The 144,179-nt window shown below is 40.9% G+C and overlaps 1 protein-coding gene across 2 annotated transcripts; it reads right to left on the bottom strand.

The window, feature by feature from the left end:
• Positions 1–96,814: 96,814 nt before the first annotated feature.
• On the bottom strand, positions 96,815–133,666 carry LOC135198088 (protein ecdysoneless homolog). 2 transcript variants are annotated; one of them, XM_064225517.1, is made up of 8 exons: positions 133,515–133,666; positions 126,107–126,285; positions 118,307–118,448; positions 107,582–107,761; positions 105,977–106,147; positions 105,674–105,869; positions 102,474–102,866; positions 96,815–98,376 (listed from the first exon to the last, which is right to left on the bottom strand). In XM_064225517.1, the coding sequence occupies exons 2-8, from the start codon at positions 126,193–126,195 to the stop codon at positions 97,958–97,960; spliced, it is 1,590 nt and encodes a 529-aa protein (XP_064081587.1). In that variant the 5' UTR covers positions 126,196–126,285; positions 133,515–133,666; the 3' UTR covers positions 96,815–97,957. The 2 variants fall into 2 exon arrangements, with proteins under 2 accessions (XP_064081587.1, XP_064081586.1); XM_064225516.1 differs by lacking the exon at positions 133,515–133,666 and adding an exon at positions 129,957–130,106.
• Between the last annotated feature and the right edge of the window lie 10,513 nt (positions 133,667–144,179).

The following is a 144,179-nucleotide window of genomic DNA, read 5'->3' as shown; positions in this document are numbered from 1 at the left end:
ACACTGAACCCCCCTACATTTACGGCATACAGTGTGAGGATCAACCGAAGCTTTCGGTATCCTCACCCTGCAGCCTACATTCACACACATTCTCACACTCACAGTTGAATCAGACATACTGAGAAAAATCCCAAAAGAGTTATTCCAAAAACAGTCCCACAGTAGCGAATGCCAAAACAACATCCAGATACGTCACCAAAAAGCCGAAAAACGATGATCAAAGGATGAATATGAATCTAAGTCAGGAGGTAATAGCAACAATGTTGATACCACCGGCGACAGAGAAAATATGATAGAAAACGGGGATGGTTCCTAGTCCTGCCGCCCAGGGCAGGCCGGTAGATCACCTGACCTACCTGTAGCGAGTGGCGCGAAATTTGAATTTCTGTCGGGGACGACGGAGTCTTAGCTATGTATATATCTGACAGGTAAGTTGATTGTATGAAAATTTTATTTGTTCATATACAAAACAAACCTTCGGTCTTAACATTAGGATAAATACTCAGCGCCAGCTGGAAACCGGTAAAGTTTAAAATAATTGTATACGCAAGGGACTATTGGCATCTGTGCTTGGTCACGAGACATATGGAGCCACCCCACATACCCCTCTTTAACTCATGACCCTGTTAGTTATTTTCTTAACGCCTTCAAGAGAGGACGTGTTTTGCTTCCGTCCTTTTAAAGCCGGTTTAGTTTGCCCCCTGTTGTTTGGAATTCCCGGGCATGTAAACATAAAGCGTTCTCATGCTTCGGGATTTTCTGGATTTCACAAGAAGCATATAAACGCCCAGATATTTTCTTCGACGATTTTGACGTCGAGGTTCTTATCGTACAGTAAGTCGTAGGTGCAGAAACTCTTAAGGTACAGTTAATTTGTTGCCTGTGCTTTGGAATTTCACATATTCATATGGATTGCCTGTAAATCCAAAGCTTGGATGTATCAGGATGTGCTCTGGGAAGTAATTGTGACTAATTGTGCTCCTTTTCCTGCAGGGAGAGGTGTGCATCACCATCTTGTTTTCGTTCCAGATACGTGGGCAGAGATGATGCAGATGTGCAGTTGGCGTTAGGCCTATCAGGAGTACCAACCCAAGAAGGACAGTTGGTTTGCTATATGACGTCGCGCTGCCATCCAGGGTCCCACGTGATGGATGTCCCTTTTATCCTGTTATGCACTGAATGGCGGTCACATGCGTCAACATTTGTAGAGAAGCAGATAGTGCAACACGGCAGCCTTTGGAGTCAGGTTGCTATGCCTACGAGTATAACAACAACAGCCTTGAACTTCTTGTCGAGTGCTGGCTTCGCATCCAAGATGCTCAGTGACGTCATAAGCATGGCGCCCGCCATGACGTCACTTTACAGCTGCAGCCCACACGGAGACATGCTTCCATTTTAGCTTCGAGGTGCAAGAGTACTTTACAACTATGCTTTCAGATTTGGCAATTTTTAAACGCACATTGTTTTTGAGAGAAATTACAAGTGTTAGGAGATATAATAGTCACATAGTGGGAGTGGGAAAGACACAAATCTTTCCTCTGTATCCTTCCGCTTAGGCGTCAACAAGCTTAGGTGACTGGCTTTGATGCCAGTGTGTTCTCCTGCCAATCCTGGAAGAACAGGGACTTCGTAGCTGATCCTTGAGCCAAGAGAAGAGGTTTCTTTTCCATCTTCGAGCCAGGACTGTTACATCCCTATTATATGAAAGCATAAGAAGTAGTTGTAATTCTCAAACAAGTGACTAATGGAAGCTTAGTCTAGTGTGGCTGTGAAGAGTTGGAGAATGCTAGAATCAGTGACTTCGTGACTGATCATCGTAACAAGAGGAGAAGAATAATTTCTTCATCTTCGAGCCAGGACTGTCACATCCTTGTAAAAGTAGAAATGCCACAGCAGGTTGGGTCTCTTGATCTTGGCTGCAAGAGTACCATCAACAGCCTCAGGCTTCCATCAAGTGTGATTACATTATAGCCAAAACTGCTATCAAAATGGCGGTAGTCATGACGTCACAGCCTACTGCTGCCAACCTCTCGTCTTCAGTGGCATCATTATATTACGCTTTCATTTCGGGAGCACACATTTATGGAGAAATATGAATTTTCTCGTAGGATAAGTGGCAGTGCCGTTGTGTGCTCCAGTTAAGTTTTGAATAAGAAAGCTTAAGCAGAACTTTAGCTTGTCAACTTTAGATGGTTGCCATTTAGGTTGTCAACAGTCCAGGTGATAACCAAGTCGGCCGTAGAGCTGTAACGGCCGTAGATCCATGACGCCCATGAGAGCTATGAAGGGCTTTGGAAGCATGACAACCATCAGAGTTATAATAGACATAAGTACTATGAAGCCTATAAGGAAATGAAGGCCATATGAATATGACTATCGTAAATAATATGATGGTTGTAAGGAATACGACGGCCAGAAGGATCAGGACGGTCGTAGGAGACAACTGCGTAAACAGTGCCACGTGTACGAATAGTTTGCAAGGGTGCAGTTTTGCCAATTTAGACGGTCGTAGGAGACAACTGTGTAAACAGTGTTGGGCGTAGGAATCGTTCGTAAGGGCGCAGTGTTGCCAATTTAGATGAACTTGATACATATGCCGATGCTTTTACAAACTATTTCCATGAACTCTAGATGTCATAGTAATGCAATAATGATAAAATTGCTCCCATATTTGAATATAGGATTGCAAATAGATACATTCTCCTACTGACTATTCGAGGTTGAGGCGTTGGTGGCCATCAGAGATCAAAGATGCCGCGGCTGTAGGGTCGGACGGACAGCCATGACGCGCACGGTTGTTATCAGCGGATAGGAGTGAGCTAGCGTCTCCTGTGGCTGAACACAGTAGGTATATTAGAACCAGAGGAAGGAGAAAACCAAGAGTTTCTGTCTTCGTATGCGGAGGTGATTGATTTGTTTCGTCAATTCAATAACCTTTCGGGGAGCACGGAGACACCTGCCCCCGGGGATTGACATGGTGTTTGGATTGGAAAAAAAGGATACGAAGGTGGCATACGATTACCTTGTTCAAGTCATGCAGAGTCCGTTTTACAACACATAATGCACGGATTGCTGGATGGCTATGGATTCCTGTTAGTAATTGGATACAGCCTGTATGGTGGGAATTAATAGACTTTAGGTTGACCCCAGAAAACTTCAAACCTTTACAGGTAAGAAGAATTCCCTTGTTTTATATACTTGTTGGTATAATCTGGTTTGTTCCTATAAGAATATTGACCAAACGTTTCAACTCTTACAGAAGTAGTTAAAAGTTAATCGAAAGATTGGTTCCTTAGAAGTAAAGTACTGTAGAACCATTCTTCTTAATGAAACTGCATGGAAACCTAAGTCGAAAGGAGGAGGTAAACTTCTTTCTTTCGCCACTTAAGGTAGCCAAGCCTAAGTAGGGCACTTGAAACCTAAGATGCTATAGCCAAGCTAATTGAGTCATACCTTTTGGCCTAACAAGTGGTTAAATTCGTAGCCTATCGCAGCCAGTCCGAGTCTAATGCTACTATCTTAGTTAATCTGAGTAGGAGTTCTTAGCTTACACTGTCTGAACTAACTGGTTTTGTACATGAACTTTCCTGTCAGATATATACTTAGCTTACGTCTCTGACGTCACAACAGAATTCAAAACTCGCGGCACACGCGACAGGTAGGTCAGGTGATCTACCTTACCCACCACTGGGTGGCGGATGTAAGAACCAATCCCCCTTTCTTGTCAGATTTTCTCTGTCGCCCGGCTTGACAACACCTGTTGTTAAGTCCTCACGATAGTTGGATTTATTCTCGTTGCCGACGATTTTTGGATTGACTTTTTGGTGAAGTACCCTTTGTCCGTTGGCTTGGCATACGCTACTTTGGATTCTCTTTTGGATTTTCTTTGGATTTTTCTTATAATGGCTGATTCTGAGATTAAGAAATCTTCTGTTTTTATACATTCAACTTCCCTGCCAGATATATACTTAGCTAAAGACTCCGTCGTCCCCGACAGAAATTCAAATTTAGCGGCACACGCTACCGGTAAGTCAGGTGATCTACCGCCCTGCCCTGGGTGGCAGGACTAGGAACCATTCCCGTTTTCTAATCAGATTTCTTCTGTCGCCCGGACCATCAACATTGTTTTTGGTTCCTCTTGACTGGATTTTCTTTTTTCATCGACAATTGATCTTCTTGACCGACTTTTGGTGACGTCTGGATTGTTGGATTGGCATACGCTTTTGTGGACTGTTTTTGTGGACTTGCTTTGGAATTTTCTTAGAATGTCTGACGCCGGAAAGGTGATGAGATATTGTGTGAATGTAGGCTGTAAGGTGAGGTTGCCGAAAGCTTCGGTAGATCCTCACACCGTATGTAAGGGTTGCAGAGAGTATGAATGTTCTTTTACTAATACTTGTAAGGAATGTGAGAATTTGAGTGAGAGAGAGTGGAAGAATCTAACTACTTATTTGAAGAAGTTAGAGAGAGAGAGAGTGAGGAAAGCTTCCTCTAGAAGTTTGAGTGGTTCTAGATCTAATGAGCTAGTTCCTAGTTTGGGATCTTCCCCTCTTGTAAGAATTGCCACTCCTCCTTCCTTTTCAGCCTCTTCACCTATTGCAGATCCTGCAGATTCGGCAAAAGAACTTGCAGATCTAAAAGCTGCTTTCAAGATTATGGAAAACAAAATGGCTGCTCTGCAAGGTAAGGCTAGTCATTGTACAGTGGACAGTGATGTGAGTGTCCCCAGTGTAGTGGAGGGGGCATCTGGTCGGCTCCACAACGCTCCCAGGTCTAGACCTCTTCCAAGCTCCCATTTCCAGAGGAGAAGGAATTTCAAAAACTGTAAGGAGGTTGTGGAGATTCCCCACCGATCAGGTGTCCCTTCGGCAGGCTCTGTGACACCCCAGACTGCCAGGGATCGCTATTGCAAAAGCGTCCTGCGTGAGTGTTTCTCGTCGTCGGGATCTTCATCTCCTAGACGCGATTGGAGGGATTCTGATCGCTCGCGACCATTGAAGAGGAGTTGGAAGGCGCCGACTCTTGACTCGAGCCCGGAACGCTTCCCTGAGGATGTTAAGAGGGCAAAGAGAGCCCTATTGTCACCCGTAGTTGACGAGGAGTCCATGGACTCCTCCCCTCCTCCTGAGGAGGAGAAAGAGGAGGCTACTAAGAGAATCCTCCTCTCTATGCAAGAGCAGATATCGTCGTTAGTGGGAGTGCTTTCAAAGGAACCTCCTCGAAGGAAAGATACTTCCCTTCCCATCAAGAGGTCCTCTAGACGTATGGAGGTCCCTGCCGCCAGGAGCGAGGCTCCTAACAAGAGCGAGGAGCCAACCAAACGTAAGGCTCCTGCTAGGAGTGAAGAGTCGTTCAGGCGTTCGGCACCTTCCAGGAGTGAGGAGTCAATCAGACAGGAGTCATCTAAACACGTGACTCCTAACAGGAGTGAGGAGTCAACCAAGCGCACAACTCCAACCAGGTGTGAGGAGCCTAACAGGCGTGTGGCGCCAGCCAGGAGTGAGGAGTCACCCAGGAGGCAGGAGTCAGGAGTCAGAAATCTACCATGAGGCAAGATTCGACTAGACTCGTGTCTGAATTTGGTGGCTCTTCCCCAGACAGAAGCACCTCTCCTTCGGATCGTAGGAGGTCTTGGAAAGACTCTTCCTCCAAACGAGAACGTTCTCCCTCTTCCGATCGAGTTTTAGAAGAAGTGTCAGAAGACAAGCTCCCTACAAATGAGGGACTCTCTAACTATAAGACTTTAGCCTCCTTATTACTTCAAGAGTATGGAGACTCTTAGCCCAGCCGCTCCTCCTTCTCCTCGTTCGCTCTTTTCAAGTATACTACAACAGTAAAGTCCTCTGCTTTCCTTAAGATGAAACCAGCAATTTCTATGAAGAAGGCCCTCCAGTCTCTGATTCATGGATGGGCACGAAGAAAGGGTTGGGCAAAACAGTGTTCTGCATGCCTCCTTCCAAACTCCTTGGAAGGAGAGGTATTTGGTACGGGACAGGAGAATCTATGGGTCTTTCTCTCCCTGCATCTGCAGACGCAGACTTCTCGAATCTGGTTGATGCCTCCAGACGACACTCTTTAGGGTCGGCCAGATCAACATGGAGCATTTCGGAATTGAACCAACCTTCTTAAAGGATTATTCATCGTCTTAGAAGTGTTCAATTTCCTGGACTGGTCCTCTCGGAGTACTTGCTAGGAAGTCTCAGGACTCGGAGTTTCTTAATAACCCAGAAGTTCTCCATAGCGTCCTGGCATGCATGGACAAGGCGGTACAAGACGGTTCGGGAGAGGTTTCTTCCCTATTTGGAGCTGGTTTGCTGAAGAAGAGATCGGTATATGGATCCCTTTTGTCAAAGGCTGTTTCTCCTAGTCAGAGAACCGCGTTGTTGTTCGCCCCTCTGTCCGATCATCTGTTTCCTTCTCAGTTGGTGAAAGATATATCTCGCTCACTGAGAAGGTGACACTAGACCTCCTTGTGCAGACTACGAAGAAGAGTCGCCCTGTAGTTTCAACGATTAAGAAGGACTCGTCCGTCTCCTCAGCAGCCCTTTCGTTGAGGTGCACGGCTCGTCCCCCCTCCAGAAAGAAGAGCTTTGATGAAGAGAGGAAGGTCTTCCATTCAGGCCCTTCAAGAAAGGAAAATGACTTGCATATCCTCCAAACACCAGTAGGCGCCAGACTCCTGAACTTCGCAGGAGCCTGGGCGCAGAGAGGAGCCGACTCTTAGTCAGTTTCAGTTCTAAAGAAGGGATACATCATCCCCTTTGAAGACAGTCCTCCCCTAACCTCTACTCCTCGGGAACTGTCAGCAAGATACAGAGACCCTGTAATGAAAGATACGCTCCTTCAAATGGTGGATCAAATGTGGGAAAAGGAGGCCATCGAACTAGTACAGGATCCACTCTCCCCCGGGATTTACAATCGCCTTTTCCTAGTACCAAAGGCTTCGGGGGTGGGGGGTGAGACCGGTACTGGACGTAAGCGCGCTGAACCGATTTTGTACAAAAGAAGAAATTCCGAATGGAAACCGTCCTCCTCAGTGATGTCAGCCCTACGTCCAGGAGATTGGGATGGTCTCGACTGGACTTACAAGACGCATATTTCCACGTTTCCCATTCACCACTCGTCAAAGAAATATCTTCGGTTTATGATAGGGGGCAAGATTTTTCAATTCAGGGCTCTGTGTTTCAGGCCTGTCTACAGCTCCTCAGGTCTTCACCAACCTGATGGCGAATGTAGCGAAATGGCTTCATCCTAGAGGGAATCAACATCTCCCTCTACTTAGACGACTAGCTGATCAGGGCCAAGTTGGAGAGCCAGTGTTTGGAGGACCTGATGATAACACGAAATATGATACAGTCTCTAAACCTCGAGAAGTCGCAACTGATCCCCAGCCAGAACCTGGTCTATCTGGGGATTCAGATCCCCCTCATTTTGGGACCACCTTGACGTGGTGAGGGGGCTCTCGAACCTCAGGAATCTCTTCCCAGGTTCGAACCCAAGAGTCCCCATATGACATTATATATTTTCGAGTAAACTTATGTGGACTTTTCCATTTTTTTGCCAAAATTTTTAAAAGCAAATAAATGAGAAAACATATCATGGCTTAAACGTGGAGTTAAATCCGAAGCTAATAGTGAGAACTGTGGTAGATCCATCATCTACCCGACAATGTCGGACGGCTGTTTTTCAGGCGGAACTATTCTGTGGAGCTGGACCACGGATTCCAGGGGGGGCCTGGTTCTAGGAAATAGAACTCTCGGCATTCTATCCAGTTTGCCCATAATGTGATTAGGATGGGGATAATGGTATTAACATAATACTCTTAGTCCTAGACAAGCGGGTTCTGCTTACACTTGGGCCATACTAATCATGTTATGCCATCCCCTTTTGGGGTAGGGTAGGGATGCGGACATTTGGAGTCCTTTCTCACTTGTGCCTTTGGCAGAAGATTTAACTTCGCGAAGGGCCAATGATATCTTTTCAAGAATTTTTTTTTTTGAATTTTTTTTTTTTTTTTTTTTTTTTTTTTTTTTTTTTTTGGTAAAAAACTCAAAATTTATGAACTGTGAAATAAATGATTTGAGTACCCCTGGGCCCCATGAGGTGGAAAAACTACGGCACAGTTGATGGACCATTGGCACGTCACTCCCGAATTTCTAGGTACCTGCCACAAGTAGTGAAAGTAACTATAAAAGATACAAAGGAACACCCTGTTCCAAGTAAAGCAGCAGAGCCAGAAAACCAAATAGAGTGCATAAATAAAAAAGAAACAAACAAACATAAATTGGTAAACTCCAATATCGTAACAATGGAACCACCATATGATGAACAATAATTCTGAATTAGAGACAAATAATCCTCCCAGCAATACAGAAAAATATAATAAAAATCATAGACAAGCAACATACATAAAACAAGGAAACAAGGACCAAACAAAAATTACCGACTTAAATCCCACATTGGTACATTTTGATGACCTCTTTGGACCAGATAATTGGTCAAGATTTCTAGTCCTCAAAGCTGACAACAAAATCTCAGCAGCGATGCTAGAAACAAATTACTTAACATATATCCAACACAAGACATGGAATGCAGACACATCAAGGACAATGAATGGCTTATCCAAGTAACCAATAAAAAAGCAGTCCACTGCCTTTTTAAGTATAACAGAAATAAATAATATAAAGGTAATAATTACAAGCCACGAAACATTGAATTATGTACAGGGTACAGTCATCCTACCCAATAGCGAGCAGGAGCTTCCTTCAAAACAACTATTGCTAGACTCCCTAAAATTGAGATATAACAATATCCACGATTTAGAAATATACTCTATTTCAAGTAGGAAAGATAAAAGTAAAAATATCAACATTGCCAAAATAAAATTTACAGGCCAAGACTTACCATTTAAAATAAAAATTCTAGGACAAAATAGAGAAGTTCGTCCTTTTGTTCCTAAACCATTTACAATGTACCACAGTGCTCAAGGTATGGACACACATACAAAAGATGCCGTAATAAAGCTATATGTTGCAGTCTGTGCATCAGATGACATAACCACTAATTTGCGGAACTGTAATCAATCAAAATGTATTAATTGTGACCTAGCCCATCACGCAAAATCTAAGGAGTGTTCATTTTACCAATATAACAACCCAGACTTCAGTTGTTAATAAATAGGACAGGAATGTCAGTCATGGAAGCCAGACTTGAGCTAAAAGTAAGAGGCGTTAACAATCCATCCAAAACCCCCACCTTTTCAAATGTGACTAAAATCAAGACATCAAACAGCACAATGACAAACAGATAGTATAAACAGGGAAACTGGATTTCATACCAATAATACTGAAACACAAAATAAAAGTGATATTACAACAACCAATACCACCACTAACATAGATGAATTCAGTTATCCATGGAAAAGAACTTCCAATAGAAGAAGAATTAAATAATGATGATAATCGAACTGGCAAAAGAAAAGAATTCTAGAAAGAACCCCACCTAAGGGAAAAAAGGTAAATATTGAAAATTACAATCAATCCAGAGAGACTCCAACTACACCAGGAGAACATTTTAAAATGGGATATTAACTAACCTCATCACAAGTGGAAATACACAATTAACCCTCATCTCAATCAAACAGCAAACCATCTGACAGTAAAGATCACTCTTTACAAGTTCCATCAATAATACTAATGAAAATCATACCATTAAACCAAACCAAAATATAACTATCACCCCCCCAACCATCCACAAGACCGAAATATCCCATTAACAACAACAAAACAATAACCCCTCAAACCAACAGTCCTTATCACTACAGAAAAGGAACAATAGAATTACAAAACCAGAAATTTCTAAAGCTAGACCAAAAACTTCTGAACCAATAATTAACATTACCAAACATGCTTCATCTTGTGGGTTGTAATGAATGCTTTGGTAAGTACATATAACCAACTAACTACCAAGACAGAGGACACAGTACGAAATTGTATTGACAATTTTACCAAATTAAGGAGGTGCCTTTAACACACCAACATGAGAACGAATTATGTTCTGAATCCTTAAAATACAAAAGGAAATTATAAAATCAAAAAAAATAGACTTATTAATATTCAACTATGAAAAACAAACAACTGCAGAATCTAATACCAACATACAAATACAACGATTAAAAAACCACAAATAAATTCAAATGCATATAAACTACGAGATAAGTAAAATCAGCAATCAATTTACAGAATTTAACACCAATTCCTAATAATGGAATATAAAATCATTCAATGGAATATAAATGGTCTCTTAACCCGACTACGTCTGGGTGAATTACAAAGAATCATACGAGACCACAACCCAATGTGCATATGTCTACAAACATATATGGAAGTAACCTACAAATAAATTCCAACACTATAAAATTGCCTGTTATTCACCAACTGACGGTGGAAAATTAGGCACAGCCATATACGTTCATAATAGCATTACATATGACCTGTTTGACATACCATCTATGCCATATCAAATAACATCAATTAAACTGTATATGCCTGATAAAAGTAAAATTACTATTTGTAATTTATATAACCAACCAAATTTCAATGCAAATTTTCAGTGATTTTTCTGAACTTATTAGCAAAAGTATACAGGAACCACTACTTATAGTAGGAGATTTTAATGCACATAATCCATTATGGATATTAATAACCCACTGACACATCCGGAATCAACATAGAGAATACTATAATGAAACACAACCTGTATTGTCTCAATGAAAGTGAAGTTCCAACATATTTTTCAATACACACCTAACCTTTTCTTCAATTGACATTTCATTATGTTCAAATGATGTAGCGGAGAAATTTGAATGGAACGTCCTAGATGATTCATACACAAGTGACCATTTCCCAATCATTCTGAACTACTTAAGTAATGTCAAAATATTGCCACCTACAAGATATAATATCCAAAAAGCTAACTGGATAAATATTTCCTATACACAACGAAACATACCACCATTCCCACATAATGAAGATCACAATACTACATGTGAATCCTTCTCAAACTTCATAATAAATGCTGCAGATAAAAGTATTCCAAAAACCAAAACACATTCCACAAAATCCCCTGTCCCATGGTGGAATCCAACATTAACACATTAAGTAAAATAAAACATATATTGAGTCCCGCAATCTAAACAGACTCAAAACTCGCCTTAATCACTCAACAAAATGCCCTATAGTATAAAACATATTAAACAAAATAGTTATAACAAACATAACATTAACCACATTAAACCACTATAACAATATACAGCCAAATTTAGAAAAACGGTAATAGCTGAAAAAAATCGCATCATGGAAGGAATATGTCTCAAAACATATCTTCAAACACATCCACAAGGGATGTCTGGCAAAAGATAAGGAAAATCAATGGAAAACATATAAGACCTCCAAGAAGTGCAATACATTTAAATGGAAAATATACCATGATACTTATGAAATATCAAACATAATTGGGAAACATTTGAAAACATCAGTGCTTACTCCAGCCTAGATACACATTTTCAAAGTATCAGAAAACAAAAAGAAAATATAATACTCAATTTTGAAACTCTTGAAGACCTGGAATATAACTATATTTTTAACATGGATGAACTAGATAATGCCATCAACTCTTGGTCATCCCTCTGCACCAGGATATGATAAAATATCATTTGAAATGATAGAAAAAATTAGCTCCTATAGCTAAACTCATATTTATTAAAATTTTACAATAGTATCTGGCTAAAACGTGTCTTTCCTGATAAATGGAAACATGCCATAATTATTCCAATAAACAAACAGGAAAGGATGCAAGTAATCCATCCAATTATAGACCGATATCTCTAACAAGTTTGCCTATGCAAAATCTTAGAAAAAATGGTTAATGCACGATTAACGTATGTAATAACCAAAGAATCCATTTTAACACCAACACAATCTGGTTCAATAGCTGGCAGATCAACCCATAGATCCCTTAACACATTTAGAAGATCATATAAAAAAAGGAAAAAAACTTTGAACAAAAGAAATTAACAGTAGCTATATTTTTGATATAGAAAAAGCATACGATACAACATGGAAACATAACATCATGCAAAAACTCCACTCCAAGGGACTAAGAGGCCACTTACCAATATTATTAAGAACTTCTTAACAAACAGAACTTTTCAGTAAGAGTAGAAAATTCCTACTCAGTAACCTATAAACTGGAAGAAGGAATCCCTCAAGGTAGTGTCTTGAGCTGTACATTGTTTGCTTTAGCAATCAATGACATTACTATAAATTTACCAAGTGGTGTAAAAAACAGTTTATATGTTGATGACTTTGTCATTTACTATACGAGTAGTAATCTGAGACACGCTCAGAGAGTTCTCAGTACTGCATTCAAATATATGTAGTTGGGCCAAATTCAGTTGGATTTAAATTTTCAACTGATAAAACAAAAGCAATCGTCTTCTACAAAGACAAAAAGGTGGATGAAGAACCAAACAATCAAACTGCATCTTTATAGCACTGAAATACAATTTTGTACAAAAATCAAGTATCTAGGAGTAATATTTGATCAACATTTAAATTGGAAAGAGCACATCAAATACTTAAAGCCAAGGGCATCAAAGCCCTTGCCATATTAAAAAAGTTATCACACACTAATTGGGAGCAAAGCGAGACATTTTATTAATGATATATAAGGCAACAGTCTTATCCCATAATAGATTACTGCTGTCCATATATTCATCCGCCTCAGAATCTGCATTAAAATCTCTCGATGCAGTGCACCATGAAGGCGTGCGATTGTGCACAGGAGCTTTCCGATCGTCCCCAACAAACTCACTTTTGGTGGAGGCAGGTATTTTGCCCTTAAAACATCACCGTAATTTAATAACAATACAAAGAGGTCTTTCAATGCAAGCGGGATCGTCTCCTGCAAACTTACTGCTTCCAAAAACTGTAATCAAGTAAACAGCAGTTAATAGTACAAGCTCCTTTCCCAAAAAGAGCTAGATACATAATGAACATACATAATATGAATCAATTTTTCACCCCACCCCCAATGGAATTGCCACCACCATGGATTTTAAATAGAGTAAAGATATGTACCTCCCTGTCTTACCTACTCAAAAAACAAAAATGACAAGTACGGAAATGTACCGCCAACATGCTTTGGAGCACATTAGAAGAAAAGGCGACAAATTTATGATATATTCAGACGGCTCCAAAAATAATGTTGGAGTAGGAGCATCTGCATATTCGAAAAATATGTTAAGTAAAAAAAGCCTACCTTCAATATCATCAGTATTTACTGCTGAAGTCACAGCCATACAGATGGCTCTAGATATGATATCTGAGGCAAAAGCAAGTGTCTCTGTAATTTTCAGTGACTCACGATAGCGCTATAAGATGCAATAGGACAGTATAAATCAGGAAACCAAATAGTACAGGAAATTCAAATAAAAATTCATCAACTCCTCCAATCAGGAATATCAATGGAAATATGTTGGATCCCAGCCACCGTGGAATAAAAGGAAATGAATATGCAGACTCTGCTGCCAAATTAGCCTGCACTATCCCTCCAACAATTTCATATGCCCCAGTGTCAGACTGGGTAAAATCAGTTAAAACATTAATTTACCAGGATTGGAAAGAAGAATGGGCCTCGGTGCCAACAACAAACAAACTTAAAAATATAAAAACTGAAGTCTATGCATGGAGGACATCCTCAGGAGAAGAGCAAAAGAGGTGATCCTAGCAAGGCTACGTATAGGACACACAAGATTCTCACATGGTCACTTAATGTAACACCACATGCTGACCCAGTGAAATGTAACAGATGTCAAATACCCATGACAGTACAGCATTTGCTTGTTGAGTGCCCAAATGGACCCAGCAAAGATCTATTTATCTGCGAGTTCAGAATGAAAAATATTCTTGCGGAAAGCAGGGATTTTTCAATTAATAAAATCATAAATTTTTTTAATAAATAAGACGGGTTTCTCAAATAAAGTCTAAATTTATTTATTTTTTTTTTTTTTTTTTTTTTTTTTTTTTTTTTTTTTTTCTTCTTCTCAGGATTGATCCCTGAGAACCAGCCCGAGAAGAGTCTACTTGAGACTCAGAGTCTGGAAAAACTAACACCTATTAATAATAATGGGATTCAGATGGATTCTCGGGGTTTTCGGGTATTTCCTTCGCAAGAGAGAATCACTCGAGGCTTGTCAAGAATCTCGAACTTCTTAGAAAGAGAACACAGTTCAGCGAGGGAATATTTGAGCCTGTTAGGGACTCTGTCCTCGCTAGAAAAGTTCTTCACTCTAGGGAGGCTTCACCTTCGCCCTCTTCAGTTTTTCCTGAAAAAGGTATGGAGTTGGAAGACGGGGCAACTCTCAGACTCTTTTCCGATTCCACAGGAGGTGAAGAATCACTTAAAGTGGTGGATCATTACTCTAAAGAAGAACGAAGGCGTGTCACTTGCCCTGCAGAATCCCAACCAAGTGTTTTGGGAGTCGGGATGGGGAGCGACGCTAGGAGCAAGGGAGGTGTCGGGCACCTGGACAAAGGAACAGGTGTCTTGGCATATCAATTGCAAGGAACTAGTGGCCATACACCTGGCCTTAAGATTCTTCGAGGAGGTAGTCAGAGGCGGGGTGGTTCAGATAAACTCGGACAACACCACGGCTCTGGCTTACATCCGCAAACAAGGAGGGACTCATTCATTCTCCCTCTATCAGCTAACAAGAGATCTGTTAACCTTGACAGAGGAAAGAGGTATAACTCTCCTCACAAGGTTTGTACAAGGGATACGAAATGTGAGAGCAGACAGGCTAAGCAGGAGGGATCAGGTCCTCCCCACAGAGTGGACTCTACACGCAGAAGTGTGTCGAAGTCTGTGGTCCCTGTGGGGGAGGCCTCACATAGACCTATTTGCTACGTTCCTCTCCAAAAGGGTAGAGATCTTTTGTTCATTAGTAGAAGATCCAAGAGCCTTTGCAATCGACGCATTTCTCCTAGATTGGTTGGGCCTAGATGCCTACGCCTTTCCCCCATTCAAGATCCTGGGGGAAGTACTCAGGAAATTCGTGGCTTCAAAGGGGACAAAGTTGACCCTCATAGCCCCATTTTGGCCAGCCCAAGAATGGTTCACGGAGGTACTGGAGTGGATAGTGGACTTCCCCAGGTCTCTGCCAAGCAGAACAGATCTACTCAGACAACCCCACTTCGAGAGGTTCATCACAACCTCCCCTGGTCTCGCTCTGACTGCCTTTCGACTATCGAAAGACTCGTCAGAGCGAGGGGATTTTCTCGCAAAGCTGCAAGCGCTATCGCTAGAGCCCGCAGATCTTCAACGAGACGAGTATACCAATCGAAGTGGGAAGTCTTTAGGAAATGGTGTAGGGCGAAGAAGCTGTCCTCCTCCAGTACCTCTATAACCAACATTGCCGATTTCCTCCTTTATCTTAGAGAGGAATCGCATCTTTCTGTGTCTACCATCAAGGGATACAGGAGTATGCTGTCTTCAGTATTCAGGAATCGAGGGCTGGAGATTGTAGAGAATAAGGATCTCCACGATTTGATTCGGTCTTTCGAGACTTCGAAATCAAGGACTCCGAGAACACCTAGCTGGAATCTGGACGTGGTCCTGAAATTCCTTGCCTCGGACAAATTCGCACCTCTACATCTTGCCTCCTTCCGGGACATTACAAGGAAATGTTTATTCCTATTGTCTCTCGCGACGGCCAAGAGGACGAGCGAATTGCACGCTCTGGACTCTAAAGTGGGGTTTAAAGGAGATGCGGCTATCTGTTCGTTCCAGACATTATTTCTGGCGAAAAATGAGAACCCATCAAAACCTTGGCCCAGGAGCTTTGAGGTAAAAGGCCTATCTAACCTGGTAGGTAGAGAGATAGAGAGGTCTCTCTGCCCGGTTAGAGCTCTTAAATTTTATTTGGAGAAAAAGAAGCAGATGGGAGGTTGTCAACAAGGTCTTTGGTGTGCTGTTTAGAACCCCAAAAGACTCATGTCTAAAAACGCCTTAGCCTTCTTTGTGAGAAGCGTAATTACTGAGGCGCACAAGAACTGCCCGGATGAATCTTTCGGACTAATAAGGGTTAAAACTCATGAAGTAAGGGCGGTAGCAACGTCGCTAGCGTTTCAAAAGAATATGTCTCTAAGGAATATCATAGAAACTACATATTGGAGATGCAATTCAGTTTTTGCATCTCATTACCTGAAGGATGTGAGGGTGACCTATGAGAAATGCTTCTCTCTCGGTCCATTTGTATCAGCAGATACAGTACTGGGACTTGGAGCAAAGACTGATCCTTAAAATATTTTATCTTAAATGTACATAAACCCTCTTGTCAGATATGTGCTTGGTTTCCTATTAGCAAGCGTGCTGATGTCGCACGGGCGGCTGGTGTCTTTGCTGGTAGGGGACCAGGGGTATATATGGCTAGTAGGGGGGTACAAATTTTTTTTTTTTTGTGTTTTGTTATAAAGTGTATGTGATTTTATGTTTTGAGTTATTGGTTGTTTGTAGGGAGTTTGGGGATAACTCCTTGCAATCTTTAGAACTAACATGGATGTTAGGATCAGGTGATTGGGATCGGTGTTGTGCTCCTTGAACAAAGTGTATTGTCATGTTAGTGGAATAGCACCCAATGACAAAGGCCTTTAGGCTCTGCCGAGTAAGTGGTTAAGACCCCATTGGCAGACCCACAAGAACTCTTAGCCATAGATCAATATCTCGCTGAGGCTCTTGAGGCGAAGCAGACTCCTGGGCAGTAGCCACGAAGTCTTCCGCCTAATCAGGTTGGAACCAAGGTTTATTAATACCTACAACATATGTTGTTTACCTGTCTATTTCAGTAGTTAGCTGTCTCTTACCCACCACCAATGGGTGCTAATCAGCTAAGTATATATCTGGCAGGGAAGTTGAATGTATAAAAATGATATTGTCATGATACAATAAAGTTTTATACATACTTACCTGACAGATATATACTTAGCTATAGACTCCGTCGTCCCCAACAGAAATTCAAATTTCGCGGCACACGCTACCGGTAGGTCAGGTGATCTACCGCCCTGCCCTGGGTGGCAGGACTACGAACCATTCCCGTTTTCTAATCAGATTTCTTCTCTTCCACCTGTCTCCTGCGGGGAGGCTGGGTGGGCCATTAATCGTATATATCTGTCAGGTAAGTATGTATAAAACTTTATTGTATCATGACAATATCATTTTTAGAGTATGCTCGGTGAGTGAATGCAAGGTGAGGCTTCCTAAAGCATCTGTCGATCCTCATAGTGTGTGTATGGGTTGTACAGGGAATGAATGTTCTTTCAATAACCCGTGTAAAGAGTGTGAAAGGTTGGATGAAGATGGATGGAAGTCTCTTTCTTCCTACTTAAGGAAGTTAGAGAAGGACAGGGTCCGTAAAGCTGCTTCTAGGAGCTCTAGTAGATCGCGAATTAGCGAGCTTGATTTAGAGAACTCTGCCGTAGATGTAGTACATTCTCCAGTTTCAGCCCCTGCTCCCAGCATCGAACCTGAAGATTCGCGTTCAGAGGTGGCTTCCATGAGAGCCACGATTAGGAGCATGGAGAGCAAAATACGCTCTCTTGAAGGTAAGAGTGACAGTGCCAGTGAACAGTGCAGTGCCCCTAGTGCAGTGGAGGGTGCGTCTGACCGGCTCACTAACGCTTCCAGGCCTAGACCTCTCTCTTCCAGACTCCCAGACCCAGTGGAGGAGGAAAGTCAACAGCCGCAGGAAGGTTAGGGAGAACCCCCACCGGTCAGGCGTCCCCTCGGCAGATCCTGTTGCTCGTTCCCAGGCTGCCTTGGATCAAGCCAAGAAGGAGGTGTTGCGCCAGTGTTTCTCTTCGTCTTCGTCGCCCTCTCCTAAGTGCGGATGGAGCGCCTCGGAAGCCTCTCGCCCTCTCAAGAGAGCCTGGAAGGAACCTTGCGCCCTTTCTTCCAGTCCCGAATCCTTCTTTGAAGAGCGGAGATAGAGCACAAGAGAACCAGGAGATCTCAAGAACCCTCTTCTCCTTTCCGCTCTCGGCCCTCTTCTCCAGTTGATGCGTTTGAGAGATCGCCAGCGCGCATCTTGGCGGGTCTGCAGGCGCAGATCTCAGCTCTGGCTGACTCCTTAGCAGGGAGTTCACACCGTCGGAAGGACGTCTCGCTCCCGGTGAAGAAGTCGAAGAAAGACACTTTGGATTTCTCGCCTCCTGCAGGAAGGTTTCAAGAGCCTCGCAGCCGCGCTTCCTTCATCCAAGAAAACTCCAGAGATCGCTCTCCGAGCAGGCGCTTCTCTCCCCCCAGCAGGCGACAAGAGCCTTGCAGGCGCAAAGAGCCTGACAGGCGCTCTTCTCCTGGTAGCCGCTCTGCTAGATATAGACAAGAGGAACAGGATGATCGGTTTGCTTCTAGCAGGCGCAATTCGCCGAGGATCCGTTCTACTCCTGGCAGGTGTCTAGAGCCCGACAGGCGCCAGGATCCTAGCAGTTTCCAGGAGTTTAGTAGGCGCTCTTCGCCTGGAAGCCGCTCTCCACTGGACAGGCGCTTGGAGCCTGGTAGACGTTCTTCTCTAGGAGTTCGCTCTTCGCCAGACTCTCTCGCCCCTTGACAGACACAGAGAAGCGAGTAAGCGCCAAGAGCCTAATAGGCGCCAAGTAACCAGTAGGCTCCCTTCACCGAGTAGGCGCTACCCGTCTGGTAGGCACTCTTCATCGGAGAGCATTTCTCCCCGTGGCAGGCGCTCTTCTCCTACCAGGCGCTCTCCCATTGACACGGACTTAGGATTTAACAAGCGCGCCTCTGCTAGTAGGCGCTCTCCTAGGAAGAGCTCCCCTCCAGGCAGCCGCTCTTCAAAACGTCATTCTTCTGAAGAGGACCAAGGTGCTACTGACGAAGATTTGCCCAAGGATTCTTCGGTTTCCTCTTACAAGAGACTGACCGACCTCCTCCTGCAAGAGTTTGGGGATTCTCTTTTGGCTGTTGCTCCTCCTTCTCCGCCCTCCTTGTTTTCTACGGGCGAAGACTACCAAGACGTCTTCGTATGTCAAGATGAAGCCGACAGTTTCTATGAAGAAGGCCCTTAAGAGCTTTGGTGATTGGCTGGTCTCCAAGGAGGAGAAGGGGAAGACCGTTTTCTCTTTCCCGCCTTCCAAGTTGATGGGAAAGATGGGATTCTGGTATGAGTCAGGGGAACCTTTGGGTCTGGTTCTTCCCTCTTCAGCGGACTCGGACTTCTCTTCGTTGGTGGATTCCGCACGTCGTTCGGCTCTTAATTCTGCAAAGACGACGTGGGGAATGAGCGAATTGGACCACCTTCTGAAGGGAATGTTCCAGGAGTATTAGCGAAGAAGACACAGGCTCAAGAGTCTTTCTCCAGAGGACCTTCATTCCGTCCTGTCTTGTATGGATAAGGCAGTGAGAGATGGATCCGGCGAGGTAGCTTCGCTTTTCGGAGCCGGAGTCGTAAGTCAAGAAAAGGGCAGTGTACTGCCTCTTTTTCTAACCAAGGCAGATGTCGCATGCACAGAGGGCCTCTCTGTTGTATGCTCAACTCTCACCGCAACTCTTCCCAAAGAGGATTATCTATGATATCTCCAGCGCGCTTTCAGCAAAGGCCACGCAGGATATGTTGGCCCAATCGGCAAGGATTCCGAAGGCTTCTTTCTAGACTAAGGCCAAGAAAGAAGCATCGACTAGACAAGAGCCCTTTCGAGGAGGCCCTACTTCCCGTGCCTCCTCCTCCAGAGGAACAAGACCTCCTAAGAGAGGAAGGACCTTCTCTCGATCTATTAGATCGAAGAAGTAATACGAGTGTCCTCCAGACTACAGTAGGTGCCAGACTACTGAGCTTCTCAGACGTCTGGGCACAGAAGGGGGCGGACAACTGGTCCCTCGCAATCGTCAGGAAAGGGTACCTCATTCCCTTCATTTCGAGACCTCCTTTGACCACAACACCAAGGGAGTTGGTGGCCTAGTACAAAGACCCTCACATGAACCAAGCCCTTGCTCTAGCAGTAGAGCTTATGCTAGAGAAGGAAGCGATAGAGCCGGTGAAGGACCCTCTTTCTGCGGGATTTTACAACCGCCTCTTCCTTGTTCCCAAAGCCTTGGGAGGATGGAGACCGGTTCTGGACGTAAGCGCCCTGAACGTCTTTGTGAAGAAGAGGAAGTTCGCCATGGAGACGACATCTTCAGTCTTGGCAGCTTCTTCTTCCCTCCCGGGGACTGGATGGTGTCACTGGACCTTCAGGACGCTTACTTCCACGTGCCGATCCATCCTTCTTCTCGCAAGTACCTAAGGGTCATGTGGAAAGGAGAAGTTTTCCAATTCTGGGCTTTGTGCTTCGGCCTCTCGACAGCCCCCCCAGTGTTCACGGGGCTCATGAAAAATGTAGCACAGTGGCTGCATCTCGAGGGAGTGAGGGTTTCCCTCTACTTAGACGATTGGCTGATCAGAGCCAAATCGAAGGAGAAATGTCTGGAGGACCTTCGCAAAACGTTGACCCTAGCAAGTTCTCTGGGACTGTTGGTGAACTTCGAGAAATCACAGTTAATCCCCAGCCAAGATCGGATCTATCTGGGGATTCGGATGGTTTCTCAGGTTTTTCGTGCATATCCATCCCCAGAAAGGATATCCCGTTGTTCAGAGAAGGTCGCAGCCTTTCTAGAGAAAGATGTATGCACAGCGAGGGAGTGGATGAGTCTGTTGGGGACACTCTCCTCGCTGGAGCAATTCGTTTCTATAGGAAGGTTGCACCTAAGACCCCTTCAGTTCCTTCTGAGTTGGAACTGGAACCGCAGATCTCAAGACCTAGATTTCCGGTTCAAGATCTCGAACGAGATAAAGGAGGCTCTCCGCTGGTGGGCAGACCCTCGTCTCTTCGAGCAAGGTATTTCCTTACATCTGCAGAACCCCAACCTAGTGTTATTTGCAGACGCGTCGGACACGGGTTGGGGAGCGACTCTAGGTTCAAGAGAAGTGTCAGGCACCTGGAAGGGGGAACAGGTGTCCTGGCACATCAACAAAAAGGAATTGATGGCGATGTTTGGTTGGCCCTCCCCCCCCAAAGCTTTCGAGCCCCTCGTCCAGAAGGCAGCAGTTCAGATCAACTCAGACAACACCACAGCCCTGGCTTACATCAGGAAGCAAGGGGGGACTCACTCATTCTCCCAGTACGAAACAGCAAGAATGCTCCTTTTGTGGTCGGAGGAAAGGGAGATAAGTCTCCTCACCAGGTTCGTACAAGGAGAAAGAAATGTCAGAGCCGATCTTCTGAGCAGAAAAAACCAAGTACTTCCCTCAGAGTGGACTCTGCACTCGGACGTATGCCAGGAGCTGTGGAGAACGTGGGGCAGACCTCATCTGGATCTTTTCGCGACCTCCAAGAACGCAAGGATAGACCTTTACTGCTCCCCGATCTCAGACCCGAGAGCAGTAACGGTAGATGCGTTTCTGATGGACTGGAAGAACCTAGACCTGTATGCATTCCCTCCTTTCAAGATTCTGGGGGAAACTCTAAGGAAATTTGCAGCATCGGAGGGAGCAAGAATGACCTGGATAGCTCCGTTCTGGCCCGCCCAAGACTGGTTCACAGAGGTACTGGAATGGTTACTAGACATTCCAAGATCCCTGCCACTAAGAGTCGATCTGCTCAAACAGCCCCACTTCGACAGGTAGCACAAGAACCTCCCCGCTCTCAGTCTGACTGGATTCAGACTATCAAGAGTCTGGTCAGAGCTAAGGGCTTTTTGGCAAAGTCTGCAAGGGCTATTGCCAATGCACGTAGACCTTCCACCACCAGAGTCTACCAGTCGAAGTGGGATGTTTTTCGACGCTGGTGCAGGAATCAGAAACTTTCCTCCTCCAGTACCTCTGTGACCCAAATAGCAGACTTTCTACTCTTCCTGAGGGAAAGATGCGGTCTTGCGGTCTCTACCATAAAGGGTTACAGGAGCATGCTATCTTCTGTGTTTAGACACAGGGGATTGAACATCTCGGAAGATAAGGATCTTCACGATTTGATCAAGTCTTTTGAGACTTCTAAGAGTACCTCTAGTTTGACTCCAAGCTGGAACCTGGACGTGGTTTTACTGTTCCTGAGGTCCTCGAGGTTCGAACCTCCCCATTCAGCCTCTTTCAGAGACCTTACGATGAAGACGTTGTTTCTCATGGCTTTGGCTAAGAGAGTGAGTGAATTACAAGCTTTGGAGGGAAATGTGGGATTCAAAGGAGAATCCGCTATTTGTTCTTTTCTCCCTTCTTTCCTGGCCAAAAATGAAAATCCCTCCTCACCTTGGCCCAGGAGTTTTGAGATAAAAGGCTTATCCTCTCTAGTCGGAGTAGAAGAGGAAAGGACTCTTTGCCCTATAAGGAGCCTTAAGTTTTATCTCCAGAGGAAAAGAAGACTTGGGGCTAACTCAGACAACCTCTGGTGTTCTGTAAGAGACCCCAGTAGGCCTTTGTCAAAGAATGCTCTGGCATTCTTTATTAGGAGCCTTGTAAAGGAAGCTCACGCAGCTTGTGACCAGGACCAGTTTAAGCTTCTGAAAGTCAAGGCGCACGAAGTAAGGGCCATCGCGACGTCTTTGGCTTTCAAGAAGAATATGTCCTTACAAAACCTCATGAAAGCGACTTTTTGGAGGTGTGATTCGGTCTTCGCCAACCACTACCTGAAAGACGTAAGGATTACGTATGAGAAGTGCTTTGGGTTAGGCCCGTATGTATCAGCGGATTCAGTGCTGGGGCAGGGAGCTGAAGCATATCCTTTATAGATTTTTTCCCTTTATGTATTTGTATTGTGTTTTTTGGTTGTATGAAAGAGGATGCTGCAGGCACCTCGTTCATTCGTAGTTCTAACAATTAGTATTTTGGTTAGGTGGTCTGTTTTGTGCTTGAAGCTCCTTGCATTGGTAGTGAACAGGTTCTGTCATTTAAGTGGGCGGATCCCCTTTGACAAGATCCTAACTGGATTCTACCAAGTAAGCGGAGTCAGTTCCCATTGGTAGACCCAAAGAGTTTTTCAGCTGTAGGTCACGCCCTCGCTGTAACTCTTCAGGCAACGCAGACTAATAGACAGTAACTATGAAGTCTTCTGCCTAAAACAGGTAAGAACCAAGGTTTTTTATATCCTTTAACATGTGTTGTCTCCCCTTTCTTTGTACTTGAATGTCTCTTTCCCTCCACCAAGGGTGTCAATCAGCTAAGTATATATCTGACAGGAAAGTTCATGTACAAAAATGATATTGTTAGTATACAATAAAGTTTTGTACATACTTACCTGGCAGATATATACAATTGATGGCCCTCCCAGCCTCCCCTCAGGAGACAGGTGGAAGAGAAAATCTGACAAGAAAGGGGGATTGGTTCTTACACCCGCCACCCAGCGGCGGGTAAGGTAGATCACCTGACCTACCTGTCGCGTGTGCCGCGAGTTTTGAATTCTGTCGTGACGTCAGAGACTATAGCTAAGTATATATCTGCCAGGTAAGTATGTACAAAACTTTATTGTATACTAACAATATCATTTTGGGCATAAATGTGCCAGCTTAGCCTAGCTAATGGTTGCGGTTTTGGTTTTCAAACCTGCATTTACTATCTTAGATTAGTCTGAGTGGTACAGTTCTTAGTTAGATTAGCCTAACTCGTAGGTTAGATGGTTCCGACATACATGTTGTACATGTCAACTTAGCCTAACAGTGGGTTGATGACTTAGCATGGTCTGGCTACTTGAACATGCCTTTACTATTTTTTATCTTAGCTTGGGTGAAGTAATAAGGTTGCAAGTATAGCCAAGCATAAGCTAGTGCCTAGGCTAGCCAGTCGGAACACTTTTACCACCTCACCCTAGCAGCTTGTGGTTGTAGCCTAGCATGTATAGTCCAAACTTTCTTGAACGACTTTACCCTGAGCTAAGTCATTTAGTTTCCAGATTAAGCTAGTCTATACTAGCTTAGACTAGTTAGAGTACTTCTCTGATGGACTTAGCCTAGCCTAAGTGATGGAGGAGTTAGCCTAGCCTAACCTAACCAAGCCAGTGTGAACCTGGTCTTGCCAACTAAATATAAGTTAATCACTTCTTAATTGACTATACCTAGAGTGAGGTGGGGGAAGTGACTTTGGGTACAATTCTGAGCTAGGTTGCTTGACAATAGCACCATGGTGGTTTCTGGCAATATAAGATTTCCCTTTGTAAGGTAGTATATTGTAGCAGATCACTGCATAGGGTGTTTCGTGATTGGAAAGTAACATTACTTGTGAAAAATGAGCCCTGTCCTGTTAACAGATTAATGCCTTGGACTGGAAGATAATTAGGACGTGTCTGAATAGAATATATTATCACAGGACATTCCCTTGGGTTTTCCTATGATATTGTCCGTATATTATCACAGGACATTCCCTTGGGTTTTCCTATGATATTGTCCGTATAAGTGGAAAAGTTAAGTATATCTTAGTTTTTACAGGAACACTTGAGCTGATTAATAGCTCTCCTAGGGCTGGCCTGAAGGATTGGATATTTTTTATGTGGCTAGGAACCAATTGGTCACCTAGCAACGGGACTTGCAGCTTACTGTGGGATCCGAACCGCACTATATAGAGAAATTAATTTCTATCACCAGAAATAAATTCCTCTGATACGCGTTGGCTGAGCCAGGAGCCGGACCTCGGACCACCGGTTTGGCAGATGAGTGCGCAAACCACTCGTCCAGAGAGGAACTCATATAATTGAAAAACCATATAAGAGCTGTCTTAGGGGTCTCACCCTTCGAGAAGCCTGAGGATTCCATTTGGGATACTGGGAACAACCTGGAGGTTACACAAACTCTATGTTCTACTGTTCCTCCATGTCCTGAACAGAAGAAGGGGTTCCAGTATAATTGAGGAGGACCCAAGATGAGTGACTGATAAAGTTTATCTTAGCACAATCATCACTACTAGGTTCGTGTGGGGAAGAGGCACCACCAATAGGTAGAATTAATATCTCAAGGTCTGGAGTTTGCCCAGTATTCCTTTCCGAACTAATAGTTTTAAGATTTTGGGTGTTGAGTGTCATCTCGGATGTAACATGACTCCAATATTCTTTGGCTCACATATACAGAATGACTCTTTGGCCGGGACTGCCTGTACAGAGGAGGTTTCTGTCCATTAAAGGCATTCTGTCAGTAGACAATGATCTTGTGGAGCGGTTGTCAGAACAGAGGAAAGTCTCTGTAATTACATGTATGGTGATACACATTGGACTGGTGATTGGGCACATAAGAAACTCCGATCTGATGAGTGAAAACATACTCTGTATCAGAGTAGACTCGATGGATTATCACCAGGCACATACATCAGTCAAGTTACAGGAAACTGACCGTGGATGGTGGTCTTCCTCTGACTTGGTAGAGTGGGAGTACTCAATAGCCAGGTTTCTGACATAGACTCAAAAGTAGTTGGGAACAACAGTTTCCAATTTGCCCCAAAACCCGGGATAATGGGTCAATGCAGCACAGGTCATGATGACAGAAACATTTCTTAGTAATGCTCAGTACGGTGTGAGTTTACGTAAGAGACCTTCAGGAGGGCCGGCTTTGACTTGTCAAAGTACTCTGTAGTTATAGAAAGAACTACGTCACCTAGAACATAAAGGTGGAAGACGTACAGGAACAAGTCAAACAGAGGCGATCGGTCAAGCCTACTCCTTGTTGTCAAGTTGTACTAATGGGGTCATACAGAAGAGGTCATCAGAGGAATACATGTTAAGAAGGCGTCTGTCTATTCACTGAAATTTGAGAGTTGGTTCATTGTCATGACAAACCACTTTCAATTTCCTGTATATATAAATAAGGTTGCCCAGAGGTCCTTGGACACAATTTCCTTGGGTCCTTTGGTGGCTGCTCAACAAATTGTGTAACTCATCCAGTACCCCTGGTGGTTCAGTTGGTATCTTGTCTAAGATGATGGTATGAATGTGAAATGGAGATAAATGGTCTCTTTCCTCTTCAAATTTCTATCTCCTTCTTTTCTTTGGGCAGTAAGAAGAGAGTACCATCATAAGCTGGAACAGATAAGATACAGGTGAGTGAAGTAGCAATACGTTAGGGTTAGTATCAGTAAGATACCTATCAGTAGCAGGACATTCCTCTCTTTAGCAAGAGGAGAGGAATGATAACAAACTTACTTGAGTGGATGTATTGGTTTGTTAGCAGAACAGATCTTATCTTCCTCGGACACAATGAACTATGACACTGTGTAGAACCCAGAAGTCTGACTCTATGATATTCATATATACCTTAGATTCTGAAATATTGGTCAGTTGTTTTGTAGAATGCTGGTATTCAGAAAACTGATCAAAGGTGTCAAACTCCCAGTTGGTTAATAGTACTTATCTCCCACCATAAGTAAGTCTATCCTAATGTTAAGACCGAAGGTTTGTTTCGTATATGAACAAATGACAAATTTTTTACCAATTTGTATTTTTCATAACTTACAAACCTGAGCCCCCTCATTTTGGGACCACCTTGACGTGGTGAGGGGGCTCTCGAACCTCAGGAATCTCTTCCCAGGTTCGAACCCAAGAGTCCCATATGACATTATATATTTTCGAGTAAACTTATGTGGACCTTTCCATTTTTTGCCAAAATTTTTGAAAGCAAATAAATGAGAAAACATATCATGGCTTAACGTGGAGTTAAATCCGAAGCTAAATAGTGAAAACTGTGGTAGATCCATCATCTACCCGACAATGTTCGGACCTGTTTTTCAGGCGGAACTATTCTGTGGAGCTGGACCACGGATTCCAGGGGGGGCCTGGTTCTGAGGAATAGAACTCTCGGCATTCTATCCAGTTGCCCATATAATTGATTAGGATGGGGATCATTGTATTAACATAATACTCTTAGTCCTAGCAAGCGGGTTCTGCTTACACTTGGGCCATACTAATCATGTTATGCCATCCCCTTTTGGGGTAGGGTAGGGATGTGGACATTTGGGAATCCTTTCTCACTTGTGCCTTTGGCAGAAAATTTAACTTCGCGAAGGGCCAATGATATCTTTTCAAGAATTTTTTTTTTTTTTGTGTGTGTAAAAACTCAAAATTTATGAACTGTGAAATAAATGATTTGAGTACCCCTGGGCCATGATGGAAAAACTACGGCACAGTTGATGACACCATTGGCAAGTCACTCCCGAATTTCCTAGGTACTGCCACAAGTAGTGAAAGTACTATAAAAGATACAAAGAACATCCTGTTCCAAGTAAAGCAGCAGAGCCAGAAAACAAATAGAGTGCATAAATACAAAAGAAACAAACAAAAATAAATTGGTAAACTCCCAATATCGTAACAATGGAATCATATATGATGAACAATAATTCTGAATTAGAGACAAATAATCCTCTCAGCAATACAGAAAAATATAAAAATCATAATAGACAAGCAACATACATAAAACAAGGACACCAAAAAGACAACAAAAATTACCGACTTAATCCCACATTGGTACATTTTGATGACCTCTTTGGACCAGATAATTGGTCAAGATTTCTAGTTCTCAAAGCTGACAACAAAATCTCAGCAGCGATGCTAGAAAACAAATTACTTAACATATATCCAACACAAGACATGGAATGCAGACACATCAAGGACAATGAATGGCTTATCCAGTAAACAATAAAAAGCAGTCCACTGCCTTTTTAAGTATAACAGAAATAAATAATATAAAGGTAATAATTACAAGCCATGAACATTGAATTATGTACAGGGTACAGTCATCCTACCCAATAGCGAGGCAGGAGCTTCCTTCAAAACAACTATTGCTAGACTCCCTAAAATTGAGATATAACATATCCACGATTTAGAAATATACTCTATTTCAAGTAGGAAAGATAAAAGTAAAAATATCAACATTGCCAAAATAAAATTTACAGGACCAAGACTTACCATTTAAAATAAAAATTCTTGGACAAAATAGAGACGTTCGTCCTTTTGTTCCTAAACCATTACAATGTACACAGTGCTCAAGGTATGGACACACATACAAAAGATGCCGTAATAAAGCTATATATGCAGTCTGTGCATCAGATGACCATACCACTAATTGGAACTGTAAACAATCAAAATGTATTAATTGTGGACTAGCACATCACGCAAAAATCTAAGGAGTGCTTCATTTTACCAAATATAACACAGAACTTCAGTTGTTAATAAATAGGACAGGAATGTCAGTCATGGAAGCCAGACTTGAGCTAAAAGTAAGAGGCGTTAACAATCCATCCAAAACCCCCACCTTTTCAAATGTGACTAAAAATCAAGACATCAAACAGCACAATGACAAAACAAGATAGTATAAACATGGAAACTGGATTTCATACCAATAATACTGAACCCAAAATAAAAGTGATATTACAACAACCAATACCACCACCAACATAGATGATTCAGTTATCCATGGAAAAGAACTTCCAATAGAAAAGAAGAATTAAATAATGATGATAATCGAACTGGCAAAAAAGAAAAGAATTCTAGAAAGAACCCCACCTAAGGGAAAAAAAGTAATATTGAAAATTACAATCAATCCAGAGAGACTCCAACTACACCAGGAGAACATTTTTAAAAAGATATTAAACTAACCTCATCACAAGTGGAAATACACAATTACCCTCAATCTCAATCAAACAGCCAACATCTGGACAGTAAAGATCACTCTTTACAATTTCCATCAAATAATACTAATGAAAATCATACCATTAAACCAAACCAAAATATAACTATTCACCCCCCAACCATCCACAAGACCGAATATCCCATTAACAACAACAAAACAAATAACCCCTCAAACCAACAGTCCTTATCACTACAGAAAAGGAACAATAGAATTACAAACCAGAAATTTCTAAAGCTAGACCAAAAACTTTCGAACCAATAATAACATTACCAAACATGCTTCATCTGTGGTTGTAATGAATGCTTTGTAAGTACATATAACAACTAACTTACCAAGACAGAGGACACAGTACGAAATTGTATTGACAATTTTACCAATTAAGGAGGTGCCCTTTAACACACCACATGAGAACGAATTAAGTTCTGAATCCTTAAAATACAAAAAGGAAATTATAAAATCAAAAATAGACTTATTAATATTCAACTATGAAAAACAAACAACTGCAGAATCTAATAACCAAACATACAAATACAACGATTAAAAAACCACAAATAAATTCAATGCATATAAACTACGAGATAAAGTAAAATCAGCAATCAATTTACAGAATTTAACACCAATTCCTCCCAATAATGGAATATAAAATCATTCAATGGAATATAATGGTCTCTTAACCCGACTACGTCTGGGTGAATTACAAAGAATCATACGAGACCACAACCCAATGTGCATATGTCTACACATATAGGAAGTAACCCTACAAATATCCAACACTATAAAAATTGCCTGTTATTCACCAACTGACGGTGGAAAATTAGGCACAGCCATATAGTTCATATAGCATTACATATGAAACCTGTTTGACATACAATCTATGCCATATCAAATAACATCAATTAAACTGTATATGCCTGATAAAAGTAAAATTATGATGTTATTATGATATAACAAGTTTCATGTATACTTACCTGGCAGGTATATATATAGCTATATTCTCTGTTCGCACTGGCAGAATTTTCAAAAACTCGCGGCAACCGCTAGATCACTGGTAGTTCGGAAGGTGATCGCCACCCCGCTCCCGTGGCGCTGGTGCTCGGAATCATTCCCATTTTCGTCAGACCTTTTTCTCTCTGAACCCAATGTCTCCTGAGGGGGGATTGGTAAAGGGGGGGAATTTAATTATATATACCTGCCAGGTAAAGTATACATGAAACTTTGTTATATCATAATAACATCATTTTCATGTATGACACTTACCTGGCAGGTATATATATAGCTGATTGACACATTTGGAGGTGGGTCAAAGACAGCAACATTGTAAGAGTTTTAAAAAATTTTAAAAAATTTAAAACTATCTTAGGATTCCTTACCTGCTAAGGTAGCTGACTTCAGCATTCCTGCCTCTTAGCTGCTAAGCCTTAGTAGCTTCCAACTAGGACGTGACCTATTAGTTGATGAAAGCTAAATACAAGGGTCTGACAACTGGACGGGACCAATTTGTTGACAGGGAAACCCTAAGCCCTCTCTTACCACGGGCATTCATGCTAGGATAAGTTAGACCACCTGAACCACACACAACACTAACCTAACACACACTACGCTTCACAGACTGAAGAGGAAATCACCCTCTCAGACAACCGTAAAAACAACACCACTTCATTAAAATACCTAGCATGTTAGTAAAGTTATGGGGTGGAAAATCCTTTGCCCAATACTGCTCCTGAGGATACCATATGGACCCAACGTTTGACAATTGTCAAACGTTGTTTTTTACGTTTCTGAGGTAATGACTTGCAAACACTGAATTAGTCCTCCAAAACGTCGTTTCAATGAATATCTTTGAGGGCCATATTCGTTTAAAAGCCAAAGAAGTAGCTACTGCTCTCACTTCGTGTGGCCTTAACCTTAAGGAATGCCGAAATTTTCTTCTTGGCATAACATATGAGATTCTTTAATTAGTTCACCCTAAGGAAAAAGGCCATAGCATTTTTGGTCATTGCTCTGCTAGGGTCCTTCACAGAGCACCACAGTGATTCTGAAGTTTCCTCTAATCTTACTGGTTTTATCCAAATAATAGTGCAATGCCCTTACTGGACAAAGAACTATCTCTTGTTCCTGTCCTACTATCTGAAAGACCCATCATTTCAAACGACCTTGGCCATGGATGAGCTGGATTCTCGTTCTTGGCCAAGAACCCCTCTTGAAAGAGCAAACCGCTTTGTCATGTTTCCAACCAATATGTTTGCTAATTGCTTGCAGCTCACTCACCCTTTTCGCTGTGGCCAATGCCACTAAAAAGATGGTCTTTTTTGTGATATCTCTCAACGAAGCTTGATCCATCGTGTTCAAACTTACTAGTTCCTAAAAATTTCAGGACCACATCGAGATTCCAGGAAGGTTGCTCTGTATTGGGGCTCCTTCCTTGTTGCAAAGGACCTTATGAGGTCTCTCAGATCTAGATTATTTGTAATATCTAGACCTCTATGTCTAAATACAGAAGCCAACATACTCCGATACCCTTTAATCGTCTGAGTTGACAATTTTCTTTCCTTCTTTAAGTATAAAAGGAAGTCGGCAATTTGGGTCACAGAGGTACTGGATGAAGAAATCTTCCGACTCTTGCACCACTTGCGAAAGATTCCCCACTTCGCCTGGTACACTTAATAGTAGAGGCTCTTCTAGCTCCGGCCACCGCTCTGGCCGCCTCTCTAGAAAACCCCCTCGCTCTGACAAGTCTTCGATAGTCTGAACGCAGTCAGACCCAGAGCGAGGGTGTTCTTGTGGTACCTGTTGAAGTGAGGCTGTTTGAGTAGATCTACTCTTGCTGGAAGTGTCCTTGGTACTCTATTGTCCATTCCAGTACCTCTGTGAACCAATCTCGGGCCGGCCAGTATGGAGCTATGAGAGTCATTCTTGTCCCTTGACTCTCCCTGATTTCTTCAAACCTTCCCTAATATCTTGAACGGGGGAAAGGCGTAGACGTCTAGCCCCGTCCATCTAGAAGAAAAGCGTCTACTGCGACTGCTTGACGGTCTGGGACTGGAGAGCAATACGTCGTTAATCTCTTCGTCATTGCTGTCGCAAACAAGGTCTACTAACTCGGGGCGACCCCTATAATTTTCCACAGACTCTGGCATACTTCTAAATGAAGCGTCCATTCTGTTGATAGAGTTGACCTTCCCTGCTCAACAGGTCCGCTCTCACTTCTTCTCCCCTTGAATGAATGGTGAGAAGGGTTATGTTTTCCTTCTCTGCCCAAAGAAGGATCTCCTCCGCCAACTTGCAAAGAGAGATTGAATGTGTCCCTCCTTGTTTGCGGATGTACGCCAGAGCTGTGGTATTGTCGCGTTGACTTGTACCACCTTGTTGCGAATCACCGCGTTGAACTCCTTCAAGGCCAAGAAAATCGCCATCAGTTTCCTTCCTGTTTATATGCCAAGCCGTTTCCTCCCTTGCTCCAACGACCTGAAACTTCTTGAAGTCCGAGAGTCGCTCCCCAGCCTGCGTCCGAGGCGTCTGAGAACAATACTGGTCTGGTTCTTTTGCTGGAGAGACGCTCCCTTTGCTAACTTCCCCGGAGTTAGCCACCACTTTAACTCCTCTTTGATCTTGCGAGGAATTCGAAACAGGAAGGAATCTGGTTGCGATTTTCTTGGCCAGACTTGGTTCAAAAATATTTGTAGGGTCTCATGTGAAGCCTTCCTAGAGAAACGAACCGTTCCAGGGACGAGAGTGTCCCCAGTAAGCTATCCCACTCTCGTGCTGAACATTGTTCTTTCTCTAGAAAAGGCTTGCACTTTCCGGATGCACAGATCTTGTCTGTTGGGAGACGGAAAAGCCCGAAAAGGTCACTGAGGAGATCAGAATCCCCAAATAAACTAGCTCCTGACTGGGTTCATATTCGACTTTTCTAAGTTCACCATCAACCCTAACTCTTTCGTTAATGTTAACGTCATTTCTAAGTCCTCCAGACATTGCTTTCTTGATTGGGCTCTTATGAGCCAATCGTCCAGGTATAGAGACACTCTTTATTCCTAGAATGTTGTAGCCACTTCGCCACGCTCGCCATCACTCTTGTAAAAACTTGTGGGGCTGTGCACAGTCCAAAACAGAGGGCTTTGAACTGAAAAACCCTGTTCTGGATCACAAATCTCAGGTACTTCCTGGATCTTGCATGAATTGGGATATGAAAATATGCGTCTTGAAGGGTCCAGGGTGACCATCCAGTCCCCTGGACGTACCGCTGCCAGTACGAATCGGTCGTCTCCATCGTAAATTTTGTTTTCTCCACAAATAAATTGAGTTGACTTACGTCCAGTACTGGTCTCCATCCCCCACCCCCCGAGGATTTTGCTACTAAAAACAGCCGGTTGTAAAATCCGGAGATAAGTGATCCAGAACAGGTTCTATTGCTCCTTTCTTGAGCATAGAAAGAACTTGTTCTTGTAGTGCTTCTTGTTTCCCTGGATCGCTGTAGTGAGCTCCCAGCTCTCTTGGCGATGTCGCAAGAGGCGGTCTCTTTAGAAAAGGGATCTTGTAACCTTCTTTGGCCACCTTGACTACCCAAGGATCTGCTCCCTTTTCTTGCCAAATCTCCCAAAACTCTGGCCCAAAATTCTGGAGTCTGGCACCTACTGATGTCTGAAGGACTTGCTGTTCATTGTTTAGTACTGGGTTTCGAACCCCTCTTGGACGGAGCTCTTCTTGCTCTGAAGGCCGGACGAGAAAAGGACTTGCCCCGAAAGGGCTGACTAGCTTGCCTTGATTCCTTAGGGGGGGTCTTCTTAACTACCTTGTTGGGTAAAAATTTCCTTACCGAGGAAGTTAACAGATCCTGCGTCGCCTTCCTGAGTTAGGGAAAGCGAAATATCCTTGATAATATCCGCAGGAAACAATTGCTCCGAAGTGGGGAAAAAAAGCAATTCGGATTTCATGGGCGTTAGAAACGCCTTAGCAGCAAGAGCATAAGAAAGTGACCTTTTCTTTAAAACTCCTGCGGTGAAAAGAGATGCCAATTCATTCGCTCATCCCTTAAGGCTTTGTCCATGCAGGACATAATACTGCTTGGGAGTTGAGAAGCCGTTGCTTCATTATCTTCCACTGTTCGTCCCAGAGCTCCCAAGGACCAATCCAGAAATTAAAAACCTCGAAGGTCGGAAAATCCCTTTCAACAGATGATCTAATTCTGATGGAGACCACCACACTTTGGCCGAATTCAGGCATGTCTGCGGAACTGTCCACAATGTTGGAAAAATCCCCCCTGGGAGGGAGGCAGGCACTCCCAGGCCGAGATTTTCCCCTGTCGCATACCAAATTCCGGACTTCGATGCCAATTTGGCAGGAGGAAAGAGAACACAGTCTTGCCCGCTTCCCTCTTTTTCCTTCAACCACGTATCAATTCTTTGAAGAGCCTTCTTAGCCGTAATCGAAAACTTCATCTTCAAAACGAGGACTTCTTCGGAGTTTATTCTTGGAGAATTGAGAAAGGGGTGATGTCGGAGCTGCAGGCTGAAAATCCCCACCAAAAAGTGAAAGAAGGCAATTCGTCAATTTCTTATAATCTGAAGAAGGTGCTTCACCTTCTTTTTCTTCCTCAGATTTCTAAGTCTTCTATTTCCTCTTCTGCCGAAGACACATCCTGTAAACCCAGGTCTTGCTGCAGAAAATCTTCTCCAACCTCGCGTGAAGAAACCTGCTCCTGCCGCCTGCGTCCTGCGTCCTTCTGAGCTCCGAGGTTGTGTCCTGCGTCCTGTTCCGGAAGCTTGCGTCCTGCGTCCTGCTCCGAAAACTTGCGTCCTGCTTCTGTTCTCGTAACTTGCGTCCTGCGTTCCTGCTCCCGTAACTTGTCCTCCCCGAGACTCCGAAGCCTGACGAGAAGGAGGCCAACCATCATGCGTCCTCTTAGACGACTTGACTGGGAGAGATGCGTCCTTACGCCTTGTAGGAGGAAGTTCCGATGTTCCCCACGATTTAACCAAATCGGCTAACCTTCCTTGCATCTCTTCAAGGAAGTTCCTAGTCTCTGCTTCCTGGCGTGAAGTCTGAGCAAGCGGAGAACGAAGACGAGACGGATCATCAACACGAGAAACTCGATCTTGAGTTCTACGATAAGGGGAAGATATCGGAGAGACTGCTCCGTATTCAGAAGGAGAGCTCCTATCCCGAGAACCGTCGTACACATGAGGTCTTGCGTCTTGTCTTGACTTAAAGGATCTCCTCCTTTTAATCGGAAACCACCTCTTCCTCCTCACTAGAAGAGAAAATCTCGGGACTACTCCACCGTTCTTGCGGGTAACGCTTATCTTGAGAAGACGTAGGTCTATGCGTCCTCTTCAGAGGACGCGAAACTTCCGCATAACGTCCATACCTGCCTGACGCAGCACTATCTGTCGAGGAAAGACACTTCCCAGTGTCGCCCTTTTCTATGGCGCACTGCTGCAGCCTGGGACGCAACAGGACTGCCTGAAGGGACGAGTGGATCGTAAGGGAACCCCTCTCCGCCTCCCTTCGACTGTCGACATGCCTTCTCCCTTGGGTCTGGGAGCTTGGCAGAGGTCTAGGTCTAGGAGCACGAGTGAGACGATCAGCCGCCCCCTCCACTACACTGACACTTTCAATCGTACCCACTTTGTCTGTAAGACGCTGAATCTGATCGCCCATTGACGCAAGGGCGGCAAACACCTTTCACAATATTAGTATCCTCAGAAACAGCAGCGGCGCAGGAGAGACCTGAGGAGAAAGGATTAACAACTTCTACTTGGGAAGGGAAGAAGGGGGGTAGAAATAACAGATTATTCAAGGCCTTACTAGAAGAACCTGACCTCTCACTCCGAGACACCGATCTTCTTACTCTATCCTTTTCAAGTCTCTCAACATATTTGGTGAAAGTCTTCCATTCTTTCTCATTTAAACTTTCACACTCATTACATCTATTGTCCCAAGTACACAAAACCTCTCTACACTTCTTACATACTGTGAGAGGTCTACCGAAGCTTTCGGTAGTCTCACCTTACACCCTTCTTTCATACACACTCGAAATACTATACCAGAATCAGACCTTATAATAACTTCCAATCGCGATTGCCAATCCAACTTTCCAATGCGATACCCAATAAACCATCCAAGTACAGCGAAAGTCAGCTAACGAGTTTCGAATTCTAGCAGGGAACCAACAACGATGTTGCCGGTTCAGTGGCAGAAAAAAATCTGACGAAAATGGGAATGATTCCGAGCACCAGCGCCACGGGAGCGGGGTGGCGATCACCTGAACTACCAGTGATCTAGCGGTTGCCGCGAGTTTTGAAAATTCTGCCAGTGCGAACAGAGAATATAGCTATATATATACCTGCCAGGTAAGTGTCATACATGAAAACTATTTGTAATTTATATAACCAACCAAATTTCAATGCAAATTTCAGTGATTTTTCTGAACTTATTAGCAAAAGTATACAGGAACCACTACTTATAGTAGGAGATTTTAATGCACATAATCCATTATGGGATATTAATAACCCCACCGACACATCCGGAATCAACATAGAGAATACTATAATGAAACACAATCTGTATTGTCTCAATGAAAGCGAAGTTCCAACATATTTTTCAAATACACACCTAACCTTTTTTTCAATTGACATTTCATTATGTTCAAATGATTGTAGCGGAGAAATTTGAATGGAACGTCCTAGACGATTCATACACAAGTGACCATTTCCCAATCATTCTTTCTGAACTACTTAAGTAATGTCAAAATATTGCCACCTACAAGATATAATATCCAAAAAGCTAACTGGGATAAATATTCCTATACACACGAAACTACCACCATTCCCACATAATGAAGATCACAATAACTACATGTGAATCCTTCTCAAACTTCATAATAAATGCTGCAGATAAAAAGTATTCCAAAAACCAAAACACATTCCACAAAATCCCCTGTCCCCATGGTGGAATCCAACATTAACAACATTAAGTAAAATAAAACATATTATTGAGTCGCAATCTAAACAGACTCAAAACTCGCCTTAAATCACTCAACAAAATACCCTATAGTATAAACATATTAAACAAAATAGTTTTATAACAAACATAACAATTAACCACATTAAACCACTATATAACAAATATACAGCCAAATTTAGAAAAACGGTAATAGCTGAAAAAATCGCATCATGGTAAGGAATATGTCTCAAACATATCTTCAAACACATCCACAAGGATGTCTGGCAAAAGATAAGGAAAATCAACTGGAAAAACATATAAGACCTCCAAGAAGTGCAATACATTTAAATAAAGGAAAATATACCATGATACTTATGAAATATCAAACATAATTGGGAAACATTTGAAAACATCAGTGCTTACTCCAGCCTAGATACACATTTTCAAAGTATCAGAAAACAAAAGAAAATATAATACTCAATTTTGAAACTCTTGAAGACCTGGAATATAACTATATTTTTAACATGGATGAACTAGATAATGCCATCAACTCTTGTCATCCCTCTGCACCAGGATATGATAAAATATCATTTGAAATGATAGAAAAATTAGCTCCTATAGCTAAATCATATTTATTAAAATTTTACAATAGTAATCTGGCTAAAACGTGTCTTTCCTGATAAATGGAAACATGCCATAATTATTCCAATAAACAAACCAGGAAAGGATGCAAGTAATCCATCCAATTATAGACCGATATCTCTAACAAGTTGCCTATGCAAAATCTTAGAAAAAATGGTTAATGCACGATTAACGTATGTAATAACCAAAGAATCCATTTTAACACCAACACAATCTGTTCAATAGCTGGCAGATCAACCCTAGATCCCTTAACACATTTAGAAGATCATATCAAAAAAGGCTTTGAACAAAAGAAATTAAACAGTAGCTATATTTTTTTTGATATAGAAAAAAGCATACGAATACAAACATGGGAAACATAACATCATGCAAAAACTCCACTCCAAGGGACTAGTAGGCCACTTACCAATATTTATTAAGAACTTCTTAACAAACAGAACTTTTCAAGTAAGAGTAGAAAATTCCTACTCAGTAACCTATAAACTGGAAGAAGGAATCCTCAAGGTAGTGTCTTGAGCTGTACATTGTTTGCTTTAGCAATCAATGACATTACTATAATTTACCAAGTGGTGTAAAAAACAGTTTATATGTTGATGACTTTGTCATTTACTATACGAGTAGTAATCTGAGACATGCTCAGAGAGTTCTCAGTACTGCCATTTCAAATATATGTAGTTGGGCAAATTCAGTTGGATTTAAATTTTCAACTGATAAAACAAAAGCAAATCGTCTTCTACAAAGACAAAAGGTGGATGAAGAACCAAACAATCAAACTGCATCTTTATAGCACCTGAAATACAATTTTGTACAAAAAATCAAGTATCTAGGAGTAATATTTGATCAAACAAATTTAAATTGGAAAGAGCACATCAAATACATTAAAGCCAAGGGCATCAAAGCCCTTGCCATATTAAAAAAGTTATCACACACTAATTGGGGAGCAAAGCGAGACATTTTATTAATGATATATAAGGCCAACAGTCTTAATCCATAATAGATTAACTGCTGTCCAATATATTCATCCGCCTCAGAATCTGCATTAAAATCTCTCGATGCAGTGCACCATGAAGGCGTGCGATTGTGCACAGGAGCTTTCCGATCGTCCCCAACAAACTCACTTTTGGTGGAGGCAGGTGTTTTGCCCTTAAAAACATCACCGTAATTTAATAACAATACAAAGAGGTCTTTCAATGCAAGCAGGATCGTCTCCTGCAACTTACTGCTTCCAAAACTGTAATCAAGTAACAGCAGTTAATAGTACTAGCTCTTTCCCAAAAAGAGCTAGATACATAATTGAACATACATAATATGAATCCAATTTTTCACCCACCAATGGAATTGCCACCACCATGGATTTTAAATAGAGTAAAGATATGTACCTCCCTGTCTTACCTACTCAAAAAACAATTGACAAGTACGGAATGTACCGCCAACATGCTTTGGAGCACATTTAGAAGAAAAGGCGACAATTATGATATATACAGACGGCTCCAAAAATAATGTTGGAGTAGGAGCATCTGCATATTCGAAAAATATGTTAAGTAAAAAAAAGCCTACCTTCAATATCATCAGTATTTACTGCTGAAGTCACAGCCATACAGATGGCTCTAGATATGATATCTGAGGCAAAAGCAAGTGTCTCTGTTATTTTCAGTGACTCACGTAGTGCTATAGGTGCAATAAGACAGTATAAACCAGGAAACCAAATAGTACAGGAAATTCAAATCAAAAATTCATCAACTCCTCCAATCAGGAATATCAATGCGAAATATGTTGGATCCCAGCACACGTGGGAATAAAAGGAAATGAATATGCAGACTCTGCTGCCAAATTAGCCTGCACTATCCCTCCAACAATTTCATATGCCCCAGTGTCAGACTGGGTAAAATCAGTTAAAACATTAATTTACCAGGATTGGAAAGAAGAATGGGCCTCTGTGCCAACAACAAATAAACTTAAAAATATAAAAACTGAAGTCTATGCATGGAGGACATCCTCACAGGAGGAAAGAGAGCAAAAGAGTGATCCTAGCAAGGCTCCCGTATAGACACACAATGATTCTCACATGGTCACTTGATGTCAACACCACATGCTGACCCAGTGAAATGTAAGAGATGTCAAACACCCATGACAGTACAGCATTTGCTTGTTGAGTGCCCAAATTGGACCCAGCAAAGATCTATTTATCTGCGGAGTTCGGAAATGAAAAATATTCTTGTGGAAAGCAGGGATTTTTCAATTAATAAAATCATAATTTTTTTAAATAAGACGGGTTTCTCAAATAAAGTCTAATTTTTTTTTTTTTTTTTCTCAGGATTGATCCCTGAGAACCAGCCCGAGAAGAGTCTACTTGAGACTCAGAGGTCTGGAAAAACTAACACCTATTAATAATAATAATACAAACCTGAGGTCTTAACATACAAAGGCCCACCTCTAACCACCCCTTTATCACCTAACCTGGGTTGGAAGAATAACTAACGGGGTCACGAGTTAAAGAGGGGTATGTGGGTGGCTCCACATGGTTCGTGACCAAGCACAGATGCCAATAGTCCCTTGCGTACACAATTATTTTAAACTTTACCGGTTTCCAGCTGGCGCTGAGTATTTATCCTAATGTTAAGACCTCAGGTTTGTAAGTTATGAAGAATGATATTGTTATGATACAATAAAGTTTTGTACATACTTACCTGGCAGATATATACTTAGCTATAGTCTCTGACGTTCCCGACAGAATTTCAAATCTCGTGGCACACGCGATAGGTAGGTCAAGTGGTCTACCCTTCCCGCCGCTGGGTGGCGGGTGTATGAACCAATCCCGTTTTCTAATCAGATTTTCTCTTCCACCTGTTTCCAGAGGGGAGGCTGGGCGGGCCATTAATCGTATATATCTGCCAGGTAAGTGTACAAAACTTTATTGTATCATAACAATATCATTTTTGTACATGAACTTTCCTGTCAAATATATACTTAGGTGATTGGCACCCTTGGTGGAGGGTAAGAGACAGCTAAACAATATAGAAAGGGGAAACAACACATGTTGTAGGATATAAAAACCTTGGTTCTTACCTGGTTAGGCAGAAGTCTTCATGGATACTGTCTATGAGTGCATCGCCTGAAGAGCTACAGCGAGGGCGTGACCTGTTGCTGAAAGACTCTTCGGATCTACCAAAGGGATTTGTCATTCAGTTACATGGCAGAATCCAAGTAGGATCTTGTCAAAGGGGTTCGCCCGCTTACATGACAGAACCTGTCCACTACAATTACAAGGAGCCAAAACAATCCAGACCACCTAACCAATCTAACCCGTGTTAGATCTAAGATATGAAAGAGATGCATACCCACATCCTCTTTCATCCAACCATAAAAACACAAACCAAATAAGATTAAAAATAGCTAAGCTAATAAGGATACATTTCAGCTCCCTGTCCCAGCACCGAATCCGCAGATACGTAGGGTCCTAATGCGAAGCACTTATCGTAAGTGACCCTGACATCTCTCAAGTAGTGGCTCGCGAAGACCAAGTTGCATCTCCAATACGTCGCTTTCATCAGGTTTTGCACAGACATATTCTTGTTGAAGGCTAATGAGGTGGCAATAGCCCTCAATTCATGGGCCTTAACCTTAAGGAGCCTGAACTGGTCCTCGTCGCATGCTAAGTGGGCTTCCTTAACCAGACTTCTTAAAAAGAATGCTAGAGCATTCTTAGACAAAGGCCTACTGGGATCTCTAACAGAACACCAGAGGTTGTCCGTATTGCCCTTAAGTTGCTTCTTCCTTCTGAGATAGAACTTAAGACTTCTAACATGGCAAAGAGGCCTTTCTGCCTCTCCCCCTACAAGAGCAGACAAACCTTGCACCTCAAAACTCCTGGGCCAGGGATTAGAGGGGTTTTCATTCTGAGCCAAGAATGAGTGAAGGAAGGAACAAATCATGGACTGATCCTTGAAGCCTACTCTTCCTTCTATGGCTTGAAGTTCGCTCATCCTCTTGGCAGATGCCAAAGCCATGAGGAAAAGGGACTTCTTTGTTAGGTCCCTAAAGGAAGCTGCCTGAGGAGGCTCAAATCTTGCGGACCTCAAAAACTGAAGAACCACGTCGAGATTCCAGCTAGGAGTTCTTGAGGACCCTTTCTTAGTGGTCTCGAAAGATCTGACCAGATCATGAAGGTCCTTGTTATCAGAAATGTTCAGGCCTCTGTGCCTGAACACTGCGGCTAGCATACTGCGGTACCCCTTGATGGTTGGGACTGCTAGACCACACTCTTCCCTGAGGAATAGAAGGAAGTCAGCAATTTGGGTCACAGAGGTACTGGACGAGGAAACTTTGATTCCTGCACCATCGACGAAAGAAATCCCACTTCGACTGGTAGACGCGCAAGGTGGAAGATCTCCTTGCTCTGGCAATAGCCCTTGCAGCTTTTGAAGAAAAACCTCTCGCTCTGACAAGACTTTGGATAGTCTGAACCCAGTCAGACTGAGAGCGGGGAGGTTTTTGTGATACCTGTCAAAGTGGGGTTGCCTGAGCAGATCCTTCCTTGGTGGAAGGGATCTTGGAAGGTCCACCATCCATTCCAGTACCTCTGTGAACCAGTCTTGGGCAGGCCAGAACGGAGCAATCAGGGTCATCCTTGCTGATTCCGAGGCGGCGAACTTCTTCAGGGTCTCTCCCAGGATCTTGAAGGGAGGAAAAGCGTAAAGGCATCCACTGCTATCGCCCTCGGATCTCAAGTTCTTGGAAGTGACGAAGAGGTCTAGATGGGGCCTGCCCCACAGTTTCCACAGGCTCTGGCAAACATCTAGATGAAGCATCCATTCCGTAGGGAGGACCTGATCCTTTCTGCTTAGGAGGTTGGCCCTTACGTTCCTTTCCACCTGTACGAATCTGGTGATGAGCCTGACCCTCCTTACCCCGGCCCACAGCAAAAGATCTCTCGCTGTTTTGTACAGGGAGAAGGAGCGAGTCCCCCCCCTGCTTTCTGATGTACGCCAGAGCTGTGGTGTTGTCCGAGTTCACCTGAACAACGGAGCCTCGGACGTGAGACTCTAAGGCTTTCAACGCCAGCCAAACAGCCATCAGTTCCTTCTTGTTTATGTGCCAGGCCACCTGTTCTCCCTCCCAGGTGCCTAACACTTCCTTCGCTCCCAGAGTTGCCCCCCCAACCTGCTTCCGACGTGTCGGAGAACAACACTAGGCTGGGGTTCAGGGTTTGTAGAGACAGACCTTCCACAAATCTGCTGGGATCTGCCCACCATAAGAGCTCCTTTTTGACCTCCCGCATGATGTCGAAGGAGAACGCTAAATCCTGGGAGCGACGATCCCATTTCTGGTTCAGAAAGAACTGAAAAGGTCTCTGGTGCAACCTTCCTAGGGAAACGAACTGCTCCAGCAAGGAAAGTGTCCCCAGCAGACTCATCCACTCCCTCGCTGTGCATGCATCTTTCCCTAGAAAGGTTGCGATTCTCTCGGAGCATCGAGCTATCCTTTCCAGGGACGGATACGCTCGAAAACCCCAAGAATCCATCAGAATCCCCAGATAAATACATTCATAACTGGGGACGAGCTGGGATTTCTGGATGTTGATCAGAAGTCCCAGAGAACTTGCCATATCCATTGTCTTCTGAAGGTCCTCCAAACAACGTTTCCTTGATTTGGCTCTTATTAGCCAATTGTCTAGATAAAGGGATATCCTCACTCCTTCCAAGTGTAGCCATTGAGCGACGTCCTTCATGAGCCCCATGAAAACCTGAGGGGCTGTCGAGAGGCCAAAGCACAAGGCCCTGAACTGGTATACCTTCCCTTGCATCATGAACCTCAGGTACTTCCTCGAGGATGGATGAATCGGCACATGGAAGTAAACGTCCTGCAGATCCAGGGACACCATCCAGTCCCCTGGACGAAGAGCAGCCAACACCGATGACGTGGTCTCCATGGAGAACTTCCTCTTCTCTACAAAGAAGTTGAGGGCGCTTACATCCAGAACCAGTCTTACATCCAGAACCGGTCTCCATCCCCCTGATGACTTCGGAACCAGGAAGAGGCGATTGTAGAAGCCCGCAGAGTGAAGGTCGGATACCAGTTCTACAGCCTCTTTTTCCAGCATCTGGTCTACTGCTAGAAAAAGGGCTTGGCTCATGATGGGATCCTTGTACCTGGCCATCAACTTGGAGTTGTCGTTAAGGGAGGTCTTGAGGAGAAAGGAATGAGGTATCCCTTTTGACCTACTGAGAGGGCCCAGGTGTCTGCCCCTCTCTGGGTCAAGACATCCGCAAACTTTAGAAGTCTGGCGCCTACTGTCGTCTGGAGGACTTGCATATTATTTTGGGGTTTTGACCGACTTGGAGAAGGGTTTACCTCTCCTGCTGGGTCTTCGCCCTCTGAAAGAAGAAGATCTGGAAGGAGGGCCCCCTCGAAAGGGCTCCTGCACCGAGGGTTTCTCCTTCTTGTCCTTAGAAGAGAAGGCCGGTCGAGGTTTCCTTGCAGACTGAGCAAGCAGATCCTGGGTCGCCTTGGCTGAAAGAGAGCTTGAGATATCCTGGATGATCTTCTTGGGGAAGAGCTGGGAAGAGAGCTGAGAATACAAAAGCGAGGACCTCTGGGCGTGCGACACCGATTTAGTCAAGAAAGAGCAGTACACCGCTCTTTTCTTGACCACTCCTGCTCCAAACAACGATGCAATCTCGCTCGAGCCATCTCTTACAGACTTGTCCATGCAGGACAAAACAATGTGGAGATCTTCTGGCGAAAGAGCATCCGGCGTCTGGGTCTTTCTGGCCAAAACTCCAAAGGACCAATCCAGAAAGTTGAAAACCTCCAAGACCCGGAATATCCCCTTCAAAAGGTGTTCTAACTCGTTCAACGCCCACGACGTCTTAGCGGAATTAAGGGCAAAATGTCTGGTGGCGTCCACCAATGAAGAGAAGAAATCCGAGACCGCTGATGAAGGAAGTCCCAGGCCCAAAGGTTCTCCAGTCTCGTACCAGAACCTCGTACGTCCCGTCAGCTTGGAAGGAGGGAAGGAAAAGACCGTCTTCCCTGCTTCCTCCTTGGAAAGGAGCCTCGAACCAAATCCCCTCAGGGCCTTCTTCATAGATATGGTCGGTTTCATCCTGACGCAAGAGGTACCCTTCGCAATCCTGGAGGTAGAAAACAGTGAATGCAGAGACGGAGGAGCGGCAGGGCTGAGGGAATCTCCAAACTCTTGTAGAAGCAAGGCGGTCAGCTTCTTGTAAGCCGAGAATGAGGCAGTCTTGGCAGAGTCGTCATCTGAGCCTTCCTGGTCCTCTTCCAACGAAGAACGAGGAGGGTCCTTAGCAGAGGAGGCGGTCCTGTCAGGAGAAGAACGCCTACTAGGAGAGGGGCGCCTACAAGAAGCATGGCGCCTGTCAGGAGAGGAGAGCACATCAGGAGAGCGACGTCCAGTTGAAGACGAGAGCCTGCACAACGGAGAGCGCCTATCAGGAGAAGACCATCTCCCATGAAGAGGGCGCCCACGAGGCTCTTGGCGCCTGCCAAGAGGAGAGCGGCTGCCAGGAGAAGAGCGCCTGCTAGGAGAGGAGCGCCTGCAAGGCGCTTGGCGCCTGACAAGAGGAGAGCGCCTGCCAGGAGAAGAGCGCCTGCTGGGAGAGGAGAGCCTGCGAGGTGACTGGCACCTGTCCAGAAAAGAGCGCCTGTCCGGAGAATGGCGCCTGCCCGGAGACGAGCGCCTGCGAGGTGACTGGCGCCTGTCCAGAGGAGAGCGGTTGTTAGCAGAAGAGCGCCTGCAAGAAGACTGGCGCCTGGAAGTAGAAGGGCGCCTGCCAGGAGAGGAGCGCTTCTCGCGAGAATCACCTCGCTTGGGAGAAGAAATAACATCCGGAGAAGAGCGCCTACAGAGTGGAGAGCACAAGTCGAGAGATGGGCGCCTGGACTTCTTGATGGGGAGAGAGACGCCCTTCCTCCGACGAGAACTACCGGCCAAGGAGTCAGCGAGGGCCGAAATCTGAGCCTGGAGACCAGCGAGAATACAAGAAGGGAACTTCTCAGGCTCCTCTTCCGGAGAAGGAGAGCGAGGCAAGCGAGGAGAAGAGCTATCTTGAGATCTCCTGGGCCTCTTCACCTCCAGAGAAGGCTCCTCTGGAAAGAGTTCCGGGCTGGAAGCAAGGGAGCTGCAGGGCGCCTTCCAGGCTCTCTTCAAGGGGCGCGAAGCTTCCGGGGAGCTCCATCCACACTTCGGCGAGGGCGAGGCGGACAAAGAGAAGCACCGATGTAGAATGTCCTTCTTGAGGCGGTCTGAGGCAGCCTGGGAACGCACATCAGGATCTGCCGAAGGGACGCCTGACCGGTGGGGGTTCTCCCTAACCTTCCTGCGGGTGTCGACTTTCCTCCTCCACTGGGTCTGGGAGTCTGGAAGAGGTCTAGGCCTGGAAGCGCTACAGAGCCGGTCAGACGCCCCCTCCACAACACTGGGGACACTGCACAAATCACTTCCACTGCCACTCTTACCTTTTTCCAATGAGCGGATCTTGACCTCCATCCTGCGGATCGTGGCTTTCATAGCAGCCACCTCCGAAGATGTATCCTCGGGTTCGACGCAGGGGACAGGAGCTGAAACAGGGGAAGAAGGATCTGCTGCTACTACTACAGGGTTAGGATCTAACTCTAGCTCGCTAACACAAGACCTACTCGAGCTTCTGGAGGAAGCCTTACGAACCCTGTCCCTCTCCAACTTCCTCAAGTAGGAAGAAAGAGACTTCCATTCGTCCTCATTTAAACCCTCACATTGGGTTATTAAAAGCACATTCATTCCCCCTACACCTATTACATACAGTGTGAGGATCTACTGAAGCCTTCGGTAGCCTCACCTTACATACATCCACAGAACACACTCTAAACACAGCAGAAGTTTTCTTAACAGATTCCAAGTCAGACATTGTTCAAAGAGAAATCCAAAGCAAAATCAAATACAATCCACGAAAAGCGTATGCCAAGCCAAAAAAGATCCAGTACATCACCAATAATTCATCCAAAAAAGATCCTAGGCAAGCGAGAGCGAAATCAACTATCAGTAGGAACCAACCACAGGTGTTGCGGGTTCCAGCGACAGAAAATCTCATTAGAAAACGGGATTGGTTCATACACCCGCCACCCAGCGGCGGGAAGGGTAGACCACCTGACCTACCTGTCGCGTGTGCTGCGAGATTTGAAATTCTGTCGGGAACGTCAGAGACTATAGCTAAGTATATATCTGACAGGAAAGTTCATGTACAAAAATGATTGTACTTACAATTCAGTTTCACAAAGCAAACAGAAAGAGAAAACACAACCATACGAAAAGCACAAATGACGATGAAGCGGGCAGAGAGCATTGATAAACACGTCCACACGCCAGCAGGCCGAGAGCAAAAGTGATTCTTTGCCTCCCAGTCGTGCGGCGCGCGCACTGTCGGACAAGCAGTTAACTACCGAACCCCTTGTTCGAAAGCTTACAACCTATCCAGCTGCCGCTAGTAACCTTCCTATTGTAAAAGGACCGAAAGGTTTGCATCCCGTGTCGGAACAACAGGGTTTTTGGGTGGGGGGAGAGCAAGAGAAAAGTGATTTCCAGGGCACTTGCTAACCAAACAAACCACCTAACCTAACCTAACCTAGGGCGCCGTACCCCTACCTAGGCCTAGGGGGGGAGGGGCTTTACCCCCTGCAATACCCCCCCCCTTAAAGGCACTACCTTCCCTGCACACTTCATGACAATTCCAAAAAATCTGAGCAGCCATTAGGCTAACTGAGAGACAATACTCCAGCATATTTCACACGATAATCAAAATACATACAGGAAATAGCTTACCTTACTGTGGAGGATAAAGTTCAGCAGCAACAGCTTTCACAAAGGCGTAAAACCTTCGTAAGGGGTCTTGAATGTGCAATTTGAAATATGCAACGGCTAAATATCCAACAATATGTGTTTTTACGTCGGCCATATTTAGGGACTAAATTTTTTACATCTCTCCACCGTCTCTCTATCGTATTGGTATGGGCACGAGTTTGTGGATCAACAAAATTTACACTGTGATTGACCTGTAAATGTTTGTAGCCCTCGTTTGCCAGGCAATCATATGCTTTCCAGCAATCGGAAATGATTGTTATTCCTGGTTCGATGTACTGTTTCATGACAGCAAGCAAAACCTCAGAGTTTCGTTGTGCAACAGGAACCATAAAGAACTCCCTAGTTTCCCTACAAATTCCCCCAAATACCCACTGACCCTCTATAATTCTGCCCACATTATACTTCCTCTTCCCAAATTTTGATTCGTCAATTTCCACTATTTTACGCACCCCTCCAATTTTATGAGACCGTCTAAATACCCAATTTACTATTACTTCCCTACAAAATGAAGCCCAATTATTGATAGTGGGATCGCCGAGATGAAGCTCAAAACTAGCAAACTTATAAGAAAACCAACCAGATACAAAAATAATCCACATGAGACTTGGAGAACCATGTGTTTTTAAATATTGATACAAAATATTACACTTTTTTTTCTTTTTTTTTTTTTGGACACTACATAAGTTTTATTACAAGTCGGGCAAATGTGTTCACTTGATTAAACTGTGATTTTGAGCAAAAGTTACGAGCCTTTCTATTTGCCCATAATAATAGTTTGTAAAATCTCTATAATTCCCGTAGCAATTTTCACACACTGTGGGGAAACTTTCCTGGGGAACAAAATCGTAGCTTGTAGATGGTCCTGCTAATTCAGCCATGGCGCTAGTGGGAGTAACACTTAATTGGAGAAAATAGGTGTATTTGCCAAAAAAATTAACGACTTAGTAACATTCAATATCGTCATTGGCTGAAAACACTGTGCTTTCTTTTTTGTTTCAGAGAAAATTGAAATGTGCTTACTTACGATGGGATATTGTCTATAATGATGTCACTTTTTGGGTGGAGTTTTTTTTTTTTTGTGGCGTCATTCGGAAGGTGTGGTTTTCCCATGACAATTTGAGACTGCGCAGCACACAAACGAACGAACAGGAGCTCATTAAAATAGGTGATATGACAGACAACAACAACATGAAGTTCTTTGTTTTTTTCTGTAGGGATAAATATTTAAGTTGTGTTTCTAGACCAATAGGACTTACCGCCACTAATTTCCGTCTTCCTTAGACCATACTTAGTAGCTTCTTTCAGGGTATAAACACATTTATACTAAAAATCGGCCGGAACTCTTATTAAGATTTACCAAAAAATGTATATGTAATTTGGAATACCTGTAAAATGTAATAATATAATACGTACCATCAATTTCACGTCATTGGCAGAAAGGTCACGAAACATCCTAAAACCTCCTTCAAGTCCCACCCCTCAGGAGACTTTCAGGAGCCTGCCCTCAATTGTAACATCATATTATAAGATAGAATATATAGGGCAATATTATAAAGTGAGAACAGGTCAGTGCACCTATTAAACAATACTATGATAAATGGAACAGAAATAAAAGCTTGAAATAAACTTACACAATTAGTAAAAAAAAATGAGGAAAAGAAATATATGTAATTTAATGCATGAATCCCCCCAAAACCTCCACTCGGTTCTATCGCATTATACGGTTAATAATGCAATATGATTGGTTAAATACATGTAGCCATCCCAAAACCCCCTCCATTTATCTCGCTTAAGAAGTCCGTGTCTGAAAAAAAAGCTCCCTTTTTTGAGTCCCTTATAACATGGCGCTTGCGCAGTAGGATTGGCACATGCATAGTAGGATTTGGCGTCGTAATAGCTGTAGTAGAATTAGATTGATTTTCATTATGTAACGGCTCCATTATCGGTTTATTTATCACTTTATTATTTCAGTTTGTATTTCGTGTTTCAAATGTAACAAATACCTAAGAGGAAATAACACAATAACACAGCAAAACTTTCCCCCAAGTGTTTTACCCCAACCAAGACCCTGCATTCCCATCAGTCCCTCTTACCATAGGATAAAGTTGTAAGGCATAATTGCCTCTAGTGTTTTACCCCACCCAAAACCCCGGATTCCCATCGGTCCCCCTTATCGTAGGATAGAGTTCAAAGGTAAATTACAAGTTAATTACAGGCAGCCGAAAAAAATATTACTTTTTTTTTTATTTGTATGATGTTTTTACGTTGCGTACCAGTGGTTATTCAGCAACGGGACCAACGGCTTTACGTGGCTTCCGAACCCCATAATATTACTTTTAATTCTTGTTCAGGAGGTAAAACTGTATAGAAAAACGTCAACTGGCATAGTCTAGTTCGCCTGGGTTAGGCTATGAGATTTACTTCCACTTGGAAATCACCTAGTAGGTAGTAGGCCTAGTCTATTAGACTAATCTCTTGATGACCACAAGAATGAATTAGACCCAATCTATGCCTAATACTAGTCAGTGTTTTAAGGCTTTATTTTTATTTTCAAGAAGTTATGACCTAATTCTCCGTAAAGGGTAGTTTAACATTTAGTTGGCCAAGCCGCGCAACACCTTTTGCCCGGCCCATAATCCCCCCGCCAAGGTAAGTAGTTGGTAGATCTAGTGTACCTATCCGCGGCGGCCCAGAGTATGGCAGTTGCGGTTTTTCTATGCAGTTTTACCCCCTGAACAAGAATTTGAAGTAATATTTATTCGGACGACTCTAATTTACCTTTGAACTCTATCCTACGGTAAAGGGGATTCCCATTGGGAACCGGGGTTTAGGGTGGGGACAAAACCCTAACTCTATCCTACGGTAAGGGGGACCCCCAGTGGGAACCGGGGTTTTGGGTGGGGAGAAACCACTTGGGGGGTGATTTTGCCGTGTTATTGTGGTATTTCCCACATTTATCACTTTTAAAAACACGAAATACAGGCGGAAATAAAAGATAACAAAACTAGCGATAGTGGAGCCGTTCCACATCCATATTCGTCTACTACTACTACTACCACAACACTGAATCCTACTACGCATGCGCTAATGCTACTGCGCATGCGCTAACTGTAAGGGAGCTTTTGGCCTAAACTCAGACTGCTTAGTGAGGAAAGAAATGGGGGTTTACGGGAGGGATACATGTATTTAGCCAAACACGTTACAGTATGACCCCTACGTTGCTACCGGACTGAGTGAAGGATTGGGTGGTACAGGGTTCCCAGATTTGGCAGTTTCTCACCAAATATGACTTTTTTTTCCTAATTTGGTGGGTAAAAATTCACTTTGGCTGGTTAGTGGTATTTTGGCTGGTTTTCAAATACTTTCTATTTGAGCTAAACACTGATCCCACGTTTGAGGAATCTCTCCCCAGATTGGGAATTTTTGAAGGTTTTCAGGAAAATCTGGGGAATTTGAATAGGTTTTCAGTAAAAACTTGGTAACATTTAAGCAAAATATGTAGATGGAATTAAAATAAAAATCACACACACACCAGACAACCACAAAACAGGCCGCCGGATTCTCAGAGAACGAGCCTCATTTCAAAATTTCAATTCATTCTCGTTTTTTTTCCTGTATTCTTATATTAGTTTTTATTATCTAACTAAAACTATGATGCCGCTATACAAGCATATATATGATAAAAAAATATGCATTTATAAAGATAAATATAATGCACATATATTTGCCGGTTATTTGGGTTGGTTTGGATTTCCATTTGGCGGGATTTTGGCTGGTTTCATGGTAGACTTTGGCTGGTTGGTAGTGGTGTCATCTGGGAACCCTGGCTGGTAACCATACGTTGAGTTACATAAAAGCATTTACCTAATTTGTTTATTAAACATGTTATGTGAATTCTAGTGTTTATTCCTTTTCATTTTTCCATAGTATTTGTATAATAACTGTTTTGAAATATCCCCACCTAATCATTTCACCATATATAACTTGAAATATTATGTTATAATTGAGGACAGACACCTAAAAATGCCTACGTGTTGATATAGAACTCAGTTTTAGGACGTTTCGATACCTACCTACCTACCTACCTGTTACGTGAAATTGCACATTGCGTTGCATATTACATACACACTCCCTATATCATTTATACACAAGTCAATCCCTCCCCTTTCCAGTATTCACGACTGGCTCTTTACGTTACACCATTTACAATGCATTTCTCACCGATACCAATATCTACATTAAAGTTTGCCATTATTATTATAAAACCTACATTTAAATATATAACATTTAAATATATAGTTTGCCATTATTTTTATTTTTATAAAACCTCATTTAAATATATTCCATTATACACTTTTACAGACATTACAATTTACACCTCCCTTCCAGTTTCCTTACTATTATGCAGTTATGTATGGTTACTTTTTACATTTTACAACACTTCCACACCCATCAAAGTTAGGTTTATATGTCATTTTACCTACTGGGGGCCGAATCCCATCCCCCGGTTAGGCAACATACCCTTAGGTTTAGTTTGTTATATGTTGGTTTACCTACTAGTTTTACTTCCTTGAAGGGGGTTACCCGGTTAGGCTAGGTTGGTTTGTTCTTCAAGGGTGGATCCCGGGGGGGGGGGGGGGGGGGGGGGGTTTGGTTAGGTTACATTCCCTACTTGGTTACCTACTAGGTTAGGTTATTCATTCCTTACTAGGTTAGGTTAGGCCTTTAAGGGGGGGTACGGGGGGCGAAGCCCCCATGGGTCAAGCAATCCCTTCCTACTAGGTTAGGTTGGGTTAGGTTGGTTAGGTTACATTCCTTACTAGGTTAGGTTAGGCCTTTAAGGGGGGGTACGGGGGGGCGAAGCCCCCTGGTCAGGCAATATTCCTACTAGGTTACGTTAGGTTAGGTTACATTCTTTACTAGGTTACGTTAGGCCTAGTATTTCCCTACTAGGTTAGGTTAGGTTACGTTCCTTACTAGGTTAGGTTAGGCCTTTAAGGGGGGGGTAGGGGGGGGCGAAGCCCCCATGGTCAGGCAATGTTCCCTACTAGGTTAGGTTAGGTTAGGTTTGTTAGGTTACATTCCTTACTAGGTTACGTTAGGCCTAGTATTTCCCTACTAGGTTAGGTTAGGTTACGTTCCTTACTAGGTTAGGTTAGGCCTTTAATATTAAGAAGGAGGGGGGTTTAACAGGACGGGGTGGCGGAAAGCCCCCTGGATTCCAGGGGGGGCAATTAATTCCCTTACTTATTGTTTAGGGTTGGTTATTGGTTTACCATTTCCCTTACTTTAGGATTGGTTAGGCCCTTTTAAGGGGGGGGTACCGGGGGGCGAAGCCCCCCTGTCAGGCAATATATATATTTTACTTATAGGTTTGGTTAGGTTTAAGGGGGGGTTAATTTCCTACTTAGGTTTACGTTTAGCCCCCCTAGGTTATTTTCCCCCCTACTAGGTTGGTTAGGTTAGTTCCCTTACCCTCAGGTTTTAGGTTAAGTTCCTTTAAGGAGGGGAGGGGGGTTACGGGGGGGGGGGGGGGGGGGGCGAAGCCCCCCCTGGTCAGGCTTGAGCAATTTCCCTTACTTTAAGGGGGTTAAGGTTAGGTTAGGTTGGTTAGGTTACATTCCTTACTAGGTTAGGTTAGGTCCTTTAAAAAAAGGGGTGGTAAAACCATTATTTATATGTAAACAGTATAATTATTGTTTAGATAAAGTTAAAATTGGTAAGTATAATAATACGACCGGGGGGCGCGCCCCCCTTCCAGAGCAATATTCCCTAATAGGTTAGGTTGGTTGGTTAGCTTAGCATTTCCTTACTCTAGGTTATGTTAGGCCAGTATTTTTTCCCACTGGGGTATAGGGTTAGGGTTAACGTTCCTTACTAGGTAGGTTAAGGAGGCCCTTTAAGGGGGGGTAAGGTTATTTAATTTATATTAAACGTAACGAAAAAAGTAGGGGTGGCGAAGCCCCCCTGGCATCTCAATATTTATTTTCCCTACTAGTTAGGTTAGGTTTAGGTCTGGTTAGGTACATTTCCTATACTAGTTTTAGGTTAGAGGCCTTTAAGGGGGTTTTAAACCAAAAATGTGGTTAGTAAAAAAGGGTAAAAGTAATATAGAAAACGGGGGGCGAAGCCCCCCTTGTCAGGAGGGGCCGTATTCTCTCTACTAACTAGGTTAGGTTAGGTTTAGTTGGTTAGGTTACATTCCTTACTAGGTTAGTTAGGCCTCGATTTCCCACTAGGTTAGGGTTAGGTTACATTCCTTCTAGGTTTTAGGTTAGCCTTTAAAGAAAAAAAGGGGTGGGTTAAACGGGGGGCCGAACCCCCCCTTGGTCGGCAATATTTCCATACCTAGGTTTAGGTTTGGTTAGGTTGCATTCCTTACTATGTTAGGTTAGAGGTAGGCCTTTAAAAGGGGGGGGGTTAAAATAATAATGGGGGGGGGGCAAAGCCCCCCTGGTCAGCAGAGGCAATATTTTTCCTAAATAGGTTAGGTTAGGTTGGTTAGGTTTACATTTCCTTCTAGGTTACGTTTAGAAGGCCTTTAAATTTAAAAAAAGGAAATAAGGGGGGGTAACGGGTGGCGAAGCGCCCCCTGGTCAGGCAATATTCCCTACTAGTTAGGTTAGGTTGGTTAGTTACATTTCCTTCCCTTTGTTAGGTAGGCCCTAGTATTTCCCTACTGAGTTTATGTTTAGGTTTATTTCCTTACTAAGGTTAGGTTTTAGCCTTTAAGAAAGATAAGGGGGGTAAAAATTATTAATAAATAAAACCAAATTAAAACAATTGTACAAACCCGGGGGGGGGCGAAAGCCCCTCTGGTTCAGCCAAATGTTCCCTACTAGTTTAGGTTAGGATAGTTACAATTCTTACTAGTTAGGTTAGGCCTTATAGGGGGGGGGGGTAAATAAAGGGGGCAAAGCCCCCTGTGCAGCGATAGAAGCAAAGGGCCAATTCTTCCTTACTAGGTTAGGTTGGATTAACACTTACATTCCTTACTAGGTTTTAATGTTAGGCCTTTCAGGGGGGGTAAGACGGTGGGGCAAAATCCCACCTGGTCAGGCAATATTCCCTACTAGGTTACGTTAGGTTAGGTTACATTCCTTACTAGGTTACGTTAGGCCTAGTATTTCCCTACTAGGTTAGGTTAGGTTACGTTCCTTACTAGGTTAGGTTAGGCCTTTAAGGGGGGGTATGGGGGGGCGAAGCCCCCATGGTCAGGCAATGTTCCCTACTAGGTTAGGTTAGGTTAGGTTTGTTAGGTTACATTCCTTACTAGGTTACGTTAGGCCTAGTATTTCCCTACTAGGTTAGGTTAGGTTACGTTCCTTACTAGGTTAGGTTAGGCCTATTTAAGGGGGGGTACGGGGGGGCGAAGCCCCCCTGATCAGGCAATATTCCCTACTAGGTTAGGTTGGTTAGGTTACATTCCTTACTAGGTTAGGTTAGGCCTTTAAGGGGGGGTACGGGGGGGCGAAGCCCCCCTGGTCAGGCAATATTCCCTACTAGGTTAGGTTAGGTTAGGTTACATTCCTTACTAGGTTACGTTAGGCCTAGTATTTCCCTACTAGGTTAGGTTAGGTTAGGTTACGTTCCTTACTAGGTTAGGTTAGGCCTTTAAGGGGAGGTACGGGGGGGCGAAGCCCCCCTGGTCAGGCAATATTCCCTACTAGGTTAGGTTAGGTTAGGTGGTTAGGTTATATTCCTTACTAGGTTAGGTTAGGTCTTTAAGGGGGGGTACGGGGGGGCGAAGCCCCCTGGTCAGGCAATATTCCCTACTAGGTTAGGTTAGGTTAGGTTGGTTAGGTTACATTCCTTACTAGGTTATGTTAGGCCTAGTATTTCCCTACTAGGTTAGGTTAGGTTACGTTCCTTACTAGGTTAGGTTAGGCCTTTAAGGGGGGGTACGAAGCCCCCTGGTCAGGCAATATTCCCTACTAGGTTAGGTTAGGTTAGGTTGGTTAGGTTACATTCCTTACTAGGTTAGGTTAGCCTTTAAGGGGGGTACGGGGGGGGCGAAGAAGCCCCCCTGGTCAGGCAATATTCTCTACTAGGTTAGGTTAGGTTAGGTTGGTTAGGTTACATTCCTTACTAGGTTACGTTAGGCCTCGTATTTCCCTACTAGGTTAGGTTAGGGTTACATTTCCTTACTAGGTTAGGTTAGGCCTTTAAGGGGGGGTACGGGGGGCCGAACCCCCCCTGGTCAGGCAATATTCCCTACTAGGTTAGGTTAGGTTAGGTTGGTTAGGTTACATTCCTTACTAGGTTAGGTTAGGCCTTAAGGGGGGTGGGGGTAGGGGGGGCGAAGCCCCACCCCCTGGTCAGGCAATATTCCCTACTATGTTAGGTTTAGGTTAGGTTAGGGTGGTTAGGTTACATTCCTTACTAGGTTACGTTAGGCCTTTAAGGGGGGGTACGGGGGGGTGGGTGGCAAAGCCCCCTGGTCAGGCAATATTCCCTACCCCTACTTAGGTTAGGTTAGATTAGGTAGGTTGTTGGGTTAACATCCGTTACTTGGTTAGGTAGGCCTAGTATTTCCATACTAGGTTAGGCCTGAGGTTTCCCTTACGTTTCCTTACTAGGTTAGGTTAGGCCTTTAAGGGGGGTAGTACGGGGGGGGCGAAAAAAAAGCCCCAATCTGGTCAGGCAATGTTCCCTACTAGGTTAGGTTAGGTTAGGTTACATTCCTTTACTAGGTTAGGTTAGGCCCTTTAAGGGGGGAAGGGGGGGTACAGGGGGCAAAGCCCCCTGTCAGGCAATATTCCCTACTAGGTTAGGTTAGGTTACATTCCTTACTAGGTTAGGTTAGGCCTTTAAGGGGGGGTACGGGGGCAAATCCCCCCTGGTCAGGCAACATTGCCTACTAGGTTAAGTTCCCTACTAGGTAAGGTTACATCCCCTGCTAGGTTAGGTTATGTTAGGTTGGTTTGGTTCTTTAAGGGGGGTTACAGCAGGCCCAACCCCACCCCTGGTCAGGCAACATCCCCTACAAGTTTAATTAGTTTTGTTATATGCTAACCTATGTTTAATTTGGTCTTTTGTATTTATTAAAACAACTATAGGCCCTATTACACATTTACCACCCAGGACTTAAATCCCACCCCCTCCTGGGCCCGTTATATATGTATTTGTATTATTTCATATTTTGAACCCATCCCACATTTACATTTAGTTCCTTAACTACCCATTACTTTTATTACCCTTAACATTGCCAACTTATTTTGTTAAGTCTTTGTTCATTTACCTCAGCCCCACCCTGCCTCAACCAATAGCATCAAAGCATTTTTACTACTCCACCCCACCTCCTCCCTACCCTGTTTTCTACGGTCTGGCCTCCTGCCACCTCCTAACTGTAGAACTCCAACACTGTTGAATCTGCCGCCATGACATCCACTGCTGCATCTACTTCACGCTCGCCCCAGCCCCTCACCAGGAACTCTTTGCCAACTTCATGTAACAATTGTTACATGAGTTACAAAGATTTTTCTGCCTTTTACTCAGGTAATTATGATCGACTAATCGGTTTTTGCCAGGACCATGGCCTCCTGAGAAAGCAGGTCTTTTGCCCCCATTCAGTCGACTCCAAGATACGGGAGGAGAATGTATAATTTCGTCGGGTACTTGGCTGTTGCTTATTTCACGCTGCATTTTGAGGAACCCAAGACCCGCCTCCACGCATTCTTAAAAGCAGCTGCTGCTTTGTACCCTCCACCCCTTTAAGGTAAGGTCCAAACATTATTCTTAATTATTATGTTTTAGGAAAGTGAGTGTTAGGCTTTCGCCGAAAGTTGCGTCAAGGTATGTTACTATTCAGTGGGGTGCTGCTAAGACAACTCGTACCTTCCACCTTACCCCGCCCACCCCCTGTGCGTTACCCCCCCCCCCCCCCCCCCCCCCCCCCTAGTGAACATATGGCTCCGTGGTGGTTGGGGAATTTAAACATGGCGGCTGTGTTTACATTGCCTTCACCGTAACGAATACTTGGTACCTTCCTATAGGACCGTTCTTCGGTGACTTAGACTATGGCAGTTGACATTTTCTATGTTATTTTAGTTGCTTTACAAGGGTTGTAAGGAATATTTTTTCGTTTGGTTGGAACTAAACTTTAATATACCTTTGAGTTTGGTGCGGCTATTATGTAACTTTCAAAGGTCAATTACTGCTTAGTTACAGCCACCCGAATGGATATTACTTTTAAATCTTGTACAGTAACTCAAATAACATAGGAATCAGTCAATTGCCATAGTCTAAGCCACCGCGGATTGCTTCTGTAGAAATACCAAGTAGTTCCTTGACTTAACCGTTCCCCGACCCTGTCAGCGATAGGTTAGGTTAGGTTAGGTTCGGTTTGGTCAGGCCAAAACATAGGCTACGTGCTAGCTTTGTAAAGTTTTACCATCTTGTTTGTATTCGTCCGTCAATTTTCTAGCAGACAATACTGTAGTTCGGTACGAACTAGAGACTTTTCCCACTACTACCTAGGTACCAGTTTACAGTGGAAAATGGGCTAGCTACTAGGTATATACCCAAAAGACATCAAAATGAACGAAAACAACTCAAACAACGTTTTCAAGTACTTCTAAACTGCATTCAGTACAGCATAATGAATAAGTAATTATGTACACTACTTACAGGGATTTGAGTGGACTTGTCAAACAAGATGTCAATTGTCAAGATAGCCTAGAATTCAACACGAGTTGCACAACGACTCTGGTTCCAATACCTACTAATTTCATGACGGCTGCGGAATAGTTACATAGGTCCACCAGAAAACTTAAGACACATTTTATATTAAATCAGAACAAATATTACACAAATATTAGATGAAAATAAGCTTAGAATTTCCTGATAATACCTTACTAATTTTGAAGTATCAAAACAAGGAATCTGTCACATGTAGTTGGAACGCGAGTTATCATCAATTGGATTTCCCGATACTGCAAATGCATAATTAAAGAAAATCTGTGTTAGTTATTCAGTCTATTTAACGGTTGCACTGAGTTTATGGTACTGGTCTCTGATTGCATAGCACTTTCGTATTATTTCAAGTCACTAGAACATTACTGTGAGCCTGAGGTTATTTTATTATTTTCATCTCTGAACAGGTCGAACTCCTTCATAAGAACTGATATTTTATAGGGTCTCATAAAACGAATGGAGGTCAGCAATAAGGGTTAAAACATATTTTTTTTGAATGTTCATGCTTCCAACAAGATTGGAAAATAAATCGATGAAAATTAAATTCTATGAATATTCTAACTCAGTGGTGTGGTTGAACTACTAAATAATAATAATAATAATAATAATAATAATAATAATAATAATAATAATAATAATAATGATAATAATAATAATAAATGAATGAATGACATAATATAACGCTAGTGAATTCAGTGCCGTGTTGTTTTAGGGTAAAGGCGCTGTCACACTAGCAAAATTTCCGTCGACTTTTTCTGAGTTTGTCGTCGACTTTCCAAAGAAGTCGACGTCATTCCGTACTCTGGTTGTCACACACGTTCTTCTGCACGCCGTGGTTGTCGTCGTCAAAACGTAAACAAACCATCTGAGCTGTGACTTCCCGGAATGATAAAACAACTACGCTTTATAACACAAAGCAACTAGTTGGTCGTGCTTGCATGTGTTTAATGATGCTGCATAGAATTAAAAAAAAAAAGTGTTTGGGTTCGGTCCTGGTTAAAAAGATGTGAAAAGTTTTATTTAAAAAAAAAAATAAGCTAGGGCTAGCCTAGATAGGCTATTCGTAACCTTGTTTACACAACCCCAGTCAGACTGTATTATAAATTAAGCTAGAGAAACACTGCAAAAATTTTCAAAATTTTTGTTTATATTATTTGCTAATACAAAAAAGAAAAAAAACGAGAGCAGACCTAGGCTATATAACAATCCGATGCTATTTACGATATAGCATGCTTATCTGTATGAAGATCAGCAAGTTCAAGAATGTTTTCCCTTAGTCGCATGGTGATTTCTTGGTAATTTTTTCATTTAAGACCCTTTTTTCATAAAATTATCATGCTTATGGTCCCATAAGCTTCGTCTCTCCCTCATATCTTCGACCAAAACCTGTTCTGGCAATCTTGTCAACTGTACCAAGAACTTCATCTTGCATCTGATGACTTGAATTGCGCGCTCTCCGATATATAAACAAACAATAAAGTCGACGGTAGCGATGAGTTGAATTCGATGGGTACCGTTTTCAAAATTCGTGACGACGACACCAGAAAGTCGTCGTCAAATTCAAAAGTCAACGGAAATTTCGCTAGTGTGACAGCGCCTTTAAAAGCCCATACCGGAAGCGGGAAGCGTTGAGGTGCAGAGTGACTGCGCAGACACGACTCGAGTGGGAGAGCAGTGTCAAAACGACACATGGCCACACCAGAAACGCCACCCTCACACGCATCACTCTCAGCGGTCACAGCGGTCTAAGATATACTTCTGTGCAAATAAGTCAATGTCACGGTTGGATAAGAAACTGCCTTTAATAGAAAACCAAAGTTTTAAAGTTGACGATATGCTACATAAGACCCAATGGTCTTTGAGTCTTTGCTTGCAATAGTAGAAGTCAGTCTCACTAAACAAAAGATGCACCATAGACAACCCATCTCTCCTGAACTATCATTCGGGAAGTAGTAACCTTTTTGGCAGTAAATTTTGTGATAATGAAAAGTTAAAATCCACATTTTCCTTTTACTTCCCATAATATTATTATTTTAAGGGAAGTGAAAAGAAAATGTGGATTTTAACTTTTTATTATTGCAAAACTAACAGTATATGTGGTTACTTCTTTAAAGATACATAGAAAAACAGAGGAACCAGAATTAATTGCAAATTATATAAAATTAAATTAATATTTGGCTGCATTATGTTGAAATAAACGATTTACCGGCATTTAAGAAAATTCAATGGTAAACTTTACAAAAGAGAAAGTAACAAAAGGACAAATCAGTTTTGCTTGTACACTCGGCAAGGAAAGTTAAGATACAGTTTTCTAATCTTCGGACATATTTTGTTCAATAATGCCACACCTGGCAACTCTTGAAAGGGGGCGGAGCTTCAAAATCATAGCGCTGCGTTTGTTGCTTTCTAGATTTCCATCAACTTTACACCATAAAGATTCTGTTGAGGTCCTATAATCATTTATACTTGCATGTAGAAACAGGCTATATATTATTCGTTAATGTTGGTTTGGTAACGTCAGTTCAGGGTAGAATATCGATCATCCTTTTTTTAAAACGTACTGTGAAACCTTATTTATAAGTAATGTTTGACACTAAACTGACGTAAAATTCATACGTAATTAAAGATGGATCTTAAACCACGAAAGAAAGGGTTTTAAAATTTGGGCAGTACAACTTGTGGAAATTGTGAGGAACAATACAGTAAAGAATGAAATATTATGACGATAGAGAGAACACACGCAAGCATAGGCCTATCAATAGAGATACTTAACTAATTATATTTACTTTGAGAGATTAAGTGATAATATTTTTACAAATGTTTCAAAAGTGGGGAGAGAGAGAGAGAGATGGGGAAAGAAACTTGGAAGAGAGAGAGAGAGAGTGCAAGCATAGGCCTATCTATAGAGATACTTAATTCATTATATTTACTTTGAGAGATTGAGTGATAAAATTTTTTCAAATGTGTTTTAAAAATGGAGAGAGAGGAGCAAAATCTGCTCAAGTGAAAGCTTAGGCCTATTTATAACTACTTAATTTCATTATATTTTCTTTGGGAGATGAGTGTGGTTTAAATATATATATATAGATATATATATAATAATAATATATATACTATCATCTCATATATATCTATATATATATATATATATATATATATATATATACAGTAAGTCCTCGGGTTACGCCAGTCTCGATTTACGATGTTTCGTGTTTACGAACGCGCCCCCATAAAAATATAAAAAATAATATTTTGCGTCGTTCCGTCTTACGCGGTTTAGCGTCGTAAGAAGACGGTAAACAAACGCGAAACTAGTTCCGGGCGCACGGCGGAAGAATACGCTTTGTGGGGGAGAGGACGGCGTCGCTTCGCTACGCTCATTCCTCGCCCATACGCCATTTTGGTTGTTTTACACTGCCTCTCTCTCCCTCGTGTTGTATCGTTTTTGTAACTTTTTGCTCTTTGTTATGGCTCCCAAGCGCAAGGCGGACTCTTCTGATGGTAGTGCATCGAAGAAAAGAAAGGCCATCACCATGGAAATTAAAGTGGACATTATAAAGCGATCTGAGAAGGGAGAAACGCCAACAAACATTGGCCGCTCGCTTGGCCTTAGCCGTTCGACCGTTGCTACCATTATCAAAGATAAAGAGCGCATCGTTGAACATGTGAAAGGATCTGCTCCTATGAAAGCGACAGTGATAACTAAGCAGCGTAGTGGTCTAATAATTGAAATGGAAAGGTTATTGGTGCTTTGGTTGGAAGACCAAAATCAACGGCATATCCCAGTCAGCCTTATGGTGATTCAGGAGAAGGCGAAAAGATTGTTTGAAGCGTTGAAAAAAGAAAAGGGGGAGGGAAGTGAAAGTGAAGAGTTTGTGGCTAGTAGGGGTTGGTTTATGCGATTTAAGGCTCGGGCCAATTACCATAACCTTAAAGTGCAAGGTGAAGCTGCTAGTGGGGATGAGAAAGCAGCGAGTGAATTTCCTAAAGCGTTTTCTGAGATAATTAAGGAGTGGGGTTATTCTGCTCAGCAACTGTTTAACGTAGACGAGACAGGTTTGTTTTGGAAGCGTATGCCTAACTGCACTTACATCGCCAAGGAGGAGAAGTCAGCACCCGGTCATAAAGCCAGCAAGGAGAGGCTAACTTTACTTCTTGGGGGTAATGCTGCTGGCGACTTCAAACTGAAGCCCTTGTTGGTGTATCAGGCTGAAAAATCCAAGGGCACTCAAGGGCATTTGGAAGGGTCAACTACCAGTTAATTTGGAAGTCCAACAAGAAGGCATGGGTGACACTTGCAGTGTTTGAGGACTGGTTCGTAAACCATTTTGTTCCAAGTGTGGAGCGGTATTGCACCTCCAAGGGTATCCCCTTTAAGGTGTTGCTAGTGCTGGACAATGCCCCTGGACACCCTGCCCAGCTGGGAGACTTCAACCCTAATGTCAAGGTGGTTTACCTTCCACCTAATACCACGGCCCTTTTACAGCCTATGGACCAAGGAGTGATTGCTTCGTTCAAGGCCTACTACCTACGAAGGACAAATGCTATGGCTTTACAGGCAACTGAAACCAAGAAGGACTTTACTCTGAAGGACTTTTGGAAATCCTACAACATCCTTGATGTTGTAAAGAACATTGCTAATTCCTGGGAGGAGGTTAAGCAAACAAACATGAATGGTGTCTGGAAGAAAATTTGTCCTCAATTTGTGAATGATTTCCATGGGTTTGAGGACACAGTTCAGCAAGTTGTCAAGAACGTTGTTGCCCTGAGTAGGGAAATCAATTTGGAGATGGAGGTTGATGATGTTACAGAGCTGCTGGAGTCTCATGGCGAGGAGTTATCTGCTGAGGACCTGATACAACTGGAGAAGCAGATGATAGAGGAAGAAGAAGAAGCACCCACCCCAGAGCCTAAGGCTTTCACAAGGCAGGACTTGACAAGAGGTTTTGCAGAGTTGCAGCAAGCGTTGTCAACTTTTGAGGCTTTGAGGCTCAGGATCCCAACTTGGACAGGTTCACTAGGGTTTCCAGAGGCGTCATGGATTTGATGCAGTGTTACAAGGAGATCTTGGATGAAAAGAGGTCGCTCTCTGTTCAGACTAACCTGGGACAGTATTTTAAGAAGGTAGAGAGGCCTGCAAGAGATCCTGTACCCTCTACCTCAGCTGCCTCTGCTAATCCAGACTCGCCTGCCCCACAATCTCCAGCACCTTCTGAATGTTCTGCTAACCCAGACTCACCTGCCCCAGCATCTCCAGCACCTTCTGTAGGTTCTGCCTCACCTAAAGACTCACTGCCCCAGCATCTCCAGTAGTATGTTCTGCCTCACCTCAAGAATCACCTGCCTCAGCATCTCCAGTAGTATGTTCTGCCTCACCTCAAGAATCACCTGCCTCAGCATCTCCAGCATCTTCTGGAGGTTCTTATTTTCTCTTCACTAACCTCCCCCAGTCTCTCCAGCACCGCAGCTTCCTCTCCAGTGTGCAAGCCAATCAAATTAATAAAGGTAAGGAATTGTTCTCTCGTTGTTATTGATAGGTATTTACATTAAATCATGTCGTATTTTTTAATGTTCCGACTTACGCTGAAAATCGTGATACGACGCATCTTAAGAACGGATCAACGTCGTAACTCGAGGACCCCCTGTATATATATATATATATAATATATATATATATATATATATAATATCTATATATATTATATATATATATATATGTAATGATTACATAATAAAAATATGGAATGTTAGTCCATATATATAAAAGACTAAAACTAAAGAGGTCAACCAGATTGCTTGCAGGAATGTGATCAGACTAGAGACGCTAAAGATGACGTATACAATAAAGTATGTAGGCTAAGTTGACATGCCGTCATCTGTGGTCATTCATTTGTTTTGAAACATTAGTCCAAGCTCCCTGCTTGAGACAACTACCGCGACCTATAATTCAAACGGCCTACGTGATCTGTAGTGTGTCTCATTGTATGTATGTTCATATGTTCGAGCTACTGTCTTTTCCTTTATGACTGGTAACCGAGATGGTAGTAGGGGAGAATAGAGTTAGCTATCATCATTAGAAGACCTGTACCTCTTTACCTAAGCTTTATCATGTAGAGAGAATAGAATTAGCCATCATCATTGGCAGAAGCGATCAAGCTATCGTCATTAGAAGACTTGTACAATCCTACTTGATCTTCACCATGTAAATTCAGAGAATATAAGTATTTTTGTACTTCGTGGTTTCTACTAGAACCTAACCTCATCACCGAATCATCATGAGTTTAACACATCGTCTTCATAACCAAAGAAGATAATACCGACTTCGTAAGTGATCTACAAACCCCAAGACACTCCAATGAATATGGAAGTGCAATACCAACCGAATTAGCGTAAGATTATCGCAAGTCTAACATTACCTCATAGGGCGCCTTATTATACAAGGCAACAGCCCTAAAAGTGGTGGCAGCGACTGTACGCGCCTAAAAGTGGTGGCAGCGTACCAGAAGAACTCTACAACTTCTCCGAAGAAAAACCAGAATAATAAATCATGTGTTATGAGAAGTCTACGACGACGAAAGCAACAGATTCTTCAAGCAACTTAGTATCATCGTTTAGTGAGCGACTTCAGAAAACAACAAGAACTCTTCAACGACGACGAAAGCAAGAGATTCTTCGAGCAACTTAGTATCATCGTTTAGTGAACAATTGCAGTAGTGAATAACTTCAAGAAACAAACCCGACGTGTCTTTTTCCTACGGCAACGCATGCTTCGTCTGTCATTAGAATCATTCAAGAAAACATCGTTATTGAGCGTTTCCGGCACTTCAAGAAAAAAACCGAACGCATCTGCAGCATCGGATCTTCAAGGGCTCGAATCATCCAAACAACGCGCTAAAAACAGAAGGAGGACCAAGGCCATGTGTCGTTATCGGAACACCATGACTTCCCACAAAAGCAAGGTAAGTACAATTTTTTATTCATTTGGAGTAACTTTGAGTGTTTCCTTTACAGGTCGAATTTCGTTATTCCTGTGGCTGAAGTTATGAGACATTCTTAATCTTACTTTTTTCTAAAGAAATTATCTACATCATTGAGATTTCGCTACTGCGAGTTTTTATCTTTGAGTGTCTGTTTCCAGAAGTTCTACTGAAATATCATAATCATATACTATGTTAATTTTATCATTTTGGGTGATTATTAATCCCTTACGTAACAAATCATATTAAACAGTGAATATGCGTTTACGCAGTGGACGTCTGTATTTATACAGATGCATAGATAATAATATTTCGGGTCATGACAATAAATGCTCCTTTGCAAGTCCCGATCGCAGTTTTAGCCTTGAGTTTTTTGAGTTATATAAAATATCGAACCTAAATGACTCAACTTAATTTTAAAAAATACGGCTGGATTGCAAGGAATAACATGTCTGTAAAAAACTTTCATTAGGCTAAATGCGCTGACCAGGATCCCTCACTATTTCAAATTTTAGCAAAGAATGAAGTAAACAACAGCAAGTACACGATAACGCAGTAGAGATAACTTATTTTAATGGTAATCGCTCAATTCTTTATAGTTCGTCATTCCTACGTTCGTTGTTTTATACGTAACTAGCAGCAACATAATGCTAAAAACATACAATACGTTGTCGATGGTAATAAAGAGAAGGATCCTAATTATTACAAAAAGAAATAGGTAAACAGTAGCCCTTTCAGAAACAAACAAATCGTGCTTAAGCACTTGGGTATTGTGTCATCCAGTCAAGCGGTCAAGGTCAGTTAAATCTGCCGAGTGTTCAAAGCATAGCAAATTCCACACAATAAGCGACTCTAGCAGAGTGGGGAGAGCGATGTTGAAAAAATTAAAAAGGAATTTCCCTATGCATCACACGACCGTATCAAGTAATCAGAGCAGGTTATCGTTTTTTTTAATACCTAAGTTATTATGAGTAGTGGTGGATTAAGCCCAACTGTACGCGTCGTAAAAATTAGAATATCTTGTTTTATTCCTTTAGTACACATAATATCCTGTATTTACGGACTCACCATCTGTTGTTCGAACTTCCCTAATGAGAAGTCCGGATAAGCGAGCGCTTACAGATACCTCTATAGTTATAAAAAACATTGATCTGTATCTATCCTCCTGCAAAATAAGGCGTGTTTATCAAAGGAAAATCCTATAAACCTTCAAACATATTAAAATCCGTTTGAACAAAATGAGACAGTTAATCAAATAATAACTTATATAGAGGAACTATACATTTGTCTCATAAATCGTTACATTGTTCAACGGACCCCAACAGGGAAAATTCTTCCCACAACCGCAGTCGCAGTTTGCACGCAAAATCTCGAGAAACATGCACCCTCGAATGTCTTAGTGCGTGTAAAAAGACCTTGCCGGGAAATGAAATTTTAATCCTTCCCGACACTGAAATATAACGATTTCCGCGAACAAAGCCCTAGACACGGTTGACTCGCAGCAACATGTTAAATCTAGTGATCCACAAACGTATACATATCGTGGATACGGAAGTTATAAATATCGCATTTTTTATTGTTGCTAATTTTTAATCCCGCCCAACCAGTCGTAGATGAATCTCTCATAATCTATCTAAAGTAATATCCGTAAAGTCATTCAAGCAGAGGTGATTCAGCAGAAAATTTTTTTTTATCTTTTATCTGAATACCAGGAAGTTTCTCCACTAGCGAGTGATCTCTGGGAAAAAAACGGATGTAATTTAACACAAAATACGGTCTAAGGACAAACATAAAGCTATATACGTACCTTTGTATAGACTCTCAATGAAATTTCAAAATAGAGATAAATGACGAAGTTGAAAAATTTTAGTAATAGGAGTCATTAGGAAATCAAATAAGCCCATATAATTTTTCCCTCAAACGTCATGCCATAAAAGATCGGACTTGGCGTATCTGCGTAGATTTCTGTCGCTTAAACAAGGAAACGACTCCCGATAGTTTCCAGTGCCATGTACCGACGACATCTTATCTCTGTTAGGTTAGAATAAATTTTTCACCAGCTTGGACTTACTTAAAAGCTTTTACCAGATACCATTACCTAAGTGATTGTACCTCATACACCGTTTTCAGCACACTCAGGGGACATTACCAATTTTTACGTATGCCTCCGGCTTACGTTGCGCCCCAATTACAATATAGTGTTTGGAGACTTTTAGGGGATACCCTACATGCCTATATGGTTGGTCTTGTAATCTTTTCTAATACCTTAGAAGTACATTCACATAAACTAGAGCTAGTGCTACAGAGACAAAGACAAATAATCTCAGAGTAAAATATCTAAATGTGAGTTTTTAAAAACCAAACATGTTTATCTAGGTTTTATGTGTCTAGTCAAGGTCTTAAAGTAGTCCATGATTAGGTGTCGTCTATTCATAACTTCCGGTACCTATTAACATAAAAAGGGGGATACAGCACTTTTGCGCTGTAGTGGGTATTACAATCGTATGCAAATATGTAACTCTTTAATCATAGCAGCTCCTTTAACAGATCTTACGAATTAGAGCGTAGATTTATTATGGTCTAAAAAGCATCAACAGGCGTTCGATATCTTAAAAGCGGAATAATGCAGCTCACCTAACTTAAAAATCCCTGATTTAAATAAGGAATTTTTTTATTGCAACAGACGCCTCAGACCAAGGGGTAAGAGGGTATTACTTCAGTAATATGATAAACAGTTCTTCCCTATAGCTTTTTATTCACGTAAACTAAAGCCCTCTGGAAGTAAATATGCAGTAATAGGCAAGGAAGGGCTAGGTATCGTTAACTCACTAGTACATTTCAAGTTCATAATCTACGGCTATCCTGTTAAAGTCCTCACTGAGCATAAGTCACTTACCGAGTTTTTCAAAGGCTTTAATCACAGTCCAAAAGGAACTCGATGACAAATGATCATTCAGGTCTTTGGAGCCAAGATAAGATATCTACCTGGGAAAGCAATTATCATAGCTGACGCATTATCCTGCAATCCCGCACCATACTGCAAAGAACCATTAATTAGACTAAAAGATATAGAAACATCCGTGCCTATTGTTAAAACCGTATCTAAACAAGAAAATTCCTTAACCCAAGAGATCGCGAGCATTGAATATCTGGGTTGGAGCGCAGAACTGTTACAAACTGAACAAAGCAAGGGTCAGCAGCTAAGCAAAAACAATAAACACTTCGAACGGAAACAGGGTCAGCGGCTAAGCAAACCAATAAACACTTCGAGCAGAAACCCTAAAGCAAAAGTATATTTAAAGTATGTGTATCAGAATTACGTAATCAAATGTAATATTATATGTAGGTCCGTGACGAGGAAAACCCGAAGAACACAGCAGGTGACTAACGACCAGGTAGTAGTAATAACGCTCTTTATACCAATCGTCCTAAACTGGTTGCATTCCGTCATCCAGGGTTCTCTATTATGTCACAGAAAGCCAAATCACTGTTTTACTGGCCTACGATGCTTACAGATATAAAAAGCACATAACTAATTGTGACACGTGTCATGAAAACAAGGGATACACTAAGACACCTGTCAGTTTAGGGGTCTATCCTGTGCCAAATCAATCCTTGAAAGAATATACATAGAATTATTAACAGAATTACGAGTCTGACAGAGGGAATAAACACTTCTTAGTGTTAATAGTTCCTTGACACGTTATATAGAATTAATAGCACTAAAAACAAACACAGCAATTGAGTACGTTAGGAATATTTATGAGTGCTAAATCAGTAAACATGGAATTCAACACATAATAATAATCTGACTCGGGTGGTGTAAATCAATAATAATCTCCTTAACTCATGTGTGAATTCCGTTCCATTATGAAAACCAATACCATATTTTATCACCCAGAGTCAATCGGCTTGGTAGAAATAGAGATAAATAAAAAAGTGTCATGTCTTACGAGTTACAACTCGTGATATTGGATCCGAACTGGATTATAGCGGTTCTCAATGTTTTAAATACCTTTATCATTCATATTTTGTATCTATAGAATTGATACCGCAAGTAGCCTTATACGGTACGCTGCTAGAACACTTTTCCACATATTCAAGCCAACCATTAATTATCAAATATATAAAAATAAAAAATATATAAACAAATATAAAAAATAAAATAAATATGGATACAAGTGGAGTCAATATAATAGGTACACTCCGTAAGAAGTCGGAAGGGTTACAAATTATAACAAAAAAGAAATCACGATAAAATCAATAAGCAAAACGTAACCATAGGTTAATTAAATATCCAAATATATATGCGTAAAGATTTGAACTCTTAACTTAACGCTTTAGTGATAACAAATAAGCTAAAAGTTCAAACACATATCAAAACCTACTGACCTATTGTCTGTCCCGGTGATTTATATTCGTAGTCAATGAAAAAAAAAAATAAATAAATAAATAAAATAAAATAAAATAAAAGAGATTTTAAAGTCAGGAAGTCTAGAAGTGAAAATGTATATCTATGCGAATAATCTTATACAGGGCAAATAGTATATATAAAATTTGTATGGAAACCCTTTTCATTAGTTTGAATAAGGAATATCTAATTTAACAGTATTACATTTATTTACAATCATGCAGATATCCAACATGAAACTAATATATTGTTCAATTTTGGTACTGTTTTTTTTTTCAGACATTCTTCTCGTGTGGGTCGAGTATTAAAAAACAAAAAAATATCATTTGAAAATACTAAAGTCGTATTTTATTACAGCAAGTAACGTAACTCTTAGCTGGCTGAGAGCAATCTCCTGCCAAGTGACGACGTCATCATTGCCGTATCAGCATTTGTTCCTTTTAACCTCAATAATCTGCTTACACAGGCTTCATCTGTGTGTGTCGTCTCCGCTTGCGAAGCAGGTTGACTGGAGAGAGGAATGCTTAGCTCATGAACTTCACATGTGGTTCATAGGTCACGATGACATGACATGCCATAACCTATTCTTATCCGTGTGTGCAATGCAATTAGTTAAGGATTGCAATCGTTTTAAAATGAATAAAACAAAATAAGCAAACAGAATTTCTATAACAACAAAATGAATTAATTTTTTCTGAACCTCATAGACAATTAGAGTCAATAAATCAGTTGACTTTGGTAAACAGACATTTAGAAGTATCAAGACATGTATATGAAAAATTTACTTGCAACATTAGACGATGACAATTCAAATAAATCACATTCATGGGAAAATGTCACATTTTCTTGAAAAAAACCCAAAGTTTATATAGAAATTAGTTACATAGTGGGTTCTTTCGTTGCATCTCTAGCCTATTAATAAAGTTTTTAAAATTAACCTCAGAGGATGCGCGCGAGAAAATTGAATATGAAACTTTTGTTAGGGGCACATAGGATCAGATTGTATCACAGCTTAATTTCAGTTAGCATAGAGAAATACAGAATCATGATTAATATTCTCTTTGACTCTTATGTTGCCTGGAAATCTTACAAATAGCTCTGTTTTCCACTTCTTTGTCTAGTAACTTACTACCAGTAATATCGAATTTTCTTTGGGATTCGTATTGATATCTGTTTATTTCTTATAATTATGGATATTTTTACAGTCATCATAGACTTGGATAGGTTCACTCATTGTTAATGCCATGGATAAAAAAGTTTGTACAGCTGACTCTTTTGAATTCCACAAATATCAGCGAATTCATGTGGGTTAAGTTTGGTTCTAAATGGCTTTCTTCCCCCCTGTATTTGGATGTCGTCTGAATTTACTTTGCCCTTGTGACAAGTATAATTTCACTTGCAGGCTGATTAATGGAACCTGGTTACAGTATCCTGCAGTACGAGAGTTTCACATCGCAACTTCAAAAAATCGTTCGTCGCTGCGGACGACAGCAGTCGAGTAACAACCGCCTACAATGTGAAAGGAATAAGCACCATCATGGACTTCTTCGACCGACACCCGTATCCCGTCCTTAATCTCGTTGTAATGCGGAATGCTCCGGCGGCTGTCGGAAATCGACTACAAAAGGGACATACTTCCAACAATTACGACCTGAAGGATATTCAACTTTGCTGGCGAAGGACTCGTGCTGGGGGTGATTTTATTCATCGTGAACGTAATCGTGTGGCTTAGGATGCAGAGAATAAGTATGAGGCCGAAATAGAACGTTGGACCCCGCCAGGCAATTTTCCCCTTGTTTTAACCATATGGAATTGGCCATTTCATTTGGCTATAGGTGGTTGTCTGGAACTGTGTAATGGACGAAAAGTTGTTCAAACGCTAGTTAAATGTGTAGTAGTATAACCTCGGTCATGTATCCTATATATATATATATATAAAGTATCATGTATCCTATATATAAATGATCATAAATAACAGAATCGAAATATATCTTTGCGTGTACGCAATAGGAATCTATTTAAAGTGCACATATATTAATCATAATTATATGAATCCATATACATATGTATAAATAAATCAGGTAGCCTATAATCAATCTGTTACCTTTTATCTTACCAATATCTGCAGTTATATATGAGTTAGTATATGGATTAATGAATCAGATATAAAACAGTTAGCATAAAAATCAACGAATCAATCAGCATAAACATTATTAATTTTTATCAATTCATATATGAAATTTTTATCAATTCATATATGAAATTTTTATCAGTTAAAATATGATTTTTATCATGTTTCTATGCAATTATCAGAGTGCATTAGTATTTTCTGTAGCATATGTATCTTAATGAGATGAAGTGAAAAACTGTATCAGTATATATCACGTGATCACTATTATTTACGAATATCATATGCATATTATGTCTAATATTTTATTACTTGAATCTGTATTTGTGTACACCATGAATTTTTTTTTTTTTACTTATAAGTATTTTCTATTATCTATATATATTCACATAGTGTCTGTATCACACTCCTATAAGTCAAATGCAAGTCAAGTAGTTTGAGTAATATTCAGTGGTTGGTTTTGGTAGCTGACCGAGCTTTTATGTAATGATTACATAATAAAAATATGGAATGTTAGTCCATATATATAAAAGACTAAAACTAAAGAGGTCAACCAGATTGCTTGCAGGAATGTGATCAGACTAGAGACGCTAAAGATGACGTATACAATAAAGTATGTAGGCTAAGTTGACATGCCGTCATCTGTGGTCATTCATTTGTTTTGAAACATTAGTCCAAGCTCCCTGCTTAAGATAACTACCGCGACCTATAATTCAAACGGCCTACGTGATCTGTAGTGTGTCTCATTGTATGTATGTTCATATGTTCGAGCTACTGTCAGTTCCTTTATGACTGGTAACCGAGATGGTAGTAGGGGAGAATAGAGTTAGCTATCGTCATTAGAAGACCTGTACCTCTTTACCTAAGCTTTATCATGTAGAGAGAATAGAATTAGCCATCATCATTGGCAGAAGCGATCAAGCTATCGTCATTAGAAGACTTGTACAATCCTACTTGATCTTCACCATGTAAATTCAGAGAATATAAGTATTTTTGTACTTCGTGGTTTCTACTAGAACCTAACCTCATCACCGAATCATCATGAGTTTAACACATCGTCTTCATAACCAAAGAAGATAATACCGACTTTGTAAGTGATCTACAAACCCCAAGACACTCCAATGAATATGGAAGTGCAATACCAACCGACTTAGTGTAAGATTATCGCAAGTCTAACATTACCTCATAGGGCGCCTTATTATACAAGGCAACTGCCCTAAAATATATATATATATAGATATATATATATATATATATATATTTAAAGTATATTTTAGATGAGCGAAAGCTAATGAACTGTATCTTCAGTTTTCTTGTCGAGTGTACATTCATTGTTAACATTAATGAAGAAAGTACAAAGTACCACGAATATTTCATGAATCAGTGATGCTGCTGCACTAATAATTCGTATACTAGTAATCAAGTCTATGCAGCTGGACAAGGTTAATTTGTGAGTGGCTAAGTGCATTATAACCATGTCAAGTTTGAGGGTATATTTATGTATTGTGGTCCTTTTGAAATAATCACTTTAAATTCAGTAATGAACTCATCCCCAGGGAAAGCGTTTAGACCATATAAGAAGTTGGTCTATTTGCTTGACTTTATTGGGAACAAAATTGAACGCAGTCTGAAAGTACACAAATGAGAGGTGTTGAAATGACTGCTAATTTAAGTATGCATTACAGATATGGAATAATTAACTCGACATTGTTACTGAATAGATAATAAATGTAGTCGCTTAATACATAAATGTTTCGATGCTACTATCAGTTACTTAACAATGATAATATGCTTTAAACAATTTCTAGGTTACAAATGAAAGTCCCTAATAAAGGAACTGACTTTACAACATAGTTATCATTACAATTAATATAGAGAAGTAACCATTCAAGTAACAAAGCCCATAATCATATAAAAAATGGGGCTGTTTTAGGAGAAGACGCCAGGAACCGCCGCGGTATTTTAAAACATGTTACATCGCTTGCCGGCAACTGCAGAGGGTCGAGCCGTCCCGCTAGTCTTGTGTGGCCTACCCGCATAAGATACCCAATGATTCAAACTGCCGCAGGAACCTCTTCCCTGCTCCACGCTCGCCGCATCTGGTGTGGCCTCACCCTTATAGATTGACTTGTATAGTCGCTGAGGATTTTGCAGTGTATAAGAACATGAAGTAAAACATTTTCTATACCCCTTTTATGAATTGACAAAAGTTGCAGATTGTATGTTGCAAGTTTGCAATACTGTATTGGTGTTTGAAGCGTGGTATAGCTCAATAAATGTGTGAATGAGACAACCACCACTTAAACAGCGTGGAAAATTTAGCTACCTTCTCTGGTGAGGAAGAAACTTGACACAGAGTCTATGGATGTTTAGTGTTGTTACCTTATGCATTCCAGTGCCACTTATTACAGACTTGCTGACAACCAGCACTTTTCCTGGAGATTTCATGGCCAGACTCGAGAAACTGGAAACATGCAAGACGATTTCCTTTCCTTTGGCAAATTTTGAAAACCAAGCAATTTTATCCCACGGTCCAACTCATCGATCAAATAAGTCTTTTAGGCTTTTATAGCAGCCTGACGTTGACGGGAACATGTCCTTGAGTCTGCAAACTAACAAGATTTTCCAGGGCTCCTCCAAAGCGTAACCACCCACAGAAATTCTTAAATTTTCGGCGCTACTTTTGTTGGATGAGTACTACCTATTAATAGTTGATGTCACCCTTCAAAGTCTACAAAAATTACATACGCACGTACCTTGTCCTAATTTGAGATAAAATCTTGATTATGGCACTTAATACCTATAGGATTTCTCACCAACCTTAGTTTCTTGATGACATTGTTACTTATCGCACATTGTATTGTGACCTGTCAGTTGTATAAAGTCTATAAAGAAAATTTTTTTAATAAGAATTAGTGTTCGGTAAAATAAAGCGTAAAATTAAGCTTCAGTCAACATATCCTTGCCTCAGGTGCTTTAGTAAAATAGGTTTTATGGGTAAAAACTACCTTTTAACAACTGGCTTAGATCCAATTATCAGCTGCATTTTGAGCATATTTAAGAATACTAAGATAAATGCTGATAGTATTTTCTTTTATGGAGGAAATTATAGATCTCCATTATTCAGTTGAGTTAAACTTATAATGGTAACATAAAACATTTTCCTTTACAATTTCACTTTGCCATCTCGGAGTAAATTGACGGAAAATAATCGATACAGTTCAATAATGAAACGTAGCTACACACAGGGGAAAATCAACAATTTCCTTGTTCAACGCTTTCTTTTTCCTTCATCAATTTGTTCAAATCAGAGTATTAATTTGTTTGTATTAAATTGTATCATATTATTCACCAACATCCTTTTCCGTTTGGTGTGTTTCCTCTCTCTCTCTCTCTCTCTCTCTCTCTCTCTCTCTCTCTCTCTCTCTCTCTTAACATACTACTTGCTGGCGTTTTATCCCTTCCTTTTAAAAAAAACTGGCATTTGTAGTTAATATTCCTAAATTTAATTTTTTCTGCATGAAACTATTATATACACTTCAAACTACAAGTAATGTCTTTTTACCCAACTTAACTCTTTTCCTTATTTTTTATTTATAACTCGCTGACCAACCCAACACTGCCCAGAAAAAATCTGAATGACAACGGATAAACTCTCTCCTCCCCACGCCCCCTTTATTCTCTCTTTCCTGTTGAGGTAGTTGCTTCAGTTACATTGCCCAGCATTTTTTACATTTCATATTTCACCACTTCTCAACCCCATTTCTTATCAGTGCTGAACTTGGGCTTAAAGGGCATAGAGAGTGTCTCTGTTCATCCCAACGACCTCAAAAACTATTGATTAGACAATGATATCTGTTATTTTTTGCATTTTATTCTTTACCCATTCTCAGCCCAATCCCTTCCTATTGGGGCTGAACTTGACTTAAGGGGCATTAGTAGTGTCACTATTCATCTCAGTGGCATGAAAAATATGGATTAGACACTAATATCTGCAGTTTTCGGTTAATTTTACATGTCACACCTTCCTAACCCTTCCCATGCCCTCCTCCTATAGGGACTGAACTTGGACTTAAAGAGCATCGGGAGTGTCACTATTCATCTTAGCAACCTTGAAAACTATAAATTAGACAAAATCTGTTATTTTCGGTTATTTTTGTATGTCATACCCTTCCCACACCTTCTCAACCCTACTTCCTATCGGGGCTGAACTTGGACTTAATGGGCATCAGGAGTGTCACTATTCATCTCAGTGACCTCGACAACTATGGAGACACTAATATCTGTCCTTTTCGGTTATTCTAACATCACACCCTTTCCACTCCCCTTCCTATTGGGGTTATGGAGGAGTGATGTGGTAGTTACATTTGACAACGTCTTCAAGAGTTGAGAGAGAGAGACCTTACCTTACAGACCTTACATCTTGTTCGGGTTGCCCCAGGTCCCTCAGTGTGAAGCACCTCTAATGTCTACCAGAGAGTTGCTAGTACATCTTCCGGTATATTTTGCATCTTCCAATCTTGGATGGTCTGGGATGCAGTTTAGATATTTGTCGAGCTTATTCTTAAACACATCTACGCTCACTCCTGATATATTCCTCAGATGAGCTGGCAACGCATTGAATAGACGCTGCATTATCGATGCTGGTGCGTAGTGGATTAATGTCCTGTGTGCTTTCCTTATTTTTCCTGGTATAGTTTTGGGCACTATTAATCTACCTCTGCTTGCTCTTTCTGATATTTTTAGTTCCATGATATTTTCTGCTATTCCTTCTATCTGTTTCCATGCCTGAATTATCATGTAGCGTTCTCTTCTCCTTTCTAGACTATATAATTTTAAGGATTGTAGTCTTTCCCAGTAGTCAAGGTCTTTAACTTCTTCTATTCTAGCTGTAAAGGACCTTTGTACACTCTCTATTTGTGCAATATCCTTTTGATAGTGTGGGTACCATATCATATTGCAATATTCAAGTGGACTACGAACATATGTTTTATAAAGCATAATCATGTGTTCAGCTTTTCTTGTTTTGAAGTGCCGTAACAACATTCCCATTTTTGCTTTACATTTTGCCAACAGAATTGCTATTTGATCATTGCATAACATGTTCCTATTCATCATCACACCAAGGTCTTTAACTGCTTCCTTATTTGTGATTGTCTCATTATTAGGTCCCCTATATGCATATAGCTTTCTTTCTCTGTCTCCATAATTTATTGATTCAAATTTATCAGAGTTAAATACCATCCTATTTACCTCTGCCCAATCATATACTTTGTTAAGGTCTCTTTGTAGAGCGTTCCTATCATCATCACAAGTAATTTCTCTACTTATTCTTGTGTCATCTGCGAAACTACTCACTACCGAATCCTTAACATTACTGTCTATGTCTTCAATCATAATAACAAACAGTATTGCAGCTAACACCGTACCTTGCGGCACACCGGATATTACCTTGACTTCATCCGATTTCTCGTCGTTTGCAATAACTATCTGTTTTCTGTTGTGTAAAAATTCTTTTAACCATCTTCCTACTTTATCCACGATATTGTGTTTTCTAATTTTCTTCGCTAATATATTATGGTCTACTTTGTCAAAAGCTTTTGCAAAGTCTAAATAAACCACATCTGTTTCATTTCTGCTTTTCATATTTTTGAATATGTTCTCACGGTGGACTAACAGTTGGGTTTGTGTACTTTTTCCGGGTACGAAACCATGTTGTCCTTTATTAAACAAATTATTTTTTATTAAATGTTTCATAATATTTTTCTTCATTACCCTTTCATACACTTTCATAATATGTGATGTTAGACTCACAGGCCTATAATTACTTGCCTCTAGTCTTGATCCACTTTTGAAAGTAGGGGTAATATATGCTAATTTGTGCTCATCATAAATCTTGCCTGTATCTACACTTTGTCTTAATAATATTGCAAGTGGCTTTGCGATAGAATGAACTACTTTCTTTAACAAAATAGCAGGCACTCCATCAGGCCCTGCAGCAGCTCCATTTTTAATTTCATTAATAGCCTGCACAATATCAGCTTCATTAATATCTATGTCAGCTAAATATTCACTATTTTCATCCCTTACTTCTATATCATTATCTTCATTATCTATTCTAGGGGTGAATTCTCTCTTATATCGTTCTGCCAATATGTTGCAAATTTCCTTTTTTTCATTCGTTAATCTCCCTTCAATTCTTAGAGGGCCTATTTCTATTCTTCTTTTATTCATCTTCTTCGCATATGAGTATAATAGTTTGGGAGTTTGCTTGATATTTAATAGGGTTTTTTCTTCCAAGTCCCGTTTTTCATTTTCTTTTGATTGTATAATCTTTTGTTCTGCATTTTCTATCTTACTTTTTAGTTCTATAACTTTCCATGCATTTTTTTCTTTTGCAAGACCTTTTTTCCACTTTCTGATTTTCTGGAACAAGATCCTTCTGTCTCTTGGTATACATGACTGATGTTTACTTTTCTTCATCGGTATATACTTATCCACTATTTTCTCTAATATTTTATATAATATCTCCGTATTTACCTTTATGTCATCACTTACGAAAATGTTATCCCAATCTTTGTTTAATTCTTCTCTTTTTACGGGCTGCTCTGTGAGCAAGAGCCCGTGCTGACACAAGGTCAGCTAAATCAAAAACAACAACAACAATTAATTCTTCATTTATTTCTGACCATTTTATATTTTTACTGTAGAAGTTGTATTTTCCATATCCTTCCCACTTTTTCATTTCTTGCTTATCTCTGTTTTCACTTGCTTTGGAATGGACTGTTAATTCTATGACATTATGGTCTGAAATACTCGCATTATAAACTATTATTTCTTTAACATAATTCATCTCGTTCACAAATACTAGGTCTAAAGTATTTTCCTTTCTTGTTGGCAGGTGATTTATTTGTTGAATGTTGTATTCTAGTAGCATATCTAATAGCTTTTCGAATTGCCTCTTATCTTCTGCACTACTATTACTCTCTTTTTTATATGTATAAGTACATCCACAATCTCCTATTCGTTCTTTCCAGTCTACGAAAGGAAAGTTGAAGTCTCCAGATAGGAGAATAGTCCAGTCCTTGTGATTTCTACATATATCATCCAATTTTTCTATTATTAAGTCAAACTCTTTAGTATTAGGAGGTCTATATATTACTATGTTCATTAATTTTTCAGATTCAAATTCTACCGCTATTAGTTCACATTCTGAGTTACTATATTTCTCATATATTTTTCCTTGTTTTTTGTCTTTCCCATCTATTGCGGTTCCCCCTTGAATCCTATTTTTTCCTATAAGTTTGGAACCCTTTTATTTGATCATCATTCCCAGTCTCTTGGGAATACCAGGTTTCACTTATATTCATTATATCTATTTTCTTTTCAATTTGGGTTAGTTCTTCTAAGTACTCTATTTTTCTTTTTGAGTTACTCGTAACTAAACCCTGCGCATTCATCACTATGATGGTTTGCATGTTTTCTCCTTCATTTAATATTGGTAATAATAAGGATTTTCCCATGTCTCTTTCCTGTTCTGGTATGTTGTTCTTTTTTTCATTTCCAGAAATTCTGACATTAAAAAATCCAACTTTTCCATAATATTTGTTCTTTCTTCATCATAATTATTCATTTTGTGTCTGAATCTGCAATTTTCTCCATATCTGCAATATCCTCTTGCATAATAAAAACAGTTATTATCTCTTGAGAGAGAGAGTACGAGCGTCGTTGGGTTGTTTGTAATTGTTGGGAGTAATTGAGAGCTTAAATACTTTCATGTGTTTGATGTGTTGTGGTTGTGCTCATGTTTGGTGTTGCTGTATGGTAGTGTATAAGTGCGTGTGTATTTTTCTGAGGAGTGTGAGTGAACGAGCTGTTGAGAGAGAGCAAGAGAAAGAGCATAAATGGTGGGTGGATAGTTAGCGATGGTTTGCTCTTGGGCGATCAGTTTGGGTTAGCTGCAGTTGCCAAGTCAGTCTTGGATCAGTGTCTGTACTGGACAGACATTTTACGCAGTGGTCTTGGATATTGTTGATGGTCAGTTGCGTTGTGTTTCTGGATTGGATTGTTTGATTTGCTGTTGGTGTCATATGCTTAGAGCTGTTGTGCCTGTGTTGTTGTGCTTGTGTGTTGTTGAGTCTGTTATGCTTGTGTGTTGGAAGGTTGTTGAGCTTGTGAGTTTCTGTTGAGTTGTATATGAGTTGTTGTAGTTGTGAGTTGTTGAGTATTGTTGTTGGTGAGCTGTTGTGATTTCTTGGTGTATTTTGTGAGTTGTTGTATGTAGACTTGTAAGGTTGTTGTTTTGATGATGTTGGTGTTCGTCTGCTCAGTGATTTGTTGTGTTGTTGAGTTGTTGTATGGTTGTAGTACTCGGTTGGTTGTTTTGTGTTGTGATTCTCAGTGGTTGCTGTGTCTCGACAACTGTATCCAGCAGATGGCACAGCGTCTCGCCCTGAAGTCAGTCACTGATGGTGAGTACAAGTGTGAAAAATCTGTATATATCTATTGGTGAACCAATTGCCCTGTTGAATAAAGTAACATAAGAGGGGAAAGTGTGCCTGAGGGTCTTTTTGAGAGTTGGTACGATTAACATAACTGCAGGGAGCTTTGCCTGCTTTGTTGTTAGCTTTGATTCCTCCAAGGGGCTGAACTTGGACTTTAAGGATATCAAGAGTGTCACTATTCATCTCAGTGACCTCAAAAATTATGAATTAGACATTAATATCTGTTGTTTTTGGTTATTTTTACATGTCACCCTCTATCCACCCATTCTCAAACCCCCTTCCTATCGGGGGCTAAACTTGGACTTTAAAAAGGCCATCAGGGGTGTCACTATTCCTCTTAGCAACCTTGACAACTATGGATTAGACACTAATATCTGTCCTTTTCGGTTATTTTCATGTCACCCCCTTCCCACCCGTTCTCACCCCCCCCCCCCCCTCCTATCAGGGCTGAACTTGGACTTAAAAGACATTGGGAGGATTACTATTCTTCTCAATAACCTTGAAAAATATGCATTAGACACTGATATCAGTTGTTTTGGTTATTTTTACATGTCACACCCTTCCCACCCCACTGCCTTCCTATCAGGATTACATCAGGCAGTCTCCGGGTTACTACGGGGGTTCCGTTCTTGAGACTCGCCGTAAGCCGAAAATCGTCGTCAGCCGGAACATCGTTAAAAATCCTAAGAAAACCTTACTTTTAATGCTTTGGGTGCATTCAAAACTATGTAAACTGCATTCTTATTGCATTTTTCACAAAAAACCTTCAAATATCGATTATTTTTCATTTTTGGTGTCATATTTCTTCTGCCAGATCAGTGTTGTAGGCATTGTAACCCTGGAACATGCATCTTAACCCTGGAAATAATTTTCTGATGAATATTATTGAAAAGCGCCTTAACCTCGGAACATCGTAAGCCGAACCCGTCGTAACCCAGGGACTGCCTGTAATCATCTCAGCGACCTCAAAAACTCTAGATTAGACACTAAAGTTAATATGTTTTTCAGTTATTTTTACATGTCACCCTCTTCTCAAACCCCTCCCTATCGGGACTGAACTTGGACTTGAAGGGCATCGGAAGTGTCACTATTCATCTCAGCAACCTTGAAAACTATGGATTAGACACAAATATCAGTTGTTTTCAGGTATTTTCTCATTTCACCCGCTTTGGTGCGAGTAATGTCTTGCCCCAACAGTACAGGGGACACCCCCGTATTCACGGGGGATATGTTCCACATGCCCCCACGAATAGCTAGAATCTGTGACTACTTAGAACTCCTATAACAATGCTTAAAACTGCCTGTTTTGCTTGTTCAAACTTAAGAAAAACATACTAGAAATACTTATACCTGGGATTTTTTAATATCTTTATCACAAAAAGTGCAATGAATCATGAAATTGATATGGAAATACAGTAATATGTGGATATTTCTCATAGAAAAATACAGCGAATATGTGAATTTCCCGTGAATAATGGGTATGTATGGTCCATTGAGAAAACCACCCATATATGAGTCCGCGAATGTCGAGAACACTAATACGGAGGTCGACTGCATTTTTTTCCAGAAGGTAAGTCATATGCATACCAAGTTTGGTTGAAATTGCTTAATGCATTTCAAAGTATATATGGCACAAACACACACATACATACGCATCCATTTTTATATACATATACTACATGTAGACTGATATGATTTTTCATAGATATTCTAAAGTTCACTCCTTTTGATTCTTTAAAGTTTGACTTATTTCAGTATATTGAGGTTTTCCTTCCCTTCAGTTGAGTCAGATTAGACTTACTACAGTGGAACCTCAGTTTTTGTACATAATCCATTCCAGAACGTCCCACGAAGTCCGAAAAGTACAAAATCTGAGACAGTAATTCCCATAAGAAATAATATAAATATCACAATTTTTGAAAGTACATTGTATTTTTCCTAACTATACAAACCTGAGGTCCTTTATATAAGGAATTACTATCAGCGCCAACTGGACCGGTCGTAAGATTTAATGACAAGGTAGTTCAGCAGTAACTGCTTGTCCGATGGTCGGGAGTCCCGCCCGACTGGAAGTAAACATTCCACTTTGCTTTAGGCCCAGGAACAGAGTGAGGGGTGGCATGAGGTGGGCCTATATGTAAAGGGCCTCAGGTTTGTATAGTTAGGAAAAATACAATTTACTTTCAAAAATTGTGATTTGTTCCGACATGCTATACAAACCACCAGTCCTTTACATAAGGAACTCACTTATTGGTGGGAGGAATCTGGGTCTTGTGAACAGTCTGGTGTTCGCCCAACCTGGGTTCCCTCCCTGGTCGTAAGAACAAAGTGGGGGGGGACCTAGCCTCTGTCCAACTGATCGGAGTGAGTACACTGCAGGATCAGCAGCCAGACCGCTGGACCAATTAATATGAGGGAGGCATGCGTATCTGTTATGAATAGCAAGCAAGAACTTATGTCATAAGTAAGAAGCCAAATATAAAGCATTGGGTTTGTCTCTTACTGTTGTCCGCTTTCCCCCCTTACTAGGGAAGGGACGGATAAGTGCTTCTATTCCTAATTAGAGATAGAATGGAGCTCAATTACGTAGCTTACCTGCATCGTCGTCCTGTCCGTCATGTGACGACTGCTACCCTCTGCCCGCAGGAAGAGGAAAGAAAAGAGAAGGAAGAGGGAAGAAAAGAGAAGGAAGAGGAGCCAGTCACACTCTTATTCATTCGCCATTCATGCGATATTACGAGGACGAGATGCAACCTTGTCCTGCTAAAGGAGCTGGGTAAGCTACGCAACTTGTTGAGCAGACACCACGGGTCCCAAGGAAAAAGTGTCCAAGGACCTGTGGGCAATATCCCGAAGGTAGAAGGAGGTGAAGGTGGTCTGGTTGGACCACACCCCTGCCTTCAGCACCTGTGCAACTGACAAGTTCTTGCGGAATGCAAGGGTTGGACCAATACCTTTAACTTTGTGGGCTCTCGAACAAAAGGTACTGATGTTGGCACTCCTCTCGGATTCGTACGCTTTCCTGATCACCTCACGAAGCCAGAAAGAAACAGTGTTCTTGGACACTTCTCCCTTGGTCACCCCGGTGCTAATGAAAAGGCGTCGACACTCAGGCCTGAGGTGTCGAGTTTTCTTCAGATAGTGCCGTAGCACTCTAACAGGACAAAGTAGCATCTCTTCCATATCATTACCAGTATAGTCCTCTAGGGAGGGGATCGTGAAGGACTCGAACCTGGCGTCAGGGACCGAAGGGTTCTGAGTCTTCGCTACGAAATCCGGGACGAAATCGAGCGTAACTGATCCCCATCCCCTCGAGTGTTTGACATTGAAGGAAAGACCATGAAGTTCTACTCTCTTCGCTGATGCCAGGGCCAGCAGAAAGACGGTCTTGAGGGTCAGATACCTGTCTGACGACTCCCGCAGAGGCTTGTAGGGTCTATGGGTCAAACTCCTTAAGACAAGAGTCATGTCCCACCCAGGGGGCCTGAGTTCCCTGGGTGGGCAAGACATCTCGAAGGTCCTCATTAGGAGAGTTATTTCCATTTAAGAGGAAATATCAACTCCTCACAGCTTAAGGACTAGGACCAGGGCAGCTCTGTATCCTTTGACTGCTGCGACAGAGAGGAGCTTCTCACGGCGAAAAAATATCAGGAAATCTGCTACCTGCTGAAGAGTGGCTCTGAGCGGAGAGAGACCCCGTCTACAACACCAACCACAGAAGATGGACCACTTTCCCCTGCAGAGGACTGCTTGAGGTATCCAGCCATCTCTGTTGCTGCTCGGAGAGAAAAGCCTCTCACTCGCAAGAGATGGTGGATAACCGCCAGCCATAAAGACACGGAATGTACTGCCTGTTGGTGCCGTTCTACATGTGGTCGACACAGCAGGTTGTGCCACGGGGGAATCTCTCGTGGTGCCTCCGAGTGAAGAGCCAGCAGGTCCGGATACCAAATGCATTGAGGCCATTTGGTTGCCACTAGAATCATCCGAAGATTGCTGGTGACCAGGACCCTGCTGATCACCTTGCGAATCAGGTAGAACGGGGGAAAGGCGTAAACTACGAGGTTGTCCCATGGGTGTTGGAACGCCTCCTCTGCAGCTGCCCATGGGTCCAGCACAACTGAGAAGAAAACCTGAAGTTTTCTGTTGTGCCAGGCGGTGAACAGATCCACTAATGGATGCCCCCATGGGTTGAACAGCCTTTCCGCCATGTCTAGGAGAAGAGACCACTCTGTCCCAATCACCTGATTCTGGTGGCTGAGCTTGTCTGCCACTACATTCCTCTTGCCTGGAATGTATCTGGCTGACAGCTCTACCAAGTGAGCCACGGCCCACTCGTGCACCTGCATCGTCAACTGCATCGTCAACTGACATATGCCATTACCGTGGTGTTGTCGCTCATCAACACCACCCAGTGTCCCATCAGTCGTTCCTGGAATTCTTGGAGCACGAGAAATGCTGCCTTGAGTTCCATGAAGTTCATGTGAAGGTGCTTTTCGTGATGGTTCCACACTCCTGCAACCAGCAACTCTTCCAGGTGTGCGCCCCAACCCTCAGTAGATGCATCTGACAACAGAAGCATCTCCGGAGGGGGAGTGCACAAGGGCACTCCTATTAAGAGGCTCCTGTCGCCTAGCCACCAGGCCAGATCCTCCCTTACTTCTCCGTGAGAGGAACTAGGAAGGATTGCGGATCCCGCGCCTGTGACCAGCACTCCTTTAGTCTCCATTGAAGAGACTGCAGGTGAAGACACCCGTGAGGGACTAACTTCTCTAGTGATGACAGGTGACCAATCATGACTTGCCACTGCTGAGCTGACAGTTCCTGTCGTGACAAGAACTGTCGGGCTGCTTCCCTGAACCTGCTGATCCGCGAGTCTGCGGGAGAATACTTGTGCTGCCACCGTATTGATCAGTATGCCCAGGTACTTTATTCTCTGCTTGGGTTCGAGATCTGACTTCTCGAAATTTATCACGATCCCCAGATTGCGGCAGAAGTCGAGGAGGCAATCTCTGTCCTTTAGCAACTGCGAGCAAGAGCTTGCCAGGACCAGCCAATCATTGAGATACCTCATCAGATGTATCCTGACCAAATGGGCCCAAGCCGACACCAGAGTGAACACTCACTTGAACACCTATGGGGCGGTTGAGAGACCGAAACAAAGTTCCCTGAATTGGTACACTGTCCTGTCGAGGATTAAGCAAAGGTACTTCCTGGAGGACTGATGGATGGGTATTTGAAAATAGGCATCCTTCAGGTCCACCGAAAGCAGGAAATCGTTCTCCTGGATGGAACTGAGCACTGAGTGTGCCGTTTCCATCGTGAACCAAGTCTGGCGAACAAAACAGTTCAAGGGAGCGAGATCTATCACCGGTCTCCAGCCCCCTATAGACTTCTCCACCAGGAAAAGTCAGCTGTAGAACCCCGGTGACTGATCTCGCACGATCGCCACAGTTCCTTTGCTCAGCATGGTCAGCACTTTATGTGTCAGTGCTACATCCCTGGCAGAACCGGGGACGTACGTTTGAAGGTGGACCGGGTGTGAGGTGAGGGGTGGCCTTAACTCGAAGGGAAGTAGATATCCCTCCCGAAGGACATCCACTACCCAAGTCTCGGTTCCATAGTGCTGCCAAGTTGCCCAATGGGTCACTAGGCACCCATCCACTTCCAGCAGCAGGTGAGGGGGAACACCGTCCCTATTGTTTCCCTCTCTTCCTCTTTCGCTTAGCCCCTTTCCCGCAAGAGAAGAAGGCTTGAGAGGAGGGCTGACACTCACCTCTCTAAGCGAAAGAGGAAGGCTGGGTCTTTCCTCACACTACCCTCGATGTTGCTGATGTCTTGGGAGTGGAGAAAGCGCTAGCTAAGCTCCGAGGCTTAGCCGCAGTTGAACAAGACTGCCCAGAAGTCTTCGCAACCGCCTGGTGTACTAAGTGATCGCTGTCATCAGCTCTGCGCTTTTCCACCGCAGCGTCCATCATCTCTCTGGAGAAGAGAGAGGAGGAACCCAGCAACGGTCCATTCCACAGACCCAACATTACCTCGTGACCGGCCGCCCTGGTTACGCTAGTCAGGACTGCGTCCCTTCTCCTCAAAACCAGGTTGGCCCACAGGTTGGCTGTCTGGTGGGCAAGGTAGGAGATGGCTCTACCTCCAGACTGGCCGAGTCTCCCCCAGGAACTATAGCTCCTGAGGAGGCTACAACTCTGGATACTGTGAGGGACCACAGATCCAGCCAGGAGACGACCTGGAAAGCTGCCATGGCAGTGGATTCCAGGGACGATGCCTCTTGCTGCGAGAACCAGTGGTTCTCTGACAGCAGGAGTTAAAGAGGCACTCTTGGAGTTAGGCAAGCTAACTCCGGATCAACCTGCTTGGTCGGCAACGAGTCTGTCGAAAGCCCGTAGAAACGCTGCTGACGAGGCAGAGGAGGGGGAACCAGCTTGTCCGACCTGCTGCCCCTGAGTGAGGCCTCTTGTCCGGAAACAAGGGCGTTCACTTGGTCCAGCACTCCGTCAGCCAAGGAAGACCGGGGTAGCCACACCGTTGTGCTGATGGATCAGCGCAATGACCTCTACAAAGGACCTCTGTATCTCGGGGGTGATTGCGTCCTGAGGCAATGGACTGTCAGATCCATCCAGGCCGATCACCTCCTGAGACACTCTTCCTTCAGGAGGAAAAACCTTGCCAGACCCCTCATGGTCTCCTCTAACCACTTGAGTGTATGATCTGTCCGGTCCCTAGACCGACCCAGGCTCATAGGCTCTCGTGGCCGGACCGTAAGGAACACACTCCTCATGGTCACTCCTGTTCGTCTTGCTCATCCTGGTGTACCCCGAGGAGGTTGAAGGGGCAGGTGAGGAAGACCTGACACTCCTACCCTGCCTACCAGCAGAACTGGTAGGCTGGGAGGACTACAGGAGATTGCCAACCCCTGAGGAAGGAGAGACGGGCCCTGTTCCTGGAAGAACGGGAGGACCAGCGGAAAACCCACCTGTCTCACCGGAGCAAGACAGACCCTTTGAAGGCTGTGCGAGACTTCTTAGGGCAAGGCCACCTTCTTCTATTCGGCTGGGGGCCTTGGAAGTCGAAGGGGAAGAGGTGGCAGAAGACGACGATGAAGAAGACGACAACGACACCGTCCTCTTCTTCTTGGACTTCCTCTTCACCAACTTCCTCAGGACAGCTGATAGGTCTCCCATCCAGGCTGGAGCTGGGGTGGCTGCGGTGGCAATGGGGCCCAGCTCCACCTGGCTGGGAGGACCTGAGGGAGTGGCAGCACTTCCATGGGCAGGAACAGGGGCAGCAGGCACAGCAATAGCAACAGGAGTACGATCAAGGGGCGAGCTCTTCAGGCACCTGAAGTCAGGGGGTGGAGCGAGGACAGCAAAACCCGGAGGAGGGGGTAAAAACTCCTTCAAGTACATAAGGCAATGGAGCCTGCACCGCAGCTGTGGGAGTGACCATTGTCACATGTTGGGTGTATACCAGGTGAGGGGGAGCTAAGTAACCTGGGGTCGATACTGTGGTGGTCGTTCTCGTCTCCACTCCGTGAGTAACTGGGGCTGCAGCAAGATGAAGGAGGAGCCCCTGAATACTAGGAGTGCCCAGAAGACTCAGTGAGTGCCACACCTGCTGAAGGTCCCAACCTGCGGAGGCAGACACACCTGAGGAAGCAACATTCGGGTTAATGGGGGAGTTCCTGTTCGCTCAGCGGGGGAAAGATCCCCCACGAGTGGACAGAAGACCCCGAGTACAACTCAAGGTCAGGATGTCTCCCTCCTTCCTCTGCGCTCAACAGATTGCGCAAAGAGGCGGAGAGAGACATGTCTCCCAAAGGGGAGAGAGCCATACGAGGGAGCTGACAAGGAGGGAGGAAAGAAGACAACGTATCTATCACCAGAGGTGTCGAGGGAGAGCTTTCTGACGACACCTTGGCGGCTTTTTCCTCTTCTCGTATCGCACCCACTGCTCCTCCGACCAAGAGACACAATAATCACAAGTCACAGCACGGTCACAATCACGCCCTTGGCACCTTGGGCAAAAGGGGTGGGGTTCCACACTTTCACTTAAGCGAAAAGCTCCACATTTCCAGCCCCCAACTCCAGGGTACAATCTCCAGTTGGATAGGGGGCGCGAGAGGTTATCGGAATTGTGGGACTGCATGTTCTCCAGCGATGCAATGCTACAACCAAAAGAAAAAAAACAAATAAATACTTACAGTTCACACTCAAGTATACGAAGAAATAGGTTGAAAGTCAAAATGTTGTAAACAATTTCACGACAGAGGCGGGCAGAGAGGCAAACACATGTCTTCACCCAACGGCGGTTGAAAGCAAAGTGGTATGTTTACATCCAGTCAGGCGGGACTCCCAACCATTGGACAAGCAGTTACTGCCGAACTACCTTGTCATTAAATCTTACAACTGGCCCAGCTGGCGCTGATAGTAATTCCTTATGTAAAGGACCAATGGTTTGTATAATGTGTCGGAAAAAACAATTAATGTGTTCCAAGCACCCAAAAATATTAACAGAAATACATTTTATAAGGAATAAAAACAGTTTTACACACAGAAAACAATGAGAAATAAATATAAATTACCAAGGAAATGAATAAATGAATATTTAACATCACTTTTACCTTTATGGAAGACTCTTGTTAGCATATGGAAGATGGAGAGAGGAGGAGGAGAGGATATTGTTTGGAAAGGGACTCCCCCTCTAGAAGGCCTTCAGGTATCAAGGACCTATCTGGGGTTACTTCTCTTCATTTTTTAATGGAACTATCTGAGGTTACTTTCCCTCTTCGTTTTTTACTAGCACTAGGACCAGCTGGAGAGTCACTGGACCCTGTTACACAACAAAACTGTCTGGAGACATTTGTTTCTGGCATTTCCTTAAAATTTGCCTATAGTTAAACACAGCATTGTCAATTAACCTGTTGGAAACACGTATTACAACATCTTTGTTGGGATGATAATTCTACACAAAATTTTTTACATCACTCTACTTTGCAAACATGTCTTTAATCACTGAAGTAGCCACTATGTAGGCCCATTCGCTTTCTGAATTTTTCAAACCAGCCTCTGCTGGGCTTAAATTCACTAACAGCAGCTCTTGTTGTAGGCATTTTCTCACTGAGATTGGCATGCAACATCCTCCAACACTTTGTTACGAATTCTTTCTTAAATTCTTTAGTGTTTTTCACCCCTTTTACATGATGGCTTATTTATCATTTCACTCGAAAAAACCCACAAAAAGCACAAAAACAACGAACACAAATGTAGAATGGGTCATGAGAGAACACGGGATGGTTTGTTTTGGCGCCTGGTACAGGGCCTAGGCATGTGGTGGGCCCTGGCAGGAGCATTTCTGAGTGTACTAAATCTGAGGATATGTACAAAACCCAAGAAAAAATTGTCGGAAAAAGTCTACAAAAACTGAATCACAAAAAAACCAGGGCATACGAAAACCGAGGTTCCACTTTATTTCCTTCAGGGTTTAACCCAGTTGCTTTAGTTTGATGTATGATATCTTATTTGTTCGATTAATGGAGTGATCTTAAGTATTACCTCTCCTGAGGTATTGATTGTTGTTGACAACTTGTGAAGTCTTGAAAAAATTGTCATTCATGATTGTATGATGTATTATTCATAAGTTGGGGATTTGGTCTTGTTAGTGGTGGTCATGTCATCACTCAAAAGTAGCAATTACCCACTCCTGAAGATATGTGTTTAGTAATATACTATTTGTTTGTTTGTTTGTATGGTGTTTTTACGTTGCATGGAACCAGTGGTTACATGACTTCTGAACCATGTCAAGAGTGAACTTCTATCACAAGAAATACACATCGCTCACACCTCAATGGAATGCCCGAGAATCAAACTCGCGGCCACAGAGATAGCAGGCCAAGACCAAACCAACCATGCCACTGAGGTGCTCTGTTCATATATGAATATATTTGTGTCCACAAGATACCATACTCTCTCAAGGTGGGTTATTTATGGATTACCTTTGCTACTTTTACCTAATTTCCAAAGTTAATTTCCAAAAGAAGGTTTCTTCCCCTGTAATTCCCTAGCCCTTTGTTAGCTGGAGAAGAGCAGGAATAGTGCATTGCTTAGAGAAGCCATCATGTGTTGGAGCAGACTATCCTTGTTAACATATAACATTAATACTGTACTTCTGAAGGCTTTACTTCACATTTCATGTCAATGAGGCAAACAATCTAGGCAAAAGCATGGCAGAGACACCATCAAAATTCCATTGTCATATTGGTTGAGGAATTTGATGCCTTGTTTGATAAGGTTTATGCACTATGGTCTGCCTCCGCGAAGTCTTTCTGCCAGTGAAATACGAAGGTAAATGACCAAACGACTTATTCAGACATATTGGGATTTTTGTGACTGTTGCACAGAAGCATCATTGCCATCAACAGAGAATTATTACTAAAGAACCAGTAATTGCCACTTTACATCTTACTAAAAAATCATACTGCTGATGAAATCTGATGGAGGTGAAAGGGAAGAAACACAGACTCCGTTACACTCCTTGCCCACCTCAAAACCCTTCTTTAATTACCACTTGAAAATGAACTACGAGTATACTAGAGGTCTATCTCTCACCATATTCCCCATTTGTTTTTTCAGTATGCATATACTTGTAATATTAAAGTTAATTTTTCATACATAAAATGTGATGTTCTTGCCATTGTTTAAAATTTACCTTTTTTTTCCCTCAAAGATAAATCTAATTTACAAGTTTTCTCTTATGAAAGATAAATCCTTTAAATTTATAATTAATCTTATGAGAGAGAAAAGTGTTTCCATCAAGTCTTCAAGAATTTATGGTTAGAATAAGTGCGCATAATGTGAGCTAAAACCCAGGCTGTTTCTTTTTTGTTCTTTGGAAACTTTTGTTTATTCCTTAGAAACTGTAAAACCCCTATTCTGCTAATGGGTTTTAAAAGTGGAAGGCAATAAAGTCCCTATATCCTTGACTGTAGTTAAAATTTCTATGACCTGAGTCTAATTTCCTTGGTTGTGCTATTTTCACGTGTTTATTACGCATTAAAAACTATCCCAATTCAATTCTTTGGTTGCTGGCCTGGGATGTGATCAGTTACACTTTGAAATGAAGTATGAGACAATGATTTGTAAAACATGAACATAAAATTTCAAATAATTTCTAGTATCATTCAGTGAAATCATGTATAAGTTTCTCAGCAAAGGTCATATGTCATAAAAATGAGTGTGTTAGACATACAAATAAATGAAATATTTAACTAGGATGAATTATTTAAAATGAAACATGCATAAAGTTCATGCAAAACAAATTAAGAAATTAAGCATGGGAAGAGTAAAAGCTTAGCTTACCATGAAGTCCGAGTGAATTAGATCTAACAGTAAGTTTCAAACAAAGTAGACAAACGCCTTGTGAAATGCTATAAGGTATAAGCAAGCAAGCACATGCCATAAGGTTGTCACATGATCCTGGAAGAATACAAAAAGTATGAGAAAAGTGGAAGAACATTTATACATGTGAAATGATAAAAAATATGAGGTGAACTCAAGAGTGAGCTAGAAAGCAATAATCATAGAATAAAGATTTATAGTGAATTAGGGTGAGAGATTGTGGCTACACTGTACTTCATTAGAAAAGGTATTTATCTTTACTCTAAACTAAAGTATGCCTGAGCTTCACTTAAATATATAACGGGTAAATAATGTCCTAACAAAGGACCTCATTAGGGACTGACAGCTGCAGTTTTGTAAAGCCCAATCAGGTACATATTCATTTGTGTAAAGATTTGAGGAATAACTTAATCCAGATACGTACATTGAAGCTGTGTGTACTGACACACTACTTCAAAATACTAAGATCCAGTCAATACAGTACAGTGAGTCCTCGGGTTACGCTGGTTTCGACTTGCGCTGTTTCGTGGTTACGAACACGCCCCCATAAAAATATAAAAAATAATATTTTGAGTCATTCCGTCTTACGCGGTTTAGCGACGTAAACAAACGCAAACTAGTTTCGGGTGTACGGCAGAAGAATAAGCTTTGTGTGGGAGAAGACGGCGTCGCTTCCCTACGCTCAATCCTCGCCCATAAGCCATTTTGGTTGTTTACGCTGTCTCTCTCTCTCTCGTGTTGTATTGTTTTTGTAACTTTTTGCCCTTGGTTATGTCTCCCAAGCATAAGGCAGACTCTTCTGATGGTAGTGCACCAAAGAAAAGAAAGGCCATCACCATGGAAGTTAAAGTGGACATTATAAAGCAATCTGAAAAGGGAGAAACACCAACAAACATTGGCCGGTCGCTTGGCCTTAGTCATTCGACTGTTGCTACTATTATCAAAGGTAAAGAGCACATCGTTGAACATGTGAAAGGTTCTGCTCCTATGAAAGCGACAGTGATAACCAAGCAGCGAAGTGGTCTAATCATTGAAACGGCGTATTCCAGTCAGCCTTATGGTGATTCAGGAGAGGGCGAAAAGATTGTTTGAAGCGTTGAAAAAAGAAAAGGGGGAAGGAAGTGAAAGTGAAGAGTTTGTGGCTAGTAGGGGTTGGTTTATGCGATTTAAGGCTCAGGCCAATCACCATAACCTTAAAGTGCAAGGGGAAGCTGCTAGTGGGGATGAGAAAGCAGCGAGTGAATTTCCTAAAGCGTTGGCTGAGATAATTAAGGAGTGGGGTTATTCTGCTCAGCAAGTGTTTAACGTGGATGAGACAGGTTTGTTTTGGGAGCGTATGCCTAACCGCACGTACATTGCCAAGGAGAAGTCAGCACCCGGTCATAAAGCCAGCAAGGAGAGGCTAACTTTACTTCTTGGGGGTAATGCTGCTGGCGACTTCAAACTGAAGCCCTTGCTGGTGTATCAGGCTGAAAATCCAAGGGCATTTGGAAGGGTCAACTACCAGTAATTTGGAAGTCAAATAAGAAGGCATGGGTGACACTTGCGGTGTTTGAGGACTGGTTCGTAAACCATTTTGTGCCATGTGTGGAGCGGTATTGCGCCTACAAGGGTATCCCCTTTAAGGTGTTACTAGTGCTGGACAATGCCCCTGGACACCCTGCCCAGCTGGGAGACTTTAACTCTAATGTCAAGGTGGTTTACCTTCCACCTAATACCACGGCCCTTTTACAGCCTATGGACCAAGGAGTGATTGCTTCGTTCAAGGCCTACTACCTACGAAGGACAATTGCTATGGCTTTACAGGCAACTGAAACCAAGGACTTGACTCTGAAGGACTTTTGGAAATCCTACAACATCCTTGATGCTGTAAAGAACATTGCTGATTCCTAGGAGGAGGTTAAGCAAACAAACATGAATGGTCTGGAAAAAAATTTGTCCTCAATTTGTGAATGATTTCCATGGGTTTGAGGACACAGTTCAGCATGTTATAAAGAACGTTGTTGCCCTGAGTAAGGAAATCAATTTGGAGATGGAGGTTGATGATGTTACAGAGCTGCTGGAATCTCATGGAGAGGAGTTTTCTGCTGAGGACCTGATACAACTGGAGAAGCAGATCATAGAGGAAGAAGAAGCAGCAACCACCCCAGAGCCTAAGGCTTTCAGAAAGCAGGGCTTGGCAAGAGGTTTTGCAGAGTTGCAGCAAGCTTTGGCAACTTTTGAAGCTCAGGATCCCAACTTGGAAAGGTTCACTAGGGTTTCCAGAGGCATCATGGATTTGATGCAATGTTACAAGGAGATCTTGGATGAGAAGAGGTTGCTCTCTGTTCAGACTAACCTGGAGCAGTATTTTAAGAAGGTAGAGAGGCCTGCAAGAGATCCTGTACCCTCTACCTCAGCTGCCTCTGCTAATCCAGACTCGCCTGCCCCACAATCTCCAGCACCTTATGAATGTTCTGCCTCACCTCCAGACTCACCTGCCCCAGCATCTCCAGTACCTTCTGTATGTTCTGCCAATTCACTTCAGACTCACCATGCCCTAGCATCTCCAGCACCTCATGTGTATGCCTTCCACATCCAGACTCCAACCTGCCCCAGCATCCTCCAGCCACCTTCTTATTGGTTCCTGCCTCACATTGTTCCTTCGCATCTCCATGCACCTTATGTATGTTCTGCCTCACCTTCAGACTCACCTGCCCTAGCATCTCCAGCACCTTCTGTATTTCTGCCCTTCACTAGACCTCACCCGCCCCAGCATCCTTCAGCACTCTGTATTTGTTCTGCTCACCCCAGACTCACCTGCCCCAGCATCCAGCAGAGCCTTCCTTGTATGTCTGCCTCACTTCAGACTCACCTGCCCCAGTCATCTCCAGCACCGTCTTGTTATGTAGCTTCACCTAAGACCTCACCCCGCATAGCATCCCAGCACTCCTGTATGGTTCTGCCATCACTTCAGACACCTGCCCCAGATCTCCAGCACCTTCTGTATGTTCTGCCTCACCTTCAGACTCACCTAGCCCCCAGCATCTCCAGACCTTCTGTATGTTCTGCCTCACGCTTCAGACTCACTGCCCTAGTCATCTCCAGACCTTCTGTATGTTCTGCCTCACCTTCAGACCACCTGGCCCCAGCATTCTCCAGCACCTTCTGTTATGTCTGCCTCACCTCAGACTCACCTGCCCCAGCATCTCCAGCACCTTCTGTATGTTCTGCTCACCTTCAGACTCACCGCCCCAGCAGCTCCCCCAGCACCTTCTGAATGTTCTGCTCATCCAGACCACTGCCCCCAGCATGCTCAGTTACTTCCTGTATGTTCTGCCTCACCTCTGCAGCCTCACCTGCCCTAGCATCTCCCAGCACCTTCTGTATAGTTCTGCCTCACCTCAGACTCACCTGCCCCAGCATCTCCAGGACCTTCTGTTATGTTCTGCCTCACCTGCCCGTGCATCTCCAGCACCTTCTGTTGTTTCTGCCTCACCTTTCAGACTCACCTGCCCTAGCATTTCTCCAGCAACCTGCCTGTAGTTCTGCCTCACCTTCACGACTCACCTTGCCCCAGCAAATCTCCAGCACCTTCTGTTATGTTCTGCCTTTCACCTCCAGACTCACCTGCCCAGCATCCTTTCCAGCAACCTTCTGTATGTTCTGCCGCAACCTTCAGACCCTCACCTGCCCAGGCATCTCCAGCACCTTTCTTGGGATGCCTTGCTTGCCTCACCTTCAGACTTTCACCTGCCCTAGCAATCCTTCCAGCACCTTCTGTATGTTCTGCCTCACCTTCAGATCCCTGCCCAGGCAATCTCGCCAGCCACCTTTCTGTATGTTCTGCCTTCACCTTCAGACTCACCTGCCCCAGCAATCTCAGCCACCTTCTGTATTTGTTCTGCCTCACCTTAGACTCACCGCCCCAGCAATCTCCAGCACCTTCTGTATGTTTCTTGGCCTTCACCCTTCAGACTCCCTGCCCCAGCATCTTCAACCAATTCTGTATGTTCTGCCTCACCTCAGACTCCCCACCCTGCCCCAGCATCTCCAGCAACCTTCTGTATGTTTCTGCCGTCACCTTCCAGAATCACCTGCCTAGCAGTCCTCCAGCACCTTTCCCTGTATGTTCTGGCCTCACCTTCAGATCACCTGCCCCAGCACCTTCTGTATTGTTCTGCCTTCACTCCAGACTCCACCTGCCCCAGCATCCTTCCAGCAACCGCCTTCCCCTGTATGTTCTGCCTCACCTTTCAGACTCCAACCTGCCCCGCAATCCTTCCAAGCACCTCCTGTATGTTCTGCCGTCACCCTTCAGACTCACTGCCCAGCATCCTTCCGCACCTTCCCCTGTATGTTCTGCCTCACCTCAGGACTCACCCTTGCCCTAGCATCTCCAGCACCCTTCCTGTCATGTTCTGGCCTTCACACGTTCAGACCTCATCCTTGCCCTAGCAGCTCCAGCACCTTCCTGTTTGTTCTGCCTCACCTTCCCAGGACTCACACTGCCCTTAGCATCTCGCCAGCACCTTCTGTATGTTCTGCCTCCACCTATTCAGACTCACCTTGGCCCAGCATCTCCAGCACCTTCTGTATGTTCTGCCTCACCTTCAGACTCACCTGCCCTAGCATCTCCAGCACCTTCTGTATGTTCTGCCTCACCTTCAGACTCACCTGCCCTAGCATCTCCAGCACCTTCTGTATGTTCTGCCTCACCTTCACCGGACTCACCTGCCCTTAGCATCTCCAGCACTTTCTGTATGTTCTGCCTTCACCCTTCCAGACTCACCTGCCCCAGCATCTCCAAGCACCTTCTGTAATGTTCTGCTCACTTCAGACTCACCTGCCCAGCATCTCCATCACCTTCTGTATGTTTCTGCCTCACCTTCAGACTCACCTGCCCCAGCATCTCCAGCACCTTCTGTATGTTTCTTGCCTCACCTTCAGGGACTCTACCTGCCCCAGCACTCCAGCACCTTCTGTATGTCTGCCTCACCTCCAGACTCACCTGCCCCAGCATCTCCAGCCACCTTTCTGTATGTTCTGCTCACTCTTCAGACTCACCTGCCCTAGCATCTCCAGCACCTTCTGTATGTTCTGCCTCACCTCCAGACTCACCTGCCCCAGCATCTCCAGCACCTTCTGGAGGTTCTGCCTCTCTTCACTAACCTCCCCCAGTATCTCCAGCACATGCAGCTTCCTCTACAGTGTGAAGCCAACCAAATAAATAAAGGTAAGGAATTCTTCTCTCTTTTTTATTAATATTTACATTAATTCATGTGGTATTTTTTTATGTTCCGACTCACTGAAAATCGTGTTACGACGCATCTTAAGAACGGATCAAAGTCGTAACTCGAGGACCCCCTGTATCTTGTAAAAAAATAAAGTCCTGTAATTATATAACTTACCAAATCAGGACAGCAAGTACATCACAAAATATTTTTTTTTAAAACCTTGCTGCTCTGAGCATGTTTTTTGAGTGATGTGTGTTCAAATCCCCATCCCCTAAAAATAATGATTCACTGAGAATCTGCCCACTGGGGGTACAACAAAAAATACATAATGCCTATATTCATATATTTATAGCCAAAGATACAAAAAATTTTCTTTAATAGAAGTAGGTATACAGAACATATAGGTCGCTGATTTTGTTATAGAAAAAGCTCAAGATTACATAGAAATCTAGTTATAAACATGAATGAGATGAAATCAAAAGAAAACTTGAGCAAACTGCATTAAAATAAAATTATTTTAGTGAAAAGGATCACGAAAGTATGCATATTTTTATACTAGTAAAAACTAATAAAATGATTTAATGAATAAAGCTTCATGTTGCACAGGTACCCGATGTACTTTCATTAATAAATAGGCCAATTAAATAAAATAAATTATAATAAATGAGTTATCTTAAAGACGATTAAATTTCTGCTTCAGAGAAGATAGCAAAGAAAGAAATGTTAAAACTTACTTATTCTTATTTTTAGCATTTAAAATTTAAAATCTAAACATGACAACATAAATTTAGTTCTGAAATCCCATGAGTATCACGTAATCACTAACCTATGAATGCCTCTCATTTTAACCACAAATGTTATCTTGATTATCAAAATACTTACTGGTCCAAAGCCAATTCACCTTAAGTATTAATAATGCCATAAAATGGACTAAGACGTTTCAGCTTCTATGAGTAAAACCCAATAGAATTATAATACCCATCTTTTAATATCACATGAAGGTGACCTTAAGATACTGCCCATATTTGATTTCCCTTCGTCAAAGTTTTGAGTTATCAGCACTAACTGAAGGGAAAGTCATGTCATAATTACTGTAGCTAATATCAAATATGTACCCTAAATTACAGCTGAGAAAATGGACATCATCTTAACTTAAAATAAATCACAGTTGAGCAAACCATTAATGCACCGCTTCAAAAGTACTTGAATTGAACAGATTTATGACAATAAGCCAAACTGGCACCAGCAAAGTCTCAACACAGCAGTCCTCTTGAGTGCATTGTTAATACTCTATAATGATTAACATTTCACTGATATGTCTCACTACTAGTGATATATTACACAAAGACATAAAACACTACCAGTTTTAAGTGCACCTTCAAGCCTCATCATAATGATTTTGATGATGATTTCTGATATATGATACTCAATGTATAAGATTATATTACAGAAATGAAGCACACATTAAACTTCTACTTTTTTGTTTTGGGCTTCATTCCAACTGATCCAAGAAGAGAAGATGCTGGGCCAGGCATGCCATTCTGTGCTGTGTATGTTTTCACTAAATCCTGCACAGCTCTCATATCAACCTTTACGGGCTCAAAATTTTCAACGTCGTCAAATTCATCATCTCCATCATCTTCATTTGAAGCAAAGGTATTCCCAAGGTTTGTAGCTGCTAACTCTCGCTCCATTTCTTTCATGTATTCCTTCATTTGTGTATCAACACCAGAAGAAGTTGCAGAAAATGCTGATGTTGATGATTTCTGTGAAGTATTTGAAGACTTGCGGCTTAAACCTCCATCACCCAAATCCTCTTCTCCATAGCTGCTCATTCCAGAAGATTCATCTTCAGAATTATTCCAGTAATCATCTTCTGGCACTCCAAATTCTGTAAAGTTGAATTACTTTATAAATGAAAGTTAACTGTCAACATGAGACAGAAGAATATCCACTAAAAACATACATCATTACCAAAACCAACAAAATATTTTCAGGCATTCATGGTAAAAGTATAGCTGCAAAAAAAAGAAAGAAAAAAATTTAAATGTGCAATTTAAAGCACATTTAAGTATATCATATGTACAGTACTATTTTCATAATCATGTAACAAGAACAAAACAAACATCATACGTTTTCTTGCTAATCACTATTTTATTGGCAAAAATTAAATAAACAAAATCACCAATTAAAAGATTTTATTAGTAACAGCCACTGTATATCTCTCAATTATTAGCAAGAAATGGCTATTCAACAACAAATATGGAATACAATACTTCTGTAGATTAAAGCTGAGTATTTAAAACGTAAAACTAGTTCTTGTGCACAAATCCATCAATCATATTGCACCCATTTTAACAATACTGAATGTTCCTAGACATGTATTTTGTATTTCAGACAGAAAAGAAAGTATCCATACATGTATCATGTGGATCCACCAGTACCGAGATGAGACTGGTTCAATTTTAAAACTCAGTTTGTTTCACCCCTTCAGGAAAAAGTTCCATCTCAGAAGTTAAACCATCCTTTGAGGTTTCTTTCTTGATCGATCACCTTTTTAAGCCAAAGTAAGCAGTAACATTTATCCCATGAGGCTAAAAAACTTGCCAGAGAGTATCTCTATTCCATTGAATTGCAAAAACAGACGACCTCTTCTGAATGGTGTATTATAAGGTAGAAAATGGCAACGAAGGGAGAAGTGGAGCTGACTAAATTTGAGCCCCATCTAGATTCCATTTGAACTGGTATATGTTGCCAGTCTATAGGTGTGAAGGGGCTGGACAATGATTACTACGGTGCAGAACATTCTTAGCCTCAAAGATCTCACTTGATAATCTAAAGTACAGTATGTAGATGGAGCATCCAGAGGTTGCCAAGGCGCCTAATGAAGTGTGGCTGCTTGAGAAATATCTCCAGGACAAAAGGGAGCAATTAATGCCATCCTCAAATGTCTAGTCTTGAAATTAGCTTATGAGGCTGAACAGCAGAAGCATAAAATGTACAGCTGCCCCAGGAGGGGAACATTGTCTCTACTTCCAGGCCATTACGTTCAACTCTGATCAGCAGTACTGAAAATTTGTAACTCAGGCAGTGTGGTAAATAGATCTGACAATGACATGTCCCACAGTCACCTAAGCACCTTGCAAACTTCCAGATCTAACAATCATTGTGATAGCAGAACTTGAGACTGCCCAAAACTACACTGTGCTTCCCTGCATCAACTCTTGGCAGTCCCCATCTCATTAAACTATGCTCACTAAAAAAAGTCAACTAGCAGCCAACTGTTGTTGATTTGTATATCCCATTATACTGAAATTTTTCCTTCTAGTAATGGCATGAACGCTAAGATGCATAGAAGGACAGCCTTCAATCCAAGAAAGTTGATAGTCTATCACTCACAGGGTACCTGCTACACGCTGATCATGTTTTACCAAACTAGGATAGGAAAAATGTGAACATGAATACTTCTAGAGAGTGATGAGCTCAATGGCACCCCTACCAGGAAGTAACTGGGGTCATTCCACCAATGTCGTAAAATATAAATAGTATGTACTTCTGGAGTGAGGATCCAAGGGCACCCTTACCAGGAGGTAACCAGGGTCATTCCACCAATATGGTTGTAACTATGAATGATTGTAACTTGTGGCTACAATCACTGAACCATGAGTCAAGGGTGACTTGTAAGTAGAATGAGCATGTTCTAAACAATGGTCATCCCTCCTTTAGGCCATCCAATGACTGACTGGGGCTTAACAAATCCCCACCACCCAAAGCCCCACAAGATCACTTGCATGCAGATTGTCATAATATCCAGTAGTATCTGTACAAGGCAACATGCTTTGCATGAACCATCTGTGAAGTGAAGAAGCAGAAAATGATGGTTATTAACTATGAATGAGTACAATGCTAGGAAGATTCTGAAAGTGCGTTGTTCAGTGATACAGACACGAATGGTGAGGAGGGTAATTAGTTCCAATTGGTAGACAAAACATCCCTGAATGCTGTATTTGACTGTGGGAAAAGAAAGAATGTCTTGTGACATTAGGGACCTCATAAATGTGTGCAAACTCTGAACTGCACTAGCATATCTGAATGCATTTCTCAGGAATGTGTAGAGTTCAACATAATATTAAAGACTGGAAATTCCTGCTTACTGTGCCTTGAGAACTGGCACTTACACTTCTTTCCCTATTTTATTAAACTGGGTTCTGTAAACCTTAGCCTTTGGTTGGTAAGGTTATGTGGCTTTTATATTAATGTTTTACTTTACTTATATCCAAGTGGGTACAGTGGTTTATAAAAAAAAAGTGTTCTAGTTTAATGTACTATCATATTCCATTGTAGCTGATATTCTTTCTGTTATTTAACTGGTTTTTCTTGTCAGATAAAGAATCTTAGACCATACTGTACATTCAATCATCTAAGTCCATATGTCTTAAAACCTGCTTTTGTCATCAATGAATAAATGAAAATTTAGCTATGCTGAAATTTTTGCAGCCATCTGGAATATGACTTGTACAGACTAGACAAATACAATCATTAGAAAAGTTCTATGTCATAAATAATTCAATATGTTACATACTTATTAGTCCATGTCATTATTCAAAGTAAAAATTTTCCAAGAGTCATAAACATAAAGCGCAGATGATGGTGTTTATAGCTGAGAAAATTGAACAAAATGTAATGGCGTAACCTAAAACAGGTCCTATCACATACTGCTAATACTGCTATATACTATACGTATGTATTAATTTCTTGTTTTCGACATTAAATTATTATTATTATTATTATTACTGTTATCATTACAATAATAATGTTTTTATACATTAGGTACAGTGTACAAAAATCTTATAAATTTTCAAATACGTAACTACTTAGTTTCATTTTCAAATAAATGTGTATAATTTATGACATTAAATGATAAAATACTCTGAAACACATGTAGTATCTTATGTATTTACACTGTACATCTGTTTTTCTGGCAGCAGTTGTGTATTTTACATAATGTTTATCATTAATAATTTATCATTTTAATCCTACTGATGATATTTCGGGTAACACTATGTTGAGGTGTGGTATACTAAAATTTATGCAAACGCTCCAAAGAACTAGAGATCTTTATTATATACTAGTCAAAAACATCCTACGCAACAATTTCTTGTTCTTCTATTGACGACATTACTTCCTAATACTAATAATATGCATGATTGCCCATACTTCTACAGTATTTAATGTATCTTTGTGAGACTAAGGGATCTGTTACTTATAATTAAAGTGATACTTAGTATGATAACTAGATTAGTAGTGATCACTGCTACTTTTTGTAATTGTTACTGATACAACTGTAGTTACTAATAACTTTGATCTAAGGTGTCCCAAGTTTAGTGCTCTAGCATCCTGTCCCTGAAAACGTTGCTTGCTAGTATTCTAACATATCTAACCTATGAAGTTGTCAGATATTACATTCTTATGGATTAGTAATTACTCCCAGATTTCAAATTTGAGGGTGCTGACACTCCTAAACCTAAGAAAATTTAAAGGGTAATCTTTATTTTTGGGAGCAAATTTTAGCAATTATCAAATCAAACTTTATAAGAGAAGTAAAACATAAACATAAGACAATATGTGTAGTGTGGAGATGACTAACAATGGTACAGTAAGAAATTATTTGAACTGTTAAAAAGTGCAATTACACTGCAATTACATATTAGCAATTTAGCATATAAGCTGGAAGTTTACAGCAAAATGAATTCATCTGCATGACCATCATACATGCCTGGTAATGTTTTCCCTTTATTTGGACAATCACCTGATGCATTTTCAGTAAAAATGATATTGATGATGATGATATAGACAATAATAATAATATAAATAATTTTATTATGAGCCAGAAGCACTGGCTCATTCTAACCTAGTGTAATAAAAAAACTAATTAAAGCACTGCTATAAGCAGTATGAAAATTGCAAAGAACTGGTATTTGAACTCACCTAAAACATTTGCCAAAGCATCTGTAAAGGAATCAGCATTGAACTCAACTTTATTTGAAAAGGAGGACATCTCAGAACTGTTCGATGATTCAGACATATTGGACTGATTGGAAATTTTGCGGACTTGAGGGTGAACTGAAAGGTTAGAAACCTTTCTGCCTTTACTTGAAGAGCTTTTTCGAGTTGACAGCGTTGACAGTTTCCTAATACGATCTTGCAAATCCTGTGGGACTTCAGCACCTTCTAAATCAGACATATGTCCTAAAAAGGCTGAGAGTGTATTCATAACTTCTTCCTCACTGGCTCCCTTTGGTATTTCATTACCATTGGTTCCAAATTTGGATTCCAACCATTCATCCAATGCATCTGGTGTAATATTCAGCCAGCTATCATCTGCAAAATAAATGCACATTAATGTCCTGTGTAACTAACTGAATTCATTGTCAAGGTTTTTGTTACTGAAAATTTGACATACTATACACTGGTACTATAATAATAACTGAACTGGCCAAAATTTTTATTTATGGTGTACTACCTACATACTATATAGGCAAGAAATTACAGAGGTTCTATGAAAACTATCAAATAAAACACACCAACACAAAAAAAAAAGATGCTTCATATAATGAAACCCTTTTCCTTAAATAAAAGCAAACATGTCTTTAGGCTCTGGCCATCCAATATAACATCTAGGGCATAGACAGTACACTGTGATATATGTATTAATTTCCCCCTACGTTGCAAAACCATCTAAGTAACCTAACCTGCAGGTTGAAATAGTTGAACAGTATCAGATATTTTCCTAGATCAATAAATGTCAATCTTAACAGTAGCCATCACATAAAATCTGTTATCATTACAAAGGAAGAAATTACAGTATACTAAGTGTGAATGAGAGCAGATTTCATGTTTATGCATGAACTTTAAACTGATATTTCAACTATCATTTTTAATTAATAATTTATCAATAAATCTAAAATCATATGGCAAAAAAAAGTGGGCTACCATAAAAATTCAGTTTTATACTGTGAGCCACGAAAGTTTTGCACCATTTAACTGAATATTTCTACAAATAAGTCACAGGAAAAATAAGAAAGATAACATTAGAGTAGGATTTATGCACATTCAAATATCATAACCCAAAATAATATAGCTATAGTATATCTAAAAAAGATGGTATTTCATTAACAACACCCTGTGATCACGAAATTAAAATAAAATGTCTAGATGATTAAAAAAATTAGAGTGGTTTGATAACACCTGTGTCCTCATGCATAAATTAGCTCCTAGAAACTGATGTTACAATCAGATATGTGAAATTGGAGCAGGACCTTGAGACACACTCGAAACCCGACCGTGTCTGTCAGTTGAACTTGTGTATTATCGTTAGTGAATCTCTTTGTACTTTCCTTAGTGTTCTTCATTTGAATGATAAACTATCTTGTACACAGGACTCAATACTCAACCTAACCTCTTCAGGATCATACATATGAATGGTTACTTCTCTGGTTGGCTTGAACCTGGAGGTTCTCAAAGGACTGAAATCTCCTAATTCCTACTGCAAGCATAATGATCTATGGGTGTTATGCTGATAATTGAAAGTAGTACTAAACATTATGTTTATGGAATTCTCAAACCCTACAGAATATTTACCCAACTGAAATGTTTGATTTGGGATGGGAATGACAGGTACAGTAGTGTGAAATACAATAACGTCAGCACCATTGCCATCACATCTTCAAATAGCATGTCCTTTCTGCAGTTGCATTCTCTTAGGTTCTAGACATCTGTGTATCTCAGCTGTGATCGCAGGTGAGAAATGACATTGCTACTCTTCCCTAGGTGTTGAAACATTGTGAACTTATTGAATGGCCTGGTGACCCTTCAAGCCTATGTATTCCCTCCACCAAGTAGCCAGAAATTAGGAGTCTGGCCAATCAATGGTAGAATGATGATGCCCTAACTTCTTGGCTCTGATTATCTGCTTTACAGTGTCTAAGGGTTCCCCAGAAATGGAAAGAGAAAGCTCCCATATTCTTTCACTGTTAAAAAAGTTCCTCTGATCATTAGACCATTTTCATCCGGAACTCCATTTACCCTTTAATTTTCTAATCCTGTATGCTGACCTTTGACTGAACCAGATGAAAAAGGGGTGAGCTTACAATGACTTAACTGGAAGGAAAAGGGATAAGCTTAAGCACCTCAGTTGGCCCTTGATTACATTTTTAAGTGAATCCCCTCCTTATTCATACAAGTACTCCGAGTTGCTGACAATGACAGGATTTACACACAAGGTTTGGCATAAATTTTCAGAATCTAGGTCTTGGTAAGAACTTTAAGACAATAGAACAGATGATCCATGCTAGACTTATGCAAAACCTGTTATTATTTCTTATTGTCTAAATAAAATATACAATTATTTCTTATTGTCTAAATAAAATATACAATCTTAAAACACACCTTCCCTCTTAATGTTGTGGGTGAATGAAACTCTCTATCTCTACTTAAATAAAAGTGGATAATAAAGAGAATATCCCAGCCTTTCTCCTTTTATGCACTCATCTATATCTCTCCTCTTCCTATGTCACCTCAGGCCTCCTTGTGTGCTTATTTTTCCTCCTGCTGACCTGCCACTCATAAGTGGGCTCTCTTAGGTTATACCAACGCTAACTCAAAGAACAAGACAATCTTTGCTAGACTCCTAATGATGATTGCTTATCCTCTACAGTAGATACTACATGATTTTCTGGTCCTCTTTCAGTTGGAATAGGATCCATTCTTCCTGGAAAAGGCCCTCATTCTGTGGCAGTTATCCTTTTATCACAACTTGTTATAGTGGATATTTACTTTTTAATACATACATACATCCATTTATTTCTTTATTTACTCAGGTTTCCACTTTAATTGCTGCTGTATTCCAGTCCACTATATCAGTTATTTACTCAATCACAACTGGAAGAAACCATTAATGTTTAATGTTCACCATATACGTAACGTTTTCACCATATGTATAGGTAACATGTTACTGATTTCAAGTTTCAGCAGTTGTAATCTACTGTACAATGCAAACTACATAAAAATTGACCAAACATAAGTGCCCTTATGACTTACCTTTAAGTGAGACATATGAACTTAAAAAGAGTCAGCTGAGTGCACGTTATTCCCATTCAGCCACTAATGAAATTATAATGTATACTAACCATCAGCAGGAACTAGTCGTGTGGCCCTTTCCTTGTAGAATTCATAATCAATGTTCACTTTACTAAGCAGCTTAATGATGACAGCACCAGCTGACAAAGCATCATGAGATCCATCACCAGACATCATGTTAGTGATGAAAAACTGTTGTGCTCGGTCTTCCAATTCTTTATATAACTGGGATCCTTCTAGCTCACCCTGAAAACATGTTTTAGCTTTAACGACACTGCACACTGCCAAATTCATGCCAATAGCTATATGCAATATAAATAACTACACACAGGAAAATAAATAGTCAACCATACCCGAAAGTATCCCTTTTCTGCAAGTGACTGTTGATAACGAATCCATTTGGGGTTGTTTGCCAGATCTAGTTTTGATGTTGGAGCATCTTCTGGAGAGCATGGCCCTGATGTAGGTGTGGACACAGGGGTAACACCCCCAGCTGTGCATACTAGTAGTTCAAAACCACAAGCCTATAAATCAGAATGACATTTAAAGAGATCACAGACAAAGTTTGTTTTTTGCACTCATCACGAGGGTCCCAGAATTCCTGATGTTATCTGCCTTCTCTAAGCTTTAGCCTGGTCCTTATGATACCTAGAAATAACTCCGCGTCAGGTATTTCTTTGGAAATTACAGTTTCTTATAGTATTTGGGCTGCTTATTAAGAATTTGCCGTTATTTTTGGGGTTCGACTATAATTAACCCCCAAGGCTTGTACTAAACACGGCAAAATATGTTTGAGTCTTGACTCTAATCCCTAGTGGCTGTCATGTTCGCGGGAACATTCGTTGCAATTCGTGCGGAGTTATTGCCTAGAATTACCGCACTTTTTATTTGATAAAATTAAAAAAAAAATTCATTTACAAAAGACTGTTAAAATTCTGGAGTATCAATTCCTGCTTTTTGCTGCCAGGTCATCTCGGGTGCCCCATTTAGCTCCTTTGCATACATGTTCCCAAACCTTGCCTATTCCATATCATGTTTTCCAAGACATCCAGTCTTGCATTTGAAATTCTCAAAAGCCAACTTTTAGCAATTTATTCTTTATTATGAGTATCATTTTAAGGTAATTTTTATTATCATATAAACAGCCTTTTTATTCTGCCTTAATTTCTTCACGCGAATTCGATACATTCGACCTGCAAGTCAGAGCAGGCCCGTACCGATGGGGGGTGGGGGTGGGGGGTCGAACGAAAACCACCCCCAAATTTCTGGAAGTCCATATTTTCTGTGACTATCCTTTTCATTGAACTGTACTTACAAAGTAATTATTAATGATTGTTTTTGTTGTTAAGTCAAAGTATATAACATAACAACAAATAAAGTAATATGCATGTAATTGTTAACATAATAAATGAATCAATCAATAAAACTGAAGAAATATTCTTGAATTTCAGTGCAAACTTTCAATATTAGAAGTAAAATTCTGTTAATGAAAGTCAGTTCTTTGAATAACATCTAATAGACCCCATACCCAATATTTCATCTTAATATAACTAAAATAACATTTTCAAGTATTTCATCTTGTATATACCTATGCATATATGCAATGACATCTACAGAAGAAAAGGTCCAGTTTTGGTAAAAACGAGCCCCCCACCATAATAAAACTCTAGGTACGGGCCTGCAGAGTGTAAATTTCCGTCATATTCATTAAGGCCATCTCAACTTCTTGGCTGACCGATATCATTCTCAAACTCTGGGCACCTAGTGAATGCAGACATTCAAACCAGTTAACTACTTGTTTGAAACAGTTAGGGTACTTACGTACTTCATATGCAAAATGGCCATTTATCTGGTATCCAAACCCCGAAGAGCTGCCAAAGTCACGCAGGTATAAACAATTAAAATTTGATCTTTGTATAGACATAATTCATCCAGTAATAAAAGAGTAAGTGACTGACCAGTTTCATGCCAAGATCGTGGGCCTTGAAGGAAGGATGAGTAGGTATCGGGAGGTCCCATCCGGTCCTAATGTCGGGAGTGTACCTGTTCGCAACCATCTGGGCATAAAGAGCCTTACTAAATCGTACTGCTGTCATCACTCTTGTCTCAGGGGGGAAATGGCGCATCACGCGTAAGGCCTGCAAATAAAAAATACTAATAAATCTAAGGCCTGCAAATAAAATACTGATAAATCTTAAAAGACACTGAAGATAACATGTACAAACATAAAAAGGGGAAAAACTATACAAAAATGTGTATCGCTGATGACAACTGAGAAAGGACAAAATATGAGATGGCAAAGTCCAAACTGGAAATTCTACAGTTATACTACCCTTCAAAATGATTTCGATATAACTTTCCAAATAAAATAAGCAAGCACACCGTCTGTTGTTAATACTTTTGACACATGTCTCCCTAAGCAAATATCAAGGCACAGTCTTGTTTGCTCAAGACAAAATTTTGCTTTCTTTTCACAAACTTTGAGAAGCAAAGTACTGAACGAACAGGGCACCAACACAGCAGCCTATTCTCTGGAGTCAAAGATAAACGAGCACATATTTAAGCGAAAGGAAACATGGCCACAAGGTGAGACGATTGTTTCCCTCCATGAAGGTTAAGGAAACCACACAACAATTATTTATATAAATAAATAGCAAAGGTCTGTCCTTGAGTCTGCTGTGGTTGCATCTGTCTGTCACTCAGCGTGACAACTGGCTTTATTCTATGCAACATGAATTCAAGTTCTTGCTTAAGAAGAAAAATCTCGGGCAAGGGATTATATGGCCAATAAGCCATAAACAGATACAGCTATTCAAACTCACTGTTGTTTTGATTATCCCATTCATTTGTATCCTAAACTTTGGCGCATTACAGTTCTACACCTAAGAGGTAATTTGGTATTTCCCATACACGAGTACCAGTAACCTCTCAAGCTTACAAGGAGAAACCAAGAACACAGACAACACCTCGAGGGCCTCCGAGTGGTTACTGTGATGTTTTAAGTTGGCAAAATCTAACTTTCCCGCCAGTCTCAAAACCCAAGTCCAGAAAGTTCGTTCTATGGACCATCGTATACACACTAAAAACTCAACGGGGTTGTGTTTTATGTATACCTGAAAAACTACGCCTCTAATGAAATAAAAACTTTACATTAATATGTAATACCTATTCCAGAATGATGGGATGAACGCAATAGTTAAGGCATCCCTCAAAAAAGAACTCTCAATTACCTTCCCTTGGAGAGTACAATACTTAGAAAAGAAAAATGCTGGTCTACAATCTACGATTCACTATATAAGACATGAAAGGTTATCTATTTTGTGTATTTTTAAGAGAAAGAACCAGGAACAACAGGGAAGTCTGAATACTCAAAACGAAATGGATTTCGCAAATGTCGTGCAGTCATTGCAACGGCATTACTGTAACATCACAAAATCTGTAGCCACTAGTATTTTCTGAAAGATGTTCGGCTACAATATCAACCACCACGATCTTGATCTCATCCCAATGGAAAAGAAGACACCAAAACAGTAGAAAACTGGAAATTCCTTTCAATGAGAAATCTGGAGGTTTAGGCTTAACATTTCCAATGGCGGAAAAGTACAGTTAGATGTGTGTACAAGTCAAATTCAAAGCTTATTTGTTTCATACTGACTGAGCTACGGCGGTATATAATGGTGACATTAAGAGGTCAACTGAAAATCGCAAATTAATTTCTACTGTTTCCGAACTGTCAGATGGATAGCGTATGAGTATGTCAATATCAGATCATCAATGAAGATCATATGACACCTATAAAGTGACATGACCCTGATCAAATTCCACAGTCAAACATGGCACGATCTTCAAAACTCCGAAATATGAATACAACAGCGATATCTCGTAAATCCCCTTTACTCGTCCTGCTTCAATTAATACTACTCATCGTCGTATTGTCAAGAAGTTCACAATATCGTGAAAAACTGTTACTTAATAAAAACCCACAATTATATAAATAAACTGTCTCTTCTGCATATAAGTACAATTCATCCATATATTTGTGGATTTTTATTAAAGAATAATCGTAATATTAATAAATAATGCGTATCGATAAGAAAAGGAGCTTATTAAAAACGATGACGTTAACGCGTGCGGTAATGCTGACAGAAGTCAATAATAATAATAATAATAATAATAATAATAATAGATACAGTCTTTACAGTCTGAAGGCAACAGAAATTACCCGTAAAAGCGCATAATCTAAATCCAACATAACCCGAAACAAATATATTGGAGACCATCTGGTATTCGTCAAGAAAAAAAGTGACCTTAAACGGACTTCACAAACATCAAACTCAGGCACATCTGATGCAGCACCTAAATATAAAGGTAACACCTCGTCACTGAGCTTTGTTTGCCTACAGAAAACATAAAACGTTTCCTTTACAAGAAATATATATATATATATATATATATATAGATAGATATATATATATATATCAAATTTAGAGAGAGAGCGAGAGAGAGGAGATGGGAGTAGATCTGGAGAGAGAGAGAGAGAGAGAGTGATGAGAGAGTAGGCGAGAGAGAGAGAGAGAGAGAGATAGAGAGAGAGAAGAGGAGAGAGAGAGAGAGAGAGAGAGAGTCCGGTTAAATGCTAATAATGAAGGATGATAAGCTGGTGAAATAATTCATAATTCGAAAGGGTTTGGAGGAAGTAGGATCGTGAGGCTTGGAAATGGATGGATAGACGGCGTGGAAAAGGCACCAGGAAAAAAATGAAGCTTCAACATTCAGGATGCAGGAGAGAGAGCGCCCCAGATCGAGGTGAATGGCGCTGTGTGCATTGTGGGGTTTGACGCACTGCTGGGGATCGTTTTCTGTATAGGTCCGCAGCGGATGATTTCGTGGAAGTTTATATATGTGTGTGTGTGTGTGTGTGCGCGTGTGCGTGTGTATATATACATAGTGCGCACTTTATACCTGATTTTGTAAAAATGGTTGGCTTGCTAAATGTAAAAGCCACTTCAGTACAATAATTTTTGGAAATCTATTTTAAATCCTACAATTATATTTCTTAACTAAAGGTTTACTGCTGTATTGTATATGAAAATAAGTATGAGAATTTGCAAACAAAAGCGATGTGCAACAAATACTGTTCACGAATGGCAAAGCATCACAACACTGACTGGCTATTTGGAAGTTACATGACGTAGCAGTAACAATAGTCCTTGCTAAAGATATAATCCCACTCGCCATAAAGTCTGATTTACAATGAAATCATCTGCAGTATCCTTTCTGGAAGAATCACTGACTCCAGGCATAAGAATTGCTGCGGAAAACACTATTCATTAATACTGTCTTTTTCGAAAATAACAGCATAATAAATACTGTAACTTTGTACAATAAATAGAAGAAAATATAAAACAAGTCATTTTCTGTACAAAAAAGGTCCGGTATCTAATGAGACAATGGGATTTCTCCTCAAAAATGAGCGTCTAATCTCTCACGTTAACTGATGTCGTCACACTCTAACGTAAGAAATATTAAGTGTGAGTTAGGAAATCAAACGTATAAAGGATGAAATCAAAGTGCAGTACTGCGCTCATTAAGCTGCTAATATACTTTTTCTCTCGCTCTTCAAAGAAGTGTCCTACATCATTGTGAACGATGTGATAACGCCCCGACAGAATGACGAGAGCCATATCACAAACTGCTAATGACGGGGGTTGAATGTCAACTTAATCTAGTTCTTGATTTATAAAGTGGGCCATGAAGAGTAACGTCTGAATAACATGCAATGTTCAACACCGCTCACTTTTCTCACATTCCACTTGAATTTTCTTTTGAATATGTTCTATTCGCTCTGTTTGTAATGAGTACCTTCGGTGTCTGTCCCAAATGTTGCTTTGGAAGAAGCTGGCGGCAAAGTTAAAAAAATAAAAAGAGATAAGAAAGAAAGAATGCATTCTCATACCTGATATACCTCCTAGCCAAAGGAGTTAAGAGATTTTTTATATTCGCATATTCTTGCTCTGCCATTATACTTTTACCGTCTATATGTCTGGTTATAGCGTACATAATTACATGCAATATATATATATATATATATATGATTATATATATATATATATATATATATATATATATATAGAGAGGATAGGAGAGTGAGGGGAGAGAGAGAGAGAGAGAGAGAGAAAGAGAGAGACGAGAAAAAAGAAGAAGCGAGAGAGAGAGAGAGAGAGAGAGAGAGAGCGTACTTCACGAGTTCTATGTAATGCGATGCCCACAATGACCTTTTAACTATTCTCTTTCATCATAATACTTTTCGATGAGCTTTCCACTGCAACCCTTGAAATACGAAAAGAGACGAAAGTAGAAATTCTCCTTCACAGGTGGGATTCGAAATCATAAAGAGCCAAGTAAGGAACGATGATTTTCTGTTAAACATTTTTTTAAAAAGTATTACTAAAGGAAGAGAGTCCTCCGCAACAGGACATTTTGTTTTTTACTTACTACAAGAAAATAGAGCTCTGCAACTTCCTAGTGCATACAGCTAATCTTCTCCTCATTATGATGCAAACGTAAAAAGGATCTGATCAAAGATGTCCCAAACTGAAGGGTTTGAATAAGATGAAAGGCTGAAGCCATCTAGAGAGAGAGAGAGAGAGAGAGAGAGAGAGAGAGAGAGAGAGAGAGAGAGAGAGAGAGGGGGGGGGGGGGGGGGGGGGGGGGAGCCACCTGTACTCATCTTTGACTTCAGCAGCTGTGGCAGCGCCTTCGATTACTTTAAGCAGTATACATTCTCTCCCTCATTTCGGAATCAGTACTATCAACTCTAAAGGTTACAAACAAAACACATGCATTCCGAGGCAACATTCACACCGCTGAGTTGCCTGAGTACATTTTTCTTTCGCTCAGTCATTTATTTGTTAAGAGTAAATTTAGGCGGCACGATTATCTGACAGGGTGTAGTACGCTTCTACCACCTGACCTACTTTTCCACTTGCTATGTGGCAGAGGGTAATCAATTTTGTTGTGTGGTGCGTGGTCATCCTGGCTGACCTTAATACGCATGGAATTCCTGTCACGCCAATTGCGTTCGATACGGCTCTGCCGACAAAAGCCTTTAGCTCAACATATTGGAAAGAAGGCCGATTCAGAACAAAGAGAACACGGGATAAGGACACCAAGGCGTGTGACAACCGCCCCCCTCCTCGGTTGGGCTGCGTGACCTCAACTATGCTATTTTTCAGGAAAAGACGAAGGTCGGGGGTTGATAAGGCGGAAGACATATTTCCGCCAACAAGAAAATTCTACTTATATATATAGATGTAAGGGCCAGGCTAAATATTTTCCTTAGGAAACTGTTGATAGCATTGTAAAATGCCTTTCTATATGCAATGGTTAACGATACCATTATCATTGTTCGACTTTATTCCATGCGCTTGCAGTATACCTGATCCAATAGCAGTGTCAGCATACATATAGTGGGTGTTCCAGAACAGCCAGCCAGGGAAAGTAAGCAGAGCTATACAGCGATGGAATTATCCGTTTCCAGTAACCCCAACAACTCGTGCGCGATCTACCCTGGCCGCTCACAGGAACGGTTGTCAATAACTAACAATGATGGCTCTCAAACCTCTTTTGTCATTAAATCCACAGCAGAAACCTTTTCTAGATTCTTAACCAACGCCAACTGAACAAGTTATACTTTTCAAATGATGTATCAGAGAGCAATTAAAATGGAACATACGAACATAATGACTGGTGACGGAAGAGAATTTCAATATTAAATTAAGCTTCGTTGTTTACAAAGTCGACTAACAACGATTCATGAGAGAGTTTCATCGCAATCCTTTAGCTTGCATTCGAAGGCCGTCGAACTAGCCCTGATAATACAGGTGAGAAAACAGACAGACAATGATCAGACAATGCTTTGAAAGTGAAGGACGACAATGATGTAGCAAATAATACTAAATGAAAACTATCGACACCGCCCTGAGACATGGAGAGGGGAGGAGTCCACAAGGATACAGCTAGTGACCGAAATGTGACAGCCATCCACCAACGGAACAGATAAGCGAGACAAATTACTTCCGCAATGCCAGGAAAGAGGTCACCAGGATACAAGGGCTATGTTAATCATTGACGGGGTTATTCCTCAAGAACGCGCCTCTTCTTGTCACTCATGAAGAGAAGAGAGTCAAACCAAGCAAGGGAGCCGGGTCCTTTAGGAAACTGTCCCCATAGGAGCTGGGTACGATTACCATAGACAACTTTCAAAACAGCTGAGGGAGAGCATGATTTTCTAATTGCAATAACTAACATAAAAACTTAAGAACGCGTAAAAGTACATTCGATTTCGGCAAGGATCAGTGCTAATGAAAAATAATAAGTAAAATATATAAGTGCTGATTCTGCTAAATCTGGAAGGATGTTTTAGGCAACTAAAGTAGTAAAATTCAAATGATTATTGTGAATATGAATGTTAGCACTGCATAGTACTGTGAAATTTAAAACATACTGATATCACTCAACCATCAACCATCACAGCAGCCTAAATCAAGCAAACAACTAAGTTTCCCTTTTGCTTCTCTATTCAAACCAAGGAGGTGATAAAGTGATTGACTCATACATACACAACAAAAACAGCAATTTCACTTCTGAATAACGCTGAATCTTGGGGTTCTGAGTACGCAATTGCGGCAACACTTCTGATAACGCTGAATTGGGGTTCGAGTACCAATGACGGCAATTTCACTTCTGAATAACGCTGAATCTTGGGGTTCTGAGTACGCAATGACGGCAATTTCACTTCTGAATAACGCTGAATCTTGGGGTTCTGAGTACGCAATGACGGCAGCTACAGATGACAGAAGAAAAAAAAAAGTGCGGTAACTGATATATGAAAGGACAAAATGCTGGATTTGACGGCGTCTACGGAAAGGAAAATGAAAACGAAGGTGTCATGGACAGGAAGTAATTAGGTGTGAGGTTTGTGGCGCGGCAGACAGATGTAGGGCGGGCGGGCGGGGGCGGGCGGGGGGGGGGGGGGGGGGGGGGGGGGGGAGAGAGTCTTGTTGTGTCATGAAAATTGTAGGGTTGCGTGAATGGACAGAAATGTGTTATTCCAAGGATCGTGCGGCTGGCAATAGTGAAAGTTTCTCAGAAAGGCTAAATCTGTTTCACTGTCAGCATTTTGTCCCTAAATATAAACATACTACGTCATTGTGTACTCAAAACCCCCACACTCAATACTATCAATACTACCGTAACAGTGAGTCAGCTGTTGTTATGTGTGTGTTGTGTGTGTGTGTGTGTGTTTAGCGAAGGGATAAGGGTGATTGTGCTGAGAGGTCTGAACGTAGAAACAAATCACATGGAATAAGGTGTAGTAATTGGTAGGTTCAGAGTGTCTGAGTGGACATCGGAGGTTCCCGGACATGTCATAAAAGAGGCATTGATTGTTTTAAAGACATTGGTCTTGAGCATATTTTTGATTAAAAATTACCAGAAGCAAAGTTTGCGATTCAGTGTTATTAAACAATACATGGAAGTTTATATATGAGTGAGAGACGAGGTAGTCGGGGATGTAAATGATCGTTACGTGCTTCGTTACTTGGCTGGAGAAAAATTAATAATTGGAACATGTAAATGTAGTACGATTATTGGGACAAAGAAATCAAAAGTTTACAAAAAAAGGTTTTCTGAAGGGTTGTTGCAGGACAGAAGGTCGAATCTTGTAAAAGTATAAATTAGGCCATGTGAAAGTGGCAGAGAAAAAGGTGACTCTATCGAAAAGTAAAATCTTTGGTTTTGAAAAGTTATTAGGACCAAGGGTACGCACAAAAGGGCTTATTAGTTATATGTATTATATATATATATATATATATATATATATATATATATACATATATATATTGGATAATATACTGGTTACTACGATTTCTTCACATTTTAGATACGCTTTTCACTGCGAAGCCTCAGTTCCAAATGAAGACCCAAATGAAGAAATCTATGACAACCGTAAATTAACAGGACACGAGACACTGAAGAGAAACGCCCAGGAATAAACGCTCAATAATCAAAATCGAAGGAAATGTGCCCACTACATCTGGATACATTACATTTCTGTAAAAGACAACTGAAACTGGCCTTATGTAAATCTACAACTCATTATCTTCTTGTTTGGGAAATGGACGGTGTGCAATACATATTCAATAGTCAACCAAATCATTGTCATCTCTACACTACACTACTACGCTTGCCCAATGTTTATGATGTTTTTTTAACACCTTCTCACACTTTACTATTAAAACAGATCGTGTATATATATATATATATATATATAATATATAGTATATATATATATATATATATCGAGCTACAATGTCCTTTAATATCTAATTCGCTCTACCTCGGAAATTAATATATTTTCATATATGCTTAACCGAAGGGGAATTTTTTTCTCGATAATAGATTTGCCTGGACCAGGGCGCGAACCTATGGATCCTTTCAAACCCAGGAACGTCAGTGAAAGCTTTTACCTACTACACCACCGCGAGAGGCTAAAAGTTCATGTTGCCTCTCACCCTCATATACCTTTCGCGCGAAAGGTATATGAGGGTGAGAGGCGACATGAACTTTTAGCCTCTCGCGGTGGTGTAGTAGGGGGGTAAAAGCTTCACTGACGTTCCTGGGTTTGAAAGGATCCATAGGTTCGCGCCCTGGTCCAGGCAAATCTATTATCGAGAAAAAAATTCCCCTTCGGTTAAGCATATATGAAAATATATTAATTCCGAGGTAGAGCGAATTAGATATTAAAGGACATTGTAGCTCGATATATGTATATGAATCACGGAAATGTGATATGACTTATATATATATATATTATATATATATATATATATATATATATATATATATATATATATATATATATATATATATATATATACACACGATTTGTAACTGCAAAAACAAAAATCAAAACGTTTTTTGTCGAATAAAACTTCATAACTTATTAGCTGAACGAATATATACTCTCTCTCTCTCTTTCCTCTCTCTCTCTCTCTCTATCTCTCTCTCTCTCTCTCTCCTCTCTCTCTCTCTCTCTCTCTCTCTCTCTCTCTGCCTCACTTTTAACTTAACCAGACAAGAACTGAAATGTTCATAAGGCAATTCTCTCTAAATAGATAAATAGCATTTACGGTCTCCCTGTTTTCCCTCAGAAGGAGCAAAAAGAGTCTCAGGCAATCTTAGTAATGACAATATTAGGGAGGAGCCACGAATTTAGTTCGACATTTATGAAAACAGTTTACCGAGTCAGCACGCGAGACTCCTATTGCATGACCCTGACATATAATTAACCTTAGAATTAGTTTCTCTAACTATGTGAGGCGATACGAAATGAATCCATGGAAGTGGAAGATCCGGTCACTTCCGTATCCTGGAGATCGCTGGAAGGACATCGAGAGCGAACGTCAAAAACAAAGACTAAAAGGACTTTGTCAACCGCTGATCTCCACTTCAACGACCGTCTATGTAGGTTAATCTTTGCATATTTGAATGACATGTCCCCATGTCTAAGAAAACGCTAATTCTGGGGTTTATTAAGGAAAGGCCAAGTAACCGCAGAGAAAGTATTTGACCACCGCCGCCGCCACGCATGCGGACTGCATCCCGCAACACAAGGCTACGTCACTAGTTCGCTTGAAATTCACCCCAGACATCGTTTTCGCGCAATGATTCAGAAACGCACATTTTCATTCCGCGGAGATGTGGAAACTCTTGAGGATGCAGCCCAGTATGTCAAAATGCTGCAACGTCCTTACACATGACTTCCAGAATCAGTTCCGCGTAGCTTCACTGATTCGCGTGTTTCGTAAAACGAGCCCGACTTCCTTTAAATTCTCGTAGTTCTTTTTGACAATACTTAGCATTATTTAGAAAAAAAAACCTCAGCATAGCAAATCCCTGGCAAAGTCTGTCATCCTCCCTACTACATAATGTATAAAGCATGAACTCACCTACAAAATCCTCTCATACATTCTACTATATAAAATACAGTACAAACAGCATTAAATCGTTAACAAAATTCTCTTTCATTATCACATAAAATATACAGAGTATCAAATCTTTGGTAACACCTCTCACTCTCTCTCTCTCTCTCTCTCTCTGAAATACCATCAGCCCCGTCAAACTTAAGGACCTCAATCTTAACCCAGGAGTTGTGTTAAATAGTTAACTACTACTACTACTACCACTATGGCTGCACATTTCTCCTCTTTGTATCTCTCCCGGGTTATAGTTCTTTCTCCTGCGGCCTTTCTTCGATCGAAAGTCGTTCTTTGAAGCCGCACCCATTCCCTGACCTACTTTCTGATAGTCTAGGAGCGGGCATAGGTAAAATCTCAACCCCACTTAGTATTGATTAGATGTAGTACTGACCTAGATACAACTTGTCAGTACTTTATGCGATTCCTAAATTTCATACCACAATAACCGTCATCAATTACAGATTGAGTATCAGTTACCCTTTTCAGGTGGAAAGATTATGAATATTAACCCATCTGAATAAAAGATGACCTATTCATCTTCCTGCAAAAATTTGAACTATAATAATAATAAATAAAGAGAAAGTTCAAATACCGAGAGCTCTCAAGATCCTTTCACAAGGACTACTGTTAGAGTCAGCGTACCTTATTATCGATGGCATCTCTCTTGCAGAACGTATGCACTGCTTGGGCGACCAGAGTCGGGTACTCCCTGAGTAATGCAGCGACGCCTACAGGAACGTAAGCGTGGGCAACATGCTGTTCTCGGCTGATCTTGCTGGGGAATCTGTAAGGAGGAAACAGACATCCTACATTAAAACAATCCTAGGTGACCTTGGCTGACAAGACAGTGAAAGTGTTCGTTAGCTGTTACCACTATTTTTCTATAAAATATCTGCGGTCTCATCGTCATCTCTTTTTATTTTTTGCATAAACAAGGCCTTTTTTCCTCTCTAGACATACTACTTTTTATTTTTTTCCCTAAAGATGAGAAGATATTAAGTCTGCATTCACAGAACATTAATCAATGGCCAAAGCATGTCATGCCAGTGTTTTATAAGGCTGCTGGAGATATTACATTGAGGCTTCTGACAGCCACCAGGCATACAGGACGTAATAGGACATTACGACGCTCTTTTAGATTTCTATAATTGAACTCAAGACATGCATAACGGATATGAATTCAAACCTGTCCAAAACTAATTAGTTCCTTATTTTTCTTGGCTAACCTCAGGACACCTCTTTTGTAAACTTGCAAGTTGATGAGTCCGAATCAAGTCGTGCACCGTATTTTCCTCACACATTTGGAGTGACCATCGGAAGTTGTGTTGGTTGGTTTTTAATTGAGACTGAGGTAGACCTATTCCGTCTGGTATTCCATGAGACAATGTCCTGCAACACTTACTTAATTTTCTAGCCTTTCCTGGTGGCATGACTGTTGGCCTCGAAATTAAAGCAGTACGATGGTGGAATACTTGTAGCAATGAGTTCCTTTACCCAGATGAGAAATGATGACCAACACTCTTGATAATAATCTAAAGCGGACTGGTTAAATGGAGTGCTTAACAGATGGCAATGGAGCACCAGTTTCTGGTCATCAGATGTGGTGTGATATACTTACCAGTCTCATCCGAGATCTAGAGCCCGAACATTGAATGATTTCTCAACTGACCTGTTAGATACCTATTCTCTCGCGTACTCTACTACCGAAGTCGTAAAAATATGAACCACTGCAATTAAAGAACATTACTTCTATTATTAGCCCTACTACTTTGACTACACGCAAGAAGATTAAGAAAAACAATTGAATGTCACGACTAATTACAAATATATATGTACTAACAAAAGCTGGTATAGTATATTTACTGCAATAGTCTGGTAAGTGAAGCCTACCGTTCGGTGATTTCATTTCAGTCCACATTCATTACAAGTAATCATAAGCGACGAATCAATTTGATTAAGTTTCCAAGTGCAAAAACGCAGTGTCAAAGCAAATACGAGGGTAACAATAACAATGACTACAGTCGTGCTTCAAAGGCAAAATGGAACAATTCATGGATATGATAATTTCCATTTTGGTTGATCTTCGTGATTTCGGTTTTTACATTCAATTCTCAGTTACTTGTAATAAAAAAAATTGTATCTAAACAAAAATCAATAGTATATATATATATATATATATATATATATATATATATATATATTTATATATGTATGTGTGTGTGTGTGTGTGTGTGTGCGCGCGTGTGTGTCTGTGTGTTTATATAAAGGGTGGCTCCGAAGAAAAAACCAGACGCTCATAATCCATTGAATTGAAAATAAACCCAGTTGTAGGACACTTTCATAATGTTAGGTGTATATGTCCTTGTAATATACATACATACACACATATATACATATATATATATATATATATAATATATAATATATATATATATATATATATATTTATCTATATATTATTATGGGACTTCCAGGTATTATTCATTCATCTTTTGACTGCTCAGTTAAAATACCAAAAGAGTAAAATCTGTTTTGAGTGTTGCATCATTGTTCTTGCTAACAAATTTTATACTGTATATTCTTGTCAAGTGTATCATTTTCATTAACTGTAAAGACAGAGAAATCATGATAGTTCAGCCCAAGGTTCCACAGGTTTCTGTAATGAGTTTGCAACCAACATCCATCAAAGCAAACGAAAAGTGCCAGACGAAGACCTATCACACACACATAGAATCTAAGGATTAATTCAAGTCAAGCAATGTGGGGTTTCTCCGAAATCCCATTAAACCGTAAAGCCTATTTTCGTAGTCACCACCAACTTCCTTCCCAAGGCTTTCCTCGTAAGGGTTTAGGGACCCAAGTCGCCATAACCAAAATTTATGACGCTCTGCTGGCTAAAACTCCCTCGGCTGCAAAATGAGATGTCGAGGCCTAGACGGAACTCATTTGCAATTCAACAGCCTGTTGTTTTGAGAGAGCTAATAACTGACCTCGGGTCACCTAATACTGTTTCACGTACCATTATCCGTTCCGTAACAGATCTGCAACCCGGCATCACGCTCATAACTTTATTAGCCTTGGGTCAGAGGAAGCCACTCAACTGGCTCTCTAACCTTTCCTTTCTAGCAGCTATCGATTACAAATATTTCGAGGATCAGTATTCGAAGGGAAAAGGGCACCACATAGTTGTGCCATTTAACCTTTACTCGGATAACAATACTGTGATGTGTTAAGTCATAACGTTAAGTTTTTCAGCAAAAAGTCGCATTAACATTTTTTTTTCCTTACCCCATCGATACTGGATTTTTTCTATTATTATTATTAAACCGGACTGGACAGAAAATATGCGCTTTATCACTTAAGCAAATTTATCTTTCCTGACTAACCTCTCATGAATTTAATATGTTCAAGTCACTGGGTTCTTATCAAAGCCTTGTACTTTAGCGTATCAAGAACTGTTAGTTTTGAATGAATGTTAAGCCTAAGCATATAATTTAATCCGGTAAATTTTTTTATTACTTTGTATTTTTTCAACAAGGGAAACAATCCACAAAAACACTCATCATCATCCATAGTTTCCCGAGATTACATAATATACCTAGAAAATTGCAGAAAAGCATTTGCTTCTCCGGTAATGACTGTAACGAAAATACATTAGGAGTCGCACAGCAAGAAACTGAACGGCAGTTGATAATATTCGCGGAGGAATTTGTATTCGCTTCGGTAATGACGAACGAAGACAGAAGCGGAAAATCGATGGCTACTAAACAGTAACATCGCAGGAACAGCACGAACGCTCTACGAATATGACGAGCATTCAAATGTAAAACGGGAAAAAATATCACTAAACGAAAACTTTGTGAATTGAAGTAATGAAACTCTAACGGAAGGTCAATCCACACAGATCAAATAATTACAACAGTTTACCTTGGAATATTGAAAATAATTTTCGTTATAATTGTTATCTAAAATGAGCAGACACTTCTACAACGCAAGACTGTAAGGCCAGTATTTTCCGAAGTAAGAAAGATGAAGTCAGGATAAACAAATAAACAAAATTTTAGTATCAATCGGCTGTCAACAGCCTTTACTCTTACCTGGTTCTGCTTTCCCCTCTAAGTAAATTCAAAACCACTGAAAATTTCCGTTTTTTCTTATTTGTTTGTTTTCTTACCTAGTAACTCACACCTAAATAGTATAGTTATAAAGTTCTCAGTTTTTATGCGGGAGAACATTTCACACATTTTCTTCATACCCTTAACAACATATAGGAATTCGTCATTTTTACTGTTTTTTTTTGGCTCTACAATTTTGCATGACAATATATATAAAAAAAACCCAACCAACCCCAAATATACGGAGTAGTTTTTTATCTCTCATATACAGGACCACAAATGACACTTCTGGCGCTCTGAAACTTGTCCCCCTTCATGGTTCTGTAGCGCTTTGCATTTCAATGCCCAGTCTTCAAAACTGCTAAAGTAACGCCATGAAAAGTCTCTCTCTCTCTCTCTCTCTCTCTCTCTCTCGCTCTCTCTCTCTCTCTATCTTATATATATATATATCTCGTATATTATATATATATCTCATCTCTCTCTCTATATATATATATATATATATATATATAATATAGATATATATATATATATATATATATATATATATATATATAAAATTATGGAATTTCAGTATCCTTCTTCGTTACTATACGATGGACTTGCCTAGTGCCTACACAACGCGGAGTTCCTTTAGCTTACAACACGACAGATTCATTCGCGTGTCAGTTTTCAAGATCCGCTAATTAAAGAAATAAGAAAAAAAGGACGAGGATTATTAACAGCACGAAGTGAGAATGAGTCTTATACCGGGAAACACCCTCAAGACGATTTCAGATGGAAATTTATGAGGAAATGTAATGCCTCAAGGTCTCAAGACTCATCCTTCCTCTACCGCCCATAAAAAAAAAGTAAAAAAAAAAGTTAAAAAAAAAAAGTAGAGAGAAAGGGCAAAAAGAGAGCGACAGCAAATGAGACAAAAAAGGCACGAATCATCATCGTAATGAGATTTCTGTTGCGTGCTTCAAGCATAACTATGAAATTACAAAGGCGTGCTGTCTCTTTGCATGCAACCTTACCTGTTGGAAGCCATCACTCCTAGTGAGCTTCTAGGTGCGTAAGAGTAGTAACAATTACACAGGATTTTAGAGTTCTAAATCTTAACTCATGCCACAAATTCAGTCTTTAAAATCGACATGGTCCGTTCATTCACTAACGCCTCTGTGTGTGTGTGTGTTCAAAGTATTAGTAAATGTATTATCTAAACTGGTCAGCATTGATGATAAAGGGTTTCTGAACACAAGAATAACATAAAAAGGTTTCCGATTACGATACGTGTTGTTTTCTTTTCCTGGCAAATTTCGAACTGAGAGAATTGAGAGAACTATAGAATTCCTTTAACAATCAGTGTCCAACCTATCGAAAATCAATGTTCTCCAAGGACGTAACCGAAATCATTACTCTTTTAACTCTCTTTTATTGAGAGAGAGAGAGAGAGAGAGAGAGAGAGAGAGAGAGAGAGAGAGAGAGAGAGAGAGAGAGAGAGAGAGAGTTGTAACTCTCTTTTAAAGACAAGAATCACAGCAAAAAGTTTAAAAAATTTTCAGTTTCCGCATTCGTGCTACCATCTGTCCTTGAAATGTCTGCCAACGATATCTAACAACGAGAACAATATCCCCATCTCTTGATAATATTTCAGCGGCATCTTATCTTGTGCATCCCTTAGGAAGCAGCTCTCCTTCAGACGTCAGAAACTGTATTCCTGCAATTCCAGCCGCTGTGGCAACAACGTGAGGGGGACTACTTAACATATTTAACATCTACGACCAAAGATGAACTGACCCTGAGACTGCAAGAGGCCCAAGTACGAGGCACTGCCGCAAAGACGGTGGTTTTGGGGAGGAGGAAGGATATAGGAGGGGGAAGGGGGTTTTGCCACTTCCGGGGGAAGTTGATAGGTGTTCAAGGCAGCTCACTTAGCAGATCCTTCCTTATAAAGAGAAAGGCCTTATCGGTGTCATCTAACTTCTGATTCGCATCGCGGAGGGATACGACGCAGGAAGTGGGTGGATGCGTTTCTCTATTTCACGCCGTTATTCAACTCTCGAACGAAGATTTCAACTCACTTCGCACTTCCCGGGATAGGAAAAGGGATGCCCTAAATCTCTTTATTATGATTCACCTACAGCTTTGAGACACTCCAAGGTTCTCTGAAGGTTGTCTGAAGCCATTCACTGAGTCAGGTTGCCACAAGCCGAAATACAACTGTCTTTCTCTCTCTCTCTCTCTCTCTCTCTGGGGAGCGCGGAAGGCCTATGGCAATTCTCCTTTCCAAATCCTGCCCAGGTATTCGGTCCGCCTGGCTGGTCGTAAACGAGTGAACTTTGCGGGAATAAAAACGGAGATGTGATGATGGATTCAGCCATCAGCGAAAATTGCCCTTTCCCTTTTTTCTCCTCTGGATTAGAAGGTGAAGGCTGGCCATTAGATGGATTTCGCTTCATAAAATACTCTACATCTCAAGGGCCAGGAAGTCTTACACACTCTCTCTATCTACAGCACGTAGGCTTAACACGTATAGAGAGAGAGAGAGAGAGAGAGAGAGAGAGAGAGAGTACAACATTTTTCTTGATACCATGAATTATCCAACAATAATTGAACCACTCAAATAGAAAATTGCAGAGACAAGAACCTGTTAAAAGGCAGTTTTCTTGAGGATAAAAACATCAAAACCATTAGAAACTCATCTAGTGAGGATTCAATAAACCGATAAAGTGTGGGGAGGCCTCATAAAAATAGTTTTATACTCATAATATTTTAACACCAGTCATTTTATCTTTTCCTTTCATAAAAGGTTTTCACGCTCATAAAACTGTTTTTACTGTCAGATCTTCCTTACAAAATATACAGATTATCAGAGCAATTTTCAAGTTTCAAGACAATGAAACACGATCATCATTATTATTCTTGCACATATGTATATAATACACACACACACACATATATAATATATAATATCTATATATATATAATATATATATATATATATATATATATATGTGTGTGTGTGTGTGTGTGTGTGTCCAATGTAGCACGAAGGAACACGTACTTGAGAATGTCCTTAAATCCACGGTAGAAAGGTAAATGAAACAGGGACCTGGAACAAGTACTTTCGTAGTATATTCTACATTTTCAAGTTCACACTTGAAAATGTAGAATATACTACGAAAGTACTTGTTCCAAGTCCCTGTTTCATTTACCTTTCTACCGTGGATTTAAGGATATATATGTGTATGTATGTATATATATATGGTATACATATATACAAATACACGGCAGTACGTTTTCCCTCAACAAAACGTGTACGTCATTTGGTTCTAAGGAAGTATACTTGAATGGGGATACCTGTAATGCCCTTTACTCCGCCTGTAACCCACCACAGTAATGCTGCCAAGTAGTACATAATTCACCTAAGTCAACATAGCGCGACTGATCTTTCAGGAGTGAAAAAAGTGCTGGAACGGAAGGGCACTACAATCCAAGAAGCCAGGGAGCACAACCAGTTTCAACGGAGATCTATGAAGGTATATGGAAGGCAGGATGAAAGGCTAATTGTGTGACAGTTTTTTTCTCTACAGACTGGTAACTATTATTAAGACAGCGACAAACTGATAAAAAATATTTATATACATTATGCATACACATGCTAATGGTTCATGTATATTTCTGAGCACAAGGAAAGCAAAAGTGGAATATTGTTTATTCATTCTGTTTTGAAGTGACGCATATATGAGCACATTCTAAAATGAGAGAGAGAGAGAGAGAGAGAGAGAGAGAGAGAGAGAGAGAGAGAGAGAGAGAGAGAGGTTGGTTTACAGCGCATGACGACTTTCCTTAACAGTACAGAGGAACGGAACGATAACTGTAGACATTTACGAGGTAATTGCCAAGACGTAAAAAAGACATGCGTGTCACCTTTAATACTTGTCGCAGTTTGCTATCTGTTCTGTGCAAAGATTGTTCTGGCATTTTTATTACAAGTGACGCACGCACAAAATTGTTTTATAGCCTTATAAATGCTATGACAAGGAAGAAATGACATTTCCCTTCAAATAACTCTGTTTTTTGTCTATTTTTTTTCCATTGCCACAGGCTTCCTATATAAATAACCGTAAACTGGGGATACTGCAAGATTTATCAATACCATGAGATAATATCCACGCTCTAAATGAGTGTCCCATCATTCAAAGTCGGCATAAAAAGTTTTGAAACGTATCAGTAACAAATAATCGCTCGCTCCTGTCAAGAATATAAGCGACAATCCTCACGATATGTTACTGATAGAGAGGGGAGTGTGACCCACGAAATAAAAAGACTGCCGCCTTACCCGTTGATTTTGACTTGAATGGCCGACTGGACGTTTGGAGAAGCTTTGGTCAGTTCTGGGAGGCGGGTGATGGTGTTGACGGCATCCATGACGGAGGGAACGCCCTTGGGAAGTGGAGTGAGGGACGAGGGCGAAGTGGCGACGGGTATGATGTGCACACTTCCACCATACAAATACACCTGCAGGAGAGACGAAAAGACAAAATCATGAGTCATTTGAAGACAGAAGAGCAATGGAGAGGAAAATCAGATTCAAAGACAACATCGCAATTCGTCTGCTTTGCTCTGCAACGAATACGACTCCCTGGAGGATCGATATCAGCTGCATGACACTGCTTGCTAAGGCAGGATCACAAGAAGAAGGTAGGGTACGGCGCAAAAGATGCTCCAAGAGAGAGAGAGAGAGAGAGGAGAGAGAGAGAGAGAGAGAGAGAGAGAGAGAGAGAGAGAGAGAGAGAGAGAGAGAGAGAGAGAGAGAGAGAGAGAGACTTATAAGATAAACTAAAAGTGAAGACAATTTACTTCTTACCAGCAAATATCTAAAATAAATAAATAAATTTTTCGGTTCATGTTATCTGCTATGCGAACCTCACTCTAGGAATGCATATAAAAGATGAAGCATTTTCGCAATTGTTTCCTGATGTTGCAATATCCAATAAGAAACCACTCAAACCAAGAGTAACAAAAATGGAAGAGGAATCTATTTCATGACCACGGACAATTCACGTCACTGTTCCCGTGGGGCACCAATAATTGTGACAAAAGCATCTTTGGGTGTTTTAGCGGCGTGGGAATAGGACTGGTACCATGCTCATACTGCACTTCTGCTGTAAGAATACAGAGAAAGAAGACGACAAGAAGAAATATAAGGCAGATGAAGTTTTGAGACAGAAAGCACGTGCTTATGGCAGTTTGTCTGGTGTGACAAGATAGAGGGCGGATTAAGAAGTCCTAGGACTGTGTTGCCGAAAGGGTAGGAAAAAGACAAGTGATTGGTGATGTATAAGATTATTCTTGAGGTAACAGAAACTGAGAGGATGATCGGATGTTTCAGTTAAGCCAGAATCTCTCTGTCTGACTACGGCAAGGGAGAGAGGCGCTTATGCTGGAAGAGTGTTCTGCGAGAGCCTCCATTGTCGGAATTACTACAGATATTTCAAATGATACTTACGTTCCAGTGCAAACAAAAACTTATTTCAAGTGAGAACAAAGGGTTCAGGATCTGGCCATAAATGTACAAGAGAAGCATAATATAAGGACAAGGTGAACTAGGCATAAGCTTATGGTTCGTATAAACAGGTCCTCAAAAGGGATTAAGGAAGGTCACTGCGTTTGTAGAGAATGCATGTGTGTATAAGCGCCCGCGAATGAAGAATAAAAAATGTGGATGGCGGCCAGTGGAATGGAGGAATAAGTGAGGTAAATAATGATACCAACTGAAGTTAAGTTACACGGAGAAGGAATAATCGTGTCAAGTTTGAGTGAAAACAGGAGAAACTTGAAACGTCTGTGATGGGTGTAAGCAAGACTATTGGGAAGAAAAGAAGTAAAATAGAAGTACCTCTGTTGAGAATGACCTAAGATTAAAATATGTTCATGGGCTGTTTCAGAATGCAGAGGACAGGAAAGAAGAAAAACCTAAATAATACAAAGGGTGAAGGGGTTAAGTGACAATTCTTGGGAAAGTCTCTGGAAGACTATAAAGTACTTTAGAGAGCTGAAGAGCTAATGGGATTACAAGCGAGATGTTGTTGATGAAAAATGAAGTGTAAATGACTCGCTGGTCAGGTGCGTCTTGATGAGGGAAAAAGTTCCTGGTAAATGAATGTGTGTATATATATATATAATATATATATATATATATATATATATATATATATATATATTAATCAGAAAACTTTACCAAAGCGACACCAGGAATTGTTGAGGCACAATATGGGCGTAACTGAGACAGATAATAGAGTCTGATAAGGGTAAAGTACAGTGGTTAGACCAAGAAGCTGGTTTGTTGACAGTAATCGGGAAATCTGCAGACTGGGTAACAGAGGAGGCTCATAACAACTTATAAGATTATAGTAAGTTTGTAATGTGGAGGATGAGGGTGAACGATGTACAAGGTGGTCTGCAAAGAGCGACTTGAAGTTTTTATGAAAAAAAAGTCAAGTTTGTGTAAGTATATCAAGATGGGTGAATGACTGGAAAGTTGGAAAAAACAGTCATAGTGTGTGTGTGCACTGTCTGTGGCTATTAACTAACTGAATATACACAGTAATAGGGAATTCATGGAGGCAGCAGGGTATATAAGTGAACACCTAAGGAAAAAATACAAGTTCTCAAGGAAGTGTGGAATTCCTGAAGTCACTCGATTGGTGATAGCAAGGGGAAGATTCAGATACTGATGAAGTTGGATGAAACTTTATTGTAGCTTACTGAAAGTGACATTCAGTAAGCGTAGGCTGTCAAGATTACGGAGTCAAGGTAGGATAATAGTATACTGAGAGAAATGTGCCATCAAATAAAATGAACGAGTGTAATGAAAGATGAGTTTCTGAGACAGTAAATTGTCAAAGTGATGTTCTGTTGAGCCTACCCTTTTGTTCATTAAAGATGCACAATTTTTTCAAAATATGAAAAAGTGGAATCTGTCAAAATGAACTGTCAACACAGCAAGGCAAGTGTAATGGGTGAGACAAAAAAAAAAAAAAAAAAAAAAAAAAAAAAAAAAAAAAAAAAAAAAAAAAAAAAAAAAAAAAAAAAAAAAAAAAAAAAGGCACAGACCGATTACAATAAATAAAATGTGGAGCCGCGTGTTTGGAGGCTGTTTGACTTAAGGAAGTACAAACTGGACTTCTCGAGAGGAAAGAGGAAAGTGCATATTTTGTATCCACAGAATGGCAACAGCGTTAAAATGAATAGATCTCACAATTTAAAACACAAGGATGTTCAAGGCAGGTGTACAGTTGCTAGGTCTCTCTCTCTCTCTCTCTCTCTCAGCGATACTTCATTTTTTCACTTTCCTTCGTGGATTTTGTCTTTATTTACATATTCATCACGTTCCACATTTCGTGATTTAGTTATACATACGTATATACGTTATATTTTGATAGAATTTGCAAATTTTAATGATGTCACATAAAAAATAAAAAATTAAAGAGTAATCGAGGGTTTATTCAACATATGTAGCATGTTCTGTTTTCTATGAAGATGTTAGGAACTTTATGTTAATCATTGCATGGGTTTAATATATAAAAATTGATCCTGGTAAAGGGATGAAAGATTTACTTCTTTTTTTTGAAATGGAAAACTGGAGTCTTTAGTAAAATTAGCAGGTTAATAATAAAGGAAATATTGCGTATGAGATTTTAACTGAGTAATCTGTTTCGTCTAAATCTATCAACAGCGTCAAGTAAGGAAGGAATTGGAATTTGACATTAACCCTACAAACACGACGTATCAGATATTCAATTTAGCAGCAACACTCGTTTATTTGTATAAGAAAAACAACGGTTCACAATCCATTCATCTTGAACTGCACATCAATATTTCACATATCACCAATAACCACACATTATGTGATATGAAAAATAAACGCGATGACCATTCTAACACTACCCCAGAAAATGTCAGTTTTTCTGACATCCAGGACAGACACCTTGCAACATTTTCATTTTGATGCTTGAAATGTAAAATAAAGCCCAATCAATGAGACCCCCACGGGAGAAAAAATATTTTTGAAGGGCAATCAGGTCACAAACTTCGGTTCCCAAAATACTGGGAGTAATAAATGTTGCACGATGCTTCCCTCGAGATGCAGATAGTCTTGACTCCAAATAGAGAAAACGTTGACGTACACTTTTTAATGCTCAAGGGTGGAGCGTCTCTGGGACGAGTGTTTCCACAAGGAGGCGCACGCTATGACTGGACCATTCTCGCCTCCTCACCCTACTTTGAGTCATGGACCGCACGACGCTCGCTCGCTCGCTCGCACGTCTCATGGAAGGACGCGCCACCACCCACCCTCCCATTCATCATGTATTCGTACTATGTTGTGGTCTTGACCACGAGGAAATGCAGAAATAAACATGGCCTCTGTCGGCTTCTACTACCTTACTTAGTCTAGTATGCAAAGGATGTGATGTGTGTAAGTGAAGTAACGAGTTGAAAGGACGGTCATGTGGAGATGAGACGATGAGGTAAAATGGTTAGAACAGGTGATTGATTTATTTAACAACCCCACTGGTCATCGCAGCTGTAGCACAAAGGAAAGGTGGATCAATGTGTTATGAAGCAGTTGGGCATGTGGGAAGGAGGGCGATAGGTGATTGTGAAGAGAAAATCGGAAGTTTTGGGGGGAAAGGGGACAGGTATATAGGCAAAAGTAGCGGGTGGATTTCGTGGAACTGATGTAGAAGCGGAAGGCCCCTTGTATCCAGGAAATGGAGAGATATTCGGGCGGAAAGACCTGATCAGGAAGCGCGAGAGCGCGGAAAGATGCGCAAAGGAAGAATTAAACGCATTGCTGATGAGCTCTCTGTAACTGTGTTAGGGACAGTTTGCGAAAGATGTCTCAAAGACTTGCCAGTCCATCCGAGGAGACATAGTGTGCTCACTTATCTGTAGATTTTAGAACGGTTCATTCTTGATTCATTAGTTAAGAGATAATTTTTCTTCGGAGCCACCCTTAATTAATACAATGTACATCATTACAGGCACACATGTTTTACATATATGCAAGTGCTTCTTTTTACACCATATGTCCTTCGCCTTGAAGGAATGGCTTAAGGAAAGGTATTCCTTCTCTAGTTTTAAGCAAGTTCTAATGGGAAAAATTTTGAAAATAACATAGTAGCGCACGTCAACGCAGGTGTCAGAGCAGTGAAAATTACGGAAGTAAGTTTAGATGTGTACGTTATAATATTTACAGTACCACTGTCAACAGTTCAAATGTATAAAGAGCATTAATACTAACATTTTCATTCACTTAGGATTCTATTGCTATCAATGCTTTGTAATTTACACAAACACATACATACCTATATATATATATATATATAGTAATTATAATATAAATTATATATATATATATATATATATATATAATCTATATATATTTTATATATATATGTATATATACGTGTGTGTATATACATTCAAGGGTCTCAAATAATTACGACCGATTGACATTAGCTGTTTGTTATTTCTGAAAACGTGAGAAGATAAACAGAACGAGAGAGAGAGAGAGAGAGAGAGAGAGAGAGAGAGAGAGAGAGAGAGAGAGACGAGAGAGAGAGAGAGAGAGCGAGAGAGAGAGAGAGAGAATCAGCTTTCGATTATGACTCACCAAACCGGAAACAGGCCGGCAACCGACATTCGAGCATTTCTGCGGTAGCCACGATCATCTTGCATTACAAAGCTGACAGAATAATTGGACAAAGTGAGTTTATGACACTCGAATTTCGTTCACACTTTGAAAGCCTACAAGTTAAAAACGAATGATCACTGCAAAAACAAAAGCTCTCATGATAAATATGAGTCTAATTATCCATTTGCACTACAGAATACAAATGACTGCTATCCCTTACACTATTGTTGCGCTACTACCGCTACTAGTTTATTTATAATAATACGATGGCCTCAATGACTCTGGTTTGCAATGCAAGAAACAAAAAATGCTTTGCTCATGGCCAGTCAGTCCCTTTTCCACATTCACGCGTCTCGTCAGACTGCTTGTCACGGAGTTCAAGACCGAGGAGGAGTATATATATACTCATTATCCACTCAATCTTAGTCTACAAGATTTTGCAGAACTTCATACTACACATCAAAATACGTTGCGATATCATAAGCATCACATTTTGAATCGCTAGTAAGCATTACGAGAATACATACGTAACATCTGGCATCATATATATAATATATATATATATATATATATATATATATATATATGTATTATATATGTGTGTGTGTGTGTGTGTGTGTGTGTGTGTGTGTGTGTATGTATGTATATATATATAATGTATATATATAAACATATTAGCTCAGAGCCCTTTGCCTATCTCCAAGCCCATTAACAACTGGATATGTTTCACTTGACATGTAGTATATAATGGTTTGAAGGGTTAGATCTTAAATGTAAGCAATGTATGCATCTGTGTATATTATGCTCAAGTACCACAGCATTTTGATGTAAAAGAAAAGAGAGAAAAAAATGATACTTCATCCACAGCGGCAATTCAAAAAGGGATTTGAAAACAAATTATACGTAACCTTTCAGGCTGTCATAAGAGTTGCAATTTCCCCCGAATTGCATGAAGCACCACCTCCTGCGACAGCCCCACATTTACCTTCCTTCCTGCAGGTCCAGCTGTCGTGATGGGGTCTAACTCATTAATGTCGGCCTTTCCAGCTAAGCACCCACTTGATGCAGTTTGCAGTTAAGATCGCTATTTTTTTTAATCTGCGCTAGTTAATAAAACGAACAGTCTTCTTAGTAAGTTGTTAAAACGAATAGTCTTCTTGGTAAGTTGCAGAACATCATGTCTCCATCTCGTACGATTACAGTACGGCGCACGTGACTGAAATCGACCTACAACTTCCGCCAATACGAATCGAAGTCTCTCTCTCTCTCTCTCTCTCTCTAACACGTGCATAGACTGAATTAAAATGAATTATAAAACTTAGACCAGAATCATATTCAGCGCTGTGTTAAAATTCACACCAGGCTACAAATCAAGCGACTAAACTTGAATTTATGGTAAAAACACCTTTCATTAAAAACGACATTAGGTTATCAATATTCCAATCATCGCTGAGTACCTAACTCGTGGACCTGTCATTCAGTGAAGTGTCTTCTGTCTCCTCATTAAACAGAGGACAGTCAGTTATAAAATAGTCCTTAGATATGTTCATCAGGATTTAGACACTGGAACCTGTCTCCTGTATTTCAACTGTAAAGGCTTGTAAAGAGCATATCATTTATAAGCTTAATCGCTCACTGAGGCACAACGCACTTGATTATATGTGAATTGTTTTGAGTAAAGCAAAATCGTGAATGTAAAACACGTTGACGTTATTTTTCCCATATGTCTATTTAAAGTTCTTTATCAAAGCAAGCAGTTTTCGAATTTCGCAACACTAGAATTATGATCTCCATAAAGAATCAGAGAAAGGGTTACTGTATGAGGAAGTGAAGGAACTATCTCAGAAAAGAATATCCTCATAATTTTCGTGGTTGGGGGCTATCTATCACCTTACAACGCATCACACATTTTCTGATCAGGGACCATGACTGAATGCAACCGATGGATTTCTCACGATCCTTAACTGTAGAAAACAACATTATTTACCCAGATATTTTTCCCCTCACACTTTCTTTTTTAGATATTTACTATAAAATCAAAAGTCACCTTGAATTGTGTGGTGGTTGAATTTTGGAAGGTTGAGGGAATCCGCACGGTCTTCAGAAGTAGGCCATGGTCGTCGTACAATGATGCTGGTCGTCTAGCTGACAACCGCCTGATAAAGCGTAACCACCAGAGTAATGGACAACCGTCACGATCACGCCATCCTAATCTCGTTTCCCAAGTGACACCCAAACAAACCGAACTTCACCCAGAAGGAGGACTCGAATAACCCGTCGTCGAATCACTGAAACAACGAAAAATGGCAACGATGCCATTTCCCCGCCGGCTGTGGATGGAAAACACTCGACTGTTTCCAGTGCGCTGTTCTCTCCAAGGTTGACGAAAAATGGGGTTGACACCGGAGCTGTCCCGCTTTTTAAAAAAGGGCTTTTGTGCAGTCATAAGTCACGGTTATCTCTGCAACTCATTTCTCATGACATGACGCCATCTACCGAAAAGGAATGGTTACATGTATAGGGTCTAAGTATGTCATGGCGAGGCCCGTCCTTCATTCTCATCTTTTTTCTTCTTTTTTGTTTTTAGCACGATACGTGACACTACAAATCGTCCTAAATGACATTCCTGTGGTTCGTCAGAAATGGAATAACTTGAAGTCAAAGTTCTGCTTTTCTCCTACATCGGTTTCTTTCCGGACGAACAATTGTCTTCCTGTTAACCTTTGCCGACTTTTCAGGTTGGTTAGGTTAAGAAGTGGGAAAAATCCCACAAGGCTACGATCATTTTTTAGCCGAAACACTCCCGTCAAATGCGCTGCAATTTATCCGTAACCCTCAAAACACAAACGTATACATGCGTCCACATCCGGTTTCTGTCGAGTTGATCAAATTCAAACTGGTGTTGCTTGTAATGAGAGAGAGAGAGAGAGAGAGAGAGAGAGAGAGAGAGAGAGAGAGAGAGAGAGAGATTTCTAAGACTATCGTGCTGTATATGGACCCGGCATATGCATCATTCCTAAGATAATGACCGTGCCCATGAGATTACTTCGAGGTAGCCTCTGTGTGCCCTAAATTGTAGCCCTGGCTAGTGTTTTCTTAAGCAGCTAAAATCTATTCATTTGCTTTTAATCGCCGAGAGCCAGTACAACTACAACTGTTTTGTAATGCAAGGAAAAAATATTCTCCGCCAGTTACAAAACTGAAGTATTACTCTCAGATGCAAGCGAATGAGAACTTCAAACTGCCAACCATTACACAAACCAGACCAAATAAACAACAGCACACATGAGACATTAGGAAATGGTACAGTTCTTTAAAATATAATTAAAACCCTTAAAGGGGCCTTTCTCGAAATTAAAAAGTTAGCACATCAATATAAAACCTAATCATTATAATGACTACATTGACTTGATAAGTCCTCTATGTCCCATTATGTTTGGAAACATTTTCCACTGTAAGCCCTGAAATCCGAAAGGAAATACGTGGAGAAATTCTGCTTCTTAGGTGGGATTCGACAGCAACTGCTAGGATTCTGCGGAGTGCTTGCAAAATATATATATATATATATATATATAATATATATATATATAATATATATATAATATATATATATATCTATATATATATATATATATATATATATATTCTTATCTCTCTTGGTGTTCTAAAAACCGAAGCACTCACGAATCCTAGCAGTTGCTATCGAATCCCACCTAAGAAGCAGAATTTCTCCACGTATTCCCTTCCGGATTTCAGGGCTTACAGTGGAAATTGTTTCCAAAAATAATGGGACATAGAGGACTTATCAAGTCAATGTAGTCATTATACTAATTAGGTATATATATATACATCTCCTCTTTTATAAAATATTGAGCACTTGCTCCAGAGTAAAATCACGCCTTGAGTCACCCGGATGCCACTACTTTCCGCGTCATCATTTTCTCCAAGGAAGGTCTCCTCCACTGACTCACGCAACCACAAATATGCAAACTTACTCACAGTGCTAGAAAGAAAGAGAGCGAGAATCAATATGAACAAAATTTACTTCTAAGAAAAGATTAAGAACTACTGGAAAGTCACGGAAAGTAACACGTGACTAACAAAACCATTGCATCCTGCAAAGCAAATAAATAAGAACAAAATGCCCTGCTTAACAATACAACAGGTTAATAGGTAAATTTCCTTACACACACACACACACACACACACACACACACACAATATATATATATATATATATATGTATACACACATATATATATATATATATATATATATATATATATATATATATGAGTGAGAATGCGTACGAACTATTACATTTCGACGGCATTCCACATGAAAGGTTCCATGCTCATGTTCAACAATTGCTCTACTTAACGTGGTTCACTCAAATTCGTTTGAACTGTATTCATTTTGAAATAAAAATCGCCGGTCCATAGAATATTACGGACAACTTTCGAGCTTGAATATCATTCCGGTCATGAAAAGCGTTGACATGAAAAACGCAGTTACACCAAAAAAGATCAAACACTTCACCGTTTTGGGAATGTCCCACCGCACCCGTCCCCTGACAGACTTCCCATTATGCGTCTCCGCAAAGTAGAAATATTTTTGTCAGTGAAAGATGGCTTCTGCTACGAAACGGCACAACCTTTTATTGAGGAGTACAAGGTAGCAGCCATGGAAATCGGAAATAACCTCGACGCAGTGAGTGATTGCAGGGAGCGCTTCTACTTCCGCATTATCGCCTCACTTCCCAAGAACGCCACTCTATACTATTCACGTTATGCGCCTACAAATGAGTCCCTATCACGCCTCCTTCAATTAGGTTACGCGCCAGAGGAGTATATAGAAATATACAACGGAATCCGCTGATGAGAGAGAGAGAGAGAGAGAGAAACACGTCGTCTTTGGACGGAATTGAGTTACTCATCTGTACCTTGGTAGAAATTCATTATCCTCTCGGTATAATGCTTTATTTTCGGTCGGTAATCCAAAGTATGATTGCAAAGTTGCACTATATCACAATTTCGATGCAATACTTCAATGTTACAATGAATATCGTATCTTTTACTCTTACAAAAGATTCTCACAAAGTGCTTTAAAGTGGAAATAAAATTTTTTGAGGATATATTATATTTGAACAATTCTGATTGACGCGTATGAAACACGCTTTAAATTTTGAACTTGACAACACCAAAAAAAGACACGACTCATTGTAAACAACTTTCTTGATTTTTTTTACACTTTTTCAACTACAGTGAAAAAGAAACACGCGACACTGTCTCGTTACGTATAATTGCAGCGTTTACGCTCTGACTGCAAAACACATGAGTACAACAACCTACGCATAGCGACAGGCTGCCGACAACACACTTTACAATACCTTTTATCTGAGTTGTCAATCTCCTTCTGTAAGCTGGATTATTGCTGTCTCTAAAACAAACTGCTTGTTAAATGCATAACATACTGACAATGCGCCATCCTGATCAGCCTATTCTATCAGAAAAGTCTTAATCTTGTTTGTTTGTTTGTTTGTTTGTATGGTGTTTTAACGTTGCATGGAACCATTGGTTGTTACGCAACATGACTAACGGATTTACGTGACTTCCGAACCACGTCGAGAGTGAACTTCTGTCACCAGAAATACACATCTCTCACACCTCAATGGAATGCCCGAGAATCGAACACGCGGCCACCAAGGTGGTACCACTACACCATACCGACCACGCCACTGAGGCGCTTGTTGTTGTATCTTTTCGACTAGTCAATCAAAATTAAAACTCAAAAATTAGTTCTTATAATATCCTAAGGAAACATAACATTTACACATCAAACTTAAATGATACGTCTCAGCTGTATTCTCAGATGTGAAAGGACCTCAAAGAACTTTAATTAGCTTAAAAACTTTACAAACCAGAAGGTCGGGAGGGCAACGAATGCTCCTCTCGTTGGCTTCTTCTTCATCCACATACGATAAAAGGTTCTTGTTAGCTTTGGGCAATCAGATAAATCTACCGTCATTTTCCTGAGTTCTTAGTCCGCATATTCGGAGAGGATGGGTGGATTTTAATACTCTACGGTAAACTAAAAAAAAAAAATGGGTGCTTAATTTGAATACAGAGACCAGTAAGAGTAATATTTATAGAAAGGATTAGTTGGTAGTCACTCAGTATAGGTCAAACTGTAAGATTTAAGGATTTAGCGTCTTAGTATGGCCTCATAACTGCTGTTGAAATAAAAATAAAAAAGACTGGGTTATAAATCTTTTATACCGCCACCTACCAGAAGAGTATTTAGACCTTTTCTTCAGCTGGAATCTTACTGAAAACCTCTCTCTCTCTCTCCCACATTTCCATCCTTCTTTATGAGCAAACCCCATGTAAGGTATCACCGAAAGGTCTCAATGGAATGTTTCAAAATCATCCTTGGTAAAGAGCTGTACTTGTCGTCAGTGGTATTGATTCCACTCATGACCCGAGGCGGACCAGCCTTTCAAAAGTGGGTTTGCTCTCATTATAGCATCACCAACCACATATACCCTGAAATATTGATCTTTAATCTCTACTCCCTTGCTCTGCTTTTTGTCCTTCATAACATAATTTTAAATGTATCTTATTTTTATATCCTCTTACTTTCCGACGAGAGTCTGCTATTTATCCTCCACATGCTGACTCATCTAATTTTAATGTCAGTGTAGGCCCGAATATGTGAATCCACTTTACTAGCAGCAAGGCAGAACGTAATGAGACCATTAATTTTTTTCTGTTACTCATGTCACAGAATAAATTATTCAACATCCAACACATTCCCATAAATCTCACTGACTTCATAATGATATTTTGAATCTTTGTATACCTATCGTCCCGCTAACTACACAGAAGAAAATATTTTGTCTTATCAAAGTTTTCTTTTTTGCAATTTTCCCCTTCGCTTCTGCTCTAAGTATTCTGCCATCAAACACATTCTATGGCTTTAACATTTCCCAAGGGTTGAATATTACTTTCCAAATGTCTATGGTAGAGCTTTGCTTCGGATTTCAAAATCTTCAGTTACAATAAGCCTTCTGCCAATACGACAATATCTTCCCAAGACGAGGCACACACTTCTCCTCCGTTTCACAACCTCTCTAGATAATCCTTTACTTTTGCCACTTTTAAATAGATTACGAAGTAAAATACTTCTGTTTCAAACGGATGGTTTTCCTCTGATAAGGATGAATCTTAGGTAAACAAGTTGCTTTCCTCTAAAAAAAATAAATAAATAAAATTTTTCCTTGTCTTCTAACAGTATATCTTAATTTCTTGTGCAACTCAAGTTTCCCTTTTCTCTACTACCCTGGAGTTCTAGAAAACAATGCCACGTCCTTCTAATGACACTGATCCTATTACAGTCTAGACTTATGCTGTCACTTATAATTTTTGGTCATTAGGTATTCCCTTAATTTCTTGATTAAAAACTAACAAGGTACTTGGCAGGGGCATATTCTAGCAAGTCACTTTGAATATCTGGTGACATACTGGGTTTAGGAATTTCCTCTTTGACAGCCTGTTGTTCACAATTTTCTTCACGCACGACTGGAAGTTTTTATTTTCTGTATTATTAAAATCCTTGGTTCTCTTCTCTGCAGGACCTAAGAATGTTATCTCTTGGTTCTTGAAATATACAAGGAATTAAAAGGGACGAATTATAAGCCTCTTTAGGGAAAATTCCTGCCTCGTCTTTGTTCTTTCACTATCAACCCCTTCATAACATTTCGTCCAACCGTATTTCTTGTTGACACAGCAGCATCAGCTCCCAATTTATAGAACAGTTTTCAAAGGAATGCTCTCTTCCTTATTCGTTCGTTCCAATTTATCACTGGATCTTTTTCTTCTGTTACTTCTTTCATTTTTGTTGATAATACAACGCTACAAAAATATCTAGACGTTTGTGTCCTTGACATATTCCATTGTTTGGTCTTAAAACTGTAAAGGGTCTTTCTTCATCTGCACATTATGACCTTAAAACCATTACTCGATTTTTTTTATTCTGTTTAATGACAAAATGAGAGTAATGGACTCTCAGCAGTATTTAAATTCTTCAAACTTGTCTTGGGATAGTAAAAGAATTCATACTGAAAAAAACTGCCGTTTAAAAATGGACCAAACAAGAGAGAGAGAGAGAGAGAGAGAGAGAGAGAGAGAGAGAGAGAGAGAGAGAGAGAGAGAGAGAGAGAGAGAGAGAGAGAGAGAGAGAGAGAGAGAGAGAGAGCAAAAATCAGTGCTTCAGTCAACAATGGAACTACTGGATATGTATGTAAACACAGCCGTGATATTATCATGAAACGAAGACTAAAAGCGGAAAAGAGAGTCACAGGTTCTAGCAGACTTGACCTTCGATTGTTTCTGCAATTTTATAACGCAACAACTACAGTTCCGGGGCGAGTGTAGAACGACTTCGATCGAAAAAGGATACTATCAGCGATTCTACCTTTACTCTTGTTTATATCTAATATTATTTACCAAATAGTGCTTTCTTCTAAAAGCTTCCATGTCGAAAAAATTGATAGACTGCACAGGTTCTCTACCAAAAATAATAGTGTGTGCAGTAGAGCCGTTTTCTATGTCTCCTAAATCCACGTTTTCGTCTTTTCCACAATGGGTTTAAGGAGGGACTTGTGTAAACTGTACAAATGTCTGGCACTTTTTCCCAAGCAAGAACACATCTATGTTTGAAGTTTTTTCATCATAGTTGACTCCAGGGTCGCGTGACATGAAAGGTCTCTGTGAATTCCTCCACTTATCTCTTTTCTTTATGTTTTATCTTCCAAAAGTCTCCACTCAACTCCAGCCTTCCTTCTCACAGTTCTCCTCCGAGACTGGGACTTTAAACTCTTTTGGTGTCCGCAGGAAAGTTGGTTGTATTATTAAGTATTATTCTGCAATGGTTGCCCAAAAGGCATGCCCAAGCCATCAGCATCCACCTTTCATCATTATCTCATCAATATATGGAACTTTCGTAAATTTTCCTTATGGTATCTATTATTTCCAACTCTTTCCTGCCATCCAACTCCTCTTATTCTTCTTAAAACCTTTACTCACATGACGGAAAAAAAGATGAGACTAGAAATACGTATTACCTTATTCAGGTTACAAATTAACTTCAATCTATTTGTTTCTAAATACTATTCAACCACCATATTTAATTTGCCTGCTTTAGTCTTTCACTAAATTCCAACTGAATATCACTGTTCATAAATATTTGAAAGACTCAACTTCATTCAATCCTTTCTCCATTTAATGTTCGTCTCTGAATATACTGTCATCATTATCTCTGTTTTGAATAAATGTCTTTAGAGTCTCATCTCTCGAGATAGTTGATTTACTCTATTAAGAAAACTTTGTACATTTTAAAGTCCCAGTCTGGAGATGAGCGAAGCCTTTCGGAAGATAAAACATAGGGAAGAGATCAGTGGCGGAATTTCACAGACATCATCATATTTAGACTTCCCATTACTCAAGGCTGAAATAAAATTACGCTGTACTATTCGATTCAACAACAATTCATTTGGCAATACCAAATCAACTACTACGCAACTACTTCGTTCATCGATAATTTCCTTTATATAAATCATGGGACTCCCACAGGGCCCCATGACCATTCCATAAGATTGGTCTCTAGACATTGTCAAATCCCTTCTCGTAATCAATAAATGCCATCAAAAGGGGAATTTTTAAATTCCATACACTGCTGCACTACCTTTTCTAAAACAAACTGGTTCTTATCTAAGCTTCGTAAAATTTATTTTCACCAGCCTACTGAGAATAAGCATACTTAAGCCCTCGATTTATACGAAATCAGACATACGAACACCACGCGACAAATAATTTCACTGCAGCCGGTTCGTGTGATCCCAAAAACTATTGCTGGCACCTGGCCTGCTTATTCTAACAATTTATATACGATTAAGTAACAACATGTATGAATCTCACTATGGCTTCTTTCCATCCTACCAGCATTCTACACTGCCTGTGTCTGCGCTATCCACCCTACACCTGCTGATGTTCATGCAATACCCAATGATGTTTTCTATCATCTACACTGCCTGTTTTTGAAAACACAGAACTATTTCCCTTCTCGCTGTGAGTGCTGCGCCTCGCCCCTCTTCCTACATTTCAGAGCAGCCTCAAGGATCTGTTTTGTATGACTCATTTATTTCTAACTTTTCCTCACAGATCTACATCAGAATAATTTTCCCTTAACACATATGCAATTACTTTTAATCTTTATCATCCACAGATCACTGCATTCTCACTGTAAAAAAAAAATCGGAACAGACTACTTGCCATGAACAGACCGCAAGTTTCATTAAAGTATCAAGTTTAGGATGTTGGACACGGCGTGATAATATTTTCCTTTCATTTATCACCAAAATAACTCATCACCTTTGGAAAACGAATACTATATAGAAGAGTGGACGATAAATGACAGGAAAATATCAATGTCCCGCGAAGGTTAAACATCCAAAACCTAATACTATAATTGCAACCTGGAACTCAGCGAGAGCTACACCAACTTGCTTTTTTGCGAATAAGAAATGAAATAGTTTTCAGTAAAAGGATTGCAAGCCTTTGGTAATGGACAGTACATCAACATGGTTCCTAAACAGAATATGGGTGGCTATACTCTGTAAAGGAAGGTCTTGGGGCATGGGCACCGATGGAAGCTTACTATAGTAGATTCACATCAACCGTGCATTTGATGTCTAGGCCAGTCCCTTACGACGCTCCTGATTGGCTGTTGATAAGCCAATCACAGGGCTGGAAACTCTCAGTCTCTCTCGAGAGTTCACATGGGTAGGATCTATGTTCCACCTCTCCTGAGAGATACGTCTTACAAAAGTATCCCTCAGGAGAGGTGGAACATACATCCTGCCTAAGTGAACTCTCGAGAGAGACTGAGAGTTTCCAGCCCTGTGACTGGCTTATCAACAGCCAATCAGGAGCGTCGTAAGGGACTGGCCTAGACATCAAATGCACGGTTGATGTGAATCTACAAAAGTGCTTTTGGAAGTTGAATAGGATATCTCCCAGTGACGGTCTAAATTACAGATTTTTTTGCTAAAACAAACAGAGGCCCCCATTCTGCAGGATCTTGTAAAGAAAAATTAACATCCCGTGAAGCCTCCGAACGCCAGACAAGTGAACTACACTTCAAAAAGCATTCTGAGATTATCGTTACAGCAATACGTGCCCCCAACTAACTTCTAGTTAAGAGCATTCCAAGTCATGATATGATGACATCGTCATGGTTCTAACAAAGACATGTAATTCCAACAATCGTCCAGCGAAATGTATTTGGAATTAGAAAAAATAGTCTGCGGGTTTCCATGCCACCGTTTCACCTAATCACACACGATTAAAGCAAACATCGGACGACCAACACACTGAAAGGCAGACAGGACGACAGACAAAAGGATGGTCTCTCTTCATGTACAACTATAAAAGACAGCCTCCCTTTTTACCTAGTTTGACTGAAGCCAATTAAGCAGAGTAGGAGTTATGGTGACGTTAAAGTTTAAGAGAATAGAACGTAGGATTTGAGCTAAAGGCCCAACGCTGTGACCTGAGGTCATTCAGCGGTGAAACAGAAATTTATAGTCAAGAAATCTGAAAGGTGTAACAGGATGAAAATCTCGCAGTTGCACTATGATTCAATTGATAGTAGAGGGTGGAAGGGAAGATGGAAGAAAGAGAATATGAATGAAGGCACAATAAAAGGCATGAAAGGGCTTGCAACTAGGGGACGAAGGGACGCTGCACAGAACCTTAAATGATGCCTACAGCGCACCGCATGAGGTGCACTGACAGCACTAATCCACTACGGAATTTAAGTGTAAGAGACTCACTGGCAGACAAAAGACAGATAAGTCTGCATGTAGAGACTGTGATGACAGACAGACATACAACATCCCTATAGGCAAGTCTATTGAATTTTACGATGGTCTATCTTGCGTTCTTTACAGTAAAAAGCCTGCATGTAATCCCCTCATCCAGGTGGGAGGAGGAATCGTGGCGACAGGAAGGTAAAAAACGGAGAAATAATGAATAACTAATTTGATGCTACACGGTACATCACTAGGTATGTTTGGGTAGAGGAAAGATCCGAAACTAATGAATAGGAGAGACAACTGTCCCCTCTTATAAATGAAATGACCTAATAAGTAATTGTTAGAGTTGTAATTGTGAAGTATTGTTTAGATGGAACTAGCAAATATCTGTTCTCTTGAAGGCGAAAGAACAGAGTAATTGGCTGGGGAAAGGCAAGGTCTGTAGACTATTTATTTGTTTAAAATAGTTGTAGGAGAAAATAGCAAAAAGAAGCTGCACAGACTGGTACGTACAAGAGCTTGAAAGCGCTTGCATGAGTCTTTCGAAGCCAAAGAAGAATGTACGAAGGGTTTATTTTGGCCACCCTAATGCTCTAAAGGTAAGTGTGGTTTGTTTAATAGTAATAAAAAAAGTCGAAGAGCTGCTGATATGAATTGCCTCTGAATATCAATCAGTTCAATGTAACTGGGTGATATGGAGGGAATAAAAAGATGGTGACAATAGATATAGTTTAAAAGTCTTGGGAGAAAAAAACAGGATAGGTCATCATAATCGCATACGTTTTTATAAGGTCCTTGATATAAAGGCAACATGACAAAGAATGTTAAATGTGCAGA

Source organism: Macrobrachium nipponense, chromosome 21 (assembly GCF_015104395.2).
Source record: "Macrobrachium nipponense isolate FS-2020 chromosome 21, ASM1510439v2, whole genome shotgun sequence".
Classification (NCBI taxonomy): domain Eukaryota; kingdom Metazoa; phylum Arthropoda; class Malacostraca; order Decapoda; family Palaemonidae; genus Macrobrachium; species Macrobrachium nipponense.
Note: the sequence above shows the minus strand (reverse complement) of the source record. Positions and strands in the feature narration are given on the sequence as shown.

Bases quoted from the DNA above. Each gene is read 5' to 3' on its own strand.
- LOC135198088 (XM_064225517.1), bottom strand. From the start codon at position 126,195: ATGGATGCCGTCAACACCATCACCCGCCTCCCAGAACTGACCAAAGCT. The intron at 106,148-107,581 runs GTCAGTCACTTA...TCTGATTTATAG, and splicing joins ACGATCTTGGCATGAAACTG to GCTTGTGGTTTTGAACTACT. The intron at 102,867-105,673 runs GTTAGTATACAT...TTTATTTTGCAG, and splicing joins ACGACTAGTTCCTGCTGATG to ATGATAGCTGGCTGAATATT.